The sequence below is a fragment of the Arvicanthis niloticus genome, chromosome 14, assembly GCF_011762505.2.
Source record: "Arvicanthis niloticus isolate mArvNil1 chromosome 14, mArvNil1.pat.X, whole genome shotgun sequence".
NCBI lineage: Eukaryota > Metazoa > Chordata > Mammalia > Rodentia > Muridae > Arvicanthis > Arvicanthis niloticus.
Window position 1 is genome coordinate 38,044,500 of NC_047671.1, and position 121,896 is coordinate 38,166,395.

The 121,896-nt window shown below is 43.2% G+C and overlaps 1 protein-coding gene across 3 annotated transcripts; it reads right to left on the reverse strand.

Annotated features, from left to right (window-relative positions):
• Nucleotides 1–9,806: 9,806 nt before the first annotated feature.
• Tnfaip8 (TNF alpha induced protein 8) lies at nt 9,807–119,764 on the reverse strand. Of its 3 annotated transcripts, none has more exons than XM_076912659.1 (2): nt 119,607–119,764; nt 9,807–11,384 (listed from the first exon to the last, which is right to left on the reverse strand). In XM_076912659.1, coding segments are annotated over exons 1-2 (567 nt in total). In that variant the 5' UTR covers nt 119,608–119,764; the 3' UTR covers nt 9,807–10,818. The 3 variants fall into 3 exon arrangements, with proteins under 3 accessions (XP_076768774.1, XP_034374576.1, XP_034374575.1); XM_034518685.2 differs by lacking the exon at nt 119,607–119,764 and adding an exon at nt 73,287–73,612; XM_034518684.2 differs by lacking the exon at nt 119,607–119,764 and adding an exon at nt 49,967–50,147.
• Nucleotides 119,765–121,896: the final 2,132 nt, after the last annotated feature.

Genomic DNA, 121,896 nt, shown 5'->3' on the forward strand with positions numbered 1-121,896 from the left:
GAAGTATGGCAAAGGCCACCTGCAAGACATTAGACAGATGTCTCTCTTGGCCTGCTATGGAAGTCTATGCTGATTCAGAACACAAAGTGGGGTTTATAAGCAATGCACTTCTTTACATTATCATTCTTAGATGAGAGGGCATAGTTAAATAAAGAGGTCAAAATGTGTATATGTACTTGTGTGTGGTGTGTGTGTATGTGTCTGTCCTCTGTGTCTATGTGTGTCTGTTTGTGTGTGTGTCTTTGTGTGTATGTCTATGTGTGTGTTCATTATTTTTCCACTTTTTCTTTTTGAGACACAGTCTTTCACTACATTAGAGCTTAGATTTGGTTAGGCAGCCGGCCAACCAGCAGGGGTATCTTCCTGCCCCCACTTTCCCATTCATTCCCCCAGGTTACAGCTTACCCGCAGGTAAGAGCTACACTCTTTTTATTTGTTTGTTTGTTTGTTTGTTTGTTTAATGAGGGTGCTAGAGATCGGAAATTGGTCCTCATGCTTGCAGGACAAGCTCTTTATCATCCAAGTCATCTTCCCAGTTCCATGTTTTAAAAAGAAGTTAAACCCCATCTTTTTATAATCATGAAAAATAAAAATCTCTTTCCTGAGTCAGTCAGTGTCAGGAAGCGTTGTGATTTGTCTAGAAAGGATCTAGATCAGCTCTCTGGATGGAACTCAGTGTGAAGGAGAGGAACCCTGTCTTTCCTAGAGACATAGAAAGCCACTGGGGCTGAGTCTCAGTGAGAGTCTGACCCCCACCTTGGGCTCAACGCTCAAGGGTCTGTTCTGAGTGTGCTCTCTAATCCTCTGTTAACAAGAAGATAGGACATTTTGTTAGTTCTTTTTTTCAGGACAGTGATAGTGACATGTGGCCAAGTGCTGGGAAGAATTCACTGACTCCTGGGTCAATGGCAAGACAGTCTAAAATCATGGCTTCAAGAGAAACAACTCTCTTCAGATCCAGGCTAATGTGTACTCCCAGGTCTCCCCTCAAGGGCTTAGGGGGCACACGTATACTTCATGACCACAGGTTATGAAGTCAGAATGTGTCTAGCTTCATGAGGTGTGGAGAAGTCTACTTTTCAAGACAAATTATTTAAAACCAAAGGTTTTAAGGTGGGTAGTAGATTATCCAGAACTCAGGAAGTGAATGCTGAAAGGTTGTAAATATTGTCAGCCTGAGCTACAAATGAGACCCTTTTTCAAAAATTAAGGCAAACAAGTTCCTCTTTGTTGCCATCACTCAGATATTTGTGAAACTTTAAATATGAATTAAAATGTTAACTCTTGATGAAACTGTTCCTTGTTTTCAAAATCATCCTTCTACTTACCAGGGTTTGCAGTCCACATCTTGTCATGGACTCATTTGTAACTAGTTTTGTTTTGAATAAAAACAAAAGAGTCACATGCATGTTTTGTTTCTTCTCTGTCTACTATCCCTCATACAGGCATGAGTGTACACACATGGATGCATGCTCATGCACAGGTACACACATTCACAAACATTTGATATGTGAATCTGCCACCACTTTGAGACTATTGGTTTTAAAATGTCAGTTTTAGCCCCGAACTGGTAGAAAAATCTTTATATCTGGAAGTATATCCTCAGCATTCTGGGAAGCCAAAGTCAGAACAAGATTAACTGTGCACTGTCAGCTTCCCCTTCCCCCCATCAGTCAGCAAACTCTTTAGGAATAGCACCCAGGTGTTCTTGCACAAGTCCAATGTTTCTCCTCCTCCCCCCACCCCCTTCCCTTCTCCCTCTTGCTCTGGCCCACTCTCTCCAGCCTGCTCACTCCGGCCCAAAGTTATTATTATTATTATTATTATTATTATTATTATTATTATTATTATTATTATTATTATATGTAAATACACTGTAGCTGTCTTTAGACACCCCATAAGAGGGCATCAGATCTCCTTACAGATGGTTGTAAGCCACCACGTGGTTGCTGGGATTTGAACTCCTGACCTCCGGAAGAGCAGTCAGTGCTCTTAAGCACTGAGCCATCTCACCAGCCCCAGTGTTTCCTGAATAGCATAGTTAAATTAATTTGTCAGGCATGGCTGGGGACTCACCTTTCACATGGACAAGAACGTACACTATGAACCGGTTAGTCTATCATGATGTCTTGTATTTGTTTCTAGTTGAAAACAGTTCCCTGAGGAACTCTAGATCCCCCCAAGAGTTGGTGTCTTTTCTGGAACCAGGACAGAAAAATAAAGACATAGTATTTAGTCGGTACAGCCAACTTCAGAGAAGTCCTCATTCTAGAGCTCCTGCTCTGGCATAGCGCCTCCGTACTGAAGCCAGGTTGCATGTGTGTGCACATTCCGAAGAAAACAGAGCCTTCATCACACCCTGGAAGGTCATTTTTATGCTTTGGAATACCTTGCTTGACCTTGTTCGTGTACCTACGAACCAGAAGGCTTGCCAAATAGTTTATGCTAAGGATGTCACTGATACTGGGTGTCTATTTTAAAAGTTCACCCCACCCCCCCAGTCATCTTGTGTTCCTTTGCCATTGAAGGAGCTAGAGTCTCAGTGACAAGGGTCAGTCAAGTGTAAGCTGCATGCCTCAGTGAAGACTCTGGACTTCATGCGTCAGAGGAGCTTTCTTGGTGGTTGGAATTATTCTGCATATGTTGTCTCACGTTGTGTCTGGAAAAATTAAGTGGTCTATACAATTCTACCGGAGGAAGTCCCCTGGAAACATTCAAATTGGTCTCTTTTTCCTCTGTGTATAACTTTTTCCTGAAGTCCCTCAAGCTCTCCTAGAGAACCATCAACCCCTAGGGTACAATTGAGGACTCCCAGAAGAACCTTGGCATCCTCTAACTGGTACTCGGAGTGGAAGTGATGCTGGATTTGTCTTGGTGTGAGGTATTCGAAGACCTGCAAACTTCTGCTTTTGGACTTGTGGTATTCTTAAGGAAACAGAGGTAGAAGGTGCTGGAGGAGATCAAGAGACTCAGTCAGTCATACCAGGATTCCCAGGCTAATCTTGAGCCTTCAATATGACTGCAAGCCATGAGGGAAGAGAAATGCCAAATGTCACAGGGAATGTGACAAGTACTCAGCATGGACATCATGAGGTCCTGGGGTCAATTCCCAATCCCAAATCTAAACAGGGAGTGGTCAGGTTGAGCCTAGGAATTATGCATAACCCTAGGAATTATAAGAGACAGTTAAATGGTTTTGGTAAAAATACACACACACACACACACACACACACACACACACACACACACACCCCATCTATTGCCTGTGACTGATGTCAGCAGAAATGATGAAGCAATTTACAGAAAGGTAGAATGTGATGGTTAAGAGGCCATGCCCAAATAACAATCAGGCAGGATTTTTCACAACCGAAAATAATTTTCCTAAGTTGAAAGCAAAAGCCAAGTTTTTAAAGGGGATCCGAACTGGATGGGGTTCTCTGGATCTGTTGAAGCCTGTAGCTGAATTCCCTTTAGGTTCATTCAGGCTTTATTTACATTGCTTCTTTGGGAAATGGCAGGAGGCCCACACTAAACAGCACCCACAAAGGACTAGTCCTCAGCTTTCAGAGTCCTCTGTGCTTGATTTTTATCTTCCAAATGAAAATATGAAATAGTTGAGTCTATACAAGTTCTAGAAACATAGGGAGAAATCTCCCTGGCATGCCAGGAACAGGAAATAGTTTTGTTGCTGGCTTCAGCATATGTGGTCTGTGGCAATAGATGGTGTGTGTGTGTGTGTGTGTGTGTGTGTGTGTGTGTGTGTGTGTGTATTTTTACCAAAACCATTTAACTGTTCTACCTGGTCACCCTCCAGTGACTTCCTCAGAGGAAGAGATGCCAAACTCCTGACACACTGTTTGAAAACACCATGGAATGTTTCTACTCTTGGATTTCAGGGTCTGTTCTTCAGTGAATGTTTTAGCAAGGTAAAGGTGTGACTGCCCAGTTGCGAAAGTGGGGTCCCTGGTTAGGTAAACACAGCAATGCAGTGACTTCCACCCAGTGATCAGGGAGGATTTATCCTTTGAAGAACAAGTGGTCTTAGAAGACAGCAGCAGGCAATGAGGACACCCTTTAGCATAGAGAAATGGCTGTGCCTATTGAGCGAATCAAAATCTGTGTCTAGGGGATGAGAGCAGCATGTCTTGTAAACTGTCAATTATCCCATGTGATGGTGGCAATAACGATATTTACCCTTTACTTCTCTGCCTCACGTTTAGATGCCACACTAGGCAGGTTTAGATGACTTAGCTGTCTGCAAGCTTTTAAATGGAAAAGTCAAAGTGCAGAGGAGTTTATTGCTTTAGTTGACTTTGTGAATCGAAACACTTTTAAAAAATGGAATATTAAACTAAAAAAAAATTGTTTGTGTGCACATATTTTCTGGGGGTCAGAGAACAATTTGTGAGAGTCAGTTCCTCCTTTTATCATGGAGCTTCCAGGGTCCAAACACAGGCTTTCAGGCTTGGCTACAGGTGCATTTAGCTCAGTGGCTCTCAATCCGTGCGTTGTGACCCCCTTGTGGGGGGGTCACATATCAGGTATCCTGCATATCAGATATTTATGATTTATAACAATAGCAAAATTACAGTTATGGAATAGCAACGAAAATAATTTTATGGTTGGGGGTTACCACAGTATGAGGAACTGTGTTAAAGGGTCAAGCATTAGGAAGGGTGAGAACCACTGATTTCGCTGCTAAGACATCTCGCTGGCCCCAATTCAAGTATTTTTCCCTCTTGTTAAGATTGAACTGTAAATGCCTGATCAGTCATTTTTATTTTCACAAGTCAAAACCAGAATTATGCAGCAGAGGGTAGAGAGGGCAGAATTCTCTGTCGACCAGGAAGGACAAGGGGTGACTGGCTGCCTGATCTTACAAAGATCGCATGGAACTTTGGTGAATAAAGAGCTGGGTTCTCTGCATGTGCAGAACATTTTTTCCAAAGCACAAATGCTTTCCTCATAGCTGGGACTGCTGCCTGGCTTGTCCACATCCTCTCTCCGTGCTCTGCAGACAGCATGCTGTAGCAGTGGCTAGCCCCTAACCTGGACTCCAAGCTTAGGGCAAGACAGAAACCAGTCTTACAGGGTTTCCCTTTCAAGAATTTCCCGAGGTAAAAAGGTCCCTCTGGTTCTGGGCCATACATAAGTGTCCCTAAGGACACCAAAATAAAAGAGACACAACTGTTCAACACTTGGTGGAGATGGTAATGGGTCATTATAAGCATAAATTTTCCTGTTGTACCATTTCGGAAGCAAAAGCTGACTCATTTTTCCTGATTAGTGTTTCAGTATTTTCATTAGGGAGTTGTATAAAGGTTTCTTTTCTTCTTTCTGTCTCTCTTTCTCTCTTTTTTTCCTGTCTGTCCTCCTCCTCTTCCAACCCCTTCTCTTTCGACTCCTCTTTTTTTTTTTTCTTTTCTTTTCTTTTCAAGCAGTGCTGCAGAGTCCAGGCAGGCCATGAATCATAAACACATTGTGTGTTTGAACTCCTGGTATTACTGCCTCTAGTTCCTAAAGTGCTGAGATTAAAGGTGCTTACCACCTTACTGCACTGGGCTCGGTTGTTTTTTTTTTTTTCATGATTTATTTTTAAATGGATGTGAATGTTTGTGTGGGTATATACACATAAATGCTGGTGCCAGCAGAGGCCAGAGGTGTTTTATCCCCTAGAGCTGGAGTCACAGGCCACTATAAACTGGGAGCTGAACTCAGGAACACTGTAAAAGCGGTATACACTCCCAACCCCTAAGTCATCTTTCCAGCCCCTAAGTTTGATATATTATCTTTATATAAAGAGCTTTATAGTTGTTACTTGAATTACAGAAAATGAAACTGTGTCAGAGCTAAGATAAGATTTTATCTGTCAAATAACAATTCTAAAACTGCCTTGAGTTTAAGTTATTTAGAGGTTTCTGCTCAGGTGTGTAACTTATCAAGCCAAACACTGCTAAGTTCAGCTAATTTAGAAAATGCAAGTGTGGAAATTCAAGCCTGACAACAAAATTTAAACACACAATTATTCCTGTCAACATGCAGTTCCATTAGAATATTTTAATTTTCTAGCAATTGGATAACATTTAACCTCCACTATAAATATTTCAGCCTATGGATGACTTCATTGATCTTTCATTTATCTGTTTGTCAAAGTGGGTTTGTTCAATTATAGCTTAGCTCGTACACAACCCATTAAATATCTCACGGGGCACTTAAAACTCTCAGTGGAAAAAAAAAATTCAACCTGTCAAGTTAAAGCTACAACCCCCATGGGTTGGGGGTTGTGGATCTCAGGAATCCATCATAAGATTAAGCTGTGTAGGTTTTTGTTGTGTTTTACAAGCATATTAACATAGTGGGGTGGGGGACTTTGCAGAGAAATCATGAATGAGACCCTGCTACAGGGACATTTCTGTCATTAAAGTTTCTCACACATGCATTTCTTGGTCACAAACTGAGTTGTATATGCAAGTTCTAATCATCAGAAAAACACAAGAGTATGTTTTTAATCTTACTTGTCAAAACGGTTTTCCGCCTCCAAACCTGGAAATAAAGTTGACGCTTTGAACTGATGTCATACGACTCCGTGGCGCACAATGGGGGACTGTCTCGGGACAGGCAAAGTGCTGTGCCTCCCCCAAAGGCTGTCTAGGGGAGGGGCGCCTCCCCTCATGAGCCCATGTTCAGACCCAACTTAATTGTGAGCACCTTGAGTTGAGGCACCACAAGAGACAGAAATCTGAGCTATGACATCCCTTCAAAGTCAGAACTCAAGCTGCAACACTGAAAATGCCTTTGTAGAACATTAGACCCAGATCTTTGAGAATAGGTCAGACCTTCAGTGACTTAAATTTGGTCGAACAAGGACATTATTTGAAAGGTTTTTTTTTTTCCCCAGAGGCAAAAAAAAAAAAAAAAAACCCAAAAAAAACAAAAACCTTCTCTGAGACAATGATACGGTTACTATTGCTTTTAGACACGCTACATTTAAATACAAGCAAGGGCACACTGATAGCATGATTGTAATACTTTTTTGTTTGTTTTTTGTTTTTATAGACAGGGTTTCTCTGTGTAGTCCTGGCTGTCCTGGAACTCACTCTGTAGACCAGGCTGGCCTCGAACTCAGAAATCCACCTGCCTCTGCCTCCCAAGTGCTGGGATTAACGGCGTGCGCCACCACCGCCCGGCTCATGACTGTTAATTGTAACCTCAAGAAAAACCTAAATTTCCCTTGCCTCGGTTTCCTCATTTGCAAAGTAATGAAGATTTTGGTGGGGGTTATTGTGTGAGTATGCCTGGCATATGAGAGCCATATCATAAATGTTAATTGCTAATATTGGTTATCATTCTCTTATTATATAGCTCATACTTTTTGCAGAAAAACCATCAGCACATAATAAAAATCAGTTCTAACACATTTCTTTCTTTTATGAGATCTAAAAAGACATCATTTAGAAGAAAAAGGTTAGAACAGGCTGGGTTACAATGAGAGAGAGAGGGGAGAGAGAGAGAGAGAGAGAGAGAGAGAGAGAGAGAGAGAGAGAGAGAGAAGACATTTAAGATCTAAAATGGCATTAGCTTAGCTCAGAGTTATCTACCCTAAGCTTGTTCAAATTCTTCCCAGTTCCAGCCCTTCCTGCCTAAAGCCATGCAAAATGGGAGAGAGCCTGGTCACATCAGAAATTAGCTTGCTACTCATACAAAAAGGGAACCGACATGCATCAGGAAATAACTTGCTAATCATGTCATTTTAACTGACCCGGAAATGCATATTTTCCAGATGAAAGACTAACAAGACAATGATTTTCAGAAGATTCTGAAAAAATGGCAACACAGACTCCCTGTGGATTAATATATATGTGTGTGTGTATAAATATATACATACACACACATATATATGTATATAAATGTATTATATTTTAAATGTGTTTGTAGAAGCCAGCAACATAGCTCAACAAGTAAAGGTACCTGCTGCTACAGGTACCGGATCCATGAGTTCTCATTCCCAGAACCCACATGGTGGAAGGAGAGAATCAGCTCCTCCAAGCTATTCTCTTACTTCCACAGGCTTGCTCACACACATACGCACAAATAAGTAAATATTAAAAAGTTTGCATTGAACATACACAACTTTTTCTTGTGGTTATTCCATAAACAAAACATCCTTTCCCCCCAAATCAGCAATTACATTGTATTATATGTTGTAAGTTACAAGTCTTTTTTTAGTTTATTTATTTCATAAATATGAGTACACTGTAGCTATCTTCAGACACAACAGAAGAGAGAATTAAATCCCATTACAGATGGTTGTGAGCCACCATGTGGTTGCTGGGAATTGAACTCAGGACCTCTGGAAGAGCAGTCAGTGCTCTTAACCACTGAGCCGTCTCTCCAGCCCAAGTTACAAGTCTTGAGACTTACAACTATAGGAAGATACACAGGCAGGCTAGATACAATACTATATGCCATTTTCTATAAGGGACATCTTATAGAAAGATGGGTGACATCTACAGGGTGCTCTCCAACTAATTTTCCACAGATTCTTCTTATTTTTTAATGCCTTCCTGGGTATGTTGGCTAGTTTTATATCAACTTGACACAAGCTACAGTTGTCAGAGATTTTCTCAATTGAGAAAATGTCTCCATGAGGTTGGGCTGTAGGCAAGCCTGTGGAGCATTTTTATAATTAGTGATTCACGGGGTAGAGCCCAGACCATTGTGGATCCCCATCACCCCTGGGCTGGTGATCCTAGGTTCCATAAGAAAGCAGGCTGAGCAAACCATGGGGAGCAAGCCAATAAGAAGCACTCCTCCATGGACCCTGCATCAGCTTCTGCCTCCTGGTTCCTGGCCTGTTTGAGTTGCTACCCTCACTGCTTTTGATGATGAACTTTTATATGGAACTGTAAGAAGAATAAACCATTTCCTTGTCAACTAGGTTTTTTGTCATGGTGTTTCGTCATGTCAATAATAACCCTAGACACTGGCACATGAAACTAAGGAATGCTACCACTGTCTGCAGGCACATTGTGTTGCTACCCTACAGGTCCATCAGTATGACTCAGTGTGCAGACATCTCTAAATCTCTCCAAAGGTCTTCAGTTTTGTTGGTCATGTCCCGAGCTAAAAATTCTTGAGAAGTTTCGCTATCTGTACTTTTTGCTGCTCAGGATCTGGTAGAGCAGAGAGTGAGTCAGATCAGTGGCTCCATGACATCACATTCTTAGCTTCCCTTATGTTGGCTACGGAAGGCTGCCATGCTCTGTTTATGAGCCACTGAGCAGTTATGAAGTCCAATCATCAGTGATGCAGCCATTACGCTAGTGTTATAACCTCTAGGATCATCCAGAGGCTCCAGGAGGGAAGAATTACAGTTCCAGCTCAAATCAGGATTTGAAATCACACAAGCATAGATAATTTTTGCCATTGCTGTTTATCTTTACTGAGTCTCGGAGAAACCTGACCACTTCCTTCTAATCTATGATGGGTCAAAGCAGATCTTAACTTCTGGAATTTTCACTAATGGGATCTTTGCTGGTAGATTTTTATTTCACTGTCAATATTCTTGAGGTAGGCAAATAACAGGCTTGGTGGAAATGCCAATATTTAGTTCCGGCCGGTGGTTGGGTCTGTTACTTCCCAGATGGCTTTTAGCTCTTTTACACAACAAGCAAGAGTCTACTTCATTATCCATACACCAAAAAATTATACAGAAATACAGAACTGGCACACCAAGCACTGAAGACAGATGCGGTCATCAGTCCATTCCTCAAAACAGCAAATAACACAATCTAAAACCCAAGTCGTTAAATAAAAAATGGCATCTTTTATTCATCAATCCCCATTACAAACTGAAATGCATGCGTCTTTCTTCCATTACTTAGCAATGTCCTTTCTATCCTTTTACCCCTAAATCAGTCTGATGAGTTCATCTTGAAACTCAAGAATTGTTTTTCTTTTTGAAATGCTACTTATATTTTATTGTCTCAATATCAAAGCCAATCTAGACATTTATTCTTCCTACAGGTGAAATGAATGTTAATACCAGAACATGTCAGCACATGTTCAAGATGACATCAAAGTTAGGCCCTAAGCAAGTATTTCAAGGCAATACCATGCCACTAGTTTTGAGACTCTAAGTATCACTGATGGTACTAAAAGGTAGAACTCAGCTTCAAAAAGCACACTCTTGCAATGGACATTCCTCATGATGTCTAAGATTGTTCATTTCCACAGTCATGATTTCAGACGCACAGTTTTCTGCTTTCCTGAGCATTCGGTTTGACTGCCTCAGATTTAATTCCTGATTTAATTGATGACAATCTGTAACCAAAGAAGCAAAATTGTTTCAAAAGGATCAATGACAGCAAAGAGAGGTTCTTGGCATTTTAAGAGAGATACACAGACATAGCAAAGGATCAAGGTGAGTCAAGATACACAGCTTTATACATATTAGAAATATCCAACATGCCACCAACACAATTCCCCTAAAACACAAGAAGTGCCAGTGCTTGGGGCCACACTCATCTGTCTTTGTATCCCTCAACATCTGAATGACCAACCGTCCATTTTTCCCACATCCTGCCATTCATGAAGACGTTTTCAGCCAGAATTTTTGGCAATGTGCTTTTTTCTTTCTTTCAAATACAACAAGCCACACAGAAGTACTACTATTAATGTCCAACAACAACAGGTCGTATGGGGCCAAGCCTTTCTGAAATACATGTGATCTCTAAAAGATTCTCCGTCCTCCCTTTATGAATGATCAGTGCTCCACTTCACATAAACCGCTGCTGGTCACAATCTTACTTCACAAGCTCATATGTTCTCTTCATCCAACATTTTGTTGATGCCATCGCAAAGTTTCTGTAAGTGAGGTTTAAATTTTCCAAAGGGATTATATAGGGCAGCCAAGAAATCACAATCTGAAAAATGATCAAAGACATTATTAACCCGTCCGTGAGACTTGGCGGTAAGGTGGCGCTGAATGATGTCGTGCAGGAGCTCTCGGCACTCGTTCAGCAGCCTGGACAGCACATTGCGGTCAAAGGTGTATTCTACCTGGTGGAAGCTGACAACCGTCATGGCAAGCTGGTGCACCTTCTTCTTGAATTTCTCCATCAAGGCCAGCTCGTCTTGATTGAACTGATTGTTCCTGTGGAGAACGGCCAGCTTGATGACGGTCTTGATGAGGTTCTTGATGACCCTCTCTGCCTCCTTCTTGTTCTGGGTGTACTCCTTGGTCACCCTGTACAGCTCATCCAGCACCTCGCTGCTGGTGTCATCAATCAAGGTGGTGGCGATGGATTTGGATACCATTTTACCCAGGATCTTCTTTTGTGCCTGAACGGCCAGATTTTTGGAATTGAAGACATCTGTAGCCACTATAGAATAAAATGAAAGGGATGGGGTAGAAAGAACAAAAGGTCGGTTAATAGCAAGTAAAACCAAACCAAACACATCTCCAAGTATTGGGGAGCGCTTTCCCCGCATTCCTTCACTATTTACTGTTTGTTTCCCAGTTATTGATATAATGTTGATATAGCAGTTAAAGTTGATGACTTCTTTGAAAATAACCTTTGATTTGAAAATATTATGTCTTGGGGGTTGGGGAGATGGCTCTGTGGTTAAGAGCACTTGCTGCTCTCGCAGAGGATCTTTATTTAAAACCCAGCACCTAGGTTGGTGGGCTCACAACTGCCTGTAACTCCAGCTCTATGGGGAATCTGACATCCTCTTCTGAGCACCTGCATACATGTAGCATATGCTCACACAGATGTATGCACAGCCACGTAAGTAAACATAAATCTAAAACTTAAATAGAATGTCTCACGAGGCGGCAAACTTTTATGCTTTTTTATTTAGCTTAATTACATAAAAAATTTAAGTCAACTCTATACCTATCTTGTAGACAACTGCAAACCTAGGCAACTTAAAGAAACTCATTTGAATGAAAGCAGGATAGATAATAAGGTTATAATACAGAGTAAGATGGCATACTTACTCCAGTGAACCCCAAGGAAAGCCCTGTCTTATGACCACTACAGAAAGCCTAACTGCCTAAGCCATTGGTCATCGCTCTCCCAACCATCCCACCCACTTTGAATTTCACTCCCAGATGTCAGCTTTTGGAAGGTTACACTCCAGAGAGACTGCACTGTCAGCTGCTGTTCCTGGTTCACTCTTGCTTTCAAGTTTCGAGGAAATAAGCTTAAAATGAGCCAAGGAAACATGCTACACGCAAAACATGCTCTGGAAAAACTGATCCCCAGAGCTGACTTTTGGAATGCTCGTAACTTAATTTGGCAGATGTTTAATGTACACAGAAGAGTTGCATGAATTACTGATTAATGACATACGAAATGCTTCTAGTTTAGAGCCCAGCAGTGAAAACGCTCAAGAAACCAACATTAGCTTCACTCTCTCAGGATTGCCCCTTCCATGTGCTGGCTGTAATACGAATGCTTGTCTAGGTCTCTCTTTTTTCTTCTTCCCCTGGCTGAAGTCTCAGGACTGCAGTGCTCTGGGTATCTAGAAATTTCTGTTCTCTCTGTACATTCCAGAAAATGTACTTAGATCAATTGGCGTATTACCACTTAGTGATGGAGATGAGCAGCTTAGGGGACCGATGGATAAAATGCTTTGTTTGGACAAAAGCTAGCATTAGTAGGAAGCAAAATAGCAGAACTCCAAAACCCAGGCTAAAAGGACATATATAAGCAATTTTCATGCTAGATGCAAGGTGGAGACAAGAGAATCCACATTACATTTAAAATCTGGATTCAAAGCAGGTAGGTGGTCTCATACAGGTTATTGCAGAATGGCCCCTAGCTTGTAGAACTCACCCAGGAACATACAATACTGTGCATCTACTGAAAGGATGTACTGGTAGAACTAGACACAGTGCCCTCCCAACTGTTGATAGTAAGTTACAGAAACATGAAGTGAGACTGCAGAAGAAGAACTGAAATGTGTTTTGAGAGAGAAAAGGAAAGTGAAAAGCTGTGGGAAGTGACCAACTTCAGGAGGGTTTCCAAGCTTTTAAACCATTTGTAGTTTAAATAGTAATACATTCGTATTACAATCTCTTCATTGATTTGCAAAAGAGAGTTAATTCACAGTAATGAAATCCTACACACACACATACACACACACACAGAGAGACAGAGAGAGAGAGAGAGAGAGAGAGAGAGAGAGAGAGAGAGAGAGAGAGAGATATCTTGGTAGATCACCAAGCTACTTTTCAATCTCAACATCCCATTTCATTTCCAACATATAGAGAAGCAAGAACTCTACGGCACAGCATTTTAGCTTCCTGTAAGCAGAGGAGAAGCCAATCTACTGCAGACTAAGCAAAAACATCCCTCATTTACTGTAACCGAGTCATAACCCAGACATGGAAGTTGGTCTCTGAGGCTTTTCCTTTCTTTCCAGAACTTCCACGTGACACTTCCATCTTACTCTTTAGATCAATTCAGTGCATCCTGCTCCCTCTCCACAAGGCAGACAAGCATTCAGTGGGTTTATTTTTCAGTCTGTTTTGAGCCAAGCAGGGGTTGTGGCTGACAGCTGCTTGCCAGGGATATGTGGTCTGGGATCATAAAATATGACTGTTTTCTTTCTTGGACACTAACTGCTGCTAGCCTCGCCTGCTCGGGCTTGTTGTCAGATCTATCAGCTCTCTGAAAGGCCTGGCACATCTCAGAGCTAATCCCGGACCTAGTTTTTTCTCATTCTGTCTAGTCTCACCCCTGTGTGATATCATCTCCATGGCTTCAGATAGCATCCATGTGCCAACTACTCCCACAGCCCTCAGCCTTGACTTTTTTTCCAGACTCGTTTTGCAAAAACATTTAAGACGGTTTTCTTTTGAAATTTTGCAGGCATCTCAGACACACCGGGCCCCTAACTGAACCCTTGTTTAGCCCGTCCTGTAAAATACTCCGTCCACTATTTATCACCTTGGCTCATAACATCTCTCCCGGCTGATACTCGAGTCAGAGACCTGGAAACCATCCACCCTCTCACCCTCTCCTTTCTCAGCCCATTACCAATTGTTATTCTCCATTTTACCATTTATCCATTTCTAAATCGTATGCAGGTCCCTCCATCCTCTGCAAATGCCATCTAGGTGGGCTCCTTGCCAATGTCCTCTCACACCATGGTCGGGGCATTTTGAAGACATTGCATGAGAAAATGAGGTTCTGTTTGAGTTCTTTGCTAACCATCACACTTCCCAGCTCCTAAATCAGTATTTGCCTGTTACCATCTCTCCCTTTGGTCCCTAAGCTCTCCAAAGGCAGACCCCACCTGTCTGTGCCATGCCCTGGGCTTGGCCAGGCACCAGATTCTCCCATCTCCTCCCCATGCCTAAGTACTCCTCAAGAAAAATATTTTGGCCTGAAAAAAAATGCGAATTTAAAACACATATTTGGGTGATTTTGTTTGCTTATTTTAAAACCTAGAGAAATAGACACTTGTTTTAACTCACTAAACATGTGGGTTTTTTCCTCCCATGTAAGCACACTTCAGAAAGTGGTTTCTCTTACCATCAGCAAGTTAGTTTTCTTTAAAGAGGAAAGATTTATTGTACACAAAGATTAGTGCATATATCAGAAGACAATGGTACAGATATTTTGAGTAAAGTAAGGTCTAATATTTCTTACTTGAACTGCAGCAGAAGATTGGCCACTTGGCTTGGTCTGTGTTTAAACACGGGGGGGGGGGGGGGGGGCGCACTAAGGCATGCTCCTGGACACAATTGAGAGGCCCATAGATGTTCTCCAGGAGACACTATTGAGAATATTGATCAGCTGTTTACAATTAAGATGGATTCATTTGCCTTGGAAACAGACATGGAAATTGTTGGCAGAAGAAACGGCCTGACACCATGTCCAGCCTGTGTGAGGTCCTATCCCATTCCTAGTCTCGAGGGGAAAGGCCGTTCTCCAAAATGGAGCACATCTTACTTATGTCTGCTCACCTCCCTCCTTCTCCAGGACTGAACCAAACAGTTCACCTCAGCAGTGTTTTCTGTAAAACAAACTAATATTTAGGGAGTCCTGGTTTTACCACCAACAATCATAAAGTTGGAGATAAATATTGATGGTAAAAATATTCTGACCCATGTGTGCAAGAAAAAAAAAAACATGTTAGGAACAGAGGAAAAGCCTTTTGACGCTGTCAATGAGTAAAGAGCATAGTTTTATAAAGATTAACGAAAATGCTCCACAGTAGCTAATACTACACAGTGAAGGACTCCGGTCACTTCACATATTTATCAGCAAACACATAATCTCTTCACTCTGTTATAACTTGCTACTTTTGAACATTGACTATATACACATGTTATTCCAATTTATTCCCAGTTAAATTCCATCCAGTGGACCAGGAATGAGGAAGGGTGGAAGAAAACTATTCAGAGGGCTTGTCTAGTCATTGGGCTGAATTCACAAATTTTCTTTAAACCAACAGTGTGAAACCTTAGCTATCTTATATTTGAAAAATTCCAAGTGAAAATGGACTTGGTGGGGGTGGGGGTGAGGCAGCTTGGGGTATAAGAAACGGGTAAGAAACCCTGGGTGATAGTGGCGCATGCTTGTAGTCCCAGCACTTGGGTGGCAGAGGCCGGCAGATCTCGACAAGTTAAAGGCCAGCCTAGTCTACAAAGTAAGTTCTAGGATAGCCAGGACTGTTACAGAGAAACCCTGTCTCAAAAAAATACCTTTAAAAACAAGAAGAGGAGGAGGGAAAGGAGGAGGAGGAAGAAGAAGAGGGGGAGGAAGAGGAAGAGGGGGAGGAAAAGGAGGGGGAAGAGGAGGAGAAGGAAGGAAGGAAGGAAGGAAGGAAGGAAGGAAGGAAGGAAAAGGAAACTAGTTCAAATCAAACCCAAGTGCTGGTCCAGGAGAGAGTGGCTGCATATGTTCCCTGACATCAGCCTCCACACTGAAAAGCCTGAAGGAAGAAACCAACAGAACAGAGAAAAAGAGGAGGGAGGGGAGGGGAGGGGAGGGGAGGGGGAGGGGAGGGGAGGGGAGGGGAGGGGCAGAGGCCAGAGGGAGAAGGCTGTGGCCAGGAGGAGCTGCATATCTATATATGAACTGTAAGGACAGCTGGCTGTGAAAAGGTCAGAAGTAACACCCACAGTCGGAGAGAGGACAAGTGTGAGACACCTTAACACACACTGCACTTATGTCTTCAGATGGAAGAGACCATTCCAGAGATTGCTGTCTTGGGAGAATGGATAAACCTTGGATCCTTAGCTCGACCCTCAAATGCACAGTGTTGTGCACGGATTCTCCTGGTGCCAAGTGGCTAAGACTCAGCAACATATATCACCACAGGGACGAGGGCAAGCCATACACCTCATGTGTCACATGCAATCCAGAAACACAGGTGCTCCTTTAAAGGGCCACATAAAAGATGCACACCAGAGGAAACAATGATTTTGAAATGCCTCCTGTCCATCACTGGATACAGTCTTACAGACCACTTTCATCGATCCTCACTATTTTACAATTCACTGAACTGCTTGAAAACTTGATAGGGTGAAAAATGGCTCTTGCTTATGCAGGGGGGAATAGAATTTTCCCAGTGGAATGTCAGCGAGCCTTGTTTGCATATTTTAGGACTGTCCTACGGGCAAAGTGTTAAAGCTGACCCTGTTCCCTCATTAACTCGGGTAAGAAAAATCTTCAAAACATGCAGTTGGTGTTTATGTGAGAGTCGTGAAATTATCTGAAAATAATACATACTGGAGCTTTTTCTTAGCAAAAATATTGAAAGTAAAAAGGCTTCAGTGTGAACAGTCTGTGTACTGGTGGGCCCTTATTATGACTTTTTTTTTTTCCCCAGCCTCCTGGAAAAGCACAGACTAGTTAACAAGCCCAAAGACTATGCAACTAGTGACCGACTGAACTCCGGCTCAGCTACTGCACAGGGTACTGCTAGGACTGTTTCCTGACTAATGAGACTAGATGATTGATTCAACCTCCCAGGGTCATTGTAAAGATTAATAAACAGGGCCTGAATGGAACTGCCACACTGCCTACTCGGAAAGGCTCCTCTGCAGACTTGTATAGAGAACATAACACAAGCTTCATATGTATCTCGATACTCTAGTGATGAATTGGATTTGGGCAAGATCAATCAACTCCTTCTGTTAATGCCGTGAAACTGAGACACGCAGAGCACCAGATGGTTGTGTGAAAAGAGACCTCACGTGGTGTACCTAAGACCAACTCGTATTTCCCTTTCCATGATCACGCTGAAATATAAGTAACATATTTAAATCCTTCGGAAAGAAAAATTTAATTTCTGAAGGGTTTTGATCTCTCTTGGCAACAGAGTCAGCTGCAGGAACACGGAGAGATAGTGGAAAGATCTGTGTGAGGAAACCGGTCCTCCAAAAACAGAAAGAATGCCTACCACACAAGGGCAAGAGGAGACAACGTTGCAACATGCATGCAAAGCTGCACAACAGGGCCATCTGGAAAAGGAAGTGAACCAGAAGTAAAGCCACAGTGAAAGCCACACTGTAGCATCACTCCAGGCCCACTCCAGGCCCAGCCTTTCAAGGCCTCAGACAATCAGGAAACAGGAAGTAGATGCAGCGGAACAAAGGGCCCAAAGTGGAGAGAGCTGGGCTGTAAGTCGTGTGTGTGTGTGTGTGTGTGTGTGTGTGTGTGTGTGTGTGTGTGTGTGTGTGTAGGGGCACATTTCCAGATGGCGTAGACTGAAGGGAGATCTATTGAGTTACAAACTTTGAGGCAGCTATGAGTGTGCTAGGCTCCTGAGTAGCTACAAGTGAAGCCTGACTTCAGTTGCCTTGCTTGGTGTGACTAGGACTTCAGAGGCAGAGGTTGCCTGAACAGAGGAACCAATTCAACACACTGTGCACCTCCCTGGTCATTTCTCTTCCTCTCTTATATTTGATAGTTTTCGGACAAGACAAGATAAGGCCCGAAGACAGCATGAAGAAGACTTTCCCTGTATGATCACTGGCTGTTTTGTTGCATTGACACTGAACCTGTTCATCATGATTTTTGAGGTTAACCATGTGCCCCTATTCATAGGCTGAATTTTGTGATGATTTTGAACATGTCAAAGCCATGTGTGGTAGCATGCCTCTATAACCCCAGCACTGGAGAAAGGGAGAAAAAGAGGTCCTGGGCTTGCTGGTTAGCCAGAATAGTACACTTGGAAAGTTCTAGACCAGTGATAGATCCTATCTCAAATGAGGTGGACAACATCCCTGACAATGACACTTCAGGATGACCTCTGGACTCCACACAGGTGTCTACATGTGCATGTGTACTTGCACACACACAGAGACATGAACATACAACCAGATACACCAATATGCACACACATAAACAAAAGATAATGCCAACTGTTTCAACTCTTAGATCCACCTCTGCCTTTTCCCATCATGTTCTCTAGGGATCACTCCAGCCCTTTATGGTGTTATTCTGGCATAAACTCCAACAAGACACCCCTACTGGCTCCAGAAATGGAGGAAAATTTGGTGATGTTTAGATGAAGCCGTATGGTTGGATCTCAAAGAATGTCAGTTTCATAAATGTTAGGACAAAAGTTAGAGAAACAAGTATATTTTATGGCTGCCCAAAGTCAAGGCAAGATATATATAGCCATAAGAATCCATTACATCATCTTAGGTAATAACCACAGTAGAGATACAAAAAATAGACAATAATACTAGTAGCCTCAACTAAACAATAGTTTTGTTAATTTTTTGAGAATTTTATACAACGTATTTTAATCACCTCCCAGTCTTTCTCGTATCCCACAATTTTATGGCCTCTTTGTTGGTTGTTGTTTTTTTTTTTATATAACACCTTATTATATTTTGTGTTATCCTTATACTTCTGGGTGTGGGACAGTCTACTGGAGCATGGTTGACCAGAGCCACATCATTTGAGAAACTTGAGTTTCCTTCTCACAGAGGCTATACCTTCTCCATAGTTCTTCACGTACGAGTCGGGGCTCATGAACCCCTCTCCCTACCATGCTAGAATGTAACTGGGCAGCCATCGTTTCAACGATTCTATGCTGACTCTGGAACTTGCATTATCTTAGTGAAGTTTCACACCACTCCTAGAAGAAAGGCTATTATTATACATATTTCCAGGTCAAGTCTCTGAGGCTCAAAGGGAAAAATGAGTTGCTTACTTATACACTATATTTTGATTACATTCCTTTTCTTCCCCCAACTCCTCCCAGATCTTTCTCATCTCCCTATATACCCAACTTCATGTTCTCTCTTTTTCGAAAGAAAAACAAAAACAGACATCAAAACAAACATCCAACAAGATATACCAAAACAACATCACATTCAAAACCATGGAGTTCCTTCTGCATTGGTCAACTGTTCCTGGGCATAGGGCCTATCCTGGAGTGTGGATGAGACCTTTATCAAACACCTTTCTTTAAGGCTCAGGGATTTGTGTGGAAGAGGAGGCAGAAAGATAGTAAGAGCCAGAGCCGGTGGAGAACTCCAAAGAAACAGTGTTCTTCGTTCTTCGGATGCAACAGGACTGATGTGCATATGAATTCTCAGAGACCGTGGCAGCATGCACAAGGCTCACACAGGTTCAAACCAGAAAAAATCCCAGCCCTGGAAGGGGAAGTGGACACAAAGTCCCTAGCCAAGAAGTTACTTGCAACTGACGCCTGCTGGAAAAGGGAAATTTAGTTTTCTCTGATAGAGCGTCACTGAAATTGAGTTACTTCCGTAAGGCTACACAGTGAGTGAGTGAGGGATAGAGATGCATTTGAATGCAGACATGTCCCATGTCATCTGTTCTCTAAAAGACTCATGTGACACATGGGTTTTAGAAATGGTATTTTATACTAAACCATCAACCACATGGAGGGACCCATGGCTCCAGCTGCACATGTAGCAGAGGGTGGCCTTATCTGGCATCAACGGGAGGAGAGGCCTTTGGTCCTGTTGAGGCTTGATGCCCCAGTGTAGGGAGACGCTAGATGGGTGAGGTGGAGTGGGTAGATAGGTGGGGAGCACCCTCATAGAGGCAAGGGGAGGTGGGATGGAATGGGGGTTTGTGGTGGGGAAACCAAGCAGGGTACAACATTTGAAATGTAAATAAATAAATTAACCAAAATAATAAAAAATAAAGATAAGAAAAAAACTGTTTTATATTGAAAACACCTAAGGAGAACCTAATGATGTCTCTCTGAGGGAAGGGAGATCAAAGAAGAGGATAAGGTCCAGCTTGTGTTTTCAGGATGTACCTGGTCAGCTTTAAGATATGGAGTTTAACCTAAAAACAAACAAACAATGAACAAGACTAGAACAAACCAAGTGACAGTCTTTCAGCGTGTCCTCCCTCGCTGCACAGCCCTGATCTCAACCCTTCTCCGAGAGGCAACAACTGTTCCAAGATTTTTGTCATCTTTTCAGAGCTATGCATACATCTGCCCTTGCATAGACAAGCAAATATATAAATGGCTCCTGAGCTATGTGAAATAAGTCTTGAAGGGCCCCCACCTCTCCTCTTTGATTCTGAGATAGGGTTTCACTGTGTAACAACTCGGGCTGGCCTGATACTCAGGAGCCTTCTAAGTGCTGGGATTGCAAGTGTGCACCACCACACCTAGACTAAGAAATGTAGTTTCTGAGTGATGGAAGGATACATAACGTGTGGGTGTTCACAATTCTATGCATAGCTGATATAAAATGACAGTGTGCTGAGGAACACGGCCATTCACCTTTGCTGCCTACTACCCCAACAGTAGTAGGAAGAGGCATTTATAAGTGGTGGGAGGAAGCAAGGAGGGCTTCAGTCTTTGATGAAATGTGTAAGAGGGGGGCCATGTACTGTGACTAGATTATCATATAATTTATCGTCCAAATGGAATACTTTTCACCAGGTGCTACTGGTAATCACACCATGACAAGAGAGCTGTAACTGCCCCAGGTAAATTATTCCTACATGAAGAATAAGAGCAAAACTAAGGATTTACTCATATATTTATAAAATATTTCTTGAGAATCCTGTAGACATACTGACCAGGTTTTTGTCTAAACAAAAATACTTGTTTTTTGGGTTTTGTTTTGAAAAAGTTAAGAGGAATCATATTGGTGGTGTGGGGATGAGTCTTTATAGTTAAATAGCTCTTGAAGGAACGTATGCTAAGGTTCCCTCTGGAGATGCTCAAATATCCATGCAGTAAAAAATTATTATATAATTAATTTTGCTTAATTATGTTTTCAAAGAACATTTCAAATAGGACCCAAGAACCAATCTGCTCTAACAAATCAAGTGAAATTTGTAAACTAAAATCAATTAAGATAATTAACTGGCTAACTTATGGAATAAGTTCAGAATAGATCACTGTAAATAGGGATGGGTCAGGTGGGCAGGGCAGGCTGTGGGCAAAGCTGGGAAAGAGTGATGCAGGCATAGCTTCTGGACACAGGCAGCCTGGGTAAGAAGCAGCATTGTTCCCTAAGGGCTCTTGAGACTGAACCACATTACCTACTTCCTCTGTGCCTCAGTTTCTTTATCTGCCAATGGAGTTAAATTAAAATAATTCATATGAAGAGCATTTGCTGTCAGGTAATCAGGTGAGTTTGTGTAAGTAATTATTGTCATCATTGTAACTGCTAGTTCGCCATTAAGGTGAAGTTCTGGTACAGAATGGCTCAGGCATAAGTGAAGGGAGAAGAAAGAATATTAACAGATGTAATATATCATTCAACAGAAAATTGCATTGAGTGTTTGTAATGTGCCAGATGCTGTGGCTTCTAAGGTAAGTAGCAATTTCCCTTTTTTCCATGCACTCACACTAGTAGTGGTGGGAGGAATGATGAGAACACAACAGGGATGATAGGAACACAGGAGGGATGATGGGAACACAGGAGGGATGATGGGATCACAGGAGGAATGATGGAAACACAGGAGGGATGATGGGAACACAGGAGGGATGATGGGATCACAGGAGGAATGATGGAAACACAGGAGGGATGATGGGAATACAGGAGGGATGGTGGGAACACGGGTGGGATGATGGGAGCCCAGGAGGAATGATGGTAACCCAGAGGGATGATGGGATCTCAGGGGAATGATGGGTACACAGCAGGGATGATGGGAACACAGCAGGGATGATGGGAACATAAGGATGATGGGAACACGGGTGGGATATGCCCTAGAAAGTCCACAGGACTGTGGAACCAGCAACAGCAGTGAAGAAAGTGAGTGGTAGTATGTTTTTGGATGAGATGATGGACAGAGATGAAGGCTTCTCCAAAGGTGCTTAGCCTCAAAAGAAAAGTAGATCTCACTTTACAGAAACACGTGACTATATTCCAGAGCAGGCACAGAGACTTCCTATTGGCCAGTGAAGCATTAAAAACTGTGTTCATGGGCTGGAGAGATGGCTCAGTGGTTAAGAGTACTGACTGCTCTTCCAGAGGTCCTGAGTTAAATTCCCAGAAACCACATGGTGGCTCATGGCCATCTAAAATGAGATATGATGCCCTCTTCTGTTGTGTCTGAAGACAGCTACAGTGTACTCACATAAAATAAATAAATTAATTAAAAAAAAAAAACCCTCTGTTCATTGGCATCCCTAAAAATCAGAACCAAAGTATGGATTTGAAGGAGGAGGAGATGTAAATAGTAGCTGTGTTCTTGTCAGGCCTTAGAAATGCTTGCTACTGGGTTTCTCAGTTCTCAGTGTTTAGAAGGGGAAGGAGAGAGATAGCAGGAACCCAGGACAGAAATCTGTGTCCTGGGCCACTGGTATCAGAAGTTCATAGAAGTGGCTTGGCAATTGCTGCACCAACTACATCGGAGTCTCCAGGACTCTAGTCTCAGAGATTGAATGGTTCCACACTGCTCTGGGGTACGCTCCTTGAACACTGGACTTAAAATCCCCAAGAGACACGTGTTGACCACAGGATCACATTGAAAATGACTCCGTGGATAGCACCCCGTATCAAAATTTTATGGAAATAAAGATGTTCACCACCGAAAATGTTTTCAAGAGAGAGCCTGTTAATACTCGGTTTTGATAATGCAGCTAGGAGAGTAAAAAGTAAGCCTTTCCAGCCATGATTCCAAGAGGGCCTAACTCCTACATGTAGGATTGAAATTAAATGAAACTCTCTTCCAATCATTTACGTAAAACTGACTGTAGTGAGCTATCTTTTTCAAATTAAGCACATCTTTTCTTATTTACTATGTTGTTGTAGGAAACTAGTTTTTCTTAGAGATGTTTCAGTTGAGCTTGATTTACTTTTATGTATTTAATTAAGTAGAACTTTTTCCACTATTGATTTTAATACAGTCTTCTACCAAAATGTGGAGAAGAACCCTCTGAGTAGCTCTGTGATTTCTACACTTTTCTAAGTCAAGCCCTGCCACTTGCCAGAGGCCCTGGAACCTCTGGAACATATATATATTCACACACACACACACACACACACACACACGAATGTATATTCACATAACATTTAGAAAATCAATAGCAAATTCTAAATCTAACATACTAAAGTGAAATTTAGTAGTAAGCCAGCTCGAAGACTGGGACCAATGGTCCCTATAAAATTTCTGGTAGAACCAGGTAGCTTGAGACAATAAAGACAACCGAACAAACAATGTAATTACAGTGACCACTCTACAGTTAATGAAATGCATCAGAACACGTTCATGCACGTTTCTGATTTGGACCTTTAATGTATCACCCTCAAGAGAATCAGAGGAGCAAACCATGGTTTGGAAGCCAAGGGTGCATAATCAGAGACAGAGCTGAGGGACATCATTTCTTATGGGAGTGTAAGTTCCTCTGTAGGAAAAGCAAAATTAAGACAAGTGTTGCTTGTTGTTCATACACTTTCCGTCAGACAGTACGTCCTACTGAGTTAGCCACATCCCATTTCTCGACGTCTGTCTGCCCTTTCTGCACCCAAAATAAGAATGGGCCTTAGAAAGTCAAGCAATAGAAAACTAAAGAAAAATTATGTCTGCCTACCCTTAACCTGGCCCTCTATCCCTGCCCAGAAAGGGCTTTTCACCTTATAAGCCTCAGTCAAAATACCACTTCTTCCAAGAAAGCTTTGCAAATCCTATAGCCAGAATAAAGCTTTCCATCTAACCTGCCTTCTGCTTGATAAGGAAGTTAAACTTGTCTCTTACCCTAGCTGCTTATAATCCTTAACAAGTAAGGTATCAAGTCTCTCATGGCTATATTCTTCAAAGTGATTAACATATGCCCTCGAGCTAATATGGAATGAACCAAGTTCCAACTCTCTCATCTATCCCTGTGGACACCATTGGTTTCTTTTACAACTCCCAAACACGACAGAAAACCAATTCAGTTCCTTATATTTAGAAATTAACAAAGGAAATGATTTGTACTCCATGGCTAAGAACATAACCTGATAAACGGGATATAGATGCATCCTTTCTTTGTGGTACTGGTGGTCGAACACAGGACCTCACATGTGGTGGGCAATCCTTTATGTTTTATCTATAAATCTACGCAACACTGATGCATTTGCTGTTTTTACTTTTAAGCCATTGCTTTTCTCTCCACCCTTGGGCAAGCTGTGCTAAATAACTAGCTACTCTGTTAGTAGAGTGACTATATTTAGTCAATCCACATAGCAAATGATCTGGAATCTTCCATACAACTATCTCAAGCCCATCTCTTTGAGAATTTTAGGAGCAGTAACCTGTTGGCCTTACCCTGTGCATCTCCCAAATATGCATCTTGGCACAACCTCCCAAAATTTTGGTCACAACCTTTCCAAGCAATTGCACTGAAATATCAGTCAAGTATCTTATGGCCAAGCATCTGATGGTCATGGGAGCAGATCCCGTGGACAATAAGCAAATGGTGAGAGGAGACTTATAGCTTTTGAGTAAGCTATTTTAATCTAAATACCCATGCCCTGGGGCTCTGTGATAAACACAAATCTTTCTCTGGTGGCTCTCAGAAGCATTGTCCCCCACATTTAGGTACTTGCAAGGAAATATCTGAGTTCTTCAAGAAGAAGTTCTTGCCCTGCTGTCTGCCTTTTCTCCCCAGTACTGTGCACCCGGGCAGACCCCTTTAGTTTGGAGGGCTTAGAGAAGCACTGTACACCTTGGAGCCCGGACTCCCCATATTTTGGGTCTGCCTAGAGCAGTGCTGCTCTTAGGATTAGGGAGTAAGTGAGTGCTAAACAATTGGGAAAATAAATATCAAAATCTTTGTTTCTGATTTTCTTTAAACAATCATAAGCTCTGTGCCTAAGATGATCACATTCCGACATGACAATGGTCCTCTTGAGCTAAGCTGTGACCCCACTTTTTTGAAGGAGGGTCCCCTGGCCTTCTGAGTGATGACCCCAACCTGTACCATACAGATGTGACTAGATTTTAGGACAACTGAATAGTCAGGCATTAAAAATCCTGCCCAGCAGCTCTGATCTCTGATCTGGTCCCAAGTGATTTTAATGTTTTTTGGAAGGCGGAAGGTCAAAGTAGATATGAAGGCTTGTAAAGAGTCATGATCCAGAGAACAGAATCACTGGCCAGGGTACAGACCTCACATTCCAGCATTACCCGGAATCTCCTGGCAAAGGACTGACCCCTAGGGAGAGGCTCACCTTAAAACATGCTAATGATGGATTCTTTGAACTAAGATCCTAACTCAGGTTTACTGAGCCAACTATTATTAAACAGGTATTTCTCCTTACTATAGCTTCTTACTCCAAGATAGGAAAGAAAAAAGAGACATCACATTTAATAAGTTTGAAAGATTGTTTTAAAAACAAAGAAAAAGGAGAGATTTGTAAGAAATATTAAATACGAAACTTTTCTATCAAATACCATAAAACTTACATTTAGGACAAAGAATTAATCTTTTTTAAATCTTCCCCACCTTGTAAGGCTTTTTTGCAAATATATTAATCCTCCCCACCCAGTAAGACCTTTGTGTCCACTGCTTTGTTGTAGGAGTTTGATGACCTAGAGCAGTGAGCATTTTCTCCTTGGGGCAATGACCTGTTCCCCTTCTTCCTTCATTTCCTGTGCACTAATTCTTTTCAAACTAGCCAGTTGAACTAGACTGTGAATTTGGATTCTAATCAATGGGGAAAAGACACAGCTACCACCAAAGTTTGAATAAAAACCAGGACACTCCCTGTCTCAGTGTGCTCATCTGAGTATACCTTTTTGATGAAGAGTAAAGTTTTGTTCAGACCAAAGAAAAAAACCACATCCTGTCTTGAAATGTGCTTATACATTAATGTAGTAGTCTGAATAAGGAGGCCCCCGTAGGCTCATATATTTGAATGCTTACTTACCAGGGAATGACACTATTTGAAAAAATTAGAAGGATTAAGGAGTGGCATCATTGGAGTAGGTGTAGCCTTGTTGGAGGAAGTGTATCACTAGGGGTAAGCTTTGAGGCTTCAAAAGCCCAAGCATAGGCTTTCTTTCTTCCTTCAAATCAGGATGTAGATCTTAGCTATTGCTCCAGTGACTGCCATGATGATCATGGACTAATCCTCTGAAGTTGTAAGCCAGCCCCAATTAAATGCTTTGTTTCATCAGAGTTGCCTTGGTCACAATGTCTCTTCACAGCAACAGAACAGTGACTAAGGCAATTAGAAATGAAAGTTTTCTAATCTGGTGAACTTAGAAAATGAACACAAATTAGGTACAATTTGTGAGTTTCTCAGGAGGCCTTGTGAGGAGATGGGATGGGAAAAGTCAGACTGATAATGGCTGGTTTTTACAGAACTTATTATTTAGTTATGGGGGTACTTTAAATAAGAATGGATGCCATAACTGCCACAGAGTTATTAATTTAACAGGGTGAGAAGCCAAGGATGGGTAAGATTCTGTACAGAGCCTTACCAACCTAAGACAGGAGTGCATTGCTTTTCATAATGTGTATTCCATGACTGGTAAGGAAGGTCTCTTGTCAGAACAATCTAAGACAGGCTCAGTCTTGTTTATGAAATAAAAAAGGGGGAGATGTGGGTTGCTTGGCAGGAATCTGACATTGCCCAAGGACAAGGAAGTGGGCTTCAGGCAGGAATCTGACATTAGGCTAGAACAAAGAAGTATTTCAGGCAGGAATCTAAATCTTAGGCTAAAACAAAGAAATAATTTCAGACAGAAATATAAATCTTAGGCTAGACAAAGAAATAGGCTTCAGGCATGAAAATAACTTTGGGCTAGGACAGGGAAGTAGGCTCAGATATTTTTGTCATCCTGATAAGCCCTTAGAAACAGTGATCATGGGCATGATCACGGGACTTTGTTTATTGCCTTGCTTGTTCTTTGACTATTTGTGTTTACTGTCTTGCTTGTTCCTTGACTATTTGCATCTATTGTATTGGTAGTTCCTCAACCTAGAACTGACCTTAATACTTGCATGTAATTAAAATGGTATAAAAGAAAATAAATGGTTGCCATAGGCTCACAGATTTGAATATGGTCCCCAATTGGTGTGACTGTTAGGGAAAGTTTAGGAGTTGTGGCATTGTTGGAAAAAATGTGTCACTGGGGTGGTCTTTGTTGTCTCAAAAGCCACACCACTCCCAGTGCGCTCTTTCTGTCTGTACTTATATATGTGATATGAGATCTTAGTTGCTGCTCCAGAGTCACGTCTGCCTGCCTGTGGCACCATTCCCCACTGTGATGGTCATGGACTGCCCTTGGGAACTGTAAGATAGTATAAACTCTTTTATAAGTTGCCCTGGTCATGGTGTCTCTTCACAGCATAAGAAAGGTAATGAAGACAGTCACATACTTCAGCTCTCTTTAGCAACAAATCTCATTTCTATACAATGTGTTAACTAGGTCATACAGAGGTGGTAAATTTGCCAAGTTTATAAAGATCCTATGAGGAAGTTGAACTGGGTGTCACCATATCAATGTGGAACCCTAAACAGTAAATGAGCTTATAGGTGGGAGGAAAGAATTCATTCACTTACTCATTTTTTAGATTTCCTTAAAATTGTGTGTCTATCATGTACCAGACAGAACACCTGCTCACAAGAGGTTCAGATTATAAAGGAAGACCCAAGGCAGAAACAAGCACATGGTGCCAAGTGATGACAGGGGCCACATAAAACAGAAGTGTGTAAATTAGATAGTATGTTCTTTCATCCAGGGTAGGCAGGGAAAGCCATTCTGAAAAGGTAACATTTGAGAAAAGTCATGAGGAAGGCACAGGGTGTAACCCCCACATTTCTCCCACAAACCCTTTCTTGACCATGCTGCCTAGCTCTTACCAGAGTAGGCATTTAAGTATCTCCTTCCATTTTGACCTAGAGTAAAATCCTTGTGATTGGTTACACTTTATTCCTTGCTATAATAAATGTTAGGTTAATCTCTAGCATGTATCTTCTGGATTTGTAGGGAGGAGGCAGGAGGACAGGGGAGAAACAGGCCATGGATACTGTCTCTAGGAAACACAACCAAAGTAAGTGGCTTCACATAATGTGTTTTCCTATCGGTTACATAGCTACTTCAACGAACTGCACTTATGCAGGTGATGTGGATTTCAATGTCATCTTTTGTGAAAAAATATTCTAGTCATTTAATAACTAAAGATAGGCATCAAAAACAAAACATCTATTGATAGTGCTTTGAATTGGTAGGGATTACTGAATATAGACACTCTGCAGAGATGATACTCATTCCGTTTTTAAGGAATTTGTTGCTGTTTAACTACTAAAAGGCATATTGTTTACAATTATTCACAAAAAAACCAAAACCTAGGGTGTGGGTAAAATGGCCCTGGCTGCTAAAGTGCTTGCCATATAAGCATGGAACTGAGTTCTACCCCCAAAACCCACATTTAAAAAAAAAGTTGTAGTTTGAACTTTATAATGTTCATGCATAGGGACAAGAGGATCCCTGGGGCTTACTGGACGGCCAGGCTTACCTACTCAGAGAGCTTTAAGACAATGAGAGACGCTTACTTAATACAATGTAGATGGGTCCTGATTGACCCTGGCCTCCACACACAGTGCACACAGACATCCACACACATTTTACACACACACACACACACACACACACACACACACACACACATGCCCCCCACACAAATGCACCACATACAGCAAGAAATCTAAGAAAGCACAAACTTACCTTAGTTTGTTGAGAAAGAACAAAATAGGGAATGTTTTAGTTTTTTTCCCCCATATTGAAACTGGCTGGCTTAAAATTATGTTTAGAATTTAAAATAATAAACCTCTCATCAAGCCAGAAAGACAAATAGTTTGGTTAAAATAACCACAATGCTAGGATGCTGACGACACAGACCTGGTATGTTACACTCATTCTTTTCAGTTAAGGAAAGTAGCTTAAAAACACCATTACAGTCCTTTCTTATAAGAACTGGAAGGCATCCCCTAATAGATCAACCTGTCTGTCTTGGAGCTGAATTACTTCTCTAATGGTATCAGGGTAAAATAAAGGTTGGCAAGTAACACAACAAAAACGGGTCATTTTTATGACCTACTACCAAATATCACCAAAATAAATGTTTTTCTCCCAGATTTGCAGTCAGCCCCCACTCCCCCTGTAGCTTCCATCATGCCCCCTTCCCACAATGGTCCTGCAGTGCTGCTCCTTCATCAGCCTCAGCTCTAGAGATGGAAGAGGGAGAGCGGAGGCTCAGAGGTCGACCCAGGGTTACAACACAAGTCCTGTTAACTTGTGATGGCTCCTTCCTTTGGAAAAGGTTTTCTCCAGGACACTACCAAAAGCAATGGGTAGCAAATTCCTCCACTTAAAACTTAGGAATTTTGCCACTTATAGAGCCGATAGCTGCTGATGTTCAGTTGATAAAACTCACATACCATAAAATCTACAGTCACCATTAAAAATGATTTTTATTATATCCATATTTTGAACAACCATCCCTAGTATTTAATTCCAGCATGTTCCCATATCCATCAAAATGGGCTCCCATAATATTTTGATTTTTTTTGTTTTTGTAATTAGTTTAAAAAAAATCATAAGCCAGGTGGTGGTGGCGCACACCTTTAATCCCAGCACTTGGGAGGCAGAGGCAGGTGAATTTCTGAGTTCGAGGTCAGCCTGGTCTACAGAGTGAGTTCCAGGATAGCCAGGACTACAGAGAGAAACCCTGTCTCGAAAAAACCCAAAAATAAATAAATAAATAAATAATAAAAAAAATCATAAAAAGTTGAAATCTTCCTCTTCTTCCTCCTTCTCTTCAAAACAACAAAACCCTAGCCCTTCTGAAAACAATGTGTGTGTGTGTGTGTGTGTGAGTGTGTGTGTGTATTGGAGATGGTTATGGGTAACTCCCTAGCCCCTGTGGGTGTATGAGTTCTCATCTCTAACTGGAATGGCCGGGGTCTCACACTGATCTCAGTCATTTAACAAGAGCCTGGGATAAAGGTCTTAGTGACTCACGAGCTTCAAGCACTTTGTTCTCAAGTTGTCTATCAAACCAGGCAAAGAAGACACAGTTAGACTTTCCTCCCCAATTCCCGGGCTTCTGTCAATGTCTCTACTCGTCTTTCCCTTCAGAATGCTTCCATTTCTAAAGTGCCCACCTCTCAACATCCTACATCCTACGTCCTACATCCTACATCCTACATCCTACATCCTTCATCCTACATCCTTCATCCTACATCCTACATCCTACATCGGCCACATCTTCAGCCTGGTCCTTTTAATACCACTGTAAAGCTTTGTCTTCTACCTATTATCTATTCTATTTTCTTATTAACATACTTTTAAACATACTTTTATTAGAAAATAAACTTACTTAGAAAGAACACCACATATTCCACGTGAGTGGAAACTGTCATTATTCCCCTTAACACATGAAGGTCATGGAAATCAATCATGATTTTTAACATTAAAAATTAATTCAATGGAAAGAAAAGTCAGTCACCAACACTATCAGCTGCTACCAGGTGTGGCTGTTTGCCAAAGGCCATGAGTCCGTATGTGGCTTTGGTTACAATAATGAGTCCCGTGACTAAGAAGGCAAAGGTCACATAGCCCAAATCCAAGCATTCTCTGGAATGATAGAGAAGATTTCAGAAACACTTAGAAGTACCTGGTCTCATGATGAGCCTGAAGATGACTAAACACTATGTCTGGATCTCCTACGATCATATGCTATAGTACTAGCAGTCCAAGCCCAAGTACCACTTTTTTGGGAAGGAACCACACACTCCATTCCAAGCTTCATGGCAATTACATCATTAGTTTTGCCTCAGATATTGTAGCCATAGACACTTTTTCATGAACCTCTCTCCCGGAGAGCATCCCCCTTGTGTACCCAATCCATATGTATGTCTGGTGATTCCTTGAGACTGAGTTCTCAAGGGGCAGCAACAGGTATTCCACACTTCATTTTTTTTTCCTCCTAATATTAACTACTCCCTATTTCTGGTCAGATTTCCTGTCCTACCTGTGTTTCAATGTTTTAGAAAGTTAATCCAGATACTTCGAAAACACAAGGTTTGGCATCAAAAATTGTATCTCGATATTTTTTTTAAGGTATGTTAGTTATTATTGTTGTTTGTTTATGGAAGTGTTTGTAATTGGCCCTGGTAATATGAACAGTTTCTTCATGGACATGTAGGACACCTTGAACCACACCCTTGACATCTTTGGGGAGAGCTCTAAAAATTCTAAACCAGCTTCTAAACAAACTGAAATATGTCCCAGCTGATGAAGTGTTCAATAGAGCAAAACCTCAGGAATATGTACGAGCATCTCTGCCCTTTTCTTACCGTGGGTATCGCCCGTTACTGAAGACAGTTATCAGTGAAGCTAATTCCTTGTTCTATCCAGACCAAGTTCCATTTAAAAGGGAAATAAATGTAGCTAGAAGGTGAGGAAGCGAGGGAATGAGGTTTCCCAGTGTGTTTCTTGGATAGACATGGATGCCTCTTCTGGGCGTGGTTCAAGGTGTCCTACATGTCCAGGAAGACATGTTCATGTTACCAGGGCCAATGTGGGAGAAACGAACGTTTCCATAAGCAAACAACAGTATTAACTAAAATAACTTAAAAGATATTGAGATACAATATTTGATGGTAAATCTCGTGTTTCCAAAGTATCTGGATTAACTTTCTAAAAGATTGAAGCACAGGCAAAATCTGAGAAGGCCCACTTTAAAGCTTGGAATTTAATTTTACTGAGTCAAATGATTAACAAGGTTTACGGCCACATGTTTGGCCTTGGGAAATAGTTTTGATTATATCTGCCAGTTATTTTACGTTAAGTCTGTATAAATACCAGAGCTTCCTATTAAAATATTGTTTCTTTGGAAAAGATGATACTTTTATTGAAAATTTTATTACAACAGTCTCATAGCTGCAAAAGGTAGAAAGTACCTTTTTGTCCATTTTCTGTTGTTGTAACATGTATCTAAGGCGGAGTACAGTTCTGCCAGCTAGAAAAGACCAGCAGCTTCGGATGAGCTCAGGCTGCAGCTGAGCACGGTTAAGTGGTCAAGTGTACTAGGGTTTATGCAGAGTATCAGATGATTCCCAGAAAGAAATCTAACTCTCCGGGCTTTATTGTGACCAGTCCGGCCCCACCAGACCTTGTTCACTCCAAGGAGATGTGCACTCATCCTTTCTGAGTGGTGCCCCATGACCCAACTACCTCCTATAGGCCCTGCCTGATCAAGATTTGACCACTGCTACATTGAGGGCCAACTGGGTGTTCCACACTGGAACCTTTGGAAGATGAAGTACAATCGCACCATCGCACTAGCTAAGAAGAATAACTCTGAATTCATCTCTAAGATGTGAGGCGATGTATATTTGAGAGACCATATCATATTTATAAAATGAGTCAATTCTTTTGAATGTATGATTTCAAAGTCAGTTACTAAAACAATGTTAAATCTACCCTTGCTAGCTAGTTTTCCCTTGAATTTAAGGGGATTGTTCTTTTAATGTTTCAGTTTATACCACCTAGTTCTCTGCCTTGGGGAAAAAAAATGCTTAGGAGAGTTAAGGATTTGCCAGAAGGGAAGGCCTTTCTTGCCTCCGCTTCTCACATTCATCTTTATTGCCTTTTGTTGATCTTGGAATGAAGGAAACAGATGCTGGTGTTTGAGACGTGGTCTCGGGCAGTATTTATAACCTGTCAGCTGTAGAGAGTTAGTCTTTATATAGGCAATGGCAAGTGTTTCTCTGTACCTTTACTTCTCTGAAACATACAAATACACAAATGCCAGGACCACACCCACATTCCAAGGCACTTTCTGCTGCAAATAAACAAAATGAATCCCACTCGCTATCCTTATTTATCTATGCATCACTCTGTCCCACCAGAAATACAAGCTATTTAAACCAGTGTTTAGAGAATTTAGCTCATATCAAAAGGGAGTTTAATCCCTGAGATCGCGTGTTTAGCATATACAAAGCAAAGAATTTCCTTCTGTTATATCTGCATTGGGGGTCGGGTATAGCTTCATAGTAGAATGCTTGTCTAACTGGTGTACAGTGTTAGATTCTTAGAAACACACACACACACTACCATTACATTTACACTACTAGAAAATGGAGCAATATTAAATACAAGGAAAAAAGAAAACAACACAGTATTTGGATTAAAATTCTATTTTCCAAATTCAGAGCCTTAACAATCTCTTCTTTCCAAGATTTTAATGGTAAAATAATGCTGACAGGTCAGGCAATCTGGTTCATCTTTTCTTGCTGATAAAGGGCTTACTGCACTTTGATGACTATATTAATATTATGTTAATAAGTTTGTATATGTTAAGATGTTTATACATTTTAAATTTATACATCTATTGATCTATCTCTATATCTACCATGTATGTATGTATGTATGTATGTATCTATCTATCTATCTATCTATCTATAATCATTAGGGGTAGTTGAGAAAAAGTTTGGCACTCTGCAGCTAGGGTTAGCTCATTAGCATAGGTCTTAGTAACAGCTATTTCTATGCCTAGGAAAGTCCAGAGCTTTGGCAAGATTTCCTCTCCAGGAACAAATCAGGCCATTTAACCAATGTCTTGCCTGCATTACTCACGACTGGGCAGAACTTCAAGGCATGCATATATATGGTTAGAGGGCTGAGGCCTTTTTTGTCAAAGTCCCATAAAGTCCATTTCTTTTCATCTTCTGTGTCTAAACTTAGGAAAGCTCGAGTTCTAACTGTGGCAGGTAACAAACTGGGTTCAAAGTCTTCTTTACTCAGCTCAAAGCATCTTTATCGGAGGCAATGCACTGTTTCTCTCAGTCCCACCATCTCCACCACGCAACACCACTCTCTACTCCTAAAACCTTATTTGAAATTACACTTAACTAGTAGGAAAAATTCTACAGAAGAGTAATTCTGCTGAATTTTAAACAGAGGTTTTCTGGGGTGGGGGGATAAGTAGAAAGAGAGAAAGAAAGGAAGAAAGGAGGGAGGGAGGGAGGAGAAAAAAGAAAAGCTTGTAGGTATTCTAGACATGGAGCATAGAGTTTGGCTCAGATACTTCTTTTTGCGATGGTACCACGGGATATATTTACATCAGGTAATTATATCAGATTTGAAAGATGAATCTTCAGTTTCTGCCACCTTCCCACTTAGTAGGAAGTTAGGTAGTCATAGCCTTCAGTCAGTCAGCTTAGACAGAGCCAGTCTGCTTACTACTCTCCCATGGCCTGTCTGCTCTAAGCTGGGTCCTGAACACTGTGGCTCAAGCACACACCAGCAGACTGATGGCTCCCTGTACAGACTCAGAGGCAGCCAGGAACAAGGTCCTACCAGGCCTTCCTGAGCTTGTGCCTGTGAGTTGTGTTCAGTCTACTTCTGACTCTTGAGACAGGATTGATGTAAGTACTGAGCATCACACACTCTAGTACCTACAACAGGTGATTTTCCTAGGGCCATAATAAATATCCAGGTAATAAATAATCCATGGACCTCATGAAAATCACATCTTTTGGTTTTGCAAAGTAATTTATATTGTGGACCATCCAAAAGTGGGCCTACTCACACTTCACTGGGTATCAAGCATTTTCTGTTTGCCTACAATGTATTATTCATCATCAAAAAATGGTTAGAGAGATGGGTCAGCAATCAAAAGCTCTTGATATTCTTGCAGAGGATCTAGGTTCAGTTCAAAGCCATCCCTACCTCAAGTCCTACACACAGACACAGTCTACACACACACACACACACACACACACACACCCTACACAGGCAAGACATCCATACAAAATTCCTATCTGCTACTCAGGTCTAAGAGTCTTAGTTTCTAAAAAAAAAAAAAAGAATCAATATTTTCCATCAAGAAACTGTTTTTACTTGATGAAAATTCGTGCATAGGATTTAAAAATTTAAAAATCAAGCTTTACTCTTAAAGTTGACACTGCTTTCTCCTCTTTCAGCATGAGAAAAGAGGAACAAACAAGGAAGGCGATCAGCAGCATAGATTTTAGCATCAGTCATGTCTGGCCCTATTGCAATACCGTGTTGACTAGTTTTACAACAACCTGACACAAGCTAGAGTCATCCAAAGGGCGAGAACCTCAATAAAGAAAATGGCTCCAGAAGACCAGGCTGTAAGCAGCCCAGACTGGGGCATTTTCTCAATCAGTGATAGATGGAAGAGGCTCAGCATATTGTGGGCAGGAAAACCTCTGGGCTGGCCATCCTAGGTTACATAAAAGGCAGGCAAAACAAGCCATGAGGAGCAAGCTAGCAAGCAGCACCCACCATGGCCTCTCATCAGCTCCTGCCTCCAGGTTCCCTGAAGACGGTTCAAAGAACTGATAATGACCTCACCCTAAGCCTACTAACAATATTTGCATGCATTTTAAATCCTCTTTCCCTTGCATGGCTTTGTATTTGACAGACAAATGGTAACTCAAGTGACCAGCACACGCTGAGTTGAGAACGCAGAAAAGAAAGGGCTTCCTTCTGTGCAGATAATACCATGTCGTCCGTGTTGCATCTAATTTATAATTTCTACAAACTATAGTCAAAATGGCCTTTTTTGTCGTTTTCGTATTCTTTAAAATATCTCGTATATGAATTCTGAATTACATAGGAAAATACCCGATAGTCACAGTTTGTATTTTATAGTCAATACTTCTTAAATACTAACACAGGAAAAGGATGCTGCTTACAAGAGGTGCCAGAGGTTTTGTTGTTGTTGTTGTTGTTGTTATTTTAAGTTAAAGGAGGAAAAATTTAAAAAGTTAAAGAGAAGGCAAGGGGGTGGGGAAGAAATTTCTTTTACAGTCTTAGCTAAAGGCAGCAAGTTCATTAAAAATATTTTGGTATTTGTCAGAATAGCATGGTTCTTTCTGAGTGAAGGAGAGATGTGATTTAAAGAAGTCTAAAGGAAGGAACTTTAGGGTGGAAAATGTTGTACATCCCGAGGGCCTTCTAATCAAAAGGCCAAGGCCACGGTCTGTGTGGCTATCCAGGCTTGCTTTCATCTCTTACCTGACACTGCTCTGTAGGCAAGGCAGGTAGGAGCCTCAGGAGGGCGGCAACTGAAAAGGAGGTAAAAGTCAAAGAAAAAAGAAAGGAGAAAACACAGACCCAGAAGAGTCTCAAGACAATTACAATACATTCACAATTCATTTAAGAAAATCAATAAGACACCAAAAGCATGAGAACAGTTTCAGTCTGTATAATACTGAAAGTTAGGTAACATGAGGACCTGGGAAAATGTAAAGCAGCAAAGGGGTGCGGTGGGCTTTGAACTTCGCCATGGAGCAAATGTTGAAATGAGTGACAAAGACCTATTATGTCCTAACTCCCCCACTTTATTTAAAGCTTGGAAAATGGTTAGTCATATCTATACTAAACACTTCCTGTCCACGGGCAGGCTGATGGCAACCAACTGCCAAGTTCAGTAGCTGCCTACATTCAGTCAATTGACTCATTCATGAACCAAAAAAAAAAAAAAAAAAAAAACCCACCATAGATTGAAAAAAAATCTGGCTAAAACTATGGAAAGATATACAATGAAAACCGAGGACTATTTCACGATGGGGGGGGGGGGGAGGAGAGGAAGGGGGGAGGGCAAAGAGGGATATGGTCCACGGAAAAATAAAAACCAGAAGGAAAGTCATAGACAATTATACTCCAAGAGATTAAGTACAGGTTCTATGATCCTCTAGACCCTCTACTGAATATAACAGTTCTCTCTCCAAATCTGTCCTAGTTAACATTTATTGTGAACGAGTCCCATCCTAGAATCACCTGGAAAGTGTCTAAAGCAAACAACTGTCTTTATCAGATTGGTCTGTGGCACGTCTGTGAGGGACTGTCCTGATTGTCTTAATTGACGTCGGAAGACCCAACCCACTTGGTCAGCGCCATCCCTAGGCAGGAGGTCCTGGGCTGTATCAAAGGCTAGCTGGGCTTTAACCTAGTGATCTCGTGAGCGAGCAAGCAAGCAGCAGCTTTCCTCCATGGTCTCTGCTTCAGGCTCTGGAGTTCCTGCCCTGACTCCCCGAGATGGACACAACCTGGAAACTTAGGTCCTTTCCTCTCCAAAGTTAGTTTTGGTTAGAGTATTTTATCACTGCAACAGAAAGGAAACTGGAACACCCTCCTCTACTGTTAGTTAATCCAAGTGACGTTCCACATCTCTGTGGACAGAAGTGACAAAGGCTGAAGCATGCTCAGTGAAGAAAACGGCAGCAAGGATGGCTCATCAATCTGTTAGCAATCCTTTCAATTCAGTCAAAAAGCATGTTTTAAAGACGAGCCATGTAGAAAATTTAAAGAAACAAGAGCTAAGAGCTAAAACCTCTCAGGAATGTACACGATACTAATAGCTCTACTCGTCTCATGCTGGGCTAAGTGCTCAGCTTTGGGAAAGAGAACGGGAAACAGAACCTTTCCCCCAAGCAACCTCGAGGGCTGTCAGCTCAGCTGCCTCTCCCAGTAGCAATCAGAATATACCTGATTAACCCTTAGACATGTTGAAACAAGCCAGCTGCAGCTGCGCTGCCAAGAGACGTGAGGAACAACCCTCTTCCCCCATAGCCAGACACACAGATGAAATGATCCCATAGCACACTGGAATACGAGGCTGGACCAGGAACGTGAAGCAACTGCTCCTATGTGTACGTCTAGAGTTATCGGCTTGATCTAGAAGTCAGGACTAAGGCTGAGTGACCAAATAACTTAAGCCAGTTCTATCTATAAAAATCACCAGGTCCAAATTCTTCAGGATTCCTGTTGAGCTTGTTAATGAGAGCAGCCCTCAGAATCAGGTGTGTGGCTTCAGTGGCAAGGGGCTTTGGTTTGAAATCTACCCAACAGCCACTTACTCCTGGCCCTGCCCCAACAGATGGCCCAGAACAGTGGGTAGATCTGACATGACTCCCACAGGCTGGCTCTATTACTTTCCAAATTGGTCATCTGCCCTTTACTAGTTTTCCGAAGACATATTTTTACAGTCTGGTAAGAAACTCATTAGACATCCCAGGCAACTCAACATAGCCCTGGCTTTTGACTGGCCCCAAGCCAGCAGCAGGAGTCCCAGTGTCACTGCCTCTGTGGGCCCCTACACAGATGCAGCTTGAGACGTTGACTTTTCTATGCTCTTTTCATGGCAGCAACCCTTTGGCTCCAAGTTGGCACAGTACATTGGCTAACAGCACCCACTCGGCTTCCTGCTAAATCAACCAAAATAAGCAAATTGCCCAAACTTACCCAGGTCACCATCATTTCTTGCCTGGTAAATACTGCTGCTCACTTTGGGAGTTTTTGGTTACTTTTTGTCCAACTTCCTTTATTTCCTCACTCCTTGCTTCCTCCCCCTCCACAAGCCTATGCACACAGCTCCCACCCATTCCTACTTTCCCCTCCCAGCCCCCCACCCCTACCCCCTCACCCCCCACCCCCCACCCCCACCCCCACCCCCTTCTCTGACTCATGAGCCTCGGAGTTCTCCCTCATCGTTCTCTTACTCTGGAATCTGCCAAAAGGCCCCTCCTTTGACTTCCTGTTCAATCCTGGGTTCCAGTCCTTCCTCTCCTTCCTTGCCCTTCCTAGGTGCTGCTTGCCCCAGAATTCCACCTCTGTTGTCAACTCTTGGGGAGGCTCCTTCTTTAATTATCACCTTCCTCTCAAGAATCTCGAGTCCAGCGTTTGGACCTGTGATCTGAGGAGGGGTGTATCTTCATACTTAGCTATTTCAAAACTGACTTACTCAATTTTCGTTTTAACCCCGGAAAGAAAAAAAAAATGTTTCATAAGTGTCTCACAGTAAGTGGGGCGGCTGATGCAGTACCGTTTTCCCCTCACAAAATAATTTTGCAGTAAGAAAAGTTTTTTTTTTTTTTTTTTTTTTTTGCTTTTATGAAGGGTACAGAGGAGAGTTCACTGCGTGAATGTGGTCAGCAGGCCTGGGCAGGGTTCTGTCTTGGGGTGTCAATGTGAACCTCCTTATTCACTTAGTTCTTAAGTGAAGCTGTACATAAACACTATCTCCTGGTTTCTCACCAGGAGCAAGCCATGTAGCAAGCTTCTGCTGGCATATGATGACAGTTTTCTGCCTTAATTACAGGACAAAATTGATGCTTCAGGGAGTCTCAAATCCTACTTAACATGCTTACAGCCACAGTCCACAGAGCTCTGGAGTAGATGCAAAGACTGGACCACCCTGGCAAAGCCCATCGGTGGCTTCCCATGTCACACAGCTTGCCAGAGGTAAATGCATGGGAAGAGAGGAAGTTAGACACAGGGGAGGAAAGAACATTGCTCTTATTCTCAAGAGCACGAAGACCTGTATGACACTGTGAAATAATAAGAAGTACTTTTTCAGTCTTCATTTCTGGCTCCTGGCCAGCGTTTCTAAAACCCTGGGGATTTCCTATGTGATAGGAACATTGTTTATTATATGTTCTTGGGTAACTGTTTCTGCCACAAAGGTCCTAAGTGAGAGAAACATTTTGTTCCTCATACTAAACTCTTACCTGTTTATGCTAACGAGGCAACTCAGACAATATGGACAGTTTGTCACAGAACCAACCAAGATCAGAGGCGTGAATTCAGTCTAGAGAAGCGGGAAGGAACTGGAGACTCAGTTCAGTCACTAACGTCTAATGATCTGATCCCCTCATGGAAGTCTGGGAGCTGGTAGCCCTGGAGTCACAGGGTGGCTTAGGCTCCCACACCTGTCTTTGGCATGTCTCCCATTTGGTTCCAACTATGTTGGTTCCTTTATTATAAAGTGGGACAGTTCCCTGAGGTTTTGATCTGTTGTAGCCTGTGGGAGAATCTTTTCCATCCTTCCTTCCTTTACCTTTTCCTGGCTATCTTTACAAGCTACTCTCATGCCCTGAAGTTGATCTGATGTGATGTCTCAGAGCCCTGCAGACCTGCTCCTCAGACTCTTCTCAACACTGATGGAAGGTGCTGGAATGGACAGAACGAAAGGAGCCTGCTGGTTATTAAGACTTGGAAATCACACACAAAGGGAGATGATGGGCAGCTCAATAAGACTGGGTATTTACAACAGGACAGTCTTCATTCACCCACTAAACATCAACTGAATACCTAAGGCACATTCCAGTCCTATGACCGCCCCCTCAAGCTTTGGCTTCCCGGCTTACGTAAACCCAACTTCACTCAAGGCTTCACACCAAGGCAAAGCTGCCTCTAAGACCAGCTCAGCCTTGGCTGGCCATTTCTTCCATGGACTATCCTCCTGGCTTCCAAAGAGCCCAATTCCCTCTGGGATTCCCTCCTCCCATTTGCCCGACACTAGTGCTGTCTTCTTTACTAGCTGCATCTATCTCTGCCCCTGTAAAATGTTTGTTCTCAGGAAGTGAAATCATGGTTTAGCCTCTCCTTCCGTTACACACTTCCTCTTGGAGATCAGAGAGCAAATGATCTCCCCATCTGACTTTGCTCCTCAATATTTATTAAGCTAAACAGTGTTCATTACAATGGAGCTAGAGGATGCTCCCTAAGTGTCACATGTAAGTCAGTGTATAACACTAATTACAGTTACCATCTTAAAAATCGTTAACATGGTGGTAGGGTACCAAGTCTGATATCCTAGGCTCTGCAGTGTTATTGATTCCCAGAGCGGGATTTTGTTCTCGATTTGCTCCCCACTCAGTCATTACTCACAAGGATGCTACACCCCTGCAGCTAACTCTTCAATGCTGGCAAACCATCAGAACAAGATTTAACACTTATTCTCTCATAGTCACTGCCAGGGGTTGTGGAAGACAGTCAGCTGCTGCCCCTCAACCACTTCATAGAAACAAACGTTCTGACTCCCAGAATGCACCAGGCTTGCAGGCTCCAGGGAAGGTAAGGCTATGGGAGGGGCAACTGTTCCTGCAATGGCATGCTCCATGCCAGGTGCTGACTTGACTTCTTTTCCACCCACACACATACAGCACATTCTCCTGAGGAGATCCCCACCCAGCCAGCACTCCCAATAACTAATTGGTCTTAAATGATATCCTTAAAGGAATGAAAACAAGTGAGCCCACTGCAGTATTAAGCCTCTCCGTGGCCTGTTGCTTTCAAAACCAGGGGATCTGATGGGCTTTATTTGTAGAGCTAAATAGTATTTCATAGTGCCTTATCTTTTATTCTCACTGGAGAAGTTGAATAGGAACACTGTTCAAACATTCCATTTACATTTTCAAACTACTCCAAAAGGTCGTGAATGACACCTAAGCAAACAGATTAGAACCCTCCTGTTTCAAAGAGATCTCGGAGCCTGAAGCCAGAGCCTGTGTTTGCATACAGCCTCACTTGTAAAACATGCCAGGAAGAGGGTAGAAGAAGCCTAGTGGGCAGTGTTAGCCTTGGTGCCTCATCTCCAAGATGAGATGTTTAGATTAAAGGATCTGGGATGCAGTGCTACTTTTAATCCTTGAGCATGGCAATTCTCCATGCACTTTGCAATGACAACTGTTTTCCTCACAAAGCATTTGCTAGACAGACCTTTCGTAAACATCATAGACACGAATAGGACTTCATTTCATCCTAATTTATTTTCAGCATTATTTTAGGAACAGCTCTCTACATGAAGAGAGCACGCGACACACTTGTTTCCATGATTCCCAACAGAAATGTCTACAAACAAAAGGCTGTGGCAAATCATTGACTCTTGTATCATGTTCAGATGAAATCACCGGATCCTGAGATTTTTCTGGCTGCTGTGTTCTCTTCCATCCACCCACCCTTTGGCTACTTCCTGGATTACTAATAGCCAGGAGCAGGGAATTTAATCATCTGCTCTCTCCTAACAGTTCAGCGGTATCATAATCCAAGAGCAACAAAGGTACGATGTGTAATCAGGCTGGTAATATCTTCAGAGATGTGTATGGGGAGCCTCAGTTTTTAGAGGTGGGGGTGCCAGGTACTGCAAGGCCAGCGAGTGGCTCACTGTAAAAGAAAGAGTGTACCATATCTCAAAATGAAAATTTCTACTCTTAGTCCTGGTCAGTGCATTGTACTGGCAGGCTAATGACTACACAAACGGAAACAGATAATTGTGTCTGGCCTCTGAGAGAGCATGCTATGCCTTTTACATTATGTATGATGTCAAGGTCAGGAAAACCAAGAACCAGGCATTACAGCACAGCCTACATCACTACATAGCTTTGCCAAGCAAGAGCCACAAAGAGAAGACACATGGGAGGTACCTGGCAATAAATGAGAACTTGGAAGTGCCACACCATATGTGATTGAGGCGGTGAGAATAAATAACACCGTGTGCAGCTTACACAGTGTCCCAGGGGTCTCCAATATCTCAGAAAAAGATTCTAGTAAGTCACCACCATGAAATAACTGAGCCCCCCTCCCCACCCCCAATAATATTTACTTGGCCAGCAAAACTATGAAACTCCTAGAGGAAAACCTTCAGGATAATGAAACAGAAAGAGGCTTTTTGGGTGAGAAGACCAACAAGACAGAAAACTAAAGCAAACACAAACAAATGAGATCATATGCAATGGGAAAGGCTTCTTTCTGTGAGGCAACGGGAACAATAAAGGCTTAACCTACAAAACATAAAATGTCTGCAAAACATTCATCTGACAAGGGACAGATATCTGAGATGTCTGGGGGGGGTCAAGTGACTCAATGGTTAAATGGTCAAATCTTTGGGTTTAGTTGCCCAACAAAACCTGGGAGAACTGTCTCTGTGTTTCTCAAACAAATACACATGCCCAGCGCATTTTCTCAGCCCCTGTCATCAGGGAAATGTAACTGGAAACTGTAGTGACATGCCATCACCTCAGTGACAATGGCCATCAGCAAAGGGAGAAACAAAACCAAACACACTGGCATGTATTTTTTTTTTGGGGGGGGGGGACGGGAGGGAATTCTTACACACTGTTGGTAGAAATATAAACGAATATAGTGTTATAGAAAACAGTACAGAAGTTTCCCCAAAGCAAACAGCAACAGAAACAGGATTACCAACCACACCATCCAGCAGTCTCACCTACTGTGTGTATATTCAAAGGAAATGAAATCGGACCTACACCCCCATGTTTAGCACAGCACTTGATAATAACCAGGATCTAGAATCCACATGGGTGTCCACTGACAAATAGATACAGAAAATGATAAGAGTATAACATGAAATACCTTCCAGCCACAAAAATAAATGGATTCCCATCCTCTGTGACAATGTGACTCAACCTTATTCCATCTGGTGAGATAAACCAGGCACAGAAAGTCAAATATCACATGTTCTCACATGGTCAGGTACAAGATACATTACACAGAAGGAGTAAGTTCTATCACTCTCCAGCCTGACAGTGACTTCATTTAACTAAAACATCAAATAGTGCAGAAGGTACCTCCTGCACTAGGGCTCCTCTCTGTTGGTAGGATGCACACACCTGCTATGGCCTTGCTGGCTTCTAGATCTCCAGCACTTGAGCTGGACAGAGACACATGAGGTGCCAGGCAGCTGCCTCCCGGAAAGAGGCAGCAGAGAGAATCATACAAGTATGAAATGAGAAGTATGCCCAGCACTGACTCTAGTCTAGAGAATAACTCAGTATATTCTAGCTCCAATTCTGCTTCTTCTGTGTTCAAGGAAATTCGTGATGCAGGCAAGCAATAAGGCCCTGACCCCAGAGACGAAGGGCACATGCCTGCTTTGCTTGTACTAGTTTTAGCACTTGAGTGACATATGAAGAAAACCAAATAGGCTTGTCCTCTGGACTTGGAAGGCACTGTTTCGATTTCTATAAAGAGGCCAAGGCAATGCCTCTAAGCAATGCTCTCCAGGATTCTGCCATATCTCACATCTTTTTCATCTAAACTTATTTAATAGGGCATCATCAGCTCCGTCCATATGAGGTGACCCCAGTTTGGCGTAGGGGGGTCAGGAAAAGAAAAATGTGTACCCTTGTTGTCAAAAAGTTCCTAATAAAGTGTGAGCAAATGGAACTAATGTCTGGACACAGGGTCAAGACAGTACACACTGGGAAAGTGTGGGAGGGCAGGGAACAGCCTGGAAAAGCATTTTCTGCCAAATGGGTGTAGATGGAGACAGAATCCACTTGAGGCAGAGCCAGAGAGAGATTACAACCAAGGAAATGGGGCTGTTGTGAGGAATGAGGAAGCAGAGTCCTGCTGGTCAAGTGGTGGGGTGGATTGCTGTGGTCAAGGTAATGCAAATAACAACTTCCCGTTTCAGAGAAGCTTCCTTTTTACACTTGAAGGAATCAGCTCCCACTGCCCACAACCACTACTAGAATCAAAGCAGCTTCTCCCCAGCAGCAAGGGCGGGAACTCAAGCTAGCCAAGACCAATCAGAAGGCTAATCGCTGGGATGCTGAAGGTTGAGGATGACCAAATACTCTGTAACAGAAATCTGAGCAGTCAGAAGCAGTGATGGCAACCTATCCAGATCATTCTCGAACATCTGACTATGCTGCCTAATGCATCCTGACATCCTGGGTTTCCAGCCTGTTAGTAGGTGCTATGGATTTGATCTCTAAGGTCCCCCATAGGCTTATGTTTAAAGACTCTCAGTGTACAATTAGAAGATGGGGGTGGGGGGAGCCTTTCCAGTAAGTAACTGGAAGGGTACCAAGGTGAGACCTTGGGGTATCTTTGCTCTATTTAGTTTCCTGGCCACCACATTAACGGCTTTCCTTCTTCATGAAAAGCTGCCATCAGCACATGCCCGAGGCTCCATCAATAAGGCCCTGAAACCTCTAACATTGTGAGTCAAAATAAACCATCCAGCCAGTGAGATACATTCCTGTAATCCTAGAACCCAAAAGGTAGGACAAGAGGATAGTGATTTACGGCCTAGCATAGGCTACATAGTAAAACCCTATTTCAAAACCAAACAATAATTTTTTAAAAAAAGTGTTTTCATAGAAGTTAATTACACCATGAATTTGGTTATAGTGACAGAAAACTGTCTAACACAGAGAATGTATGAATTATTCAAATTTTCTAACAATTATTTTGTTTACAACAACAAAAATTACATTTCACTTTTTGCCATTGGAATGCTAGTGACTGGAATGATTACTATAATAATCAGAGTACAAATGCCAAGGTACAGGACATATAAAGAAGATATATTCCAGGACAAATGAGGAAGGTAAAGTGGGAGACCTTTCTTGGTGACCAGTTGGAAGTGGAAGACAAAGGAAAGAACAGAGTTAGTGAGAACATCCAGGCCTATAGTTTGGAATCCAAAAGAGGGGTGTAGCATGTAGAGGAAACACAGAAGGGAGATCAGATCTGTGCAGGCAGAAGGGTGTGGTCATGTCAGACTTATTGAATGGAAGGTCCCTATTCATAGTATCTACCAGGAAGCTCCATACACAGTTGGTTCTTAGAGGAGTCCAGGATGGAGGTATAACAGAGTCGATGAAAGAGCTAAAAAAAAAAAAAAAAAAAAACCCAACCAAAGGAGACCAAGGGATGGTGATGTCCAAGAAACCAGGGAAGATGGCAGTCCTTAGTATTAAATACAGCTGTGTTTTGATGGTAGTGGTGGTTTTAATTGCACGTGTTATTTGTTTATGTGATGTGTGTGTGTGTGCACATGTGCCATGGGAGGTGTGTAAAGGTTGTGGAGGTCAAAGAACAACTTGTAGGAATTGGTTTTCTCCTTCATCACTGGATTTTCAGGGATTGAACTCAGGTCATCCAGCATGGTGGCAAGCACCTCAAGCACCTTTATTGGCTGATCAATCTCACTGGCCTTGAAATTATTATTATTATTATTATTATTATTATTATTATTATTTTATTAGCAGGTTTTTTTAAAGGACAAAAGATATGAGCAGAGGGTTATGATGATTTTGACACATTTGTGGAACAATGAACCAGAAAGACAAAAGACAAAAAAAATATATATATATATATCATGAAACAAAACACAAAAGCAACCAGATTTCAGTAAGATAAGGTAGCCGGAAAAGAGCACTTAACAGCCAGGTGTGTTGGTTTGCATCTGCAATCCCAGCACAGAGAGGCTGAGACAGGAGCACCATTGTGAGCTCAAGGCTTGCCTAGGCTACATAGCCAGATGATGTCTTGAAAACAAACACAATCCAAGTATTTTTAAAGGAAGGTTCATCTTAAAGGTTGGGTCAGTAAAGCCCAAAGGTGGACAAAGCGATGAGAAGAAGGCTTATAAACAAGTCATCCACTTATTCTATGGTGTTTAAAGAGCACCTCTTCCATGCAGGTTCTGGAGATAACAGTGAGGAATAAGAAAGACTCTTATGCTCAGAAGCCTGCTCAGAAAGAAGATAAGCCAGTGTGGTGTGTGTCAGCAAGGAAAGGGACAGGTGTTCTGAGAGAGGGCAACTGGGGGTCCTGGTTCAGACTGAAGGGGTGCTTGGTTCAGAAAAGACTTCTCCAAAGAGTTGACCAAGAGTTCAGATAAAGAATAGGGTATCAGGGCAAAAAAGAATAGTGGCAAATACTAGTACCCTAGAATGGGGGAGTTTCCTCTCATCTAAGCATGGAGGAGAAGGAGCCGTGAAAGACTGCATGGGACCCCAAGATAGAAGGGTGTCATTCTGGCATAGCAAAGACTTGAGGATGATGGTGAGTGTGGCTGAAGGGGAAGCTGTCAGTCTACAAGCAGGAGGTTGTGTAATGGCAGCCATGTTTGTTGTGAAATAGCAGGACTGGTGAGTCAGGAGAGGCCTAGGCTAGGTGGCAAAGGGAGATGGTTAACGTGAGGGAGCTGCCCTCTCTTGCCAGCCAACCCTCCATTCTCTCCCAGGTCCTCACAAAGTGAATATGGCTTTCTCATTTCCACTGTAAAACTTCTGATTGATTCCCAAGGCAAAGGAGTCTTGGATCCTTCGGTGCTGCTTATGTCTGGATCATCACAGTGATCTCAACCATCATTCATTTTTACCACTTTCATAATTAAGCAATGTACTCAACAGGAAGCATCTAAATGCCAAATATGTGGATATTAATTGTCTCCTCAGGAAGCCCATATCCACAGGAAACTGTTGACATCCTCTTTTCAAAGACCTTCTCCTCCTTAACAGAGTGGGCTCTTCCCATCCACTTGATGTCTAGGCATCTTAACGCTTTCCCAGATTGATCTAAAGCAAGTCCTAGATTTTCCCCCCTCACTTTAAGCACAGTCACTTACTGAGGAGCAGGCGAAATGAAAGCAGTTCTTTAGGAGGTGACTACAGACGGGAGCGACCGCTGGCACAGAGTCAAGTGCATTCTCAGCCATGTGAGCCGAACAATCTCCCCAGTCATATGCGTCCACGCTCGTGCACATGCACAAATAAACCCGACTCTAGGGACTTCTACATCTGACGATGGTTTCTCCAGATTCAATCCCAGCCAAAGTGCACCAGTCTTTTATTAGGGTTCGGAATGATGAATTAGAAGCATCTACCATTACAATAAATTAGATATGAAGCATCCAAGGGCAATTTCCTTGCAGCTCAGAGAGTCTGAAGGGCTCCTGCTGGTCTCTCACTACACAGGATTGACAATCGCGCCACCAGAGGAAAGAACCCAACAAACTGGAAGTGAAGGGAGGTAGGGAAGATTGCAGAGAGGATAAAGGAGTAAGAAAACTGACTGGTGATACATAGTATGAGGGATTAGGTCCCATAAAATAACCAGCACACACACACACACACACACACACACACACACACACACACACACACACACAAACATGCATCCTAACAGAAGCTTCAGTGAATCAGTCTGGTCAATAAAGTGGCAGTTCAACTTTCCTCAGACTTAGTAAAAAAATAAAAAAGAAAATCTTACCCTAACTGCTATCATTTTAAAATTCTAGCAGCTCAGATTAATTGAAAAGAAATGAACGTTGTGGGGCCTCCTTTAAAATGCAGAGGTCCACCTCTGCAGGCAAGGGCAGGTGAGGACCAAGCTAAAGATGCCCATTACGCCAGCATCCGCACAGCTTGCAAACTCCGGACCAGAGCCAGCCAAGGCGGGGATACTATGAATGTTGCTAAAGAGAGGTATAATACAGTTGACCTGGCAGTTTTTCATCTGCCCCCCCCCAACCCCCCAACCCCCACCTTTCCTAAAAGGCAGGGAATAACAGGCCTGGAAGAAAATGTTAATCTAAGTGCCATGCAATTATAAAAAAAAAAAAAAAAAAAGTTCAAGGATGGTTTTCTCAGCTCGGCTCCTATTTCTCTTTGACTACTTTTGACTTCGTGTAAATGGTGCAAAACAGAAAAAGAAAGCACGTCCATCAGCACAAAGTTCTGTTGGTACAGAGGCCGTGACAGGGAAACATCCCAGCTCCAAAAAAGCCCACGGGAAGCTCAGACACAATCCTTCTGCTGTCACTTTTCCTGCTGGCTGACCCGTATTTCTATTAAACAAGCCCTTTTCAATTGACAGCGTCCCTCACACCACACAGCTAGGTACACGACCACACTGGAAAGCCTATATTGCAAAAGGTAGAACTTTCCTTGCTCCGACGCTGCCTTCGCTGTGACTGACTTGCGACTTAGCAGTCTTCCAAGAAGCTACTTGAAAAGAAAGAGATTTCTCAACCTTGAACCCCCCCACACACACCTGACTAATTTTCTCCAGCTACCCCTACTCCCACCCCATTTACAAGTGGACTTTTGTATACATAAAGATGCAGGGAACATAGCAGTCTCCCAAGAAGCTCCGTGAAAAGAGAGATTTCTCAACCTTGAACACCCCCACATCTGATTAATTTTCCCCAGCTACCCCTACTTGCACCCCCCATTTACAAGTGGACTTTTGTATACATAAAGTTTCAGGGAACAAAGCGCACAAACACTCACACACAAATAAACTCCCAAGCTAACACCAGCTATAATAGTGTTTTGGTTGGAGCTTTTCCAGCCCTGTCACCAGCTCTGTTAGGAGTAAATGAAACTCTTGCTTTTGCAAAGACAGAAAGGGACAAACTCTCCTGTTTCAAAGGACAAAAAGGTTCCCCTCACATCTTTCAGTCCCCCAGAAACTGCAGAAGGTCTGGCATGAAAATAAATAAATAAATGGGGAAAACCCTAACATATTCCCCAAATAAAGATCTTTCACTTCTCTCCTCGCTCAGCTTCCCCTTTTAGCCGGAAATGTATGTCCCTTCCAATTCTTGACACCCCCTTTTCAAAGGGACCCTGACTCAGACTCTTCCTGGGAATCTAGCTTTGGGTTGTCCCCAGGCAGGCAGGCAGCCCATTCCAGGCGCATTTTGTATTCTCAACAGTCAAAGCCCGCTTTCTCCCTTCCAGAGAAATCTGAAAAGCAGCCTTGGTGGGCTGGCTTGGCTAGGTCTGATGCCGAATCCCTTGCCCCTTAACTGCCTGGCTGGTGGGACAGGGCTGCCTACTCTCTAAGTCCAGGCAGACAGAGACAAAGTTCCCGATGGCTCGCTCTGAGCTCCCATCAGCTCCTGCTCCCGCCTTCCTCCACATTCCTGCGCTGAACTTGGCGGAGTCCAGCGGCTGGCGTACCTTCCCTGGGCTCCTCCGCCTCGGAGAGCATGCTGTCGGGGTGCACAGCCACAGGCTCTACCGCCACGGACATGGACGTGAGGCTGCGAGACTCCCAGACGAGTGCGATGTGCGCGGGCGGGACGCGGTGGGAGGAAGCCTCTGAGATCAGAACCTCCTGGGGCGGGCGGCTGGCTGCGGGAGGGATTTTCAGGGGAAAGTTCCGCAGGAGTGACGAATCGAATCGCGCGGGGCAGGGCTGCAGGAGTCCGCCCCCGAGGGGCCGCTACGGGTGGAGGCGACCAACCGGGCAGGTGGGGCCCAGGGCAGGAAAGGTGCCCTGGAGAGAATGAACTGGCAGTGCGGGGCAGACGGGGGTGGGGAGGTGGGGGGCCAGGCAAGCACGCACTACATCTGGGGGGTGACATTTTTGACACTCTCTGTCTTGGGTTTTTACATGCCCCAATTCATGAAAACTCTTTTCGGCTTGTTATTTTTCAGGCTAGTGATACAGCTGCTGGGCAAGCGTTTGGAGGGGTCGTGTTCACAAAGCAAAACTTCACCAGCTCCGGGACCGGCCTCTAAGGAAAGTAGGGCAGGGTAGGCAGAGGGCCCTTATGCATGGCTGCCTCTCTCTAACCAAGCTGCTAGGAGCTAAAGGCCTCTCTGGTTTTGGGAAATGCTGACAGGCTGGAGATAAAAGGGCAAAGGGCGGCAGGACCTAGACAACAGCAGCCATCCTCCCCTCCCCTCCCCCTCCCCTCTCCTCCCCACCTGGCTTCTACCTCAGACTCAGAGGAAGTCATCTTAACTCTGGGGTGGCTACACAGCTCCCAGCAGCCTACCTGTCTTACAGAGACTGTTTTTACAGGGCCTTGTTTTAGCACCAACCCTAGGGTGAGGGGCCCCAAGTAAAATACCTGAAAGGAAAACACTCGATGGAAAGAAATATCTGGCTGGAGATTGTAACATTCTCCTGTAACTGAGAAAGGTTACATTCTGTAAGAAATGTACTTTCCAGCTCCCTTCTTTTCCTTATATCATTTTTATATGGAAAGGAGGGCGGAGTCCAGGCCTTGTGGTAAATTTAGCAAAGGGACTATGTAAACTGCCCAGGGTTTTTTGAGTCTTAGTTTAGGTTTAGTTCTGCTATTTATTTTTTACAGGACCTTAAGAAAAAAAAAAAAAATCTCAAACATCCATTTGCCTATCTATAAAATGAAGCTAAAAGGCACTACGTAATTCACAGGTTTGTCTGGTATTACAGATGGTACTATAAACAAAGTGATTTGAAACTGTAAGTTCTACATACAAGTTGTCACTTACTGTTGCACCTTATTACAATAAACTTTTGTAAAGGATACGCTTGCCTTTTATTTCGCCATTTAGTTTGAACAGAATCGATGCTATTCACCGGCAAGGGGGCTATTATAAAGAGAGCTCGATGGTCTGATATTAACCAGTCCCTACTGCTGAATGATTCTAACATGCTTGAGACCCCACCAGAATTTTATCTCAAATTTATTGAAAGGGCAACGTATAACCAAGACATAATAGCCAGAGGGAAGAAAGAAACATCTGGAAAAGATCAGTGCTGTAGAGCCTATGGAAACTGAGCATGCCTGGAAAAGAATAACAGGCTATACCCTTCTGAAAATTACGGTTACCTTGCTCTCCTGTGCTCCACACCCTAGTGCTGCTGGGATAGACAGCCTATGCTCAGTAAGCTTAGATTCATGGTGGACACAAAGGATAGAGGTGCTTCTGAATCAAAAGAAGCACTTCCTTGCCAATGGCCTTGCCTGTCCTTCTGAGGAATCATTCTGCCGCTCCCTACCCTACAGCATCTGGCTTCGCCTTCCCCCTTCCACTGGCCAGATGTCCACAGATGTCCACCTGGGCCTCGGAGGAACCTCGCCACAGCTGTTTGCTACACAAATGAGATACCTTCTGCGAATGGAGAGCTGGAGCAAAGCAGCACCTTTTGAAGGTGAGGTGGCAATTATGCAAATCAAGACAGCCCAGTTTCCACATCCACTGGCTCCAAGCAGAAGGACTTTCTCTCTTCCTTCAGAAAGTGCCCCTGTATGTCACATTTATTAAATGTCCTTTCACAAATCTGAGTAAGTGCAAACTTCCCAAGGTCTGTTAAGTAAAAGTCCTTAATGCCCTGCTTGTTTTTGCATTGGTTCACAAAAAGTCCTTCAGTCCAGCCCAGATTAGTCAAGGAGAACATGTGCTGAATGAACAGTTTAAAGGCCACTACAGCAGCCTGGTAATCAATTTAGCATCCTCTTAACAGCCCTGCAGATCTTTGAACATTCACCAGGATCCTTGAGAAACCTCCAGAGAAACTTTTTTATTCAAATGCAGTCCAACAGTCACCTTGGGGAAGAATGTTCTGATGTAGTTCAAGAGCAACAATAGCCAGTTCATTTAAAAAGACTGTACAGGATAAGCATTCTATAGCATGACCTCAAAGCCATGTGCCCCAGGCAGGCAAACTATTCTGTTTTTATGTCTCCAACTTGCAAAACCATGGCAACAGATGCTGGTTCTCTACAGCTCTCGAGGCCTTATACTTCTTCCAAGTGAATACTTAGTAGTGTTGATTTTGCTGGGCTTTTATACAAAAAGGGTTGGGCTAGCCAGTGACTAATGCTCTAATATGCCACACAGTGATCTGCAACTATCCTATAGGACCTATTTACTTCTTGTCTTTTGGAGATGGGGGCGGGGTCACGGATCCCAGACTCGCTAGAAGTTTGTATATAGTCAAGGATGACCTTGAACTTCTGAGTCTCCTGCTTTTACCCCCCAATGTGCTGGGATTAGAGGCTTGCACCACCATGTCTAGTTTAGGTGGGGTTGGAGATTGAACCCAGTCCTTCATGCATTCTAGGTAAGCCCTCTACCAGCTGAGCTATCTCTCCTGTACCCTGTTTACTCTTGTATGTTTAAGGAACAGTCCAGTGTCCTTACCTGGGCAATAAACTCAGAATTCATATTAACCATCCATTATAGATCACCTAATACAAAGTAGCAACCAAATTGGCAACATTTTCCATCTAGAAAAGGGCATACTTAAATCCTAGGCGTCATTCCTATATCTGTACAGGTGTATTCCGTTTGTATCAAGGTGGGAGAATTCAAACACCATAAAGGTTCTGATGGAATATCCATTCATCCAGGCATTACCCACTATTTACACAAGTCACATATAAGTGGGTTTTCATTAGCTGGGGCTTCCTTCTATAATTATGATAATTCTGGACCATGGATTGAATTCATTCCTTACAAGGCACCTGGTTCTATGAAAAATATATTAATGCCAACCCAACTGAACTAAATCTTAGGAAGTTAACTAAATCTCTTGCAACAGGACAAGTCTCTTAAATTACATTCTAATGAAGCCATTTTTAAAAGAAAAGAGGGAGTGGCTGCCAGCCTGGGCTTTGGGTCCTTTGGCTTACGGAGACCCAGGTGCTTCTGCTGAATAAGGTAGGTTAGAGAGTTTCCAGTTCAGAAGGCTAGCGAGCAGAAGTGGAAGGAGCTGGGTTGGCTACTCAGGAGCATCACGCTATCACATACCCCAGCAGACTCAAGGAGGTCCTGGCTATCTGCAGTGGAAAACAGGCACGTCTGCCGACTACTCCTGCACTGGCATCACTAGCTACGGAAATAAGGGAATAAGGAAATAAAAACACGGAAATGAAGAAGTAAAAACTATTGATAGCATGACCAGAGCTTCTTATGGAGCTATCAATAGTTTTTATTTCTGCCCTGGGGTCAGGATGCTGAATCTGAACATGTAACAGTATAGGTCACAAAATGGCTGTTCCCAGAGTATTCAAATGACCCTTCTGTTTGACTCTGAGGCTGTCGTGTCCTCAACTTTTCTATTACCTGTCCGCAAAGACTCCCATGATCTGTGTACAAAACTGACCTTTGTTACCCTGTCCTGGAATATGGAAAAGATCTTTTTCTTGGTCCCATGTGCTTGGGCTGTGGATCTTCCACCATCTTCCTTCACATTCCGTCAGATACCTTCACATTCAATCCTCTAAAACATGGGAAAGCCTCACTGGCATCCCCCCACAGCCCTCGCTGCCCAGGATGCTAGCTAGCTCTCAGTGTGAAAGGGAATTTGTGTAACAGTGGAGGCCACTTATGTACCTTCCAACGAGGTTAAGCGTGTGCTTCATATGACCTCATATGTCCATGTGTTGACGAGGAGAGGGGTAAGGTTAGTGAGTTAGAAGACAAGTGCCTGAATCAAGAAAGGCCATGGAAGTGTAGAGGTGGGAAGAGAAAGGGGTACTGGTCACCAGATTCTGGGAGTGTGTAGCTATGGGTAAATTCCATTCAGATTTTCAATGACAGTTCCAGCAAAGCTTACATAATCATTAATGTTCTGGGTGTGAGCGGAGAGTTCTGAGGGAGGAGGAAGAGGCAATGACACGGAGGTGCGCGCTGGCAGGCAGACAGCGATGCATCTGGCACACACTTGTTTCCTAGGATTCCACTGTTTGTTTCTGTTTCTGTCCTAAGAAATCACCCTTGCTACAAAGCTTCGAGTAGATGATTAAATGCATGCACCAGGTTGGAAACTATCTGAAGATCTGTGAGTGCCCGATCCTTTTCTAGAAAGTGCGTCAGTAACTCCTTTCCTTTACGTTTTTCTCTTTGGAAGCAGCGTTGGAATTGTCAGAGTTTATAAGGAAACCTTAAACGGGATTTCAGTGTGGGCACTAAATTTAGGTTTGTAGGAGAAGAGTAGTATATACCCAAGAAATAGGTCTGGCTTCTCCAGAGAAAATGACACCAGTGTCTTCCACAATAGGTGACATGTGTGACTCAGTAGCTTCAGAAGTTATATTCTGCATAGGGTTTTTAAGATACTTTTCTCTCCTTGCTGTTTTCCTTCCTGTATGGAGTGAGGGACAAAATAATGAGACCATGGGTGTTCTCTGAGGTGCAGTGGACAGGGTAGGCCTCAGAGGAGTGGGATTAAACGGCCAGGTCACATGGCTCTGCCATCTTACCATTGGCCTGAAGGGTATACAAAGGAATACGGTCTCTTTGCCGGCATTCTTCACGGCAGTTTTTCTTACGTCAAAACTCTTGACTCACGGTTGGTGAGAAAATTCAACTACACTCTAAGTTGAGGGGCCCCTTTCTCTTTCTATGCCCTTTAAATTTTCTGTGACTTTCTATCTTGCCTCAATTTACCTCTCTGGCGTTTTGTTTAGTCTTAGGGGATCGATGATGGCTGAAGACTCAACTTTCTGAAACTTCTTTATCGCTCAACAGGAATGGAGAGCCTGTCTATCCAGGGACCAAAAGTCTGATCTGTCTGAGAAGGTCTCAGCTTGGAGACAAGGATCTTCACTCAACGGGAAACTAGCAAAGAGACACAGTTAGCATAGGTTGTAGTTAAAGACACCCCTTGGGAGCACCATTTTAAAGATATGTAACTAAAGAGAGCAAGTTATATGACTTGTCAAGTCACAGACTGAGGAGCAATGGACTCCAGATCACAGTGTATGCAGGATGAGCTTCCTTCCTGTCTCCTGCATTCCAGCCCTTGCTTTCTGTCCAGTTGCTCATATAAAAGTCAGTCCTCCCTTCACAGAGGAATACCTCAAAGATTGCTACACTGGAAGAGTTTGCAGCTGGCTGTCATTCCAGCACAGACTGCTCTAATCCCTGTTCACATGCTGAGATCACCACTTCAAATTAAAGCCATTCCATTCTTGACATTTAATGCTTTAAATAAGCTATAAATTTAATAGCCTCTATTTATTCAGCTACACAAAACCACAAATGTGTTGGATCTCTTTTTTTCTTTCAATTAAAAATTCAATTGGGACCCCAACTTAGCTTCTTTGTATATAAAGCAACCAGAATTAAGGTGGGGGGAAGGGAAGACTCAATTTGAGTTTTTTGGCCTTTCTACAGCCAGCACGGCACAACCCATGCTTTGCTTGTGTTAAAAGGGATCCCCTCTGTTTACTGTCTTTAAAAGAATTTCCTCTAGAAACAGGCAAGTCATTAAGCCTCTATTTGTACATCTGTAAAATGGGGATGATGCCATTTATTTAACAGTTACAGTGATAAAAACAAGCAAGGAAGCTGGCTGGGTACACAAACTATAAGTTGCCCCTTATCTTTTCCCCCTGTATTTTCATGAATGAGGCCAGACTGGTTTGGGCTGTTTAGGGAATGTCTATTTAGAACCTTACATGCTGACCCAGATTGATGTGGCAAAGCTGTAGATAGCACACATAGCAGGAGTCCTCCCTATGCCCAGGTAAATGGGGTCAAATGGGAAACCATTGGGGGGGGGGGTCACAGAAAGGATTCAACAGACTGAACTTCCTAAACTCAGGTGACCACCAGTTAAAACCAGCCACAGTAGCTTGAGTTTAGATGCAACTTTAGCTGTTCCTATTTCATCCCTCTGGCTTAAGGGATCCCCTAGACATGGCAGTAGCCGCATCCATCCTCATTCCTGTGCCCCATCTCCTTCCTTACCTCTCTCAGTAGATTCAGTTTCCTTAGAAGAAAGCCCCAGTTCTTCCTAGTTGCAAAGTTCCTCTTACTAGTGAGCTGGAATTCAAGCTTAAACACTGGGAAAGTATTCCCTTCTACCCTCTGCCCCCTCCTCCTCACACTGACACAATAATTTTGCAATGCGATGAGGATAGACTTATAACTGAGTTTTCCTTTGGAGCACCCTAATAGAGACCCCCCTCGCACTGGCTGGCTGACCGTGGCTGCATGCAATCTGAGATGTTTATGCAACTTCCCAGTGCTGATGGCCTGCACACATCTGTGATTGATTACTGTGAAGCGTTCAGAAGCCAGAGGCTCTGCTAGGGACCTCCAGTGATATCTCTTCTCTCTACCTTGTGATCACTTTGAGGGGCTACAGAACTATGCCAGGACAGGCTGAGTAACAAGTCCTGAATGACTGCATCGAGCTGAGAAGGGGTTTTTTGTGTGTGTGTTTGTCGTTTGCATTTTTGTTTTGCAAGTTTCTGAATCAAATTTGAAATCCCAAAGTCATGTTCCACATGTGGAAATCAAACCTCAAACTCTCAGGCTGAGATCTGTTTGGCAGTTTAATCTACGTCCAGTTGTCATATTCTGATTTTTTTTTTTTTTTTAATGTCAGATTTTGGACAAGAACAGAACCTACAAGGTTTTGACCATGTGCCAGTTGGTCACAGTTTAAGATACAGAAAAGGCTTGCGGAGAAACTCTGGGATGGATGGGCTTTCCAGGTGCAGTGGCCGAGGCTGACACTGGACAGACGAAGTCAGCAGGGGGTAAAATGTGAAGTGAAGCAGAACTCATCCAAACAGGGTTCCAGACAAGAGGAGAGGCTCCTTGTCTGGTGTGCATCAGGACTTTTTCCACTTGAATAGGTCAGGTCTGAAACCGGTTTATTTGGCCAGTCCCTAAAGAGAAGCTCTAGAAATATGTGTCAGTTATACCGCAGAATATGGGGTGCGTGTTCTGACAAACTCCCCACCCGAACTGTGTACATGCTACAGAATGTGATATCAAACCCCTGAACTTTGTAGAAAAAAAAAAAAAAAGGTAAAAAATCATTAACTTCCTCAATCTGAAATCTATTTCCACCGACTTTTTTTAAACTACTGAATTCAGTAAAGTCCCCTTATAGGACACTTAATTTTTTTTTTTTTTTTTAAATTCCAGCTATGGGTGATTGGATGCAAATTAACAATGATGTAGTGCCTGGAGCACTGTCTGCCCTAATTTTATCTTGGAAAAACATGGTGGTGCAGAGTGGGGACTTTCTGTCCCTCTCCTGACTGCTCTCTGTGCCTCTGCCTGGCCTTTGACCTTGGTAGCCCTTATACTGGAAAGGTGAATGATACATTCAAGACTTTGTTGTTTTTGAAAAACTGATAGACCTGCTTGACCCATGGCTAAGGAGTAAAAGGTGCTTGGAGTACCCTCAAACTGTCCTCTGACCTTCATGTGTACACACACTCACACACGAATGCACACACGCAAATAAATGTGAAATGAAGAAAGAATGACCATAAAAACATTGAGAGAGAATAACTGCACATCCCCATGTAGCCCACTGTGATGTTTTAGTAGCACACTGTGATGTTTTAGTAGCACACTGTGATGTTTTAGTACACTGTGTGTTGAACAACAAAGGACACTTGGATCCCTCATCCTTGTTAACATTGTCATGTCTCTGTATTAAGAACACTCAAAATAAAATTAAAAAAAGAACATTCAAATGTTCTTCTCTAGTTATTTTGAGGTATCCATCTCCCCATAGCAAATGTTTCTAAAAGGAAGGCAACTACAGTTGATCCCAAAGAAATCACAACCTATTCCCATTGTAGAAGCAACACCCATTCCATAACTCTTAGAAAAGTTGAGGGATGGGTTACTAGTCTTAAGTGACTTCCTAGGAGGTCTTCAAAATTTTATTTAATGATTTATTTATTTATTTTATGTATATGAGTACACCATTGCTCTCTTCAGAAACACCAGGAAAGGGCATCAGACCCCATTGCAGATGGTTGTGAGCCACCATGTGGTTGCTGGGAATTGAACTCAGGGCCTCTGGAAGAGCAGTCAGTGCTCTTAACCTCTGAGCCATCTCTCCAGCCCCCGAGGTCTTCAAAATTCATATTGACCATACAATTTTTACTTTATACGTGGTTCTAATTCATTCCTAACTACATCAGCACCTTAGACTCTCATTAGTTATAATGGTGTGGCCTCAGGTTGCTGGTAAGGACTCACAACTGTAGTTCTGAGATGTTCACACTGGGTTCCCGTGTATATCACTCAGTAATGGTATTCTACCATAAACTCACAGGGGTACCATGGCATAATATAGACTGGGGACGAAGAGGGGAACAGAATAACATCTAACCTCTCACACAATGCATGGTGCACGAGCTTTTTCCTCGGGCTGGTTACAGTTTAATGTCACATTGTGTCTGTGTGATGATATCATCTCTTTCCAAAGAAATGTGATAAACACAAGAGTTCAGCGAATGGAAACACAGAACAGGAAATTAGGGCTGCAGGATCCCATCTGATCTCGGGGTTAAAGAAGCTGTGAGGTGACTCATTCGTGACAGACTCTCTCATGTCACATCCCAAGCCTGTTCTTCATTACCTGCCATGAGAAAACTCGGGGACATTTATCCAGCCACTCTTCCACAGCTGATAGAAGTCTGTGTTTATTCAGGACAGCACCGCTGACATTTTATAGGAGGAAGCTCCCTTCCGGGTCTTGGTGCTTGCTTTCTGTGGGCCTTGGGCACCTAGCTACCTAGTAGAGACACTTCACCAGCTGGCACTGGCTGTGCAGTTGACTGATCGGTACAACCCAGCCTCGGGTAGTTCCTTCTAGTATCCCCTTCAGGTAATGGGCAAATGTCCCAAGTGAGAAAACCCCTTATGAACAGCAGTCCTCAGCAGCTTAGAGGGCAAATTTCCAGCAAGTTCTACCAGTACAACAAACACCCTAGTGACTTCACTGCCACCCAATGAGCCAATATGGAGAGTGGAGAAAGCTGTTCTTTCTTATGCACTTGCAAGCTCTTTATTTCCTGACAGCCAGTCCCCGTCAGAGTTAATATTTCTTTTTAACACATTGGGTTTTTATTATTATTATTATTATTATTACCGTGTTCATCATTGTGGCGAAATACACATGACATAAAGATTATCATTGCAACCACTAAAAAATGTATAGATCAGTGACATTAAGTACATTCACACGTATAAGTATCATCATTATACATTTTTAGGATGTTTTAAATCTTGAAAACTATTTAATGGGCTACTTTCTGTCTCTAAGACTTTGGCTACACTAAGTACCCCACTTATCCAAGGGGTGTGTGTGTGTGTGTGTGTGTGTGTGTATGTGCGCGTCCGCGTGTGTGTGCTTGGCTCTATTCACTTAACTTCATCCATGTCAAGGATGTACATTTGGATCCATGTATCCAAATCTCCTTTTAAAGGCTGAGTAACAGTCCATGTCATCTCGGTAACATACCATTGGCTGCTTCCACCACTATGGCTATAGATGAATGGGTGTGTTTCTGACACCTTCTGCAATGATTTTGGTTATAGAACCAGAAACGGAATTGCAAGATTCCATTTCTAGTTTTTAAAAGCCTTTTAAGTTTTTTATTTAAGTGTGTGTGTGTGTGTGTGTGTGTGTGTGTGTGTGTGTGTAGATCCGCTGGAGCTGGAGTCACAAAGGCATTCTGGAAGAGCAGCTAGTTGTCGTAACCTCTGATCCATCTCTCTAGCACCTCTATTTTAATAAATTAAATAAGTAAGAAATAAATAAGAAACCACTGCAGTGTCTCCTAGCTAATGTTTTGTTTAAAACTTTATGTTCGAATTAACATACAGCTTCCTGATTGAACACTGACTGATACATACAGTACCTCACAGGTACACATATGCCATTAGTAAATAAAGAAGAAATTAAAATCCTTTTTACTCTTTCAGCTTAAGTATATTATTTCTTCATAGGATTACAAAGTTGTTAATATATAAATACTTATTAAATTAGCCATGTATTGTCAACTGCCTAGGACTGGTCTTCTTGGATGGCTGCTTAGTGGCAGTGTATCTAGAAACATCCACCCCTGAAGGCCCTGTCAGGGGCCATCTTGATCTGTTCATGAACATCTTGACTTTCTTCCTACTTAACATTCATTCCCGCCCCCCACCATTTGGGCAACAGTGACTAGAAGTCTGGCAGTTATCATTCATGTTAGCTACTCTACCTCCCTTTAGTTCTAGTTTCAAATGCTAGTCACAGTGTTTCCTGGGTGCCCCTTCTCCTGTATTCCTGCACTGATCAGTCAGGTCATCCTACCCAGTTGTTGCGCTTATAATGTTCAAAGCTGGTTTCTCCCAACAGCATGGACTGAAAACCCAAATACCTGCCAAGGATACAATACAACAGTTCCTACCTACCACAGACCTGCACTCCTCGAAGTGACACAGGTAAGCTGGGCTGCAGGTGAGACAACACCCCCAAGGTGCCAGCCAGTGTCTTCATCTCTCCCCCAGATAAAGGCAATAGCAATGTAAGGAAGCTGAAAAGTGTCTCTGGGGACAAATTCCTGAGCATGTGCCTGCCCACAGGGTCACTGACATGAATGGGTTAAAAAGTAATCATTCAGAAACTTTTGACAATTGTTTCCATTAGCTGGAAATTACTTACAAGGACCCTGTGTGGTCACACTGTGGGGGCACTTGCTGTTACGCTCACTTTTTTTTTCCTGCAGTTGCATCCTCTTTTTACCTCTCTCAAAGCCAGACTCAGGACAGACTCAGGCCTCCCCTTTTCAATGAAGCCTACTGAGGCCAGTGGTGAACTTCTCCATGCAACGTCTACTGTCGGTAAGCTTGACATCAGATGTCCTCTGAGGCAGATAACTAAGTTACGTTATTGCAAATACAAGTTTATCCCTCAGGTCTGTTTGCCTGTTTTCTTTTCTAGACCCATAATACATGCTGGGTACTTTGAAGAGGCTATAACCAATAAAATAATCATTTCAACATTTCATTAAACTGAGTTATGACAACATGTAAGAATAAACATTACTTCCTCTACCCATAAAGTATATTATGGAACCATCAAAACACAAATCTGCTATCTTCAAAGAAAAAAAAAATAAAGTTTAAAGGAGCATTTGCTTGCACTGGAGAACGAGGCTGGTAATCTGCAACTAATTCATAAATCTAACAAGTTTCCAAAAAATTCCTTCAGAAAAGGAGCCAAGAAGAACGGAACTCTGCCAGCTGCGAGCCTTCTGTCTAACAGTGTGTGCTGAGTGGACGCACTCGCTTTATCATCCCCATAAACAGAGTGTGGGGGCACATGCAACCTTCCCAGAAGATGTTCACTGGACACTTGGCTTCAATGAGGGGGCCGTGCTTACCCATAAGACAGCCTAACTAGCTCCTTCACCAACTACACAACCCACTACAATCAGCATTCAGATCCTTAATAAGACAGATTGAGCCACATTCCACTTCAGCTGATGGAGTTTCCAGAACCAGGAAGATACTGGCAGCTGCTGCCCCTTGACAAAGCAAAGAGTAGCCATCCTCACATTGAAAACTTTGTTTCCTTAAGTTAAGAACTCACATCCGGCTACGCCACCAACATGCACACACTAATAAATCCCAGATGGGAATTCCAGACACCTCTTCACTCAAGCCATGAATTTCTTTTAGGCGACAACATTCTATTAAGTTGGACTCCCAGCCCGTGAGCCGCCCACCAGAGACTGCCTTCATTTACAATATACACTGTGCTTTATGGAGCCAGTTTGGGATTCATTGTTGCATAATGTGTAATTAATTTTGATATCTTTTAATGCATAAAAAATATCTGTTAATGCAAATTAAGAAAGCTGGTTCTGCGGAAGCAGAAACTATGAATAGCAGCCACTAGAAGCGGAAGGGGAGGGAACAGGTAATGGATACAAAAGAGAGTTGCACAGGAAGAGTAGGTCCTAGTATACTACAGGAGGGATGAATGAACATCATTCACAAAAATCAACTACTATTGTATAAAGAACCAGAAGAGAGGAGTCCAAAGTTTCTCATCAAACAGAAATGATAAATGTTTCAGGGGCTGAAAATAATAGTTACCTTGATTTTATCTTTAGACATTTTATAAGTGTGTGGATGTGAAATCACCACACAGTAACCTGTAAGTATGCCCAAATATCACTTTAATAAAACATTGAGAAGAAAAGAAAATTCTTTTAAAACTAAACACCATTCGTCTCAAGAATCTTATTTGGCCCAGAACAAGAAAAAAACATTCTTCTTGACCAAAGCCCCAAATTCTGACTCAGCAACCGATTTTATGTACAGATGTTAAGTCACGTGTTTCAGCAATTTGCACATATCACCTACCACAATGTATTATAGGCTCCGTGTCATACGAGCCACATCCTACGACATGTCTCCGAGCAAGATGGCGGGCTCGATGCTATGGAGTACCTTAGCACTCATCCTCTCTCACAACAATCCTTAAATAAGAACTCTTGAGTGTTGCTTTCAACACTCACTTCTCATGAGTTTACAGATCCTCAGAGGCATTAAGTGGCTGGCCCTCAGCCACCAGCTCGGCCTGAGACTACTGTGCGAGTGTTCAGACTTTAGTCTGCGCCTTTTATCTACACCCATGGTGTCTCTGTTTGCAAGGTTAACCTGTCAGGCAATTCGGAAGAAGGATACAGACCAGTAAGAAACATTAAGAGTGGATACCACGTGGAGGCTTTGAGGCTGGCTGACTAGAGGAAAGAGGTCCAGACATTAATAGAAAAGGGGAAACCCACTGGAGGAACAGGTGTGATCAAAGGAAGCAGGCGCCACTTCACACATCTAAGGGCTTGAGGAAGCCATGTGGGAGGAGCTTCAGCCTCTTTCCCAACTGACTGCCCATAAACAAAGCTCCTGGGTAGCTCTCAGTCTTGTGAAATCACATAGAATATCCACTCTTTACCAAAACTTGTAGGGCATACTTTCAAAAATTATTATTTTATTTTATGTGAATGGGCATTTTGCCTTCACGGATGACTATGTACCATGTGCATGCAGTGCCCAGGAGAGGCCCAGAAGACATTGTTAGATCCCCTGGAACTAGAGTTACAGCTAGCTGTGAGCCACCACTGGGTGCTGGAAATCAAACCCAGGTTCCTTTGGAAGAACAGTCAGTGCTCTTAACTGTTGACCCGTCTGCCCAGATCCAAGAACATACTCTTTTGATGATGTAGGCTATAGCTTATCATACACTTATACATCATAGATAAAGCCCAACATTCACTGCCCAGAACTAATAACGGTCACCTTTCTCATTGTTTTTATACACAGCAATCGTTCTGGCCCAAGGTCAAGAAACAAAATGATCAGAATTCAATTGACTGATCAGGATTTCCCTTTGCTTCTAAATGTTCTTGTAGATAGCATGTAATAATACATGGTATAGAGTAATTGTGTTTTGGAGGGGTGATGAGGGACACTGAGCTCTCAGATCCATAAGATAGAGTTACACACAGTTAAAATTTACCTTGAACATGTCTTAATCCATTTCTTAGTCCAGAAAATGCATCACTGGCTACATGATCTTGTGAGAATCCTAACTGTGCTACTCTCCACTTGTCAATCAGATATTCATGTTCTTCCTCCAAACACAGATCACTTCAATTACCAGCATCTTGGTTGGCCTCCCCAAATAATGTATTCTCTGTTTTGTTTCTGGTCTGAACCTCAGAGCATCTCCAGCTATCGTCAATAGCCACTCTCAATTTCATACAAGCAATGTAGACCTACTTGCTCTTGATTGGGTGGTGAATGGCAGTGGCCAGGATGTCCTGACAACTATCTTTTCCATCAGGGCCAGGTGTCTCTACAGCTTCAACTGTATATCAATGGAGCCTAGGGAGACCAGCCGTTGTTATGGAAACCAGGGCTCACTGTCCACTCTAAAGAATGTTGTGTCGTTTCAGGTGCCATTTCTATTGGCCTCTTTCTCCATTCTGCAAATATTTGTAGAGCCCCTGACACTTACAGGAAAATGGTACAGATGCCAACAGCCATGGTGTTTGTCCTTGAACTGACAGTTAGTGGTTGCAGGGAGGAAGGGGCCGGAGAAGGACTGTCATGCAGTATGACATCCACCATCCATGCCACCAAAAATGCATGAGGTGCCATGGAAGCTCAGAGAAGAACCTAAATCACACCTGGAGATGGAGTCATCATGGAAGCCTGGCCAAAAGACATGCTGGCAGCAAAGGGGGGGGGTGGGTAGGGGGGAAAGGACCTGGGTGGTATTAGCATCACATGCAAAGACCCATACACTCAAGAGTGATCAGTGGGGAAGGAAGGCTATGCTGGGGAGGAAGCCACTGGTAATCCTTTGACAAAAAATAAAATAAAATAAAATAAAATAAAATAAAATAAAATTGTCACATGACCAGAGATAGAAACCAAAGGGTCTGCAGAACAAACCAGCTTTAATTTAAGCTAATGGAGAAAGCATGGCAGACCGTTCACAAAGCTTCCCTAAAAAGTGAAAGTTATAAGGGGCCATTGTTTAAAAAAGGAAAAAAAAAATCTGACAATCTTAGTCTAGGGGTGAGTGCCTTTGAAAGGGAAATATTTATATTTCCACAGTTGTATTAATCCCAATGACAGCCACAAGAGGTGAGTGGGTGCCCTGGATCTCCTACAAAAGCACATTTGCAAGAAGTTGCATGAACTCTGGCAGGAGCTGGACTAACGTATTTTAAAAAAGGACAAACTCAAAACTCCTTCAACTTCCCTGGGTTGCTGCTGGTCCTACAGGTCTGACCCAAGCAAGCCTGAGGCTCCTGAGGCCCCAGCTGGCCTCTGAGCGGAAACAGGAAATACTCTCATTAGAGAGGCGGTACTCAGTATGAAACTCTTGCCCTACTTCCTGTACTACTGTGAGGTTCTTTTGAAAAAATACAAGCATTCCTTTGGAGAAAGGGCCTGGGAATTACTAACATCTGATAGCAATTCACTGGCTTCTTTTTTTTCTTTTCATTTTTTTTGCAGAGGTGCGGGCTAGGGGGCACCTGGGTAGGAGGCAGAGATGTAGAAATTAAAAGAGTATGGGGTGTATTGGGTACAGAATGAACAGCCATTATGGCTCCCCTCCCAGGTCTGGCAGGCCAGTAATCTCATACCTTCCTAATATGAAGAGCAGACAAAAAGAGCCACAGCCAACAGCCAACTCACAGAGCTGGAGAGTGTAGTTCAAAAGCTTGGGGTTCCTGATCTGCAGCAATGCAAATTAGTTAAGTGACATAAAATATTCAAAACAGTTTTGACTGTGATTTCCATTCCTGCCTTTCTGAATTATCTGAGCCTCTAAAGGCCAGGTATGACTTTCACAAGGACACAGTTTCCTTCCCGAAGTTTCCAATTTATGGATGAAGTTTTTGGAGGTCTTGTTTATTCCAGAGCTAGCCAGTTTTCTAATCTAAGGTAGAAGCTAAAGTCAGTCACAAAAAAAAAAAAAAAGAAAGAAAGAAAGAAAAAAGAAAAGAAAGGAGAGAGATAACAAAAGGCTCACATCCATAAAATCTGGTCTCTCTCACTCTAAAAAAAACAGAGCAGTGACAGCCAGTCAGTGGACTTACATCCCTGACACCATATTGGCCAGGCAAGTCTTTTGCTTCTAACTCCAGTGCTGCTAAAGAAAGTTATACCAGTGGTTCTCAACCTGTGGGTCACAACTCCTTTGGGGTGGAGGTGGGGAGCACATTTTGGATATCCTACATATCAGATATTTACTATGATTCATAGCAGTAGCAATGAAATAATTTTATGGCTGGGGGTCATCACAACATGAGGAACTGTATTAAAGCATCTCAGCATTAGGAGGGTTGAGACCCACTGGTTTATACAGTTCACCACAAGCCTCTGGACCTCCAGTTTCTTTCTTGGCAGTTGTTTGCACTTCGATATCTGCTGTGAACCACTCAAATGCCTATCATAAATAACATCTTTCCTGCTGGGGTGAGGCCAGAGTGAGCCACTGCAGGTGAGTTGTTGAGCAATACGATTGCTGATGTACAGTAAACCACAACAGTGTGCAACAACACTGTAATCATACTACAAAACAGAAGTGCGAAACCACCTTGAGACTTGCCAGTCCCTGGAAAACACATGACTAGGCTTTGAAACCACTTTTCCAGAGACATACTGCTGTGGGTCGCCCACTGATCTGGGGCGCCCACTGTTTTGGTCTCATGTACCCTGTTCCTGGACTGCCACTGACATTTGAATGTTCCAGAAGACAAGCCTGGCAGCCAGTATTGTATTCTGGCTTGGCAAAGGAAGCAACTCCTTTCTGTGAACTGAGGCCACAGATGCAGCCACTTTCTGGTTTACAAACAGCAACACTTGAAGCAACTCACATCTGGCACCCCGCCAGCTGAAGCCTCTTCATAGCTAATTTGTAGCATGCAATAGAGAAATGGTGCCAGCCTGTCTGTGTGTATGGGTCCTCACAGAGAGGAGTCGAGTCTCTGCACCTACCTATAACTCAGTTCCTCAAAATACAATCTACCACAGCCTGCAGAAAACCCAAGAACCAGAAAGCTGACATTCAAAGACCAGTTCATTTCCTCATTCTTCAAACTTGTTCACAAACGGGAAAATGGGCCCACGAAGTTCACGCAACAATAACCAAAAGCCCATCACACAAGTGACTTCTCAGAAGCTAGACAAGTGAGGCTCCAGAGTCTGGACTGCAGCCTCAGGAGCTCTGTGGTACCCTGCAAACAGCCTCCTGAAACATCAGTGATGACACTTGGCCACACCCTATGATAGCTCACCCAGTATCCCTGGGTAGGCCAACCCACTCGGGTTTTTCACTAGAGTTTGAGCCAAAGCCCACTGCTAACAAAGTAGTCCTTGCTGTGGCTGGCCCTCTGTGCATGAATTTCCTTCTGGAACATAGTGGGGATTTCAGCTGACTGGGGACAATGATCCAGAGTCTGTCACACTAGCCAGGGAATTCATCTAAAGAAAAAAGTGGCACCCCTCTGGGTCAGCCAACTCACCCCAAAGCAGTATTTTCCAGACTTTATACAGCTTTCTCTGTCACCAGCCCCCTGAGTGTTACCCCAGCTCTTCTGCCCACAGCAGTCACTCCCAGGCAAGATTCACCTACAGCAAAACAAACCCCTAACTATTCATGTGCAGTCTCATAGGGTTTATATTTCCCAGAGCCTACTTATTTTGGTTAAAGTTAATAAAATAATTAGTCAAACACAATGACTAAACTCATATATTTATAAGACTGATCCTTGCAGGAATGTGGTTATACAGTTTTTACACAAAACTATCTAGGACTTGAGTGTTTATAGTGACGTGTAAATTACAATAGTTTGAAGAACTGTCTGTAATAAACTTTCTCCACTACAAAAAGTATCAGTGTTGTCTATGTTACATTGAAGATGCTTTATTGACCTTTGGAGATTTTTGTATGTGACCTACCATGATACAATGGTCATGAGAATGGTGGTTTTTGCATCTGATGTTAATCGTTGGGAGTGCCCAATTGGGATGTAGTGATTAGGCTGCCCCATTCCCTACTTCACTAACAGCCAGTGACCAAATGAGAAGCAACTTAGGGAACCTGAAGCAGACTGCAGGGCCTGGTTCCTGGGCGTCATCCTTGACTCACAGCTCAAGGGCTTTCTAACATATGATCCTGTCCTATGGGGCTCCCTGCCTCCCTCGGGACAGAGAGCAGAAATGGCAAGATTTGTAGGGCAGGACAAGGTGCTGGAGAGGTCCGCACAGGTAAAAACCTGGTGTTCTAAACGGTAAGGAGCCAGGAGCGAGGTCAGGTATGACTTGGAGTTTTTCCTGGGTGTTGGAGGCATGTTCAGGAGCGCCCCAGCACGTGTGTGGTGAAAGACAGAATGCTATTAACTAGTTGCCAGGAAAGGTGGCTAATCAACAACACATTACTAATACAGGAAGGGTGGGTCAGAGTCTGCCTTTGAGGGTGTTCAAAATCAGCTGGGTTTGGGAGCTCATCCCTCTAATGTCATTCAGAAAGCAAAGGCTAGCCTGGCCTACGTAACAAGACCTTGTTTTCAAAAACAAAAACTGAACAAACAGAACCAGAAAGTACTCAAGAGCCTATTAGGTGCGGCTTTCAACAAGAAACACAACACACAGCCAATCACAATTCAGCACTCTCCTCTGAGCACACAGCCAATCATAGTTCAGCACTCCCTGAACACACAGCCAATCACAGTCCAGCACGCCCACTCTGAGCACATAACCAATCACAGTCTAGCACACCCACTCTGAGCACACAGCCAATCACAGTCCAGCATGCCCCACTCTGAGCACACAGCCAATCACAGTCCAGCACGTCTACTCTGAGCACACAGCCAATCATAGTTCAGCACTCCCTGAGCACACAGCCAATCACAGTCCAGCACGCCCACTCTTAGCACACAGCCAATCATAGTTCAGCACTCCCTGAGCACACAGCCAACACAGTCCAGCACTCCTACTCTATGCACACAGACAGTCACTGCCTCTCTGCAGTCTCACACCTGAAACTCAGAATCCCAACAGAATGACTTTCTGGAAGCTGATAATCCTTTAGGGCTTTAACCAGCGTCTTTAATAGCATCTTTAACAGGGCCCTCCCATTCCTCGGCTCCCACATGGAACAAATACTTAGGATGCTCCTGTTTATATAATTTCTCCCAACAGGCCCCTATTCTTAGACTGTCAGTAAATCTGGCCTAGAAGGCTCCATTAGAGCTACTACCATTCTGAAAATTGTAAAGAAAAGATAGCACAACTCTGGGCCCCTAGAGTCCCAAAATAATCAAAGAACTTTATTCCAAGAACTGTTAACAAAGAAGGAAATGTTATGCTCATCCTTTAGGCTCAGTGAGATTTCATCGGTCATTACAGAGGAACATGAAATGACCTTGGCTGGCAATTAAAAGGAAGAAAGAGAAGAAACTATGCAAACATAAAAATGGGAGATGGTGCCGGGCGGTGGTGGCGCACGCCTTTAATCCCAGCACTTGGGAGACAGAGGCAGGCGGATTTCTGAGTTCAAGGCCAGCCTGGTCTACAAAGTGAGTTCCAGGACAGCCAAGGCTATACAGAGAAACCCTGTCTCGAAAAAGAAAAAAAAAAAAAAAGGGGAGATGGGGGCTAGAGAGATGGCTCAGAGGTTAAGGGGTCCTGAGTTCAATTTCCAGAAACCACATGGTGGTTCATAACCATCTATTAAGGGAATCTAATGCCCTCTCTGGCATACAGGTGTACATGCAGCTAGAGCACTCATACATTAAATAAATAAATCTCAAATAAGTGGGAGATGGTAGGCGATGGTTGTCATGATGATGGTAACAGTGATGACAGTGGTGATGTAAATCTCACATCTATAATATGAACTCTAGGAGGAGGAGAAAGAACCACGTAAGAGATCCTAGGACACGCTCACATGCAAGATGAAAATGCCCTCTGTCACTTTCTCTACTGGACATAGGACATAGGATGATTAAACAAGAGGAGACACTGAAGGTAACATCTCAGTCACTTTTTTCTGTACTTAGCACTGGTCTGACTTACATCACACAATGATACTGGAGGACTTGGCCCATATCCAGAGGACAGCAGTCATAAGATGTAAAGGAATGCGAAGGGGAAAAATGGTTTGAACTAGCTCATCATATACAAAAGGACAAGGACAGGGCAAAATCTGCCTAGGAAACCCTGCATTTGGTGGCAGTGAGTTCTGACCTCCTTCTCAATTTCTGCTTTCAAATTAATTTTAAATACTATCTGATGCTCAATCTCATTGTCCTGACAGCTTGGGACTACTGTGAAAATTTCATCCTATGTTTACTATGCCCAAATAACCTAATCATAATGCCAGTGAGGAATAGGTCATCCATCTACTGATCGGTAGAGAATTATCACAAAAATACAAAGGATTTATCTTCATTCCCCAAAATAGGTAGACAGTGTTGGCATAGCTGTCCTTTGGGCTTGAAGGTTATGGTGACTGTGAGGTTCCTATTGGTGGATAACGGTGCACTGGGGTAAAGACAAAGGGTAATCCTACAGAAACGTTGATGCTAGTGGAGCCCAGAGCATATGGAAGTCTGAGGCTGTATGCAGCCACACATCCCTGCCCATGTGGACAGAGTGGTGGGAAGAATGCTGAAGTGGAAAGGGAATTTTTATTCTAAACTGGCACTGCAACCATGGATGGCCATGGACACCTGCCTTGATTTCTTGAGCCTAGGTTCATTTGTAAACTGAGGAATTAGACCTGATCAAATGGATGACAACTATCTGAGACCCCTGTGGTCTTTCCCCAGTCTGCCTCAAACCCACTTCCTCTCTTCTCATGACTTAGGATCTAGATGAAACAAGGTCGTCTGACTTCAAGGTCTTTGCAGCTGCTTGCGTTTTGCCAAGAACATTCTGCCCGGGATAATCTTAGCTGGTTTCCCTATTCTGCTCAGGTGAGTCTAATATAACATGCTCAGTGAGAGTTTATTCACAACTACAATCACGTATATGGCTCATTAACACATGTGTATGTAAGCATGCATGTACACATACATACATGGGGGGGGTGGTCGGAGAAGTGGTGGACAGGGATCGGGAGAGGGAGAGGAGAGAGAGAGAACAAACTTTCCCTCCCATGTTTAAATTTTCCCTTCTTAACACTTAGTAATGGCTTATTATATATTTTACATTTATTATGTTTAGCGTCAGTCAGTCTGGCCCGGTCTACCTCCGTATCTCCGGGGCCTGAAAGAATGACGAGCAACCACAGGGAACACATCGTGTGCTTGGAAAGACAGCAGTTCCAAGCTCCTTGTTTCTGTGGCTTTCAGTACCGAGGGCTGTGGTGCCCGTGATCATAGGTTTCTCCTTCTCCACTACCAGGATTTACTCTGTAACCACAAGAAAAAAACAAGACAACGCAAGAGAAGACCTTAAGGGCCCAGGGCCGGTGGTGATTTGCTTTCACTTGGCTGCAAAACTGCGCTCGCGCATGCCCAATGTCCAATGTCTAACCTACTCCGTAAATGGTAACACTTGGCCACTGAGAAGTTCCTGATACCGCTATCTGCCTTCAAATTTCCAATGTCTAAATTTTAGCATTCCCAGTGAGGATAGTACATTCCTCTGCTCTAACTCTTCACTTAGAAGACCCAAGGAAAACAGAAGTGGTGGCGCTCCCCTGCACATCTCACCTCATTCCACTAGAGGGCAACATGAGATGTGCTGGGATCCACTGGGGTCGGGGTGAAGGCACAGCCAAGCCCCTTGGCCCTCTGGTTCTCTACTGGGCTCGCACACTCTCTTTTTCAAATGATCCTGCCTATTTTCATTCGCTAACTTATAATCTGCTCTCTAGTGCTTCATGCTTACCCATGAAATCAACAGCCCCGAAAGGTTTACATGTACTGTGTTCCGCCAAAGTGCACATTCCCTTTTGGAAAGCTCCCCAAACCCACTTCTTCCACAAGACCTTCCCAAGCAAATCTGGCTCCAATCCCAGTTGTATATACACCACGACATCAGTCATAGAAATATGCAGTGTGTGTGTGTGTGTGTGTGTGTGTGTGTGTGTGTGTGTATACACTACATAAACATATAAAGCAGGCAGAAGGTCATATGCACAGTTCCGCACACCCAGAAGAAACAGATTTATCTTATATAATTGACGAGCGTGTGACCACACTTCATCCGAAGTTATGACTCTACAAAATAGTATTGGCTGCCAAAGGCTCAATTAATGAACTGAGCCAAGTTACAGCAGCAGCTACCTATGTCTTACAATGTCTAGTTCTTCCTACTATTCACCTTAAGCTCTACAAAGTACTTCGACCTTTTGCTTTCTTTTCTTTCCTTTATTTCTCTCTTGACCAACTCTTGCTGAAAAATCTTTGAATTCACTATCTTCCTGCTTTAAGCTGCGAAGTGTTGCGTTTACAGGTGTTCCTCGACATGCTTGGCTCCCAGAAAGTCTCGAATATAAAAGTTTTAGATACATTATACAAGCACTATGCACAGGCCTGTAGAGACATGCATAGGAACCAAAATAACTTGAAGATGTTTTAAGACTTCGTTCATTTCAAATCTTCACGATTTTTTCAATTTATTTTAAAAATCAAATTGTTTATTTGTAGCAACAGTATGGCTACAAACCTAAGGTATTATTCTTAAAAGGCAAAAGGTTTTCTATATGGGTAAAGTTGCTCTTTGGATATGAGGGGAAGAAATAAGAACAAGAATATTGAGACCAACAGTTATACAATGGGGAAGAGAGATAAACCATGTGTTTACAGGTTCCAATGCCACAGACCCCTTGGAATGAGAGGTATTCTACAGTTCACAAATTCAGAGACATATAAAAAATAAACTGTGGATTTAAAAAAAAAAAAAAAAAACCATAAAATCTTAGAGATTCCATTTGTTCTCAAGTAAAATTCTTTACCTGTCCTATGCAGATACCATTTTGACCCATAATCCTTAAATCTCTCTCAGCTTAGCACTGGCTCCCACAGGCAGGAAGAGCCCTTGATTAGTGTACCTGGCTCCTCCAAAGCCATGACCAAACACTAGCCCTTAGCACACAGTAGTACCTCAGGCATCTGAACTTCCCACCGGATCCCACCAGATCCCACCGGATCCCACCGGATCCCAACGCTGCACCCAGCATTGTCTAAGAACAGTCTTAACTCACCCGGTCTTGGCATTTCCTCCCTGTGCTCTTGAGTTGGACAACGTCAAAGTGTCTTGATAGAGTCACACCAGCTTGAGGAACATCCACAGTCCCATCTTTCGAGTCAGTTCACACCAGCCTTCCAGGAAATCCACCACAAGCTTACCACACGAACCAACGAACCAACGCACTGGTCAAGAGTGGCCACTTTAGAAGCTGTCCTGCTAGTTATTCAGGGTGCTGCATTTTGTAGTTTGTAGAGGAATGTGTTGGGCACCTTTTAAATTGTGCTGTCACAGAGGTCTCTGCATTCACGTGGAGGCTGCCCGCACTTCCTACCTGTGAGCTATACCACACAGAAACACAAGCTTACTGTGCTAGGCACACAGACAAAATTTTTCAAAAAAAAAAAAAAAAAATGAAGCAGAACAGGAAGTCTACTGTTCCAACAGGCTAGGGGGGAAAGCAGAGACTTAAAAGAAAAGAAAAAAAAAAAAAAAGTAAAAGACAAAAGGGTGTGGCTCCATTCACAGATGTCTGGAGAGGAAAATTTAAAAAACAACACCCCATTCCTACCTAGCTAGTACAAACATGAATGAAGGCCTATTAATAGACAACTGCTCAGAGGTGTTCTTGTTCTTAGGAGAGCTGGGGAACATGGGGAGAACAGTGTTACTGCTTAAAAACATTAGCTTTTTGCTTTTGAAATGAAGGATGGATAAAGAATGGGAGTCTGATCATGCTTGGGCACACACAAACACACACACATATGTATGCAACATGCATGTCTCCATAGAGATGATCTAATAGTCTCTTTAATATCTTATTTACTTACCTGTGTATTCAGAAGTCATCATGGCTTACAAACCTCCCCCAGATAAGATTCTGCCCATACTTGAAGCACACTACTTAGGGGTGTGTAGCCTTCTCCTGGTCACCTTAACTGTGAGCTCAGGCTCTTCCTTTAAACCCTACAGCTAAATACTTTCTAATTTCTTGGTACTATTTTATGATAGTTACTACAGTTAATACCGTAGTGTTAACTTGGCTGTGTTTCTTTCTTATTCCCCCAGGTAGTTGCTTTTGGATTTTACTTTTATCTTTTGTAGTATTGTTACCAGGCACCCAGCCAAAAAAAAAAAAAAAAAAAAAAAAAAAAAAAAAAAAAAAAAAAAAAAAAAAATAGAAACAGAATTTGCTAGGCCTGGTTTCTGGTTTGTAGGCTCTTAAGTTATTTAACCTCCCTGAACAACTTTGCGCCTCTGCAAAATAAAAGTAACACAGCCAACCTCAGAGGATGGTTATCACAGTTGAAAGAAAACCATGCAAAGCAAATTTAAAAAAAAAAAAAAAAAAAAACTGCCTTACACGTAGTGAATTCCAGCAGTAACTGGAACTACTGGTGACATGAATTTAAGTAAAATGACCTCTGTTAATTGGGGGAGTGACCTAAAGGAAAGGAAATGAATGTCAATGTACAAACAGAGACACATTTATTATCTTCAATCTATATAACCATGTAGGAGAAAGTTACAAAATTTGTGTCTTAGAAATCACCTTTTGTGCTCACAAAAATGTTATCTCTCCAAACTCTAGCTGGCCCAGAATGATACAATAACTTCTTCAGTGACAAAAAAAAAAAAAAAAAAAAAAAAAAAAAAAAAAAAAAAGAAAAGGTTAAGAGAAATCTGTTTCCAGAAGTTCAAGATTCCAAAGCCCAGGGACTTTCTAAACTTGGTCTATTGATATATTTTAGGGTAATTAATAAAGAGCCATGCCTAAATGGAGGGAAGATCCCCCACTTCCCTAAAATGGCCTCAGTGACAGTCTCATAGCTAGGTGGTTACCAGGCACTGCTTTCTCCAGACTGCTGAAGACAGAGGTACACACTGAGCTGGAGGAAGACTCCTGCCACTCATGTCAAAACTCACCTCCTGTGTAGGACCCAAGCCCAGGGAAGGAAGGGCCCGGGAATTCCCAACACTAAGCAAGAAAGAGAAGGTTGTAAGTATTATATCCTCATGTACCATACCCGGGACATCCATAGTCTCAGAGAAGTCCAGACAGTGGGAGAATACTGGAAAGCAAGGCACCTGGATGGATGGCACCCTTCTTTGAAAACTCCCTCTTCCCTCACATGAGATCTGAACACCAGGTCATTCACACTTGGATTTATTCACTGCTGTTTAATTGTTCCAGCATTCAGAATTATATTCTGCTCAAATCATGTTAGTTGGTTAAAAGGGAGTGGGTAGGTGGCCACAGGCAGAGGAAGGTTCTCATGTCACCATCTGTGGAGCAGCCCAACCCCCCAGGGTATGTAAAAAACAGTTAACTCCTTTGCCTTTGAGGATATTAATACAGCTCTTCCACGCTTCTCTAAGACTTGGGTGGATTCACATATCTCCATCTGTTATGCTGTCCAGGGCACACGCATCCTCAGGTTGTGTGGCAAGAGGAGAGCACACAGAATTTCCAAACCTGGACACTGGTTGGTGACCTAGTGGCCAAAGAATGTGCCCTGACTAGATCTTGATAAGATAATTCATATTCAAATACTCTTGATCTCTAAGTCTCTCCTTACCCCTTGTACCTCTATCTTATCTTTTTGGCAATACTGGCGGTCAAAGCCAGAGCCTTGTATATGATGAGCACAATTCAGTGGAGGCACAGGGCTGTTCAAACACCCCAGAGTACAACTGTACCATCAGTCATGGAGATGCCCTGACACTGAGTGAGCCCTCTTTCCATTCCAGGGCCATCCATCAGAGGTTTCTGTATCTCTCTGCAGACACATGGTAGTGGCCACTAGAAAATCAGCTGTACTATATGCTAGCTAGCAACTCTTAGCAAGAGTTACACTTGCATCCAAATCCTCCCTACATCCAGGGAAAATGGGTGGCAGTCTCAATTTCCAAAGAATATGGCAGAGCAGGAGGCTGAGTAACAGCAAGGCTCTGTAGCACGGGGTAGGGCTGCAAAGAGCAACCGTAAAGCCAGCTCCTCCTATCCTTCTAGAACTATCTCTAGACACACACTCTCACTCTGGCCTCATTTTAGTGGCTGCGTATTATAAAGAAACTTCCTGTGCTACCACCCACATCCTTATCAGCAGCACATTCACCACAATCACCACCACGCTGGTGCCTGCATGCAAAAGATACCTTCACGTATTACATAGAATTTTTCAAGCCTTAGAGGGAACTGGAAACATTCACAAAACACCTTGACCTTTATAGTCTGGTATTCCCAAGACACTGCCCAGCCCATCGTGCACAATACTGAGACTGCCAACATCAACTTCATTTTCTGTCTTTGTGTTCAACTTCCACTTACCCCTTCAGTCTTCTTCTGGCCCTCCTCCTTCCCGGTCCTACCTAGCTTTGTCAATCATCCACTGAAAACCATGATCTAACCAGAGTCCTCTCCTCTTCTCACTTTGCTCTTCTTCAAGAAGGAGAAAGTCACTGGTGAAGAGGCAAGGAAGGTGACCAAATGCAATTGTTGCAAGCAACACAGTGCCTGAGATTGTACATGCTCAGAGGTGCCCTCCAGACATTCCACCAAAGACAGTGCAGATGGACATACCTGGGGGATAGCCTGCCTTTGCATGAAGCCCAGCGTCCAAGCCTAGCCATACTCAGGGAAAGCCTACTGCTGAATGGTCAACAGCTGCCCCACTGTGAGAGCAGGATGCTTACCCAGGCCCTAGGAGGTGGGCAACATCTCCAGATTACAGACAAGGAATCTAAGTGCCGTCTAACTCTCTCATCTGGTTAGGATGGTGATACATGAGTGAATCAGGTTTGCCTCTTTCCAGATTTGCTGGCTTTTCCTCTGCATATCACTCCACAAAAAAAGTCCTTGGCTCATCAGATAACATAATGGGGACATCTGGGAAAATCAATAGGGCACCTGAAACCTCCTCTCTTGGACCAGGAAGAGTAACAAGCTAAACTAGACAGGTGTTGCTAGGGCCAGCAATGGCACAAGTATCAAGGTTGGGGTGGAGATTTCCCATGTCCATCACTGCAGCAGCTGCCACTCAAAGCCTTCCACCCAAGCGGCAGCTCAAACGGTGGTTCTCGTTCTGTGGGACACGCCCACTTTGGAGGACTCCATATCAGATACTTTACATTATGATTCATGACAGTAGCAAACTTACAGTTATGATGAAAATAACTTTAGGGTTGGGGGAGGGGTCACCATAACATGAGGAACTGTATTAAAGGTTTGCAGCATTAGGAAGGTTGATACACGCCTTCCTATGAGTTAGTTAGTATGTGCTGCTATAGATTCAAGTACACATTTTACTAGAATGTTACTCTTGGTTTTCCCTGGGATCTTGTACTTTGAGTATTTCCATGAGCTTTGCTGCCATTTAACCACATCTCACAAGCCAAGAAAAACGGGACAGCATGGGAGGTTGACAGCCCCAACCACAGTGCAGGTGGAGAATGAAGTGAGCAGGTCTGGGGACTCAGTGGACAGGAACGTCGGTCTTCTTATATGATCCATTCATACACAATCCTCTTCACGCTTGTGCTACCAGTGACAACACTAAATCAGCATTTAGAAAGCAAAGAAATGCCAGGTTCCAGCTGTAGCAACCATGCTGGCCCCTGGATGTGGTTTCTTCTCTACTGAGCTGAATAGAAGCAGAGCCTTGGGATTTTATAGCGTTCTCACACCACAACCCTTCATACAGAACAGAACATGATCCCCAGTAGTAAATTTTAAACCAATTAAATTCTCAATTGGCTAAGAGAAACTATCCAGTCTTGGAGTATGTCTCCCTATGCATTTCTGGAAATTCTATTTAATGAGGCAACACAGAATATTTTCCAATCTGACATCACATTTCCCAAGTCCCCTGCCCCCTGCACTGGCAGCTTGGCTGGCCATTGCTTCTGATGTCTTCTCCTTGGTGCTGCCTCCATTGGCTTCTGTAAACCTTTCCCACGGGGTGTCAAAAGGTGGTTCTGCAAAGACACAACAACCCAGAGATCCCAGCAGAGAATTTCCTGTCTCCCTGGAGGTCAGAACACCTTGGTCATTATATGGTATTATCAATGGGCCTCTTTGCAAGCACAAATTTTAAACATGTAATAAAAATAAATTACAGATACTCAAAAACCGCACCTTGTTTTCTAGTGCTTGCCAGAAAGAATGATGTATCAAGCCATTCTGGGCTCGAGTCCATCTCTGTGCAGAGCCTGCATGCTGTGCACAAGTTCTCTACCGCCTCCTCCCCTGCCTACCGACAGGCTACATGACAGAGCCAATGAAATACCTTCCCAGTGGAAGATGGAAACAGACCATATCTCATCCCCTGCAAAGTGGTTAGAGCCCCGCTTTCCCTTCCACTAATACAGACCTACTCCAGCAGACGAGGACACAGGAGCCCCAAGTCCCCTGTCCAGTGCTATTCTATCAGCCTCGTCTGTCTTGTTACTGCCAGCGAGAGCACGTATAACAGTTTAATCCGAAAAATGTCAGTTGACAGTAAAGGACTGATGCTTGGCCCTTGCTGAATACAAGGCTAACTCAGAAAAGAGGATCCATGAGGAATCAGTCGCCCTACACAGTGACATTCAATGGAGCAAAGAGGCTGGCCAATAAGTGAACACACACATAAGTAAAAGACGTATGTAGAGCCATAGGCCTGAAGAAGAAATCCAGATGGCAACACCCTGTGGCTGTGACATTGATGGTGCATACCCAACACCAAAGGACTAGCAGTCTGGCAGCAAGGAGAACTGGGCTCCAGCTTAAGACAGGGCATGCATGGCTTACTGTGGGCAATGGAGTCAGGAAGGCAGGGCAGGGCAGGCTGTGAATGCACTGTTGGAAGCAAGGTATGAAAGGCAATTGTGAGCTCCGAGGGCTGGAATACGCCGCTCATTTAAGACACTGTCAGAAATGTATACCATCTGGTGGGAACGGGACACAAGACAAATGCCTGGAAGGCAAAGTGGCAATACAGAGTAAAAATCTTACAACTCCACAGTCCCTCTGAGCCACGTCCAAGCACATAGTCAATGAAACAGGAGAGAATGGAGACAGCTATTACATAAGGAAATCCTATAGATTATGACAAACAATGAGAGCCGAGCTACTTGGTGTGATGACACGGGTATCAACATGACTTGGGAGCCAAAACAGGTGGATAGAGAAGTCAGGGACAGCCTGAGCTAACCATTAAAATGAGATTGGGGGGTGGAGCAGACCCAAGTATCTAAATACCATACTTGGAGCAGGGCACTTCCACAGACTGGCATGCCACACCCTTTAAACAAATCTTGCAGTTGAAGATAGACTCCTTACAAAGGCTGCAAAACAATACACTGAAGCAGAGGGCTTGTGAGAAGGTTCACTGTGTAAAGAAGCTTGCTGCCAAATGTGGCAACCTGAGTTTGATCTTGGGGACCCACATAGTACAAGAAGAAAACCAACTCCCAAATGTCGTCCTTTAACCTTTACACATGTATCATGGAATGCATATGTACACACACACACACACACACACACACACACACACAAATGTATTTTAAAGCAGAGAGATTATATGAAATTTGTAGAAAGGAAAGAGCCTAGACTAATATTATGTACAATTATCTTCTTTGGGCTTTTAAAAAATTATTCCTTGCACTTTATATATCTAAGTGCTTTGCCTGAATGTATGTATGTGTATGACATGAGTGGTGCTTGGGGCCTGAGGACACCAGAAGAGGGCACCAGATCTGGTTTTGTGCTACCATTTGGGTACTAGGACCCAAACCCAGGTCCTCTGCAAGAATAGCAAGTGTTCTTCTTAATGGCTGAGCCATCTTTCCAGACCCAGTATGATCCTTTTTAAGTAGCAAGAACAAGATAGGTTTTTGTCTGTCTGTCTTGTTTTTGTTTTCTTTTATCAGAGTATACTTGATAAATATACTTCACAAACATGATATATTTATAATAAGGGAGCAGTGGATTAATGAAACCTGTAAGTGACAAAGAAATACAGAGGGGGGCTATCATCTTATGACAACTTAGAAGGAGCAGAGGCTCAGCAGGACAATCTTTTATCTTTTGGGGGAATCTTCAAGCAAAACAGAAAAACAAACCATAAAGCCTGCCTAGCACTTGGGGCAGGAAGTGTGTCATTTCTGCCTGGCTGGTCCCTCTGACTCAGCATGGCTGCTCAGGTCCTCTGATCCTTGTGGTGAGATGACAGACAGATAGGAGCTGAGAGGAAGCTGGCTTCTCCCAGCCCAGGGAGGGTCTGAAATGCTGGGCCTGGAATCTATAAGGAGAGGAACTAGACTTGGTGTGTTTTAGAATCCATACAACCACCAGTAGTCTCTTGCCTTTTTACTGTTACAGGTAAAACATGACTAAGTTCTTGTCTGTTACTTAGAAACGAGAGAGGACCACACAGGGCCCAAACACTGCTGCTCTTCCTTCCCAAACAGGTTTGCGAGTTTAATAAATAGTCTGGACAAGTCACAGCAAGTCTCCGGCATTCAGACTCTGCCTTACTACAGAGAAAGTTGGAAAGCTTCTGAGAGCCCAAGTCCATTCAGCCAAGGTGCCCTGCTCTCCCCAGAAAGCAAAAGTGCCTCAGCTCCCATGGGCCGTTTTGTTGGTCAGCTTCCTGGATTCAACACTCAATGGCCAAAGAAGGCAGAATCAAACGATTCACTAGCAGAATCCCACGCACTTCTCTTAGTTCTGAAAACTACAAGGGGGGGGGGGGGGAACATACACAGAACCAAGAAGCAAAACAAAGCACAGACTCGGGAAGTCCTTAAATGGCTAGGGAAAAGTACATTAGAATTTGAGGACTTTGACAATCACTCTCCAGGGCTACTACCTTCTCACTTTCATTCAACACAGCTTTCCCAAGGCCTTGCTGTGCCCTAAGCTAAATTACTGTCTGGGCAGGAGGTGTTTGTGAATAGGCACAGGTACTCTTAAGAAAAGCCACAAAATAAAGCCAGTTTGGAAACGAGTTACTACAGATCTTGCAAGCCCTGTTAAAATGCTGGAACTGTATAAAACCCCAATGTGATACCTCCAGCCTGGGAATTAAAGAATGAGGGGGATTTTTACAATACCAAGAGTGGCGCATGAAGCCAGGCAGGGGTCACAGAGTGAGAGTCAATCAACTACATAAAAACTGTCATCTACATAAAATAGGTCCAGTCTGGTCTTGTCTGGTTAACGTGATCAGTGGCACACACTGCAGATGCTACAGGTACTCAGCGCAAGAAGGGACAACAATGGTAGTTCCTTAGAGACAAAGAAACACTAAAGCAAGATGCTGCCCAGGCTTCCGGCTTATTTGCTGAGGAGAAAACCAGACAGGAAGGCAAGGTCAGGGTTCTTCACAGTGAGAGGGTGAGTTGCCCTCGAAACACATTCCAGGCAGACACAGGAATTGAGGAAGCAGATAAGAGCTTCATCCTGAAATATAAATGTGGAAGCCATTGGCATGTAGAGAATCTGAAGACCTGGAAATAGACATGACCACGAGGGAGAGGGTGTACCGAGGGTAAAGAACACCAATAGAGCCTGAGAAATCCCAGTGCTTACAGAAGGACAGAGCCAAGCAGGGCAGGGGAGGGAGAGGGGCAGGGGAGACCGGGAAGAGCTAAACAAGGAGAGCAGGAGTTGACCAAGGACCAGCCTGTCTATATAGCACAGAAACACAGAGGGGAAACACCCTGAATGGTCAGGAAGGAAAAAAGCGAAAGGTGTCCACCCCTCACTAAAACAAGGGACACGTTCACTTCCTTCCTCACAGCTGTGTATTTCTAGTGCCTTCTGTCAAGAAGCTGAATGAGAATGGGCAGATAGAGATTGGATTTTGAGACAGGCTTAGCAGTAGGTGCCCAGGAGAAGAAATGACAAAGCAGAAGGGTTAAGGTGACAAAACACTATGGCCTCAGGGAGTGTGGCAGACCAGTATTCAGTCACAAGTACTGACTGGCCACTGACTAGTAGATTAGCACTGTTCAGTGTCAGGACAGGAGAGTGACAAAAGATCTGTGGCCACCGACTAGCATGAGGCACAAAAATAAACCCAGCAACACTGCAGAGTGCAAGGCTGAGGGGAACACTTTTTTGGATAGGCCCTGTTCTGATTCTTCACTGGGTGTAAATGATGGCTCCATAATCCAGGGGCAGACTTGAGTCTTAGCCTAACCCTATACATCTGTGTTCTCAATTTATTTATAGTTTTATTAAAATACTATCTTTAAATACGCAAACATTCAGATTTTTTCTGGCTTTGCAGTTTTTATTTTATTTATCTATTTAATTTTGGAATGTTTTCTGTATTGTATGCATGTGTATGGGTCTATATGTGAGTGTGTGTGTGTGTGTAAGTCAGAGTATCTTTTTCAATTCTCTCTCTCTCCTTCCTTCCTTTCTTCCTTCCTTCCTTTCTCTCTTTCTTTCTTCTTCAATTCTCTCTCCTTTCTTTCTCCCTTCCTTTCTCTCTCTCTTTCTTTTTTTCTTTCTTTCTTTCTACTGAGACAGGATCTCTCAGTGATTGGTTAGACTGGCTGACCAGCACGCCCCTGGGGTCTTTCTGTCTCTTCCTCCCCAGTCCTGGGATAAGAAACATGTCACCACATCTGACATTTGACCTGGAAGCTGCAGGTTCTAAACTCAGGTTCTTGTCTTGTTCAGCAAGCACTTTATTAACTCGTCCATCTCCTGAGCCCTGATTTTTTGTTTGTTTGTTTGTTTTTGAAATTCCCTGAAAATTGCTTGTAGTGTTGAGACTCTTCCCTAAAACTTGTCAGGAGAACCATTAGAAAGGTATTTAATAATAGCAGCTGGTAACAGTCTAGTGTTCCTTTGCAAGAAGACAGAATGAGCATGCATGAGTGCAGTGTGTGCATGTATCTGTGTGTGTGTGTGTGTGTGTGTGTGTGAGAGAGAGAGAGAGAGAGAGAGAGAGAGAGAGAGAGAGAGAGAGAGAATGTTGTGTTCCTGCTAGAGAGAGAGAGAGAGAGAGAGAGAGAGAGAGAGAGAGAGAGAGAGAATGTTGTGTTCCTGCTAGGATTGGAAGACAGACTAGAATAAAAGAAAATTAAGTTACTTCTTAAAGATTGAATAGACCAAGTCCAAACCATAGAATAAAGATAGATTGGAACCAAGGCTAGAGATTGTTCAGTGGTTAAGAGTATGTTTTGGTCATTGTTCCATTGCTGTGAAGAGATATCATGACCAAGGTAACTGTTAAAAAAAATTAAATTGGGAGGCTTGTTTGCAGTTTCATGGGGTTAGTCCAATATTGTCATGGCAGGGAGCATGGTGGCACATACACAGACATAGTGCTGGATAAGTAGCTGAGAATTTTACATCTTGAACCACAGACATGCCTGCAGAGAGAATTAGACACTGGGCCTGGGGTGAGCTTTTGAAATTTCAAAGCCCACTCCCAGTGACACATATCTCCTCTAATAAGGGTACACTTCCTGATTCTTCAAAAACAGTTCTTCAACTGGGGACCAAGCATGTAAATATATGAGCCTATGGGCTGGGGTGGGGGCATTCTTCTTCAAACTACCATGGGGCATGAACTGCTCTTTGAAGAGTACCTGAGTTCGAATCCCAGGACCCATGTCACACAGTTTAAGTTTACCTGTAACTCCAGCTTGAGGTGATTCAACACCCTTTCCTGGCCTCTACAGGCACTGTACTCTCAAGCATAAACCCACATATGGAGATATATATATATACATATATATATATATATATCCACTACTTAGATTTTTATATACAATATTTTAGTTATATATGCATGCATATATATATAACTAAAATAAAAATAAAATCTTTTATAACACTATAAAACAAGATAGTGTAGGATGATTCTAGCTTCTTGGAAACTAGGATTGCTGTACATATGATAATGTAGCTCTCATTCCATATGTTTGTGTATTTTGCCAACATATTAAAAACACTAAGGTGTATACAGAGACAAATCAGTTATATACATTGGATAGCTAATATTAATGATACAATAGACAAATACAGATTAACATTAACTTCCTGTGGAACTAGGGATATAACTGGGTTGAGCATATGCCCTGCATGATATGTTCTAGGACTTGGGTTCAATCCCTGGCAACCCCAAAAGAAACTTGATATATAAGCATTCCTGAAAGTGTCACGGTTAAATAAAATTGAAAATATATTTCTTAGAAGAAAAGAAAGAACTCCCAGAGGGCATAAAATCAGATTTCTTTCAGGTCACTCCTCTGGTTTGGAAAGGCTAGGGAATTCAAGAACTTACTTGAAAGTGGTGCGCTTGGCTAACTTCAATGAATTGAATTTTCCTAACTTTAGTCTTCTTCCAAGTCATTCAAATATGATAAACTTAGGAGATGAGACCGAGAGACTTCTGGCCCCAGAATGAGAACCTGGTATACTAGCCTCAGGGACAGGCTGGGTCTGGCAAGTCCAGCAGAGATCCAAAGGTACTGACAAAAAGTACTTCTTTCCATATTCTTACTGAGAGGACAAAAATGTAACCTACCTGATGTGATTTCCCAAGAGGCATAGACCTGGCTCGGGGAGCTCTTGAATTTGCCTTCTGGAGCACTGTTTTTCATCCTTGGTTCTACTAAGATTTGAGGCCAGCTTAATTACATGGTGTCCTAGATCCTGTGCACTAAAGGATGTTCTCTGCAGGATCTCCTGCTACCTAGATGCCATCCACAAAAGTCTGTAGGCATTAACAGATGTCCCTGGGGGAAAACTCACCCACACTTGAGAGCTATGTTCTAGAGCACTGGCTTTTAAATTTGGCTACACACTGGAAGCTCCACAGGCATTTCTAAAAATACGTCCTGGAGTTCCACCCTGAGGGGTTCTGATTTTACTTGTTTGGGGTGGGCCCTGGGCTTCTGAATCTGTGAAAGCCAGAGATTCCATCATGTAGACAAGTGAAAGAATGTGTCCTGCAAAGCTATGAAATAACTCACTGACTCAACCAAACACAACACAAAGTACACTAGACCCGGCCCTCCCCACACCCCACCCCACCCCAGCTAGGATCCTCATAACCTTGATGTTAGAGTCAACATGGTCAGAAGAAAATAAATGATCTGCAAACCTCTTCTCTCCTTCAGATGAACACTAACTAGTGAAACACTGCAGGGTCAGCAACATAGCCCCGTGGGTAAAAGTGCTGCCACCAAGCAAGATCCCTGAGTTCAATCCCTGGGAATCACATGAACCACATGGTAAAAAGAAAGAACTGGCTCCAGCAAGTTGTTCTCTAACCTCTGTACACGTGCACATGCGCGCGCACACACACACACACACACACACAATTTATTGATTACTTAATTAATGGGGAAAATATGCAGACAAATAGCAACAGAAGCGCAGACATGCTAAGCTTCGCAATATTTACAAATAGCCTTAGAGACATGAGACCATAAAATGACAGTTCCACAGTGATAAGAGACACTCCTAAGCCAGCTTAAAGCAACGTCAAGTTTGGAAAAAAATGAGAAACAGTCTGTGAGCTGGAAAAAAACCCCACCTCTGGGGGAACTTATGGTCCAATAGATGGTATAGCCTGTGACTTGTCTGGGACCGACAATGTTTAACACCTATACAAAGTTTCACAGCCACAAATGGGCCAAATGCCCTCCTCCTCCTCACTCAGCGTCCTCTGCCAGCTTCCTCAGCATTCAACAGCACTGGGCTTGGGTCCAGTTTTTGTGGAGAATGACATGGGCTCTACCCCAGAGGCACAGTTTCCCCAGGAGCTAATTCTCAGGCTATGGGCTTCTCATCAAATGTATGCCAGCCTCTGGGCTATGCTAAGAAAGGCTGCTGTTTCTTTAATAAAGAACAAGCAGATACACATGTGATGGGGACTCCTTTCCTATTAATAGTGATTACTAACTTGTATTGCACACTTATGATACATGTTGTACTCATATAAGTACCAAACATGCAATACTATCTCACAGAGTCCCATCAGCACTGTAGAGTAATTGCTATGAGCACACACATTTTAGAGAAAAGGTAATTGAGACTCCGGTGTTTAAGAAACTCCCCTGAAGGGAAGTTGAATATTGGCACCATTACTCTGTCAATTCAATGCCACTATCCCCTTCCTGAGACTCTTTTAGTATATGTAACTACTCTTAATATGGAAGCTCGAATTAAAAGTATAATAATCAAAATATGTATTTTTTTCTGTTTTTTAGCATATCGTTGCTTTAGCAGATGGGGCTTATTGTAAGCTAACTTCACCTTCTGCTCTAAAGTATTACATCCTACCGAGTGTCTACAGGATTTTAATGAGCACACTTGCCTTCTCTGCATGAATGAACAGGCTGCCCTGCCCGGCAATCTCCTTTCACTTGCCCTCTTCATGTTCACATTTCCCTAACTTTACAAGTCCATACTCTTCCCAGTGAACAAACACACCCTCCCTTGGCAGCAGCATGCTGGTCTCTGAGAACCTCACTAATCTTAATCTGAACTACAGCTTCCCACTGAAACGGCTTTCTTTTCCTTTCTTCTGTGAAAGATAAACACATTCTATACAAAATATGTCTATGCTGAGCACTCCCTTCATTGATCTATGTGTGTGTGTATCTGTGTGTGTGTCTGTGTGTAGATATACACACAATCACACATTCATCCTCATGCACTGCCCCACCCCCTCTGTCCTCTCACAGGCTGGCCCCCCCGAAGCCTCAACCACAAGATGAACAGCCCACTTTAGCCCTTACATTGTTTCCTTTAGTGTCCCCTTTTCATTATAGCCCCAGAGCCATTTTGTGGACACACAGTTTAAACAGTGCTGAAGGTAGACCAGATGGCTCATCAAATAAGGCACTTGCCATAAAAGTTCAGTAGCAATGAGTTCCATTCTTAGAACCTACATGGTAGAGAGAAAGAACCAACTTCTGAAAGTTGTCTTCTGACCTCCGCAGATAACTGTCGGAGAGTGGGCGCTACAGACACACCTTCATACACAGACACACACAAATAATTAAACTTTTAAAACCTGCTAACAGGGAACCTCTTTCAGACAATGTGAAGTAAGACACACTGCCTCTGGCTACTAACCCTCGCCTTGTTCATGATTTTATCCTGTTCTTAATCCTCAGCCCCCAGAAAATGTTGCAATCTAACAAGAAACACCTCTGCAAAGTCTTTTCTCCTTTAAAAAAAAATAATGAGAGCAAAATGTTCTGAAAACCCCACTCAGGTGTGACAAAGGTGTCTATTCACAGGGACAGGGGCACTCAGCGAATCCATGGGTGGCCACATTTCATCTTGGTTGGGTAACCTTGCTACTTGCCATGCGGGGTGAGAAATCAGAATGCGGAGCATGCAGCAGAGCTGCTAATACAAAGGAAGGAAGTTGCGGTTTGAGCAGAGAAGGAAACTGCAGAAAAGGTTTCTGATCTTTGCATTACACAAAATGTGATCAGAACTGTGCACAGCTGTCTTCTTCAATACCAGTTGCAGTTAGCAAGAAACAGTATAACGGCTTTACCACATTTGCCTTTTTTTTTTTTTTAAACTAGGCGCCATAAATAACAGGAAAGGGACAGTCACCTGGAGCACCGAGCAGCAATGCCTCTGAACCCTTCCTGTGCTATATTCAAACAACAGTCTTAAGAGAGATTGTAAAACTTTACATAACCGAGAACACTTATCATGCCTGTATTACTTAAGACCTTCTACGAGGCCATGTTCTGCAAAGGCAGCCTTTCTGAGAAGAGGCAGGGAAGCACCGCACCGTCTACACAGTCAGGAAGCCCATATGTAGCATCGAGGGAAGAACACACAGGAAAAGTCCAAACTTCCAACCTAATTTAAACAGAGAGGCCAAAACTGACTCGTGAAGCCAAACATGTCCACACTGAGAACGCAGAGGACAGCTCGCAGATGGGAGACTGGTAACGTCAGCAGCGATGGGCTCATTTGCACTAAGCTATCATTTTGTGACTGCACCACCCAGTTCACAATATCACTTTAATGTTAATCAACAGTTGGGCAAGATGTGTGAAATGTCGAGTACTGAGCCATAAGAAGTCAGGTCACCTCTAAACTACAGGAGTTGGAATCCATCTCTATAGTCTGCAACTCTAAGTGACATGACTTATTGAAGGGATAGCTTATGACTTTTTTTTTCTCCCTTGAAATGCAGCTCTTTTGGAAACGAAAGATTTTTTTTTTCCCCTCCAGGGTTGGGGGTCAAACCCAGGGCCTTAGATGCAAGAATCACATTTTCACAGCAGGTTTTGTGAGGAAGGATTGTTCTACATTTCAAACATAAAAACTGTTTTTTAAAATGAATAAAAATATGAATACAAAAATGGAAATACTACTACATAACTAGATGACTATGATATACATGAAAAATTATATGTATCTATCTACTTTACTAGGATGTTTCCCCTACTAAGAACTCCAGCGGAAGGTACTTAAAATGTAGAATCCAGAAGATGTTTACAAAAGAGAAGTATACAGTACTACAGTATATATAAGAGAGAGAGAACTATACAGTGCCTACCCTTTACCTAGAAATGTATCCAGAAAGTTACCCTGCAACTAGAATTTACTGATAGTCAATGATAGAAACCTAAGTGTTTACTGCAGCATTACTTGTTATATAAAAACCTATAATTATTAAGAATGTTCAACAATAGGAGAATTCTTCAATAAACCATGGGTACATTCATGGACTTGAAATATGGGATATATATTTAAATGTGGATTTTTTTTTAACATGAGACACCATGAAGAAAAAAAAAAAAAAACAAAAACTCTGTCACTCTGTCTCTCTCTCTTTCTCTCCCCCCAACCACCACCCCTCTTAAATAAAATGATATCCAAAGTATTTGATGTGGGAAAAAAAATTGAGTCCCAAGTAGTTTTCTCTATGTTGGCAACTATAGAATTCTTATTTCTTCACATAACATATGAAGGCTCATCATATAGTTTCTCAGAGGCCATAAATTCAGTGGTACAAGTAGTAGGTGTAAAATATGCATATCTAAAACTGAGGAGTGCATCTCTAGGAAAGCCACTTCTATTTGTAGAGAATGTTTTCTTCTTTGCTGTAATTACTTTGCCCTACATCCTTTCCTGAAGTCCTAAGTGTTTCTTTGAACATGTAGTACATCTGAATCAAAGTATAACTTGTTCCAGGTTCACAGACAGAAAGAGTTGGGTAACTTGCTGTTTGGAAGAAAAGACTTTCATTCATATAAAAAGCTTTTTCACTGAAAATGAACAGTGAAGTTTAAAGGAAGGGTGTGGTCATTAATTCATGTCTAAGACAGTAGAGACTTTTAGGGCAATGTTCTCTGCAGCCTTATATATAGCATTCTAACCCAGAACCATGAAAAGTACTTTTAAGCATAGCTAGCTCTAGCTGCTCCAGATGGCAACTAAGTAACTTTTATGAGCATTCCAACAGTGGCATCACCCAGAGCGTTTGGGTGTTTGTAACTTATAACTCATAAGCTACTGTCAGAATGAGAAACCTTTATAACACATAAGAAGTAGATAGATCCTTTCCTCCTGAAGGACAGCTCTTACAGTGCTCCAAGGTGCTATGCAACTACCTCAGCAGAAAAGCTATCAACCGTCCTACCCAGCAACAACTATGGAACAGAAGAATTATCTGCAACAGTGTAATAGTGGCATTTATATCTTGGATGCAACCAACAACCTTGTAACTGAATTTAAATCCTGCTCAACTGGAGGCAATTCAAGCCTGATACTGTAAACCTAGGGAAAAATTCATGACTAAAGAGGTCATAGAGTTGGAGAACCTACTCAGACATATTACTAAAGTAATACAGTTTCCAACTGCCTTATAACTCGTCCTATGTTACTGATAAGTCCAACTCTCACAATTCATCAAAGCAGTTTCTTTTGCAGCAGACAGAGAGTCACCACTGGTCACAAATGCAAAACATATATGACTGGAGTCCCCAGCCCCAAATAGGACAATAATACACACTAAATATGCCTACACTAAAACTCAGCTAACATTGCCGAAGAGGTGGCATAGAGTTTGGAAGACCCTGAGGACCCGGTTGACATCGGTGTAATAGTTTCTTCCAGACATGACAGGATGTTGCTCCCATGAACTCTCAACAATATGCTTGCCTGCCTGTACAAGAACTGCAAATACCTAGCTGACATGCCAACATGGATGAGGGCAAATTTCACAAGGCCCAACACCTAAAGACCTATAGGCAGTCAAAAGCTGCTAGAGGAAGGAGAAACCCAGGTTTTGCTCTTGTTTTTGTTGTTTCTTTTCAAAGATAAGACTGCAATCCTAAGAGTCAACCCCAATCATGCAAATAAAAGCATCACTAACTTGACACAGTAGGATACATACATGCATACATACACACATACATAGACCTCATACATATATATTACTCAAGCATAATAAAATAACTATAAAAGAGGTTATAAGTTTTAGAAGGGGTTGTTTGAGGGGACACACAGGAGGAGTAGGGGACAGAGGGTGGAAATGAGGCAAACACAGTGTGCTCGTTCCATCACGGATAAAATCCTTAAACTAAAAAAAAAAAAAAAAAAAGATTTGGGACAAGTTTAACAAACTCTATTTGAAATAACCTTTAAAATTAAAATGAAAACCACATCCCAGGCAGGAGAGGTTTAGATCTTCTGGGTTTAAAATCTTTCTGTTTCAATGTGTTTAGGCTTGGGTGGAGAGATGGCTCAGCAGTTAAGAGCACTGACAGCTCTTCCAGAGGTCCTGAGTTCAATTCCCAGCAACCAAATGGTGGCTCACAACCATATGTAATGGGATCTGATGCCCTCTCCTGGTGTGTCTGAAGACAGAGACAGTGTACTCATATAAAATAAATACATTTTAAAAATAAATTTAAAAAAAAGTGTTAAGACACAAAAGCCCACATTTAAAACTGTCACCTTCTCAAGAACTAGGAAACATGCACCTTTTGCAACATATTCAGTAAGAAAACAGTGCTGGGGTGGGGGAATAATTTTTTGAGGAGAGAAAACAGCTAACGTGCCTATCAAAGCACTTTACTTCTGAAACCTATTTTTCATTTGTAAATCAGCTTACTTAGACTCTGCTCATAGAGAGCCAGTCACAGGGCACTTGGAGCGCAGGGGTTTTCCCTTCAAAGGGTTCTTCCTCTGTGCTTTCAGTTTGGACTTCACAGATTTTAACTCTGTCTCACACCATGTGATCTTATCTTTTCTTTAATCTTTATGTCATGACAGAGGCAGATTATATTGACCCACTGATAGGGATGTAATTATACATCATTTTTCAGATAATCTCATCTAGCCAGCCCTTTGTAAAAAAAACATCCTCTTACTTTTTGTTTGGCATGGTTGTGCGTGCGTGCGTGCGTGCGTGTGTATGTGTGTGGTCTGCATGTCCACATTTGTGGGGAAACACATGTGTGTTTCTCACAGGATATAATTCTGTAGAGGCTGGAAGTTGATAGCAGGTGGCGCCTACCACTATTGTTCTTTATTTATTAAGGCACGGTCTCTCACTGGACCCAGAACTCAACTGCCCTGGGGGCCCTCTTTTGGGTGGGTCAGCACACCCACCCAGCTTTTGTGTACTACAAATTTGTGCTACAAGAATGATACGAAGACAACAGAAAAAAAGTCTGCAATTGCAAGGACGCCATTTTATTGGCAGGAAAAGAAGATGGTGAAGATTCCCTTTTTTTGATAGAAATGAGCTCGCGCAACCTCTGTTTGCTGCAGGGACAAGCTTCGAGGACTATGCTATATGCTCAGACGACAATTCTGTTTCAGGACAATCAGCTATGAAGAGGTTGAGAATTCCCCATGGGTCACCAAGGAATGTCCGTCCACCTGCCTTGGCTCCTTCAGAAGCTCACTGTCTAGGCTACTCAGCTGGTGTTGCGACAAGACAATAAGAATTCTTCTCCTTGAAGTTGGGGAGACAGAGGCCAGCAGGAACAGAGAGCTAAAGTGGAGGCGTGTGACCACAGTGTGCTCTGTACTCACAGGAAACTGTCAAAGTTAGAAACCGATCTTTTTTTTTTTATATTTTTTATTTATTGGATATTTTATTTATTTACATTTCAAATGTTATCCCCTTTCCCAGTTCCCCTCCAGAAACCCCCTATCCCATACCCCCTCCCGTAAAAATTTAATTCATTAATTTATTTATTTATTATGTATACAGTGTTCAGTCTGCATATATGCCCACAGGCCAGAAGAGAACACCAGATCTCATTGTAGATGGTTATGAGCCACCATGTGGGTCCTGGGAATTGAACTCAGAACCTCTAGAAGAGCAGCCAGTGCTCTTAACCTCTGAGCTATCTCTCCAGCCCCGCCCCCCGATTTTTCTTATTAACACAGGAGAGATTGCTTGAGAGTGAATCAAAATTTGACAGAGACGGAGAACCACTAGGCCTGATGATGCCCTCATTCCCATTAAGCTAGCTTTTTGATAGGCTCATAGAACATAGCTTTACTTACTATCATGCCTGGGATAGATCCTGTTTCTACCAATTAGCACGGAATCTGTAACAGTAAGCCAAGACTCAATCTATTAACCTTAAAAAATATATATATATATATATATATATATATATTATATTTAAATAAATATATATATGTATATATATGTATATATATATATATATATATATATATATATATAGAGAGAGAGAGAGAGAGAGAGAGAGAGGAATAAACAGCTTCCACAGTAAAGCATTTCTGTAAGGATGGGATGATTTGATACAAATTAAACCCTAGCTCTTCAACACATGCTCTCACAACCCACTCCCTGGGGCTGAGGGAGGCAGGCCAATAGACCAATAATTATTAGACAGTACTCTAAATCTCTAGAGATATCCAGAAGGGAGCATATACAGGATGGCGAACGTGTTTGGGAATATCTCAAAGCATAGCTCTAAAGGAAGCAGCCAGTTCAAGCAGGAGAAGAGCTTCCCACAGGGGGAAAAAAAAATGATCACTTAAAAATTCTAAGGAGGGAAGAAATAATTCCAGCCAGCAGAGACAAGAGTGATTTCAAAGAGGACTCTAGGCTGGAAAAGGGGATACAGACCAACCTTAACACGCTAGGTGAGAGAGTTTGAACTTGACCCTGAAAGCAAGGGAAACCCTTTTGTGATGATAAATAGTCTTTGCCTCTCAGAAGGCTCAAGCCCTAGGGAGGAAGGCCTGGAGGAGGGAAAAAGACTCTCCATTAACATTCAGAAGACTGGGAGAGAAAAGGCGGAGACAATCGCCACTCAAAGTTGTTTAACTTTTGTATCCTTGGAGCCCAGACCTGGTAAACTGATTGTAATGAAATATTTTATCCCCTATCAATAGTGGGAAAAATCTGAGGCAAGGTTCTAGAAAGTAGAGGTGCTGCTATATGTTTCCATCAATATAGCAAGTTCATACAAAAAATGGGAAGAGTGGCCCACGAATCTGAGGGACATTATACTGTTACTGCCAATCATTAAGGCAAGTAACCGCCCACTAACCTCAACTCACTTTTCTTCTCTGTTCTATTGCTTTAAAGCAAGCATACACTTCTTGGATCTATACCATTATCCATGTCTTTGGATTCACTCCACTACCCCCATCCATATGATGTGGGGAGATGGTCTTGGAGGCCTCTGAGACATGAGTGAAGACATTCTTCTGTTGCACAGAGATAGCAGTCCATCTGACTCAGCCCATCCCAGCGCACCCAGCACTGCTAACGCTGCAGGTGTGGAGCCGGGAATATGGAGGGATGGGAAGTGGGGTACATGAGTATCGCCTGGACCACATGCTGTTAGCAGAAAAACACTAGCTGCTCCCTAAGCTTCAAAACTGCACACAGTCTACCAGACAACTTGCACTTGAAATAAAACACAACGCTCATTAACGTGAGCACATTCTGCATGACCTCACTGGTGTGGGTAATGGGAAACCAAGAAGTTATCTCTAACTGAAATGGAATGTTTACACTGGCTGTACAGCTGCTCCCCTAAAGGAGTCAGTCCAGGAAGCCAGGCTCTCTTCATTTCCTAGTGTGTGGTTGTGCTCTGGATGGGGCGAAAGCACAGAACAGGAGACTTTCTAAGACAGAAGAACCACCGGGGGGGGGGGGGGGGGAGACAGCACACTAAACACAACAGTAGAGCCAAAGTTCTAAACACACACACTAACTAAATAAATAAATAAAGGGGAAAGTTGCTGGGCAGTGGTGGCAAACGCCTTTAGTCCCAGCACTTGGGAGGTAGAGGCAGGCTGATTTCTGAGTTCAAGGCCAGCCTGGTCTACAGAGTGAGTTTCAGGACAGCCAAGGCTATACAGAGAAGCCCTGTTTCAAAAACAAAAACAAAAACAAAAAAACAAAATAATAAATAAATAAATAAATAAATAAATAAAGGGAAAAGTTACAAAATAGAAGAAAATGCTATGTGTCTAGCCAGTAGTAGGACATCTCAGGTGGGAAGCATCCTTCAACCCTGAACCTAAAATGGTCTTCTGAAGACTTGCATTAAGGACAACATGGCCACCTTACAGGCTTTTTGAGCTCTAATTTCATCAACCCATTGATAAGGCTGTGACGGAAAGGGCTTTTAGGTGCTAGTAGATCACTGAAGGTGTGTTTTTGAAGAGAGTAACTTGTCCCCAGATCTTTCATCTCAGTCTCTCTGCTTCTCAACCATCAAAAGCTGAGCAGCTCAGCTCCTCCACATGCTCCCTGCCTGACAGTACACAGCCCAGAAACTACAGAGCTGAGGCAGCATGCAGCAGATCTCTGAAACTTTGTGCCAAAACACATCCTGGCTTCCTTCGGTTGTTTCTCTTGGGTATTTATTTGGTCACAGTGTCAAAACGTAACCAGTACAAAATACTGAGGCAAAATTAGAAAGAAGTGGGTGAAAGGCCAGGGGCCTTTCCCAGCCTTTCTGCTGTGCTCTGCTGATTGGGGTTCTGTTTGCTTTTGCAGATGAGTCACTTTAGATCAGAAGCCCTAAGTGTTAATTAAGAATGGAAGTTAATGTGCTGATCCGGCCGACCCCGTTGAAAAGATGATCAAGTGAGCAAACAGCTCCAGATGAGCTCATAAAATGCCCATTAACAGACCTTGTCACACCACACACGCCCCTGCCACCACCACCCCAGCCCTAAAGGCCTGACAGCCGGAGCTATGGAACTACGTGGCTAGATCCGTCTAGGTTCTCTCTCTCTCTCTCTCTCTCTCTCTCTCTCTCTCTCTCTCTCTCTCTCTCTCTCTCACACACACACACACACTCATACACACTTTCACAGAACTAATTTCTCAAATGCAAATTGTGTTCTTTCCACCCTGCCCTGCTCCTAGTGGGTAACTGTTGCTTTTCACTTTTACCCAGACAAGCAGAGAACACAAGAAAGCAGAGAGAGGAAAAAAAAAAGAAAAAGAAAAAAAACAAAAAAACCAAAAAAAAACCCCAAAAAACATACCCAGCGCTCTCAGGAAATCTTTTTTTCCACCATAAGAACACAGGCATATCTCTAGGTCATAGCACTCTGAGGGTAAGATTTAAGAGACTGCTGTCTCTAAGAGCACGGGGACTCTCTAGCTTACACAACACCAGTGAGCAGCTGCAGAAGGTGCACCTGGGAACCAAATGACCTTCACAAGACAGGGGTGTTGACAGTCAATCCTAACACACAGGCAAGAATCCACTAATACATCAAAAAAAATGGTTCTATTATTACGAATATATTGAGAGTGAATAATGAATCTCTTTTCTCTTGTTTGATAAAAGATTAAAATCGAAACAACTAAAATATTCTTGAAGCTGGTGAGTAGACACTCAAAAGTCATACAGTCTAAGCAGCCACTTCTTTCCTGAAGACAAACTAGAAAATTCTTAGGAGTACCTCTCTCACATTTCCCTAGTTCCTAGGCTTTCCCATCCCTTCTCCAACACAAAAAATTCAATGAGACCTTGGAGTGGGTGAGAGGGGGCACTGGGGATGTGTGGCTACATATTTACCCTAGGAAGTAGGGTGGCATTTGTAGTGCATTATGGGTATAAACTAATGCTTTTAGGTCAGTTCTATTTTTTTCCCCGAATGATGATGACTAAAGTGTTTTTATTGTACATGTTTAAACCGTTCAGAAATCATAAGCCAGGATTCTATCAAAGATTTCGTCCCACTAGATTCCATGAAAGCCCACCACAGAACTTGGAAGTCAGATGTGAAGGAGATGCCAACCAAGGTCTGTAGCCTGAAGCACCTGAAACACTCAGTAACCAGGAAGGCCACAGGTAATCAAGATGTGCAGAGAGTTCCACGAAACCCTTGAGAAAGACAAAGACAGAATGTGACTCATTTACACGCTGAACAGAAAGACCTCAAAGTTACCAGAGACTGGTGGGGGTACAGTGAAGGTTTGAGGAGGTGGGAATCAGACAAAACAGTTCAGTCAGACAGGAGAACTAAGGTCGGGAGAACTACAGCCCATCAGGGAGATATGCATCCCGATAACAGCTGCTAACAAAACCTTCACACCTGAGAAGAACAGAGAGACTCGACTGTGGCGGGCCACATGTAAGGGCGAGCTCAAGGGAGTTACTCGCTCATCTGTTCTTTGTCTTAATTTCCCTCATTGGAAGGGATGGAAAAAAAAAAGAGAGATAGCAATACAGACATTAACTAATAGCTTAATTAAGTATTCCATAGTGAAAACATCACTAGTGAAAACATCAGGTTGTACACCATTAATATAGTAAAGATTTACTTGTCAACTAAAATAAAAGTTTTTAAAGAAAATAAGGCAATCCTGAGTTTGTGAAAGACAGTAACACTTAGAACACACTTCATGATCTTGAAAGCATGCACCTGCTTTCATCCTTAGGCAGCCGATTCAGAGTATATGAGCACACTCATGAAAGTGTTTGTACATATTTTTTTTTTCTTTTCTGCATTAGATACCCAGAACTAGAACTGCTGAGGGTGCAGCGGGGGATGGAGTTACTGACCAACAAAAACGTAATTTTAGAATCTGAGCAGACCTCAGAATCATATGACCCAGCTTTGCATTCAATAAATGAGGAACTAAAACCCAAGCACATTAGCTGATTGCCCCAAATTCACAGCTCGCTGGTAGGGATTGAGCGCTACCGTTCTTAAGTATTTTTTGCTTTCCCATTCAGACATCTTCTTCCCATGCACTCACTGAATCCGGCCTCGGCCTCGCTGCCCTCCTGGGGCCAGAGCTGCTAGGGACAAATCCCTGTTAGTCCTCCTAGAGCTGGTTTTTCCCTTCTCTGCTCCCACTGGGAAGCTATGAGCCTCACCTGAGCCTCTGGAATCTAAGGACTCCTGGGACTGCCATGGATTCCTTGCTTCAGCTACACCCCCCTCAGCAGGCATTTTATAGTCCTTCCCCCTTTCTCTGCAACCTCAGCTGCCATCCTTCATCTGCTAGTCCTGTGTCACTTGGGGTTGCTGGTATCTCCGTGGTTCACAAGGACTCGTCTATACCTAAGATTTCGTTCCTAGTTTCACGCGATTTTGCAAAGATGAAAGCGTAAATGTCCCTGCTAACTTAAAACCAAAGGTCTCTAGCTTTTGTGAAAGGATAACTTCCGTGAAACACGGGTGTCAAGGAGGTGGACACGGCCAAACATCCCTTAACAAGAGCTCGCCTTGCTGTATGCGCATGAGCAAGGCAGTCTTTACTCAAATAAGAAAAGCCACTCTTATTTCACACGGTTAAAACTGCATCGGCAGTTATAACTAAATTTAAGCAAAATAAATCTTTTTGAAGTTAAAAATAATCCATGGGGGTTTTGTTGGATCCTTTTTCCCCTAGTATCCTCAAAATAGTTGGGCAAATTGGGATGTTTTTCCACTCACGGAAACCTTTTGGAAAATGTTTTAACTACATTATGCACCACAAGCTGGAAATGGTGACTATCCATACAAAGTAACTCGCTGATATTATCCACCAGTTAGCAAGTATTTACTGTACACCAGTGTGCTAAGCACAGGAAATACAAACAGATAAGACTAGGCCCTGTGGCCCTTGTAATCTCCCTGTGATAAATAAGACAAACACATGAAAGTTAAACAGTACAATATAGTCTGGGACAGGGACAAGAGTCTTAAAGAATTTGGAAATGAGAGAGCTGGACATGTAGATAATGATGAGAAAGATGAGGGCGCCCAACCCTGAAGCTCACATACAAACTACAGCTACAGATGTCAGTGACCAGGTTCCTGACCAACTCAAAGCCTTGAGAGACCTCATTCCCCACCTTAAGACCTCATAGGTGCTGATCTTTCTCATCTTGCCAGCCTTAGTTCCAGCCAGACTGCATTGATGGCCCTCCTCCTGGTCCCTACTCCAGGACACTCTTTCCCTTCCCCAGCCGCTGACAATCCATCAGTTTTAGATGCCACCTCCTTCACTGGGACACACACCATGTTTTCTTTAATGCTATGCTGATCTTTGCCTCCTGAATCAGCTTGTCTCCAAGGCATCCCCAACAATTCCCACATCCCCGTGGGATTCCTTCCCATGTGACCTGTGTAGCTAACTGTGGAAAGAATTCTGTGACTACTAGGGCTTGGTTATGACAGGCACTTGACTCTTGTACCTGTACTAGGTTGGGTCACTGTCTCTAGGGAGACTCATCCCCCAAGTAAGGGCTTACTCCAAAAAGCCTGTCAGAAGCTGAATGTAAGAAATGAGATTTCCTGCTTGGATCTTCCTGATCCAGAATCTCTGGATTTTGCAGACCTGGCCAGCTCTTTGGCTTCAAGCTAGGAGATTCCTCAGGTCAATACCAGACAGCTGAGCTGCTCCCAAATTATAGAGCTGCATATAGAGCTGCACTTCTATTGCCAGATTATGTTCTGATCATTAGTTGGATTGACTCAAGAATAAAAATACTAAAAGAATGGAAATACTAAAGGAAATAGTTGGTAAATGGTGCCTTTAGTTGACATTATATTGAGTGTGTGTGTGTGTGTGTGTGTGTGTGCGCGCGCGCGCGCGCCCTTTAAGGACTTGGTAAGTTCTGGTCTAAGGATATGCATCAGTGGTACCTAGTATGTGTAAAGATCACAGTAAACGAACATCAAGTGTCACCTGCAGCCATCAAGGGCTGGCAGTGACCATGTGGGGAAGGAGTCAGTCTCAGGCAGCAGCACTCAGAGCTTAGCACTATCCAGGCCTAGGTAGCCACACCCGGCACATCCCCACAGCCTCCTCCATCCTGAGACTGGAACCTTCTCACGGGTTTTTCACCTGATATTTCTCCTGTTCCTTCCATACTCCAGGTCAATGCTGGTGTCCTCTCAAACCTGGGGCTAAGTTCCAGTCTATCGATGTCATTCCCACAAGTCTTTGTAGGACCCACAGAGCCTGCTGTGAAAGAAAGGTAAGACTTGTTCATCTATAAAAGACAAGCCAGGGGATAAGGGAGAACTAATCATTTATGGTCCTTTCATAAATCAAACCATAAGTAATACACAGAAATCTTGTCATCCCCACTGAGAACTTCACAGCTCTCTGATAATATTTTCTTTGTGAAATTATAGGCTCTAATATAGTAAGGTGAAAAACCATGAACTTAGAAGGTAGATAGATGGGACTGGAAAAATATACTGAATGAGGTAACCCAGACAGACCAACACCACATATTCTCTCTTATTAGTGCATCTCAACTCTGAATCTTTAGGTTTGAGTTTAACTTGGAATAATTTGAGAAGCCAGTAAAGAAGGAGAAAGAGAGAGAGAGAGAGAGAGAGAGAGAGAGAGAGAGAGAGAAAGAGAGAGAAAGAAAGAGAGAAGCAATAATTAGAATAAAAATGTTTAAAAGGCCACAGAGAAAATTTATTTTGTAAGCTTTCGTGTGTGTGTGTGTGTGTGTTGGAGTTACCACCACAGAAGGATGTTTCCACCAGAAACCACAGATTACCAATCCTAACCCCATTGTCAGGCAAGGGATGCCTTCCTTTAAAAACAATACAAACTATTCCATTGCTTTTGGTTGCCTGCTCAAACGTGAGGGCAAGAGTTTATTGCTGAAGACATTCAGTCACAGGCCATGGAGGAAAATCAACCTAGTACTGACCTCTATGACAGCTAGCTCTCACAGGATCAGAGGGTGCTACATAAGAGGGTACTACTAAGAGGGGGTGAAGGAGACAATCAGTTGTCCTACCTAGCAATAGATCCTGTGAACCACAGGATAATGACCAGCCCAGCAAGATTTCCCAAGTGGTACAACAGCTTGAAGGTAGTCAACAACTGTCTGATTGGACATAGGGCCTATTCAATAGGGAAAAATTCATGCCTGGTATTTATTATAAACCTAACTAGAAACCTCTGACCAGAGAGGTGACATACTTTAGGAGAACCGACAACTACCATTGTGCTAAATTAACATATTGTCCAACTGCCTTCTAAACGCTGATCTGTATACCCACAGATAAGCAGAGCTCCCAGCCCTCATCAAAGAATCTTCTTTGGCAGCAGAAAGCCAAAACAGAGAAGAATCACAATTGGTCAAACGCAGAGAACAGGTGGCTATGGATGTCCCCATTCCTAAATGGGACATCTATAGCATGACCCCCTACTCCTAAGTCTCAGGGAAAACTGAGGAAGAGAGTGGAGGATTGTAAGAGCCAGAGGACTGGGGTGGTGAAGACCAGAATCCTTTAGACATGGCAGAAAGAATGGATGCAGCAGTGAATTCCCCAACAATACAGTTACCTGCACAGGACCACACCAGTCAACATTCCAGGACAGCCGAAGGTAGGGTACACAAGACCCCACCCCTAGTTGAAGAGCGACAGGCAGTTGATGGTTACTGAAAGATGAAGAATCAGTTTTGTTCTGAGATGAACATCCTGATAAGTTGCCCAAGCCCTAAATCCATGTATATACAAGAAACACTAATTGGACTCAGTGCGTGCGTGCGTGCGTGCGTGTGTGCGTGCGTGCGTCTGTGTAAAACAAGAATAACTACAGAAGTCATGAATTCTCAACTTCTCACAGGCTGTGGAGGTGGGTTGTAGAGGTGGAACAGGAAAGGAATTAGGAGGGGGAAAAGGAGGGGGAAAATAATTATAACTATAATTATACTCATATATGAAATTCTCAAAAAATAAAGTTAAAAATAGTAAGGTGAAATCATTGTAACACATGCTAATCCCTAAACATAAACTTAAGTTAAATAGCATCTGTGTTAATGACTGTGGGAGATGAAAGAAACAGCAAAATACTTTAAAGCCTCTGTAAAGGAATGTTAGGAAGGTAGCTGGTTCTCAAGGTTGAAGGCAGTCAATGTGACTTTAAGTCAGGAAATGCAGCTCTGAACCTGTCAGCTTCGCCTGGGGCCAAAGCAAGTCTGGATCCAAGGAAGAGTATTTAGTACCTGTTAAATTCTTTGTGTTTAATACCCTTCTTTCTCTTTGGAGAAAACCTCAAAGAGATTCTGGTGTTTAGCCTAATTCTCTCCTTATGTTAACCATACTTCTTTGCCTATGTGTACTGGTCAGATGTGGTTTCTTTTGAAAAGGGTCTTTAAAGATTGATTCTTCTGTGTAAATTATTCTATCCCATCAGTTAAGAGACATGGATTTTTATTACAGAACAATTTCGGGCTAGCTAAGGGGTGGATAAGGAAAGGCTGCTGGCCAGCTGTTCCCAACACACCTTCGTAAATAAAGGGCCATTGCTCAGGCTAAAAGGGTCTAATGTCACGTGGATGTGTGTTTAATTAAGAAAAGGCTTGCAACTGCTTCAAGGGCTTAATCTCTCTGTGCTACAAATGTCAAGCGTCTACTGGTTTTATTCCAGTCCACGGAGGTGACATAAGAGAAGATGTCATCTTTTAAAGTGCATCACGGCATCACGGCATCACGGCAGTCCTTCTGGCCATTTCTGTTTTGTAGTCTCCATCTCTCTCTCAGGAAAGGCAGCAATCAAGTGAATTTTAAGAGTCTCATCTTGAATCTCAGCCAAATGTCCATGAAAGCTTGGGAACTGGGGAGGAAGCAATGCCAAGTGAACTCACAAAGCTGAGCTGTGCGTTCCCCGGTCAGCCATACGTAAGTACATAGGGCAAAGACAGAAGGGAACCAAGAAATGAAATTTGTTTTCATGCAATGTCTACAGCCTTACAGTGCTTTCTTTCCAAATTTATTTTTCTGGGAGTTGTCTTAATAGTGGGTGGGATATGTTTACTTTTTCAACTATCAAGATAAGATCTCACTTATTAGATAAGAACTTACCATATTCAAGTACAGGGTGGTGACAAGGGAAACACCCTAAGATCCTGGTTGCCTAAATATTCCTCAATAAGGTTCAAGTTTAAACTCTGTAAGAGGAAAGAGATGGTCTCACCTAGTAATCATAGTGGATTCTGAAAGAACAGTCTTACCTTTAGCTTCAGGTTTTTAAACAATGTATTGTTATTTTGTGTATATGTATGTTTGCCTGCATGTTCATTATGCGCCTGCCTGGTGCCCACAGAGGTCAGAAGAGGGCATTGAATCCCTTGGAACTGGAGTTATGGACATGTGTGAACTGCCAAGCAGGTACTGGGACTAGACCCCGGATGTTCTGCAAGAACAAATGCTAACCATTGAGCAATCCTCCAAGCCCTAACATTAGACTTTCAAAGATAGTTCTTTGAATGAAAGTAAAAATATTTGAGCAAATCATAAAAATGAAGTCACTCATTAATACAACACTAATAACAAGACTTCCTTCATAGAAGCAGAAAGCACACAGAGGTTGCCTGGGCTGGGTTGGAAGTATGGGGAAGGGCTAGTTAAATGGTACAAGCCTTGAGGTCTAAGATGAATTCTGAAGTCCAATACTGTACAATATGGCGTCATGAGCTAATAAGAGAGCAGATCTTAAGTGTTCTGACCGTACCCTTAGATTGTCACTTTAGTGAGAAACTGTCCACCGTTGGTCATGCTAACTTTTATCCCGATGTAGATGCCGATCATATCAGTTTACTTCTTGAATAGATGGCAATCACTATTATTCATTCATTATATCTCAGTAACACCAAAATAAGGTACAAACTAAAAAAGTCTTTACTGCGCCCAAGAAGCTATCTGAGGACACCAGAGAGAGCTGCAGGGGTGGAGTGTTGTAAAAATAAGAGCCTGGGAGGACTTACAGGACCTCTAAAGAGAGCAAAGTCGTTTCTGGACTCAGAAGATTTGTGAGACAGCATCTGGGCTGTGTCCAGAACAGAGAAAACTTGGGTCCAACCCAGCACACTCAGGGAAGAGTGGGTGTGGCCTGGTACCCAACTGAGTGATTTGGGAATGGGATGGGAAGTAAGCGCACCGAGGAAGAGGAGGGGTGGGGTCAGACACAGCCTTGAGGGCTATACAAGGAGCCTTGAACCTGCTAGTCTATTCATTCCTCATTTGCTGTTACAAGTGGAAGTCAAACACAGGGTCTAGGAGATGCACAATACACCAGTGTCTCTTACACAAGTATTATGTCCAATACATGGAACAGTCATCAATACTGGGTAACAAGCCAACAGGCCGGGACCATGATCAGCTACAGCACCCTTCAGAACATCAATAGACACCGGGAGAACCATGGATGGGTCTGAGCTAAAGAAATATTCAACAGAGAGTTGTATTTTAAAAAGAGGACAGAGCTGGGGAACGGGAACCTGAGAGATACCTAATGCTGGGAGGCAAAAGTGTTTATATTCGCTTTGCTTTTCCCAGCGGGCTATTTTTATTCAGGTTTTCCAAAGGGAGTATCAGAAGGACTCAAAACCTCAACTGAAATCTAAATTCTCTCCTTTGCCAAATATATTTTGATTATGAAACTGGAGCACTACAGACAGAATAAAATGAAAATGTAAACCCCCTTCCCTCCCAAGCTGCAGTTCTACTACTAATGGTACAGTGTTCATTCTTTTCAAAAATGCCTATGCACTCATAAACATATAATATGCCTTTTAAAAAACATAATGAGATCATTATTTGGTGTTTTAATTCAATCTGCCTTGAAGATCTTTCCATATCAGAGCACAGAGGCCAACCTTGTTCTCCAGCTGTGTAGGGTTTCAACTCCAGGAAACACCATTTTACAGACATAAGCAGCAGAGCATATTGAAGCCAATGAAGGGGTTTAGTTGTTACTTTATTTATTTTGCAGTTCTGGGGACTGAATGTGGGACCTCATGCAGCTAGGTGAGCGATCTACACCACAGCTATTCTCTCAGTCCTTGTTCATTCTTAAAAACAAAACTGTAAGAAGCCTTTTTTTTGGACAAAACTGAATTCACTTGTGGGTCACTTGTATCAGCTTCTTGATATTGCCACAGATGGGTTCTCTATTTAGCATATGTAAGTAGAGTTAATGGTCACTTGGCAAGGAAAAGAATTATGAAGATAGTCTAAAAATAAATTTACTCACTCACCAGAGTATCTCAGGACAACACTGTACAGCCCAAGAGTCTCCTGGGAAGACTCTGAGCCAGAATTCTGCCTTCCCACCCAAGCTCCTTGGTTAAAATTCCCATTCTCTCTTGGGCAGGCGGGGCAGCTTTCCTTCCCAGGGCACCTTCAACACTATCATTCTTGTTCTACCAAGGTTTTGGTCTCCCCTGGCACCTGTGCTTGCAATGATAATAAAAAGTAAATGTGGGCTGGTGAGATGGCTCAGTGGTTAAGAGCACCAACTGCTCTTCAGGAGGTCATGAGATCAAATCCCAGCAACCACATGGTGGTTCACAACCATCCTTACGGAGATCTGATGCCATCATATGGGGAGTCTGAAGACAGCTACAGTGTACTTTGGGCCAGAGCGAGCAGAGCTCAGAGCACCTGGAGTAAATCGAGCTGGGTCAGAGCAAGAGAGAGAAGGGAAGGGGAAAAAAACAAACACACAAAAAACAAACAACAACAACAAAGTAAATGTGCATGATCATCAGAACTTAGGATTCCAGATGCAGAAGGGCCTGGAACTAATCTGGTTTGTGCTTTACATTCTTCGATGAGGATGTTTGGGTGATTCTATAGTTCAGCAAGCCCACACAGCCAGTTACTACACAGCCACCACCTACATGCCTGTCCAAGGCTTTTCCCACCACTCAGGGCCAAATGGAGAGTTGGTTTAACTTTTAAAATTACATTTAATTACTTGGTGGAGGCTAGCACGTGTGCTGATGTCAGGGCACAGCTTTGAGGCTTCAGTCCGCTCAACTCTGGTCAGCAGTTTCGGTGGCAAGTACCTTACCTGCTGAATCATCTCAGTGGTCCAAATGTGTATTTTTAAAAGGATTCTGAGACTATGTGGAGACACACAGTAAAAAAAAAAAAAAAAAAAAAAAAAAAAAAAAAAAAAAAAAACAAAAAAAAAACAAAAAAAAAACAAAAAAAAAACAAACCAAATAAAGACAGGAAAAAAAAGAAACCCACTTCTTTGGAGGTTTTACAACTTTTCTTTACCAAATTAACATGCTTAACAACTTTTGAAATTGACACATTAGTTATACACACACATACACACACAAATGCACACACACGTACATGCATGCATACACACACATGCACGTGCCTCATATACATGCGTGCACACATAGTGCTAAGGTACGAATAAGGGAGGGCAGATAACACCACTGACTTATTACCAGTACAACATGCAGCTCTCAAGCCTGCAGTCAGGACAATGGATTGGAAACCGCAGGGCTCCGTCTGCCATGCCTCTTCCCCATCCCACTCCTATGAAATTATCTCCCTGGAACCTCCTGAATGAACCAGGCCTAGCCATGCAGTCAACCCCTGTGCTGGAGACCATCATGGAGACTGACACAGAAGGAAAAGGGGCCATGGTTTTGATGAGTTTCCAGGGCATGACGGCTGTAGCTCTGTCTCAGGGTATGGCTCAATGTAAATAGAAAAGGCCAATCAAATAGAACCTTTTGGTGTGAGTTCAATATGGGAGGGGATTCAGTCATCTATAGATGGACATAGAGAGGAAGAGGATATTCTCTGCAGGAGAAATGACTTCCATAGAACTACTCACATGGTAAGAGCTACATGAAGCAGCCATCCTTCAGAAAGTGGAAAAACCAGACCTAGGGACCTTCCAGTAACAGCATATTCCACCAGCAGGAATCTTGCCCAAGGGGTCCTATCAGGCTGGAGCCGGATGGGATGTAGGGAACAGGAGGCCAAGGTGGAGCTGCATCTTGTTGACAAAGAACTGCAGAGCTAGTGAGCCTCCTCCAGAGAGGAAGGTGGTCAGGGAAATCAGTCCAGTGAAGATCCTTACAAAATACACCAGTTGGTGGCACACGCCTTTAACCCCAGAACTCAGAGGGAGAGGCAGGAAGATATCAGAGTTCAAAGCCAGCCTGATCTACAGAGTGAGTTCCAGGACAGCCAAGGCTACACAAAGAAATTCTGTTTCAAAAAAAAAAAAACCCAGGACACACCAAGATTTTTTTTTTTTTTTTTTTTTTTTTTTCCAAATGAACAAGACGAAACCCCTGTGTGTCAGAATGCTGACTTCAATGATACAACCAAAGAGGCACCAGAAAAGGCTTCCTACTAACAAGTCAACATTTAGTTCTGGAGGGACAGAGGAATGTGTGGTTGGGACACACTGGGGCTCCCTTGACACCGCTGATGTGTGTTTGCTTTAGAAAACCTTCCTAAGTCCTGTCCTTCTTTTGTGTGGATTTCTGGTATTTTGTGTGGATTTTGTGATTAATTCTACAATAAAAAAGATTAAAATGTTAAAAAAAAAAAAATCTCTAAACATCAGAGAGAACTGCAGGATTTTGGACAGACGAGCTGAGACCCAGACTCCAAGAATTCTGTTCCAGAGAACCATTTGAGTATAAAGTAAATGGTTTTCATTTACAGGTTCAATTAAAACTTGACATAACATTTCAAAATATGTTTGGAGGCTTGTAACATATGATGTGCTCCAAGATATCTCAAGGACAACTGTAATTTAAAATGACGTTGTTTGAGTTGGTGCCATAGCTCACTTGGCAAACTACTAGTCTAGCACCTACAGGCACTGGTTTCTAGCCCTAGCACTCTATAGAAGCAGGAGGATCAAGAGTTCAAAGCCACCCACAGCTGCATTAGGAGTTCAAAGCTAGCTTGGGATATATGCGTCTTGGGTGGGAGTAGGCAGGGGTCTTTGCTGAAAGTACAAAAGGAAGTTAAGTGTTTGGTGCTCGATGCCCGAAATCCACCAGGGAACTAAATGTGCAGTGGACAGCTCAACACAGCTCTCAATGCATCTTTCTAGAACTCAAAACACCACAATGTACAGCGTGAAATGCTGGCTAGAGCACCTACTGACCGTAAGAGGTCACAGAAAATGAGTGTTCCTAGCAGCTATTCTGAGGAGCAAATCCCCTAGAGCAGGCCAAACACAACACAGTGGGAGGGAGGCGGCTGAGCAAGGGTGTGGCCCTAGGTCATCTGGACAAGCTGCAGGAGGTTATTAACCTTCCTCGGCTGGATGGGAGGATGAACAAAGGTTCCTTTTTCATGGATCTATTCTGATGGTGAAATTGAGTGACAGTATAAAGCACTTTGCACACAGTGCCAGGCCTGTCATAAGCACTGGATAAATGTTTGCCATGATTATTGAGTTAACGAACACTTGTGGAAATGTAATGAATTTTTCTAGACTGAAATGCAGGATGACTTCTCCATAGTAAGAAATGCCATTTCTTAAAACAAAACAAAACAAAACACCTAAACATAAATTTTGCTAGCAGTTCATACTCACACGGGATTTTTAATATCTTTAAATCATTAGATATGTTTTTAAAAATACCTCCCCCCCAGTAACCACCATCAGTAGAGTTTTAATTCCAATAAGAATTATGGTCAAGACCAACCTTAATTCGGCTGCCTTCTAGACAGGTGGGGCAAGTTGGGAACTAATCAAGATGCTGTTTGCCTGGCGAAGTGTCTGGCCTTCCTGCTTCTTCCTACTGACACATTGGAGAGCACAGTGTGACTCCACCTTCACTGCTTCCTTTGAAGGTGTGACTGGTTCTAGCCAACAAGGCCATGGAAGCTTTGGGAATTATGGACCTTCCAAAGAAGATTAAGACTCTCTAAGAGAATATTCGTCATTGCCACCTCTATCATGCCCTGTACCCACACATGACACTTCCCCATTTCCTGCTTCTGGATGAGACTGGAGGGCCATGCCCACCGCTAAAGATGCCACTGTCTGCCCATGCTATCATTCATTGGCCTAACTACCCATTTGCATATTTGCGAAAGGTAGCACACATGCGAGAGTGGGAAGAGAAAGAAGTCAGACAAACAACACTGTTTAAGCCACTGACAACAACCTGGATGCACTCAACCACAGATTACCGTCATAAAAATAACTTAATTTCCATACTGTTAAAACCGCCATAACGGGGCCCGCCCCCTTACCTATATACTTAAAGTTTCCTGATCGATATGAACTGACTGAATTGTTTCTTCCTGCCATCACTGAACATAAAGCCAAAGGAGACGGCATTGAAACACGAGGTCTTTGAAGCAATGGTCTGAGTCGAACAGTTCTGCCTCACAGATTAATGTCATAAAGGGAGATGGTGAACGCAGACGAATGAACAAGAAGGCTTCTTAGGAGATTCTTCTCATATTTTGATATTTGGCTCCTCAGTCATCAGAATTGTGAGAAAGTTATTTTCTTTATAAATTACCCAATGTTAGGCATTTTTGTCATCACACACACACACACACACACACTCCCCAAAATCTGTATGCCGAACTGTTGTCTCTCAGAGCATGACTATATCTAAAGACAGACCTGTTACAGAACTCAGTCAGCTGAAGCAAGGCTTTATTCAGATTGACCCTTTCCCAATATGACTGGTGTCCTTATAAAGAGGAAATGGTACACAGAGGCACCAGGCAGACACACAGACATGATCCATGGCTAGAAGATCTCAACTACAGGAAATACTGAAGAAAATTCTTCATGGGCCTGAAGAGATGGCTCAGTTGGTAAAGAGCTTGCCAGGCAAGCATGAGGACCTGAGTTTATTCACATCTCCGGAACCTATACAGAAAAAGAAAATACTAGAGGTACCCTCAGCACTGGGAGGCTGAGACAGGTCTGAATCACCATATTTCAGATTCCCTGAGAGGCCCTAATTATATAAACAATTTCTAAAGCAAGACCAGAACATCTGACATCAACCTCTGGCCTCTACACACACACACAGACACACACACACACACACACACACTCACACATATGCATATAAATGCACACACACACCTACAGAAACTTAAAAGAAAAAAAAAATCAAATCTGAAGAACAAAAACATACCAGATGTACAGTTGGGTCAACAGTAAGAATGACAGGATTCAAATACATCAAGTGAGTAGGTAAACTCAAAATCAAAACAAAAACAGAAACCCAGTTTCTTTCTGGGGCCAGTACGATGGTTCATCAGGTAAGGGCATTTGTCACCAAGCCTGACAACCAAAGTTTGATCCCCCGAAACCCACATGGTGGATGAAAGACCAAGTCCCCTAAGTTGTTCTCTGACTGCCACATGTGTTATGACACGAGAGCACGTGTATGAACACGCAATAAATGGGAAAGGAAAAAAACTTTCTCTTCTTTTAGTTTCTATAAACCTAGATTATTGTGGGCAGAAGTGTATCCCTCTAAGTTTTTAAAAACCAAGATCCAAACTCCCAAGATGACCATATATGGATACAGTCCTTTAGTAAAGAGATAACTAGGGGTAAATGAAGTCATAAGGGGGAAGCCCTAATCTAACATGATTGGTGCCTAATAAGAGGGACAGACACCAGAGACATTCACAGCAGGACACAGAGGGAAGGTGGCCATCTGCTAGGCATGGAAAGAGACCCCAGGAGAAGCCAAGCCTCTGATATCTTGATCTTAGACTAATTCTCCAGCATTCTGACAGCCTTAGAAAACAGGTCCACACCTACCATGACTGTACACCTACTAATGGAAGCCATAAAAGGGAAAAGAATTTTAAGGTTTATTACAGGGATGGTTTTAGTGAGAATGTGCTTGTATTGTGCATCAGGCAGAAGGTGGTTAATTCTCTGCTCCTGCCATCTGTCTCCAAAGCCAATGCCCATCCTTCCATCTGTTCATCCTCCAATGGCAAGGCTGGGAGGCCTAGTCTACTGGATCTGAGCCAGCAAACCGAGAGGACAGAGGCTGGACTCAAAATTCACCAGTCTTCACACTTGTTAGTACCTAATCAAATATTTAAAGTTAGACGGCAAAAGCAGTGGACCAACTAAAATTAGTGCTAGCAGCAGGAGCAGGCCTTCATTAGTTATACTTTCCATGATCCCCCTGTTAGAATGAAAAGTTAAAAAGGAACCAGAATTCAGCACAAGGAAAGGAGTTCCCAGGTACTAACACAACCCAAAATTCAGGGAAGGGAAGAGAAAAGCAGAAGTCACAGCAAGATGGCTTCGAAAAAAAAAAAAAAAAAAAAAAAAAGATCTCTATCCAGTTGCCTACCATTACACAATCAAAGAGGAAATGTGAGAAGAAGACAGGTTATTCCTGGAGGTTCCAGGACCTCGGGGCAGTACAACAGGCCTAGGCTAAGGAAAATGGGTCACTTGGCAGTGTAGAGTCTCAGGCTGCTTGAAAGCAGGGTGTCATCCCAGATCAGCAATCTACAAAGCACCGTCAGTGTCCTCAAGCCAGCCACACAGCAAACTCGCACCATCAGCACCACATATGACTGACGCCCAATTCTGACAGTACTAATTCAGGTACTGAATTCTGAGCAGATTTTCCCATGTGACCTTCTATGGATGACAAACTCTTTGTGGGGTGCCACGATGAGTCTTTACTGTTAACATTTTCCAGTCCAGTGAGGACCTACTTGAACAACTACTTTGTGGTTTCTTACGATGGCTTTTTTGCATCCGCTGTAGATAATTCATTTCCATGTTCTTTCACCTCTAAAGCCATTCCATATAGAGAAAACAACAATGCCAGGCTAAGGAGAGGGTTTGCTGGGTAAAGCACTTGCTGTATAAGCACGAAGACCTGAGTCTGTGGCCCCGGCTTGGGAGTATGCATCTGTAATCCCAGCAAACATCTGTAATCCCAGTTCTGAAGCTGAGGAAGTGGGGGGGGGGGGCAGATGGATGGATGTCCTGGTGGTTGTGGAGATGGCAGCAGATCCCCCAACCTCACCAGACAGGCAGTCTAAACTGTGAGCTTCAGATTCAAGGAGACAACCTGTCTCCAAACTGAAGAAAGTGGGGAAAGGGTCTGGACATCAACCTCTGACCTTTACACGGACATGCACACAGGTCCATGCCACCAACCCACATTCCCATACAGGAATACATACACATGTACGGAATATATAAAACACACACAAATGCACATATAGCAACATAAATATATATATATGCTCATATAGTAATTATATACATATATATATATATACATGTATACATATATAGCAAAATATACACACATGCTTATACAGCTATATATACATACACACATACATATACAGTCATATATATACACACATGCACACAAATCACTATAAATATCTGCTGTCCAAAACTAAAGTTTTCTCAAACAGGACATGAAAACCTCTCTCACAGGCTGGAGGTTCTATCTGTGCTGTCCATTAGCTCCCGGAGAATGAGGGGTAGGGTAGAGCAAAGGGTAGAAACGCAGATTCCCAGGTCTACCCTGGTAACAGAACCCAAGAACATTCACCTTTAACACCAAGTTTTCAAAGTGAGTGGCATGTCGTCAGGCCAGAAGATAGAGCCTCCGACATACAGTAGACACATTCTTCTTTTCGGCTTCCTAGAAAATCCAGAATCTACCGGCCTGGGTAGAGACTTCCTGTTGGGAATGTATATAGTACACCAGGAAGTGTATATTACCAGGAAGAGACTCTTTGCTGCCTCCTCCAGGAGTTCTCTCCTGATACAGAGTTTCCTGAATGGTGAGTAACAGCAGCATCTTCGGGTCCTATCAGATGTTTCGGGTCATAAAAGCAAAGGAGCAGAGAGGCTAAGCATGTGTAAACAAAGGTCATCTCTAGAAGCTGAGGAAGTCTGGGCTCAGTCGACCAGGTACACCCTGTGAGTCACTGGGGGCCTGTCTACACTAAGGTGATGACAGGGTTATTTAATCAAACACTAGCCATTTCCCAGAAAAACCACCTCATCATTTTAGAGAGAGCGGAGAAAATAAATTGGTTTCCTGATCACTTCATGGTGGAGTCAGGCACTGGGCTTATTTCTCGAAGGTCTGAGTCATCTAAGTATGTCTTGAACTTCGAAGTCTATTGCCAACATTGTGCCTGCACTTTTCCCCATAAGGCCATGGCATTTCGTGGTGTGTGTGTGTGTGTGTGTGTGTGTGTGTGTGTGTGTGTGTATGCTTGACTCTGATCTCAGTTGGCTGGACAGCCCAAGACAAGAAAGCATCAGTGTAGCAAGGTTGCCATGGTTCCACACCATAACCTTGCATCTGCCATTGTTGTTGAAGGCCATGTTGTAAGAATTTTTTAAAGCCGGTTGCAGCGGTGCACACCTTTAGTCCCAGCCCTCAGGAGTAAAAGGCATGCAGATCTACAGGGTACCCCCCCCAAAAAAATTAAATATGTCTTTAAAATTATGTGCATGTACATGTGAGTACAGGAGGCAGAGGTCAGAGGAGTCAGATCTCCTTCGTGTTTGAGTTACAGGCGGCTGTGAGCTACCCAGAGTGGATACTGGGAACCGAACTCTGGCCCTCTGCATGAACAGTAAGTGCTCTTACCCTTTCAGTGGTCTCTCGAGACCTCCAAATCTCATGCTTAAAAATAATCAAATCAACTGAACATGGTGGCACACATTCTTAATCCTAACTCAGAATGCAGAGCCAGGAGAATACATGAGTTCAAGGACAGTCTGGTCTACACAGTGAGCTCCAGGACAGCCAGGACCAGGTAGGGACCCCGTCTCAATACATACATGCATACATACTACATACTACATACATACATACATGCATGCATACATACATACATACATACATACATACATACGGATTTGGGGGTTCAAGGACAGTCTGGTCTACATAGTGAGCTCCAGGACAGCCAGGACCAGGTAGGGACCCCGTCTAAATAAATAAATAATAAAAAGGATTTGGGAGTGGGGAGGACTTTACTAAATGACGCAGCCTGTAGGAATAAGCACCAGATGTGGCTGTCTAGGCTGTCGTCTGCTCTCTGGCTCCTTTCAAATATCCAGTCACATACTGTGTGCCTTGCCCAATGCTGTGTTCCCAGAAGCGCACGGACTTCCCCGCCCTTTGCTTCATGGAGTCCCGGAGCCCATACTTAGGCTGAGTTCCTTGCAATGCCCTGGGCAGCTGTCTGTGTTGGCTGCTCTGCCTTCAATATCTGTTTGGAACATGGGAGGGGTGAAAGGCCAACTCACTATTCATAGCTTAATTATGACAGGTCTTAAAAGCATTGTCAAGTATAGGGAGGCCTAATGGGCACCAGAGCTCCTTGTGCTGAGACACAAACGAAGCAGCCCTGTGCTGGCTCATACAGCAGAGGCATTGCCCTCATAGAATCACATGATCCCGCAGCAGGGGCTCATTGAAACCATGCTGTATTCACTCTGCTCTCTGAGCTCCTCTGGTTTTGTTAGAGAATAATAATCCACGCCATAAGCACACTCAAAACAACTCACCCCGTCCCTTTCTACACTACCATAGTCCAGTCAATTGGACTACTATAGTCCAATTTGGCTATCTGCAGTAAGTCTACCACTAACAGAGTGCCTGAAAATATTTTGGTTTAGTCCATCCAGTATATCATAGGACACAAACACTGTCACTGGCTTTGAGGAAGCAGGCTCAGAGAGCTGATGTCAATTGTTCAAAGTAACATCGCCTGTGGTGGCTGAGACATGAGCCGCTGACTCCAGCAGAGTTATCTTAACCAAGCTCCTGACTGAACAGGCCATCGTTACTCTCATCACCCATGAAACAAACCTGGGGAAATCGGAACTTAATACTCTTCTGTTATCGAAGAGAGCCTAAGATTTGTTTATACACTGGTTTGAGGTCCTCCTGTATTCTGATCCCTCTTCCCCTTGTATTTTCCTTTTGGTAGATGGAGATTAGGCCATCCTTAGTCACCTTGATAGAAACCACAGTGTTTGTTTCTACAGCCCCTGTTCTTATTGAAAAGGGAGATGCTTTGAAGCCAACCATGGTGGCCTGCAGCAGTTTCGCAGCTGCCTGTGAACCTCAAGCAGCTTTCTTCCTGTACTATGAATCCTTGCTTCTGCAGAAAAAGCAACTGTCCCATGAAATGACAGAATAGGTACTACCTGATAACTACCTGATGACTGCTGAGAGGGATACTTTCAAACACTGTTCTCAAGTAATGTCCCCACTTGACACAAATGTTCAAGGAAAGAAAATATTTGCTGGGCAGTGGTGGCGCACGACTTTAATCCCAGCACTTGGGAGGCAGAGGCAGGCGGATTTCTGAGTTCAAGTCCAGCCTGGTCTACAGAGTGAGTTCCAGGACAGCCAGAGCTACACAGAGAAACCCTGTCTCGAAAAACCAAAAAAAAAAAAAAAAAAAAGAAAATATTATAGCATCAGATGTATTGCTGTTCTGTCCTTGCTTATTTAAAACAGACATCAGGCAAAATGTGCCAGATATAGTTCTTATCTTAGTTAGGGTTTTACTGCTGTTAACAGACACAATGACCAACACAAGTCTTATAAAGGACATTTAATTGGGTTGGCGTACAGGTTCAGAGGTTCAGTCCATTATCATCAAGGTAGGAACATGGCAGCATCCAGGCAGACATGGTACAGGCATAGCTGAAAGTTCTACATCTCATCTGAAGGCTGCTAGTGGAAGACTGACTTCCAGGCAGCTAGGATGAGGGTCTTAAACCCACACCCACAGTGACACAATTACTCCAACAAGGCCACACCTCCTAACAGTGTCACTTCCTGGGCCAAGCAGATTCAAACCATCACGTTTCCTAATCGTAATCAGAGAAATAAAACTATTTTGAAAATGTTTTTACTATCCTAGGTAAGTACCTTTCCTGTGTGAAACACAGAAAGCTTTAGTTCAGTTAGCTTTTCAATCCATTCACCCTCAAGGATGCCCTCTTCCAGGGTCCTTCTCTGTGTGAGTTACCAGGCCATCAGATAAACAAGACTTGGCTCTGAACTACCAGGCATACAATCAGAACTCAATTAATGCTATATGAAAGAATGACACTCAAGTCCTACATGCTAGACTGAGAAACCAGATACCTCCAAATCTGAGTGCCCCTAAACGTTGTGGTCTAAGACCACTGAGAAGTGGTTTCTAAGGTGCCTCTTAATTGACCTTTTAGAATCATCCACCCTCTATTTTTAACTCATCTCTGTATCTTCAGGCCAAAATAAAGAATAGAAACCAACTGACCTCCACTGGGAATTATTTTTCATTTACATCTTGTGGCAAGGTATTCCTTTTCTCTCCCTTCTCCCTCCATGAAATAATCATTTCCAACTGTTGGACAGTGACGTCAAAAGAAGAAAGTCTAGAAATGGCACTCCACCAAAAGTGGATATGGGATATCAGGAAATGAATTTAACTCTCAGCTACAGGGAAGTACTAAGAGTTGTTAAGTAGTTAAGACAACCTTTGGGATGTTAGTGAAGCTTTTTCTGTATGCTTTCGGTATTAAATGCAGGATGTGGGCACTGTAAGGGACAGAGCCACAAAGTGATAAAAACTACTCTGACCAGGCACCACTTGCATCTCCCCTGTTCGTTTCTATATCAGACATAGATCTCTAAAACATGAGTCTGTTCTGTGCAGGTCCTCACTGCCAAAGTCAGTGCCCTTAGAACTGGTATTGAGTTAACACTCTCCATGCTTCTGCATGCCTCCTGGCCTTTCTTCCTGTCCTGGAGAACACAGGAGGCTTGTCTTTATCATTGCTATCTCTCCCCTAACTCCTGGACATTATCTTGCATCTGGTCCTTTCAACACCTACCATGCAAAACTGAGAAGGAGCGGAATGGGCCATTCTGCTAAGTGGAGAGCAAAGGTCAAATCTGAATGTGAATGAAATCCCCCAGAAACAGCTGAGTTGTTTCCAAGTGCAGCTAACCCCAGCACAGTGGGTGAACTGTGCTGTGCCTGACATGATGGCCCACGGCAACCCAGGGATTTACTACTGGAAGTGTCCCTTAGAAATCTGCCCCTCCCCCACCTGGACATTTCCTAGTGAGCACGGCTTGGATGGAATCACTTCTCTCCACATACCCTTTCCTCTGATTTCAACAGAACAAAAAATGCAGAAGAGCTGACCTCCTAAAACGCTCTGAGCCTGATAGCTGCCATCCTAGTTAGGGCCTCAGCATAGTCTGCCCTCATACACACTCAAAACCTAGGCAGAGACTGTAGCTAACAATACGAGCACAACTGGAAAGTGTGCAGGTTAGAGTTGGTCTGGCTGACACACGATAGAGTCACCTAAGAAGATGGAACCTCAGCTGAGGACTTGCGTCCATTAGATCAGCCAATAGGCAAGTCTGTGTGGTATTTCCTTGATTCAGGATTGCTGTGGAGGGCCCAGAGTAGTACCACCCCTGAGCAGACGGTCCTGGATTACATAAGAAACCAAGCTGAGCAAATCATGGAGACCAATCTAGACATCTGTAAAAGTAATTCGTGTGTGTGTGTGGTGGGGGAGAGTCTCTGCCTCTCTTTGCTCCCAAATAACTACAAGGTGTTTCTACACCGGCTCTAGCCATTTTGGTCCTGATTAAATGACACAGAGACCTGATATTTTTATTAACAAGCTGCAAGCACTAAGCTCACCAGATACTCGTGGATTCTAACCCTGCTATGCTAGTTTGGGTACTTCCCCACCACGAGGTCCTATAATCTGAGTCTTGCCCTGGCTCACTCTGTTCCATGTGTGTCCTCACCATGGCTGCTCTCTCATGGAACCCTCATGACAACGTCTCCTGGTCCATCTCCTTCTCACCGAATCTCCTCCCCTGACCCTGTCCTTGGGACCCATTGACTGGGATCAGAAGTCCTTCGCTATTCTCCTCTGCCCAGCCCTTTATTAATCAGTGACAGGTGGTAGAAAATAATTTTCACATAACATTGAGACCATACACAACATGCATTGAGACCAACAACATAACATGCTTGACCATGCCGACATCTGGACTTCGACGGGAAGTCTGGCATGGAAATCGGCATCTGAATACAGACAGCACGAAGCCATCCCCCAACAGCAAGCATTGCCTCTCCAAGCTTACTCTGCTCCGGTATCTCCCTTGATTTCCCTCAATGGTGGATTACCTAGAAACTCCTCTTTCCCTCCTCCCTCTGGTTGCTTTTGGTCATGGTGTCACAGCAAACTAGTACAGAAAGAGACAACAAGAATGAGATTTCCAACTCACACGACCCCTTTTCTCAGTAAACGCAAATTCATGAGAATAAAAGCTGTGAAGACAGTGTCTATATTTTTGGTAAAATATTCGAGGATTTATTAATGAGTCTTAAACCAGGAAATCTAGACCCATGTAAGAGCTTATAAAATCTACAACCAGAACATTTATCATCTAAATAAACTCTTCCCATTTTACAGGGAGATGGAAGCTAATCTACTTCTCTAAACTTTATTTAGTCAGTTCATAGGCAAAAACTCCAGCAGTGGTGGGTAGTGGAGGATGATAATCTACAATGCAGGGACAGAGCATCCCAAAGACCAAAGAAAAGATAATTATATTACTACCCAGAATATTAGCAATAAGTTGTTGACTTAACTCCCTATGACAGATTTAATTAGAAGGTGGCAATAAATGTTTCCAGGTGTTTACTTAAGTGTGATAATTATTTCTTTTCTTAAACAGAAATGGAGTCATATGTTTACACTACAAAGTATAATGTTCTCATAGTTAAAACAGCGTGAAAACACCTTTGTGTTATACAGGATTCAATGCATGATAAAAATATCCGCTGTGATAAGCAGCACTTAAAGTGATTAATCAGCTCTTAACTTGCAGTCACCAAAGCACCACGGCTTCTTAAAAGCCATGCTGTTAAGAGTTCTTTTCTCCGGCTACAAAGTCTTGTTAGCCGTCCACCTCGGTAAATAATTTGTATTCAAAGTGTCTTTCCCTACCAGCATCTAAGGGGATTTTCAACAAAGATGTGGAAGAAGTTTCGTGGGAATTCTACTTCCACAGTAAACACACAGCAAGAATAAACTGAGTAGTAGGAGAACCAGAAAATATAACTAGACAGGAACTCAGGAACTCAAGCACAATAAGGCTGTTAGGATGCAGCGAACTGGTCAAGGTATCGTTTTGTGTAGAAATATGCCCTTTGCAGCGAGCGTGCTGATTTCCTCCTCCTCAATAAAACTAACTTACATTAGGATGAAACTTTCAGACTTAAGCAACCCAAGGACGTTGCTATTTCAGCACTGGGCAATAAACTACAGTTGCTAGAACTGTGTGTTAGGAAATCAATCGGTTTAGAAACATGGTGTTGTTGAGTCAATGAACATCTTTTAGGTGGCCAAGTCGTTTGATCAGACTGGTCTTGAAACCGCCTATCAGCAGTCCTGGGTCACCAGGCCCTGGGAAACTCATCAGGTGTTCTCCCAGCAGGTGCTGGAAGCTCGGCGCCACCGGTAAGCACACGGGACAAACAGAAACGCACACAACTTTCTTCGCGGAATGATTTTAAAGCAAAACTCTGCTCGCTGACGGTTTACAAGGCAGGATTGGATAACAATCTCAGACCAGCATCTCAGTCTGCAATCTGGGACATCCTGAGCAACACAGGCAACCCTTGCTTCAGCGTGTGAGGTTGGTTACCGAGAAGACAGTACACTTAGCCAGAGCGGAGTTCAGAGAAGAAAGGAAAGGATGGGGAGAGGGGGCTCAACCCTGGAGCTGGAGGAGGTCTCTCCCAGGCGGTAGATTGCCAGCAACGGAACTGGGATCCAGAATGTGGCGCGGACACCTTAAAACGCCGGGACTTTCCGAGCTGCGCGCTCCCACACACTCACGCCCACTTCCACTCCCCACTGGCACCCACTCTCACGGCTGAAACTTTTGGCGAACTGCAAGCGCGCCCCCGGAGCACTTTGAAAGTTCCCGAATAGCGCCTGGTTTTATCATTACTATTTTTTTTTTTTTTGACCCCTCCACAACCCCTAAGCTCCACTCCTGGGAGCGAGGCACTTACTCGGAAGAAGGGCGCGGCGGCGCCGGGACCAGTGAAGAGCGGGGCGGTCCCGCAATGCTGTTCCTCGGAGCTGGACCACTCGCGGCTCTCGGACCCCTAAAACTCCAGGCGGGCCCCAGCGCGGGAGAAGTGGAGCTCGCGCCTGGGGCGGGGCCAGGAGGAGGCAGGGGCGGAGCCTTGTGCCAGGGCAGAGCTGAGAGGTGGACTAGGGGAGGGGCCGGACGGCTGGACGAAGCAGAGAGGAGGTCGGGGGCGTGGCGTGATGGGAAAGGGGCGTGGCCGGGGCCGAGACTCAGCCGTAGGAGCAGTGGGGAGGGGCTGAGCTGCCGGGCGGGAGAAAAAGCAAAGGCCACCTATTAGGGCGGGGTCTGGAGGCAGAGACTAGGCAGTGTGGCCTGGGAGCTGGAAGGAGAGCGGATGGATCAGTACCTCCAAGGGCCCCTGAACACAGCGGTCGGTGCAGGACAGTGAAACTCAGGGCAGGCAATATGGAAGGTCACCAGGCAGCGAGGCACAAACTTTGGGAGCTGGCGGCCAAGATCTGCTTGAGAGATCTCTCAGTTTCTTTGCATAAGTGAAATTATCTTTGTAGTTGATGTGGTCAAATAGGGCCACGCTCTTTTGCACCATGACTGACACTTAACCCATGTATGTGACAGAAGTCTGCGGAAGTTTCTGGATCTTGTTTCCTTTACATCTTTCTCCCTGTCTCACTCCTTGGGTTAAGATTACCCAAAGACATTCTAAGCACTGGGCTTCCATTGTCGAGAGATCGTGGAATTCCATTCATCTCTGGGTTAAAGTCTCTCATTGGCTTCCTCGTGGGAAGCCTGTGGTCTTGGGCACACACTCAAACTCACACCACTTTAGCGTGACTGACTGCCTTTACCTGAGGAACCGGGAAACTCCAGAGGAAACACCGGATGAAGCCTATTCTGGGGTTTCCTTCTGTTAAAGAGCCAGTCCTGGGTGGCAAAGACCACTCCACTTGTGAGTAAAAGGAACCCACCAACACCGTAAACATCCACTCATGAGACTAGCTCTGTAAAGGGGGTCGGGGATACTATTAACAAATTTATATGCACGCGACCATTCTAATCTTCTCAACAGTCTACAATGTAGCTCTTAACAGCTACCAGAATTTAGTTAAAAGAAAGGGAGATATATGAGGCTGCCCCAAGAAAGTGACATGCTCAGGAAATGTATGATTGACAGGGACAAAGGAAAGTAAAGACTGGGTTGGTGAAATAGATAAAATCACAACGGTGTGGATTTAAAGCAAAACACAGGACCATACACAACATACAGAGGTGTTTAAAAGAGGATCACTGTCCACAGCTGTAATTAGGCATCAGAGGTATCAGGATAATTTTCTGAAAGGGGTGCTCTGAGCTGGGTTTGGGTAAGAAGTGGGAACTTCACAATCCTTTTCAAGGGAGGTACAGTGGTTTTGTGTAGCAGTTTTCTCCAAGATAAAAACATTGTATCTAACCGGGCAGTGGTCACGCCTCTAATCCCAGCACTTGGGAGGCAGAGGCAGGTGGATTTCTGAGTTCGAGGACAGCCTGGTCTACAGAGTGAGTTCCAGGACAGCCAGGACTACACAGAGAAACACTGTCTTGAAACAACAAGATAAACAAACAAACAAAACATTGTATCTAACCTCGGGCTTTTGGAGGGCTGCAGACTTTTAATGACTGTTTCTATTTCCATAAGAGTTAGCCTATGTGCAACTTTGTCTATGCAGGTGCCCCAACAATTGGAGTGGGGGCTGTCCCTGACTCTGTAGTCTGCCTGTGGATCCTGTTCCCCTAACTGGGCTGCCTTGTCTGGCCTCAATGGGAAAGGATGTGTCCAGTCCCACAGTGACCTAATGTGCCACCTTGAGTTGGTACCCCTTGGGGGGGGGCTCCCCCTTCTCAGAAGAAAAGAGAAGGGGAGAAGGGGGAACTGGGGGATTGTGAGGGAGTGTGCTTAGATCTGTAAAGTAAATAAATAAGGCAAAAATATTTTTCATCCTGCAGGACTGTTTTCCTTAAGCAGGAAAATAGGTAAACGGCTCAAAATAGCTTCAGGAAGTTCCCTAAACTAACCAGATTCACTAGGCCCCTCCTTGCCAGAGTAAACAATAAAAGCTGGCCGTCTCCTTCAGACAGAGGGAAGCTGAGCTGCAAAGATGACCCTGGAAGAAGCGGAAACCACCTGAGCTGCCTAGAAGTTTAGACCAAAGTCACTTGGAAAGGACACTGCTAGCCTGTTGAACTCCCTGCAGGCTGTGCACTGTGTTCCA

Excerpts from the sequence above, each read along its gene's own strand:
- Tnfaip8 (XM_034518684.2), bottom strand. The coding sequence starts at position 50,039 with ATGTCCGTGGCGGTAGAGCCTGTGGCTGTGCACCCCGACAGCATGCTC. Across the intron at positions 11,385-49,966 it reads GGCGGAGGAGCCCAGGGAAG|TGGCTACAGATGTCTTCAAT; the intron begins GTACGCCAGCCG and ends TTTATTCTATAG.